The following is a 144,179-nucleotide window of genomic DNA, read 5'->3' on the forward strand; positions in this document are numbered from 1 at the left end:
TGCCTATCCTAATGATGCAATTACATAAACATCATTAGCTTAAAAGCTCTATTATGCAAAAAGAATAAATGTTCTTTAGGAATTGTCAAAAAAAGCCAAACCATCAAGGGCTCAGAAAGATGGTAACGGCGAGGTGTCCGTATCTGACTCCTTTTCCCATCACATGACTATTCTCCCACCTAGTTCTTCAGTGTGGCTTCCCCTCTCCCACTGGGAACTAGGGAGGTGGGGGAAGAGAAGGAAAGGTGAGAGTTTATTGAAAAGCTTGTGCTTCCCTGCCTAATTTTGGCAGATTTGCTGCAGGTGCCTCCTACTATAGCCAGAACAGGCTCTGAAAAGGAGGATTCACACCTGTCAACAACTACAGGAGGCAACTCCACAGCTTTGTCTTACAGGCTAACTTCATTGTCTGCTGTTCTGAACCCTGCAGCACAGGCACCTGTTAATGAGATGAGCCCCTTTCTCTCTATTTGTTTCTCCCTCTGTTTCTCTTGCCTTTCTGTAATGATTTAACTTGATCGTACTGGTTCCTTTCTAGTGGGGATTGCTCCAATGACCAGATAACATAATTGTCTGCAGAATACCGCTCAGCAACAACTATTACTTCCTTGGCTGAAAATGTCAGAGCAATTGAAAGCTCTTAGTGAAGTTCAAGAACAAGGAGGCAAAAAAGCAGCAGCTCCTCTATATGGGTGTACCAGTATATATAGCAAGTTTACTGTGGCCAGCACTCCTGGAGTGCTATCTTGCTTTTTGAGCGCCACTTTCAGCATATTTTGCATTTGCATGACTTTTTAAAGAAGCTAAAGAACAAAAACACACATGCCAATTCACATAAGGAAGTATTCTTCTCAGTTGCTTTAGATTTATATGTCATTTACTTTAGCTTTGAAAGACAGTATTTTACAATTGCCTCCTTTTTGCATTTTCCCTGTTTCCTACTTTGTTTCTGAACAACACACGCACAGTTTCTTTTCAAGGTGTCACCTTAAAATCTTGTCTATGTGTAGGAAGACGCTTAGGAAAAGCCTGCAGTGACCTGGAGGAGTGGATGGAGCTACTGAATAGTGGCGCAAGTGTTATGCCCTTCAAATCAGTCACTCACTAGCAACAGTGACTTAACAAATATTCAAACAAGACCATGTTTTGTGTATCTCTGGTCAGTAGTTTTATGAAGTGATAGTTTATAGGAAAATGCTATACCAAAATCTGAAGCTCATGCTGTCACTTACAAGCGACATGTTGTGATGTTATGCATTGATGAGCAATGTAAGAGTGCACCCAAAGACTTTATGCTTTTTAATCACTAAAGTATGCAGGCCCTAGAGCTCTTGCGAGAAAAAAGAAAATCTAAGATTTCAATTTATCTGACTGACAGCACAAGTAAGAAAGAAACAGGCCATACGTCTAAAAATTTACTCAGAGCAAAAAAGTCAGAAAAAATGCACAAAATTCCCTCCTCATTTTGCAAATCCAAATTTTTTCTGTACCACACATGCACATACACTGTCACTGATAATACATCATCACAAGCCAATAACTGTTAAATCTTTTTACCACAAATTCTATAAAGGATGAAAAGCTGTTGAAAGCTACTTAAAGATTTTGGAAAATGCAGGGGACCTGAATCAACAAGCTAAGCTCAGATGAAAGCTGAAAGTCCATCAAAAAGCCTTGTGAGGGTAACGTTTCTGTTGGATGATGCAATGTCCTACAGCAATGAAGTAAAGAGGATTCAGCAGAAGTCTGAAGTACACTTTCCTCCTGTAGCTTCTTTTCACAAGTATGGTTTAAAAACTTGATATTGCAATAGGCTCTATTTTTCAAATACACAGTCCCATAACTCCTGTCACTAACAGAGAGCAGAATTTCTATTTGTCATGAACAACCGTGACACAAGTAACATGAGAATAACTGATTTTGCTTTGTGTCTGAAGCTCAGGCTAGCAGACTGACTCTAGAGCCCTCGACAAAACCCTCACATTTCTAGAGAAAAGCTGGAAGTGGTAATTGCTATTGATGCTTGTCCTGAAAAAAATATAGCCTTTGAATGAACTCCCATTACAGGCCAGGCTGGTGCAGTAGTTCATAAACATTTCATGGTAGTATCGAAAATATGACCATTTATAATTAGGCAACACAAGAGAAAAACTCTGTGTTCTGACAAGTAGCCAGGGAATGTAAGATGCTCCTGTGCTCTGCTTCTCACCTGCTACAGACAACGATCACAGGAGAAGTAAGCAAGTATTAAAACTAACATACAAAATTGCTAATTGAAAACTATACTGTTTATTAAGATATTTTGCTGCAAGCAGGCACAGATTAATCTAAAATTAAAACCCTTAAAAATTTCATCTTATAGATCATACACAGAAGGTCAGATTAGATCATCCGATAGTCCTTTGAGGGTTTAAGCTCATAGTAATACAAGTGCTTGGATTTCATTTAACTTTAAATCGGAATAGTAATGCTAAGCACTTCTCCAAATAATTACATTGTGCTATTCATTTATCGACAGCTTGCACTGCCAGAGTGTTCTACCTTGTGTATGTTAGACTGCTTCCCTACCCCCTGAACGGAGCAGGTATCTAAGTATTAATAAACTGGCACAGTCTTACTTAATGTAAAGGTTTTACATTACTCTGATAAATACAGTTGTGTACATTTGGTACTAATCTTGGCCTGATCACTAGGTATCAATAGCTAGCAATAAATATATCCTCTTTCTTCGCTTTCTGAACAGAGTGGGTGATTATTATGATAGGTGTTTGGACACATTAAGTATGCTGATTGCTTTCTGGTTGAACCTTGACAGGTTTTACAGTCTGTCCTTTTCATTGCTCTAGATACATTTCACAAAACATACAATTGAAGATGCACTATATTCCTCTGGTTCTAGAGGGTTTTCTATCAAACCATGCTTTACGTCAATTCTTCTTCTCATGTTGCTTTCAGCAGCAATTTGTAAGAAATGAAGACTAGAAAACAGCAGTCCCACACCAGGGTTAAAAGTACATTGCACTCAGTGAAATATACAATGAGTCTAATATATTCAGTGGATTACATTTACTGATTTTTTTTAATGAATATAGAAATCCTGACAGAAATTTAGAGCCTGACCCTGAATTCTGTTCTCAAGCATAATCCCAACTATGCTGCACCAAACCATGATCTTTCTTACACTAGTAAGCCATTTGCTTTCCCTTCTAGGAATCTGAAATACTGGTTTAATATTAATAGCATTTTCTTCTAACAGTCATGATGTTAATAAGTAAAATTAACTTATTTATTATAGCTTTAATCATTATGTAGAACTAAAAATATTTTGCAAAAACAAGTCATTTTCAGAAGTAAAAAATGCCTACCTTTGCCGATATATATCTGATTCTTGAAAACTGGTTATCCATGCTTAAGGTAGCAAATGAAGGAAAGTACCAAAAAACAATCCTAGCACCCTTCGGGCAAATGACAATTTCTCAAATAGTAATACTTTCTCCAAAGGACTGCAAACCCATCAAACTGACTTTCTCTTCCTAGACCTCTAATTTCAAGCCATTTTGTAGGAAATGCTGTGGATTTACAAGTCTTAGTTTTAGTGGCAAGTTTTAGTGGAAGTTGAAGATGTTCAAGCTCACTCAAGATCTGGCACTTTGCAACAACTGACACAACTAGCTTTTAAAATATTTCTATCAGCATAGAATTCACAAATACAGGATTTTGTGGATGAATATACCCCCCACACACAAACAGTAGTGCCATTTAGTAGATTTTTTTTCCTCCAGAAGGAGGTATGTGCATATGCTTCAAAAACATATATAAAATTTTCTAGAATATATAGGAGCAATGTTTCCTTTTTTTTTTTTTTCCCCCAGTCTTGAACTGAAGAAAATTAGTAAAGGCAACAATGGAAATAAGGGAAAATAGAGAATTTCTATCTCCATGATTTACACAGCATATCCTTAGCCCCAGAGGAACTATTTAAGCCTTTTTAATAGCAATAAATAGGATCAAAATAACTATAGATGTACAACACTTTTATATGTTATCTGAAAATTTTGTTTCTTGTGCAAAAATAGTGGCAACAGGAGGCAAGTTTGTTGAAAATTAAGGTGTTTTTGTATTAAATAAATTTCAATTAGTGCCATAGAAAAAATAAAGTCAGTTATAAACTCATATGATCCTATGGTGCTTATCCCAGAATGACAGTCAGGCTTTTGCTCCAGATGGTGCAATAGTGTTTGTGACATCCACTTTGAACTGCAATCTAGTTATGTGCCAAGTAGGAGAGTCCATTATTCACAGCATCAATGCTAGGGAAAGAAGGTTAAAAGTTCAAGACATGCCCCAAGTGATTAGGGTTGTAAAAATCAGGAGATATACCATGGGAAAAAAAAATGCCATTCTTCATTTTCTTCTATGATCAATTTGTCCCAAAAACTATGTTCAAGGAAAAAAAAAAATCACAGAATGCAGGGAAAGCCCCAATTCTATATAGTCATATGAAAATTATGTTTTTATTTGAATTCTCTAACCCCCTCTGCTACCAGCTTCACTTTTCCTAGAAAGAAGCAGAAAAGCTTTTCTTAAAAACTGCCAGTTACAAGACTTGAGAACTGAAATAACACTTTTTCTCACTTATTATGATATTCACTTCAACTAGTATGTACTTGTAAGTAACTCTCATTTCTAACTTTATTTTTTTATTTTATTTTTGTATGTATTGCATGTATCACCAGTTCATCTGCAGTAGTCAGGCTTCACTGCTTAGTCATGTAAGCCTTTGATCTGCTAACCGATAGCAGACAAACCTACAGATTGCTTCCAATCATCCCAAAAGTTTCTGTATGTAGATCTGCAAGTGCTGCTTCTCAAATAGCTCAGCATGACAACTAAAAGTCATATTACACTTTTCTGCCATAAAAATAATTCCTTTTGCTCAAAGTAATGTTGTGTAATATTTAAGGGATTGCTAATTCAATATAAAAGGAAAGAGGAAGACCCAAAGCCCAAAGAGTGAAGCTGAAAAAATTCTGAAAAAAAATTTGCAAAGTTCTTCATTGTGAGAGTAATGAATGACAAGACTTACCAAATAAGGTGTTTTAGCACTCAAAATCTTTAAAAACCAATTAAATCATACTTTTCTTTAAAGTATCATTTCAAGAAACTGAGGTCAGGAAAGAAAAAGAGAATAACTCCTCTCCAACAGAACTTTACTTTTTATAGTTACTTTTTATGACTTCTTTCATACTATAGGTTCAGACTGGAACACCCAAGTAAGCTATTCGGACTGTAAGAAAGGAGATGAAAAACAGGAATAAATTACATTTTTTTAAATAAATCAACGATTTTCTTAAGTAGCAATTATCCAGTCTCAGAAACAAAAATTTCAGCATCTGTTCCTGCTTTTCTACCACTCTGTTCACCACATAATTTGATTGCTGGTTTGTAAAAATTACAAACGCATTATGGCCACCTTGCCTTATCATCTCTGAAACTATATCAATACCTTGTACACAGTAACTGATGCACGAGCACATATTTTATTTTCTTATCTTGGAAAATATTTGATGCTAATTCCACAAGGCCATTCAACATTTACACTTAGTATATACTCATAAGTGCATTAACATTCAGAGTAAAATATTGACAAAAGTCACTATAATCCATCATGGCAACAAAGCCTACAATAGGTAGCCTTCCAATAAGGCCTTAATGTTCATAACACTTACTTCAAAATGTGTGTACAAAGGAATCATGTAGTAAACCCCTGATATCCTAAACTGAAACTACTATACCATTCATCCAATAACCTATGTGTTACACACACACACACACACACACAAAAATACATTAGAAAACCCACAGCCATTAAAGAGATTTGAAGAGATCTGAAGACAATCTTCCGTAAACTCAAAAATATTGTCCATTCCGAATACCCTTTAGAATGAAAATGAGAAATTAAAGCCTATCAGCTCTCACATTTTAGTTCTGCTGCCTCTGGAAAAGTTTAGGCTCACCCCCACACAGCAGGAGCTGAACAGACCCACAGGAAGAATCCTCATACTTATAAAGAAATTAGTACTAAAAAACCACTCAACTTGAAATAACCATTGGAGCAGAGAATGATTACTCAAGGCAAATGAATTCTTACACGAATACCATGGAAATTAAAATAGTAACACTAGAAGGGGGGGGAAAAAAAAGGAAAATGTTACCATCAATTTCTAAATCCCCGTTTTTGGAAAGTTTTAAGAAAGTTTTCATCCAGACTCAAAGCGTAATCTAAATTTTATGCTGGGCTGTGCCCTATGACCAAAGTTTTTCTTTAGTCTTGTACATTAAACTACATTTAACTTTGTTACTGAAGTTTGTCCTTCACAGAATACAGGCTATTAAGAATTAAAAGAAACACTAGAAAAATATTGTTAGGTGTAAAAATGAAAAACTCAAAAGCCTTTCTTATTCAAGAAGCTAAAATGACTCAAAAATAGTAATGTTCTTGCATATGAGTATTTGTACTACCAAGCTAAAGAGGCAACCCTGATTTTATTGGAAATGTCATACAGTTTTTATGTTCTCAAACTTGTTTTCAAAGAAGATCCTGTCAGTAAAGAAAGCACACAATCCTCATCTGTGAAATCCTACAAGAACACAGATGGCAGTGAGACCACAATCTTAATTGATTTAAGGGGCAAATTTCTAGCAACATTTTAGAATGGCAAAAAGCAAACCCTTTACACAATGCTTAAGCATGTCACATTTGTCACATTACATCTGGTTTTACAGTGCCCCAATATTATGATGATTAGCACCACATATAGATACTCAAGTGAGATAGAAGCTTGGGGCAAGGGGGAAACAAATTCGCACATAAAGGACAAATAGCTGATCACAATTTATAATATTGTATTTCCTGATACAAGTTTCATAGCGAAGGCAAAAGGTGATAAAAATTTGCGTACACCTGCTCTAGAAAGAAACACAAACATGATTTCTCTACACACCCAAAGTACTATATGATTTAAAATACTTCTGTGGATAATCTGCTGGGAAGATATCAAAATATGGTGCTACTAGACAAGTAAGTGCTGATGGCAAGCCTACAGTATTTGGGTTTCTGTACCTTTTAAATTTACACATTAAGTTTATACAACTCTGAGTCATCTTCACTGTTTAAAAGCAAAAAACTACTGCAAGCCATCATTTGTACCTGTTCCTTTCTCGAAGGACAAATTCACATCAATCACATGCTTTTTCCTCACTGATTTCTTGGGACTTGCTACATATGGTTTGATTAGTGAGTTTTTAATTACACTTTAGCCTGTTAGCACTTTAGAGCCAATAAAACTAAGAGAAATAGAACTAAATTCTTTTCATTCAACACAACTGTTAACTAGATTCCAATTAATTACACCTACACAAGCCTAATGGAGATAATGAGGTTGCAGAGAGTTCACTGATGGTATGAAATGGCTTGCAGTACCCTAACCTTAATCAGTTAACTACTTCATAATAGGTAGGCTCACAGGATAAGTCATCCTCTTTCTACATGCTTACAATTACTATTACTGTTAATGGAAATTACATGGCCATATAGGTAATTTACATAACACTCATTTGATCACAAGCCAAAAATGATAAATATCCAAAGGGAATTCCTGCAATTCCTACTAGTACTTCGAACGGGTTCTTAAAAAAAAGTACAAAGTTATTAAACAGAGTATAAATCTCTTTCAGCTCACTGTTTTCCTATAATTATCCAGGGAAATTTGACAATTTCCTTCCCCAAACTGTTGATCAATACCCATAAGACAAATGAACCTGTTTCTCCACAATGCATTTTGTTTATAACTCACTAAAAGGCAAAAGTTAGGAAACTGAGTTAAAGGCAACTTAAAGTTATCAATTTGTTGTAAAATGACGCTGTCAGAGCACCATATTAGAACCATCACCTTGAGAAGTATATTCTTAGAGAAGAATTTTATTCTGGGCCAAACACACATCTACAACACAGACTTGAAAACCCCTCATTTTTCCATCTCGGTGACTCTGCAAGCATCTTCCTGAAAAGAGAAATACCCAAAGAAGGACCAGCCCACCTTATTAAACTGCTCTGAACCAGCAAAATCTAACTCTATTTTCTCGTTCCATTTTTTTTTTTAAGGAATGGGTAGTGTCAGTTTAGAAGCTTCTTCAGACGACTATAAGAAAAGGGTTTAACTCTCCAGAGAGGTACCACACTATTTCTGAAGGATGTGAAAGGAAAAGAAAATGATTCAGTGGGGATTTTTCTTCATTATCACCCAACCTAGAGAAGTGAACATACAATGAGTAAAAGTCTACACATATTGATTTTAGAGCTAAGGAAGTGTGCAGCTAACAGCTTTTTAAGTATCTCCATTTTCAGTTACTTCAACAAAATTACCAATGAACAGTGTAACAAAGTGAAAGTTTTTGTAGGAAATTGCAGACTAAAAACGATCATTTGGGTTGTGAAACATTTCTTTTCATTGAAAGCAAAGGCCTTTTAAATGCAGAAGCAGAGTTACTGGGGCATTCTGTAGCTTTATCCTCACTAGATATTTTGCAAACCATAATCTGTCTCTCTTTCAGGATGATAATCTTACACAATTTTGTTGTTCAGAGATTTTTTAAAATAGAGAGTATCTGCTTTAGGCATTCTGACTTTGAAGACCATAACCAGCCTCTGAGGAAAGCACAGAAGCTGCATGTATAAAGCAAAAAAACACTTTAAAAACCCTGATTTCTCTAACCAAGCTTAGCCCAGGAGAGAACCCACTTACAGCAAGGGCAATCGCAGGATATTAGTTACCGTTTCAGCCCGAACAAAGCACTAGTCACCGCGCAGCCCAGAAGCCCCCCCCCAAAAGGCGCTGCCCCCCCGCAGGGGCCCACGGAGCTCCCCAGCGGACAGCCGGGGCCGCGCCGGGCGGGGGAGGGGCGGGGGCAGAGGCGCCCGCCGGGTGGGCAGGTCTCGCGAGAGCGCGGCGCGGCCGCCGTCTCCTAGCAGCCGGCCCAGCCCGACGATGGAGCCCGACAGCGACAGGCGGCAGCTCCAGAGGCTGGGGCGGGACGCGGTGGAGTACTACCGAAGCCGCGAGGTCCCCCAGCGCCTGGAAGAAGCACTCAACGCCCTCTTCCTCCTGCGCCCCACAGACCTCTACGGGGACTTGGTACCGCTGGGGAGGGACAGTGCGCAAGCGTCCCCGTGGCCGCGGCGGGCGACTAGTGCGCAGGCGCCAGCCGCCTGCCCTGCCCCCGCGTGGCGGCCCTGCGCTGTGGCGGAGCGAGGGCTCTCCTCGCTGCTCAGGCAGCTTTTCTGGCCCTGCCTCGGTGTCTGGGGAAGGTGTGGTGAGCGCTGGTGCTGGCTGAGCGCGAGGGGCTGCCGCCCCGAGCTGCCCTGCGCGCCCCGGCGGCGGGTGTCCGTTGCTAGCTGCCATCTGTTGAGGCTCCGCTGGGAGCACGCGGTGTGCGCCCACCTCGTGTGGGTGCAGGCCTTGGCTCTCGCCTCCGACAAGGAGATGCATTTCCTGCACTTGTGCCCTGTGTGTGCACTCAGGTTCAATAGAGCAAAAGGTTCACGAGAGGAGCTTGACACTTACTTGACCACAGTTAGACTTAAAATAATTTTCCACTGACTCAAGTAAGCTTTGTGATGGTTTAATGTTTCTTATCTCTTGGGACCAATGGCGCTTTGACACTGGTCCAGATACATTAGCACAGTAGCAGAGCTTTTTGCTCTATGCCAGGTAGTATATTTACAAAAGTGGAAGGTATTTTGCCTTGGGATTCTGTAGATGGGCATCCCTAATCTGCTCAACACAATGATGACTCAGACTGGTGACAATAAAAGGACACTGGGCAATATTCAGACTGCTGCTGTTCTTGAAAAACTGGCTTGAGTGAAAGGACAAGAATCAAACCAGTTTTATCTAATTATGCTGGAATTGCCAACAATATAAATAGTGTGCAACTCTAAAAAAATAATTTATACTATCTTCTTTGATGTGAAAGTGCCTGTGGAAATAAAACATTACAAGGTTGACCACAGCTTTTGTACTGTTTCCTGTCTCCCAAATGTTTTGCCATTGCCAGTGGGACTGGAACTAGTAACATCTGCTCTTGCTTTGCTACTCCCCACCCCCAATGAAACAATATACTGCTATTCAGACAGTTGTAGAATAATTGAAACTGATTTACAATATTTGATGGTTACATGTCTTCCTTCTCTACATAGCTATATATGTTTTGTGGTTTCTCCATCTGATAAGTCATGCTTTGGCGACTGTCTTTCATGCTAGGCTAAGGAATGAAGCAAGAAAAAAAGTATGCAGTAAACCTCAGGTGTCAATTTAATCATAATATGTAAAGTAAAATCAGTGTCCAACAGAGCCAAAAACATATTCTCATAGTCAGATGATATCAGTTCCTCAGGCCCATGAAATACCACAATGGAAAAAGAAGAGAACTCGGCTTACCAGAATACTAGATTTCCACCTTTCTCACAAGGGTCAAAGACTGCTAACCTAAAATTCCAGCTTTACTGTGGAGCGCTGTCTGCTAGCTGCATCAGTTGCCTTGTACCCTGTTCTTAGGTGCAGCATGCCCACAGCAACTTAAAACTGTGCCTGGCTTGTTAGCTCAGTTCTGTCCAACCAAAAACCACTTCTTCCAATTAGGAGAGTTTGATCACCAGGATAAATAACCTTACATCAAGCATGCTGTGTGAGGGAGGAGGCTATAAAAGGAGTGGTTAGCACTGGGATAGAGGAACTAACAAACTTCCCTTCCTTGCAGATTAAGTCTTCTACCTATTTAGATGATTAACATTCAGCCACGTAATCAGAGCCTGATTGAGACACATGAGCTGTTCTATATATTATTTTGACCAAGCAAACTTGAAACATTGTTAGATATATGACACTAAGTACTTTCTATAGTTCTATGGACAAGAAATACATTCTCAAAATACATGATTCTTTTTGATTTCAGTGTAAATCTAAACTTTGGACAGATCATATTTTCTAGGAGGGTTAAGGAGATTTTGATCTGCATCACTAACTTTGCCAAATAAAACACAGTCATATAACCTGATGTGCCTGTGCAGCCTTTGATCTGAGGTGGATCTGGCTCATCTGGAATGGTTCCTAAGGAGATGTTACAGAAATAAAAGTGAGATGTAACAGAAAGATGTTGAATACTGGCACTTGTAAATGGATTTACTCCGTGGTGGATTTAATTTAAATTTCATTTATTTAATGGAATAAAAACCTGTTTACACAGATATTGGCTTCTAATGAAGTTCTCTCTCTCTTATTTAAGGCTAACTACTTTTCTAAATTTTCAAAAGCTCCGGTAATATGCAAATTAGTTGGAAGAAAAGTCCTTGATGGAGTTGGTCGACCAACATTAGAAGTGGAAATATACTGTATAATTAAAAATTATGAGAAGGTATGAGGTGCATCTTTCTGTCTTGTTTATTTTAATAAAAGACTATCAGGGAGAGTTACTCCTACTCCCATTGTAATGAACATTTTAGTTTCTATCTTTAATGAAAGAATATGATTCCACAGGGCTTAACAGTTGAGTAAATGGTCCTTGCAACGCAGGAAAAAAATACTATGAAAAGTTAGATGATGACACCAACTATACAAACTTCATGAATTAAACAATACCTCACTGTGTTTTGTGAGCCACATGTGACAGCGCATCTTTGCATGTTAAACTTTTGCTTGTCTTACAATACATCCTGGTGCTTTTTCTTGTACCCCGTACCTAACCCTGTAAGTTCATTTTCCTGTACATTTTTCTTTCTTCTTATTCTCAAATCCTTATATCTTTATTGCTACAGCAGTCTAACAAAAATATAGTACAGTGTCAAAATAGTATAGCTGAAGGAACTTTTAGCAATATTGAGCAAATAGGTTGATGTTGGTGATAGTTAAGTCAAACATACCTATGTAAGCACCTGCAATGCAAAACTGATGCTGCATTTCCCCTCTGCCAACCTGAAATATCCAAGATTATTCTATTTGCAGCTCCTAATACTGTGGTGTAGTTATTTACTCTTTTCCTCAGTTAAACTATGAATCACTACATTCTTGATACTAAAAAGGAGACAATTTAAAGAAATTAAGTATACTTTCAAAGGTATTCATAGTATGTAAAGTTAATATTGTTAATGCAGCCAGCTCTATGATATGTGTAAATGACTTCTCTATTAAGTGAGTTTTATAGGTATTGTTCATCCATATGGAGATACATGTTTAAATTACCTCAATAATTAAGACAAAGTGTGAGTATGAATGATAGCACTAAATATAAATGGTGGTAAAGCGTGGTAACAGCTGCAATAAAAGATGTCATAATGACAATATAGTCCTTAAAATTAACTCCATTCTGTTCTCAGAACAAAATGTATGTGATAAACAGATCTGTCAGGAGATTTATGCCTAAATTGTTTTCGTTTAGTTTGAGAAACTTTGATAAAGTCTGTGTTTACCAAAGTATAAAAAAACAACAAAGAGATGCTGGATGAAAAAGATAAGTAAGTGGAGCAAACTGGATTTGGAGATAGGTACTTGTAGAATAGGTAAGGACATGTATTTCTCATTCTTTCCAAGTTAGAAATGAAAGAGTGTTTTAAGCCTTTTTACACTATTTTGCAGAGGATTTGTTCCACTGTAATCTCTTCTCATTCTCAAATACTTGAAAATGCTTTATCTGAAGCAACTGAGGCTGACGAGAAAGAAAGAAATGACTCTGTTAACACTGCTGTGGAATGGGTGAATGAATCACTGAACACAATGCTAAGAGACTTGAAGCCCACTGACCAGCGTGAAGTTGATAAGATACTTGGGTAAGGCTTGCATATTTTTTCTATTACTTTATGCTACTGCAAAACAAATTACTGCATTTGAAATATACACTACATACTTATTTTGAAAATGAAAAATATATTCAGTATTCTGTATGATTTCTAATGTTATTCTTTATATACTTTTAGGATGTGATGTCCATCTCAGATACATTGCACTATCCTATTTCCTACTGCTTTAATTTGTAATTAGATAATATGAAAATCATGCCACTTTGTACAAAAACTCATGGAAATTAGATCTTTGTGGGATAGAAAATAGAGGTCTCTAAGAAAAAAATGCATAGACACATGTTCATGAGCCAGAGGCCCCTGATTAAGAAACTTGTTCAGTACCAGTTTAAATCGGTGGGGGCTTTTTTCAGATGGCTACTCCACTTTTCTGTTCATTGCACTGGAGAAAACAAGTGGTATGAAAGGTCTGTGTGTATGCATCTTCTGCATTGAGCTAAATCCACACAAAACATATATATATATATATATATATGTATATATACACACACACACAAACAGCATATTTATGCTATATGTGTGTGTACACATATACAGATACATACATATATATGTATAGTTTTCAGGTTCTGGTAGCATCATCCTGTGTAGGCCACTCCAAAAGGATACTTACTTGGGGTAATTAATGTTGCACACTTCCTTGGAAACATAATTTCTCTTATAAACACTTGTATATTTTTTCATATAAACATTTGTTCTCAGGAGAATCCCACAGTAGAAAAAATGGATATATTATTCCATTACAAAGAAATATATCTGTTGTTTATAAAGAAAAATACCTAAGTTAAAAGCATCACAAACATATCCAAATGTACTTTTACTACAGCATTAGAGGAACTACCTGACAGCATTATGCCTCTCTTCATCCTGGAAGCAGTGGTGTGGCCTATCCTTTTGTGTAGTTTGAAGGGTTTCTATCGACCATCTCCCTGAAGGGAACAGTTGCCACACTTAACACAGGCTGTAGCAGACAGACCAAAATTGCGATCCAAGTAGATTGTCTTTCGGGAAACCTTGCTCGAGGGAATAGGACACAACTTGAAAGACATTCTTCCAACTGAAGTCTCAAGAGGATTTTAATGCATTACTTGCATAACCTTATATACGCTGTCTGAATTGGGTGATTCTGACCCATGTATATGGTTTCCATTGGTGGCTGAAATTTAGCCACCTCTGAGACTGCAGCCTCTTAGGTAAACAGTGTACAACTAATCTATTTTATTAGCAACCTAGGCCAAGTTCTTGTATGCCATAATGTTATGATAGTATCTTTTACTACCCCTGTGTCTGCTTGGAGCTCACTTTCAACTCTGTGTGATTTGAAAATTATGTGTTAAGGTTTATAATACTTGCTTGTGGTACATTTTGTTTGCCCAGTGTTACAGATGGTTCCAATAAGACGAAGTGATTTGTTGACTCCTCCAGCTTCACACAATGCGTGCATGGCAGAAGCTCAAATAGATGCCCTTAATCCACCTCCCAGCATGTTCTTTAGTCAGTATCCTATGTCTGCTTCTCATATGCCTAAAAATATTTCGAGCCACTAATCATTATGCCTTTTCCCTCAGTGAATACTTTACAAAAAAAGCAGAAGAAAAAAAAGAAATTCAAAAGGAAGATGAAGAAGCAGCCACTCTTTCCCTCCCTTCGTGTGTTCCATCAGCAGCTGCATTGTCTGGGGGGAAAAAAGCATCAACAATAGGTTTTTGTTGATTTTCTTGTAATATTTTCTTCAATGTAAATATTGATAAAGATGCTAATATACTTTCTGAAGTATCCTATGGGCCCTAAAGAGTGGTATCACTTCTTCAGAGGGTTTGGTTTGTCTGTCCTAAATCATCTTTCTGATCACAGCAGTTTCTACTACAGAAATGAGGGGGAAAATACAAAGTTTTCTCATCATTCACATGCATTAGTTGAACAGTTTCTGCCTTTTGTTTTACAGTTGGCTTAGACAGGAGGTTATTACTCTTCAGAATGAGGAATAAGAATGGAGGAGGATGCAAATGAAGAATAGAAATGATAAGGAAAGAAAAGGGAATCATAGAGCTGAAAAGGACAACGGAAATGGCATGAAGATAGAAGTTTAGAAGAATGGGAAGAGGAGGGAAGGAAGGGAAGTTTCTCACTAACAGTGAGAAAAGGAGGAAATAAAGGTGAAAAGTGAAAGTAGAAAAGAAGGAAAGGAATGAGATGGGGAAGATAGTACAGAGTGAAAAAGAATTAGGCAAACAATACTACGATGGTGAGATAGCAGAAAAATCAGGTAAGTATATATAGCCAAAAAGGCAAGGGAAAAAAGCATCATATGCTACCTGTAGGCATTATCCTCAGAAAAAATCTTCCTGTTTTCAGTTCTTACAAAAGCAGAAAATTGTGGTAAATGATTATTTTGATATCAGTGTAGTTTCAATTATCATATAATTTCAGTAGAACCTCCCAATGAACATGTTAGTTGTGCGCACAGTAAATTTACCTTTCACTTCAAATATAACATCTATAGCTGTCAGGTCCATACAGATATCATTATGCCATATATTATACTTTTAGTCAAGCTTTTATGGATACATATGTTACCTGTAATTTCTTTCTATCTGATTGTGCCATTGATAATAATTGTTAGAAACAATATTTGACTATTAGGAATCAATGATTATAGCTACTTGTTGTTACAGTGGAGCAGTAGCAGATGGTGACTTCCATTAGCAGATGCTTTTCAAAGGTAGCATCTATGTTGTAATTTAGGCAGGTTAAAAAGTAGTGCAGTGGAAAGAATCTCTGGAAAACAGTGCAGTTAATCAGGGTTGCTCAGTACTTGGTTGCTAATGCACTATGTATGTCACTGTCCTCTGGATGTAAGCAGTTTAGAATCTGTATATAGTATGGGAATTGATGTATAAACGAATCTGCATATCCAGTTAAAGTCCTGTTAGGCATATTTTGTCTTATAATATCCTGGTTGTATCCTGCAGTATTTATATTTTATTGTTGAAAACCTCTACAGCAAATGACAGTTTGTATGAAGCTCCTGTTAGGAATTAAATTAGTTAGACAGATTTATTTTAAAAAATACCCAATGTTTATGATTTTTGAGAATCATACCACTTTAACTTCTTATAGGTGCTTTCTATACATGTTCATGTAAGAACTATAGTTAATAAGCATGACAGTGAGAGCTGCCAGGTTTAAAACATTTTGACAAAACTTATTCTGCTGTATCTGAAAGAGAAATAATTTTTTGTGAAAAATTTAACGTGACTGTGTGTATGGAATATTTAAAAAAAAACTGTCTTCTTAAACTTCTTTAAAAATTTGACCCTAATAGGGCTACATTTTTTTTCTCACTATTATGACAAGAAATCAAGTATGTGTACTCCCCATCAGCTTATAATGTAATGTTCCAAGTTGTTTGTGCAGAAGGAGTGCAATAAAGAATAGTGAAAACATGGTTATGAAAGGAACCTGAAGAATGAGATGGCAATACTGCATATAAATACAGATAGATAAAATAATATAGATATGAGTGGCTGAAAGATCTCTAAAAGAAATGGATTTGAAACACGTTTAAAATCAGAGTGAGAAAGGATACTTTGCCTATGCATAAGGTAATTTCATGTATAAAAAAATTGACAAGATAGTTTAAAAAAATGGATTCTTTTGTAATACATTGAGTGCAGTACAGCAATGGGAATATTGTATTTACTCCTACAGCTGTGATACATAAATGCACTTATTTTAAACCAAGAAAATATTTAGCTACTGTTCTCCATCTTGTAGGGAAGAAGGTGTCAGGTGCAGAGAGAACAATCCCACCTGCAGAACCCATTGAATCAGTGCTTTGTGGCAGCTTAGCCATTGGGGGAACATCACTCGCTATAGCTAAGACTGGTGCCAGTCTTAGCCATATCCCGTTGTACTTACATATTGCACTGCTGAAACATAATCAGGTACATGTGACTATTTTGTCATTCTGTTTGTTTTTCCCAATTATCACAATTACTCTAGAATTCTGTAATCAACAGTCTTTAGTGGAAATTGACATTAAATATACCTCATAAAATATATCCTTAAGTCTATTGACTATAGCAGGCTTTGAACTAGCCTTATGCTGTAATGAAAATACACAAGAAATGGTTAAGATTTTTAACATTTTTATTTTCACATAGTGCTCTCAATTACAGGATTCACCTAAGGAAATGACTGTGCCACTGCCAATGGTTAGTCTTTTGAACTGTGGGAAATTTTCACCTGGAAAACTGAAATTAATGAAGGAAATTATGCTCATACCACCAGCTCAGTTATCACTCAGACAGGTACCATTTCATTTTGATTTTTATAAATATGTTCTATAGACTGTTTATATACATAAGTATATAGATCTTTTCAACACAGTCCTTAGAAATGTTATTTTTCATTTCTGTTTATTTGCATAACAAATACTAGTGCAGAACTATGAAGCATGGAATATTATAGAGGTAAATAGATGGCATTTTAAATGAAGATACATGAAGATTTCAAGTTAAAAATGTATGTGTTAGTATACAGCAAAAAATCAAGGCAATTAAGATGGCATAGAGGAATTCTGTAATACAACAGTAACAGGTTTTAGTTCTGTTTAAAATGTGATTTTTACATTAATATATTATAAATAGTTTCATCATCTGATTCATAGAGCATACAAAACAACAAAACTCTTATACCTGTCAAAAAAATCCACCATAAAGCATAAAATCTTTGGGAACCAATTGTTTTAAAGACGAAATTGTCAAGATAGAAGGTAATACAAAGCAGAACAAAATGTATTCAAGGGTGGATGAGACAGACTGGATCAGCAATTCCTTTTTGTTTAACCATGTGTTGCATTAAAGAATGTATCTGCACAGATGCCTACATTAAGGCTGTAATTTCTACTTTGTATGCTGGTGACCTGAACAAGTAGCTGAGCTTGTTTCTCTTTAACTTTTGGAAATGTCACCAAGAGCTCTTAATAAGGTTACCAGCTCTGTACCTCTCAAAGAAATAATGCCTCCTAGTGCTCATGGGAGAGTGGCAAGCTGTTTGCTGCAGTAAGGAACAGCAAGCTAGCCATTCCTCCTCTGTTGATATGTTATCAACTGTGACTGACTTCTGCCCCCTTCAGTATTTCTATACTGGCACAGTTTAAGAAAATGTGAAGAACTGTGATTTATTAAGTTAGCATTAAAGTTTTCCTTACTCAGCTGAAAAGGAAAACAATCTTCTATTAAAAGCAATGGATTGCTTAATTAAATGGATCACTTAATTGGAGTGTTCTTTCATTCCCCTGTGTTTAAAATAAAGACAGCATTTTTCCTCTGTTTCCTAAACATATTGTAGAGGTAAATACATTCATTTTTCTGAGAGTTTGCAGGTGGAAGTCTTAGGGAGAGCCATCATTGTCGATGGCAATTACCATCTTCCTACTTCTCAGATATTTGGCAGACCAGGACATTGCTTACTTGTTACATGTGGGAAGGGTTCTTTCGGGGGAAAAACAGACCATTTTTTTTACCTTCCTATCTAGCAGCATAACCAAACATTCCTGTTCATTCCACTGCTACTAACCCTTTATCACTGGACATTTGACTGTATTTTGTGGGTGGGGAGTTTTGTTAAGGAGTTCTATTATAGTTTAAAAAAAAAAGACTTTATATTAGGGTCTGCATTTAGAAGAAGCATCCTCTCCCCTCTGATTTATATCAGTAGAATAAAATCGATTTAGCTTTGTTTTGAAGATTATTATTGTTTAATTTGCAGAGTATAGAAAGGGTTCTGGATATTCAGAGAGAAATGATGAGGCTATTGGAGCCTGCATGCAAAGGGGTAAGACAAAAATATGCATCTTCATTTGACCTTTCTACTGCTGTTACCTGTGTGAGCTTGCACATGGGAGACTTAGCATATTACCAAGTTTAGTCTTATGGCACAGTATAGAAGACGTGTTTCTCTAACGGATGAGTAAAACATTGTCCATTTGGTGCTATTAAATTAATGACGATAGAATAAAACATTTTTCTAAACATGAGAAGACTTTCTATTTCATTATTTATACCAGAAAAAGTAAACTAAGAAAAAATGGTCTCACAGGGAACATAGCAGGACCGGAACTGTATACTGTCAGTCTTACACACATACAAGATATATTGTTGAAAGCATTGTTACTGCCGTTGTATATCAAGCTCAATATGTGTATATGCTTTTTGCAAAGTGATGTTGTTGGCATTCTTCAAGTACAGACCCTAGATTACCATTTTTGAGAGCCCATGTTCTGCTAATAGGCAAGGTGGGAATGTTTGGAAAAACAAATGATGGTTCAAGTGATGCCCACATAGAAATATACATTTGAAATGAGTTACTACCACAACATAAAACTAGATAGTTGCTGATAGTTTCTGTTTTATCTTAAATACTGCTTTGTAACTTAAATATTTGCAATCTCATTAGACCAAAATTCTGTTACCTTTTGTTTTTAATTGAAGTCTCTGTGTTATTCTTGGATTTTTCATGGAACTGGTTCATTGTTTCTTTCTCCCTTCACTCCCAACAGCCTAGTCCTCAACTAGCAGACAGGAAGAAAGGTGGTGCACGTAGTACAGGGAAGAAAGTTCTGGTAAGAAAAGAGATTTTAATTTTAAGCCTTCAGCATGTTATTAACAACAGCAGGGAACCAAAACATTCTTAAGATATGAACCATTAATCTACATTACCATTTTGGAAAGGTCAAGGCAAGACTTTTGAATACTCCACATGCTCATATTTTATGTAATGATTTGGATTCTTCTAGCTATACCTTCCTTTCCCATGGAACAATAACAGAAAGGGGAAATTCTTCTGGAATCTTGTAATTTTATTTATACAGAAATCCTGATAAGTCATCCAACTGAGCATTTTGCAAGCCTGCAGTACCAGCAGAGAACATGCACCTTTGATCATGTAGGCCGTAAAACTATGACCTGTAAGACCTGTCATTCCGTGCTGTGTCCGAACTCTGGAAGCACAATTCCCCTCTTAATCATGCTGCATTAAATTCCCAGTTCCTGCCTGAAGTAACAGACAATGGCAGATACAAACCATTAGTTAAAAGGGCAACACTCACAATAGTGCACAGAACATTATTTTATATAATTCAAATGATCTTTGCCTTTCTCACTTCAAAACCTGTAGTTTACAGATGAATTTTCAAAAGGGTGGGATAGAAATGCCATGCTGATTTTGCTCTCCATTCTGAGACTATTATAATATCAGGTAAGAACTGTTTCTGTTGTGGGGTACACAGAAGAGAAGATGAGCAGAAGTTTTCTTACGGTTTTGCTGCTTAGATAAGATAACAGTCTTCATCAGTCAACTAGCCACCATTTTTCTATGATGTGATTAATTCTGTATTTTCTGGTGGCTAATTTCTGTATTCTTATCACAATATAAACTGCAGTAGCAAGTTAAAATAATTCCTTAAGATGCGCACAAAGAAGCCATGCATTAGATTCTCTGAAATACTCTTGTTTATTTCAGTAAGAGAAAACTAAAGGACGTATTGGTGAGACTGAATTTTAAACTGACAAAAGTGCCATGTTAGTTTAAGCTCGGTTTTTTTGAGAAAAGAAAGGAAAAATGACAATGCAGCAGTGAAAGAAATCATTAAAACAAGTAAAAGTCACAGTTATTTTTTTCAGCAGAGCAGATCTTTAGAAGGAAAGGTCGTCTGCTTAAGTTTCCTGGGCTTTCCTTTACAATAGTGAAAACTTAATTTCAGTTAGACTCATTTTGGTGTGGAAGTAATTGAATAAATTATGTTTCTGACATGTATTGTGCAGGATATAATGCCTTATCATATATGGAATGCTTATGTATTTTTATTTTTTTAAAGCATACTTTAAGATAATTGAATCATATCTTCATAGTTTTTCCTTTGTTTTGTTGGTTTGTTTGATCGCTTGTGTTTTGTTTGTTTGTTTAAACATTTAATGCTAGGAGGCACTTATTTAAGTAATAGCAGTCAAGACTAGACATAAAAAATGTTTTTATAAAGATATACAGTGCTTTTAATAGAATATAACAAGGCACACCACATGGGGAGAAATCACATGAAAATGCAAAGTTAAGCTCTATCCTACAAGAAATGCAAGCAGACTGCAGCATTTCTTATTGTTTATTGCAGCAGTTTAATACTCTGGAAAACCGAGGTCTGATAGATTGTCCCTCCCTTCTTTCAGATTGCTACAAAATGCTTTCTCCCATAACAATCTGACCTATGTTTTCTTTTAAAATTGTGTATGTGAAGGAACATTCCAGCATTCTCTGTAGCTGGATTTGCCCTGTCCATTGTAGTTAATTCCCTAATTCTTCTCAATACTGATGCCTTCCAACTAACTTCTCCAGTCAAACCCAGGACTATATCCTGTTCATGTCATGGAAACTTAGTGTCATTTTTTTATAATCCAAAATCCACAGATTTAAAAGATAAATTCAGTGTTTAAAAACCAGAAAATGACTGGAAACAGAAGAAGATACGAGACATTTTCTCAGTGCAAATCTGCTTGTGGCTAGTGCACAGGAATACTGTTCTGGAGGCCGACAACTCTCAAAAAGGATAGAGCTGTGCTAGAGATACTTCCCCTCTACAAAATTTGTTCCCTCCAGAAGATTTGAAATATTCTAGTGTTTCTTTAACACTCCAAAGAGACAATATCAAACTTGTCGAGGATAAATGAGTAAAAGCAGTTTAAAAGTGGAGAATATGTTTTTGTGGTAAATATGGGGTCCACAGCAACAGAAACTTTTACACAGCATCCAGTACAACTCAGTGGATGTTAAAAGAGCCTTTAAAATGCTTTTGTAAACCAATACTGGACATATGAGTGCAAGAACTATATGACTAGCCACATTTCCAAGGACTAGCAGCTTTCTACCTGATAGCACTTGATAAGCCCTCATTCATAAAGAATTGTCCTTCAGGTTGGTAATGTCATTTCTGAGAACAGATATATATATATTGATGACTGCAGTCAGACTGAAATGACAGGGATTGTACTTATGATATATGTAAAAATATTAATAAAATGATTGTTTCTGTTTTACTTTCAGCCACCAGCCATAAAAAGAATATCACACTTAGGCTGCCTAATAACAGGATGTGATAATCTAGAACAACCTCTACTCCTAATGCAAACAGCTTGCAATAATATAGGTGTGGAGCTAGGAACAGACATGTATTTGGCAATAAATTGTGCTGCTCATGAATTGATAGATTACGTAAGTTATTTTCAATGTCTATTTTGTTGATTTTAAAAGGAATGTAGTTAGTTTTTAACAGTATTCATTATTGCATTGTAAACTCACCTATAAGGCTCCAACTGCATTTTCCAAGGTAGTAATCAAGCAAAACAAAAGGAATGTCTGTGCATTTATAAAATAAGCGTGAGTCTGTCCTGGAAGTGTAGCAGGAATAGTATTGAATAGTGGGTGCAAGGGGACAAGCCATGCAGACATTCTTCAAGTGGCCTGATGCAGAGGGAGTGCTGAGAATGCTGGAGTACCAGAGTACCAGCCTACTGGCACACCTTGGATAGGACGGGTCTCACTGAGCCAAGGCAGTCTGCCTATGGAAATCTGTTATTTTCACTATTTGATTTTTATAACCGAAATGGTGTAAGCCTGCCTGCACCAGCCAGGTTTACTTCTTTTCTCTGTTTATTTACTTATTAAGATTTTTCTGATCAATCTGTGTCAAATGTAGCAAACTTTTATTGGGCAGACACACAGTACATAACTAGCTTCATTTCACATATGCCCTAAGACAATTTTGAATTAATGTATTAAGTGGCATATAGTCTTTTTTTCATTCTATCACAGGGTGTAAATAAAATAATTATCTTCTATCCACCTTGCTTTCAAAATTGAAGAACAAGGAACTATTTACACAAGTATACTTTTATAATTCCATCACACCACTAGTTGCTTATTTCACCATTTTATTACACTGCACCTGTTGTTTTCTTCAAAATACCCTCACCTGTCTGTATATTTTAATATGGTAGGTGTATGTAGCCTCTAACATTCATCTAATTTTGTATCAGTGTTCATTTTAATTCTTATTTTTCAAGATTTTGATTTGACAAAGCTTATTTGTTTATCTCAGGCTGAGTCTTAAAAGTTTTTGCCCCTTTTTCCAAGATCAGTTTGGATTCTCTTTAAGTAGAAGGAAAAAAACCCCTTGCTATTCTGTTCGATTTAGTATTTCATGAGATTCTGTATGTTTGGGTTTACTATAGTAAGAAACATATTATTAATATCTGATCTTTTGCAAAAACAATGTGATATCGCTATTCTATACCAGAATGAGCAAAATCTTAACCAAAGAATTATTAGTAATTTCGTAACTTTTTATTATTGAACTGTTAAAGTGATTAAAGCAACACCTATTCTGGCACAATTTGACAGTCTGCCTGTAATAATCTGTGTATATGACAGCTTATGGTTCCCAAAATAATGAGATTAGTTTTAAATTAGGGTTTTTTTGAAAGGGGAAAGGGGCAAGGAAAGGCTGTGTTTTCTTGTTTTTGAGCATTGAGGGTGTACTCCTTTCACATACTAGAATTTTTAATGAAGATGGGGACTAAAAATTACCTTTTTTTGAAGTGAAAGTGAGATTTCTCGTGCATGATTTAATAAAAATATCAAATATTGCTAACTTTATGATAAAACTGTTGCCTAGGAAATGCTGAAATAGATTTTCTCCCTTTTTTGGGGAATGGTACCTGTCAGAGAGTTTAGCATGAGCCGATTGGAGCCCACTCTTACATTAGGCAGGGACTTCTATAACAAAGTACTGTCCACTTAGACACAGAATAAAGCAGACGAATGAATGTGTACTTACTGAAGAACACACAATCCACTGCGTTAGTGGAGTTATTAGTGTCACAAGATATGTACGCTTGCATTAGTAACTGTTAAAGTATTACGATTCTTATATGCTTTTTACTTTACTTTCTAGCTGAAAGGAAAATATGAAATACTCACTGGAACTTTCAAAAGTCCTGATGAAATGGTTGATATGTATGTGGAACTGATTAATAAATTTCCTTCTATTATTGCATTAGTAGATCCCTTAAGAAAAGAGGTAAGTTTATGTGAGACCTTCCTGCAGTGCAGGCCTCTCAAATTGATAAGTACCGTAAGTGGAATATCACTGAACTTCTCACATTTTTATGAAGCATATAAAATATGCAGTGTTGTCATCTGTTTTCAGGGTCCACGGGCACAGAAATAATGGTATACAAATGTATGTTATAATTCCTTTTCATATCTGTAATTGAGAATAAATCTAAATAAACTTGCATATAGGTTTAACATAATTTTTGATAGAAAATAATCATGGCATGGATAGTAAGTACAAATATTTTGAAGAATTAAAAGAAAACACACTTCTGTCTGATTCCACTTGTAAATCACCATCATTTTAATCACATTTTCCTTCTTATGCAAAGAAGAAATAACTCAAATTACCTTTTAAAATTAAAATTTTAAAATTAAATTGATATATAAATGATAATATATTTTTTAGAAGAAACTAAAGACTTGGATGTCATTGTGCATGTCTTAGAATCACTCGAAATAAAATAAATAAATGCAATTCTGTATGATTGAGATTTAAACCCAAAGCCAGAACAAACCTATAACTGGCAGCAAACAGAATTTTTAAAGTGGCAGGAAGACAGCATGTATTTAACAGTGTGATCAAAGTTTCATGAGTTAACTGAGTGTGGCCAATGAATTACAACAATAAAATAGAATACTATTAATTATGTTCTCAGGATGGATATATAAATGGATGAAAGACATTGATTACATAACCTTAAATTTTAGCATTTATATATATGATTAAGTTTTTATGTATTACAAAAAAGACAAAAACAATTGTAGCAGAAGCTACAACTTTAGACCTATATACTACAGTTGCACAACTTAACAAAAACTAGTTCTGGCCACAGAATTGCATATTAAACCTCATTATTTTCTTTAAAACAAATGTGTGCTTTTTGTTTTCATGTTTGTGAACAAAATATGAAGAACCTGAATGAAGGGGAAACCAAGCTGCTGTCGTCTTTGTGAATCTGCCTGAATCAGTAATTCTGAAAAGGATGAACTGCAAATTCATCTCATATTGTTCTTAACTGGAACTTAAAGCTCACAGTTCAAGTATCAGTGTTGCCTGTTTCTCACTCCGTAGTTAGCCTGGCTTTCCCTCACTGTTTCCAATTGACTCTCTGAATTACCCACATTCCAAAACACTGAATTATTCCTCACTCCTGCCAGAGCTACGAACTTCCTTGTGAATTCTTATGAAGAAACATATTTGCAATACAGATAAATGTGCAGAATTATAACAGACAGTGAAGGACATCTTGAAATAAAATACTAATAAAGGAAATGCCTCCCCTGCTCTGACTCACTCCCCCCCCCCCCCCCCCCCCCGCCCCAGTCTGCCCATTTACCCATGCCACATCTTTGCCACAGATAATTAGATACTTGAGCATGAGCTCTGGTACCAATTCAACAGTTCATTGCCAAACAGCAGACCATTTTAGTACCTAACTTTAAGCATTTGCCCAGGTGTCAATGACTTCATTTTCACTTAAATATGTGCCTGAAAGCCTTGTAGGAGTGGACCCTCATACAGATGGCAAGTAGAATGGGCACAGAATTGTGTATGATCTGTAGACCAAGAATTATTATCTGCAGAATAATTAACAAGAAAGTGTATGTGTTTTTAATATGAGAACTTTGCATTCTATGGACACACACAAAGCAAATTAAATTGTAAATTTCTTATTTCAGATTATTGGCTTATTCTTATCATTAAATCTCAATAGCATAGGAATATTGCACTAAAAATCAAGAAAGGAAGATCCTAAATAAATGCAGCTTCTGTGTAAAGAGAGCTTTGTTATTTGCTGTTCCCTATGGGTCAGTCTTACAGCTCTGATCTTGCTTTCTTGGTATGTGTCACTGAGTATATGGCTGCCTCCTGTTTCATTATTTCATATCTAAGTAAATATTATGACATGTAAAATATTAACACATGAATGAGTCCTCTGAAGCCAACAATAGAAAATTATTTTATATTCCGTTAATATATTTTTAAAAATAAATCTCAGGAATGAAATCAAAATAGCAGAATCCCACAGTTAATTTAATTTGAAATATCTAAAATTATACCTGTGTGCAACTAGCTTTGATTAATTCCAGATTATAATTTATGTTTTCTGGCAAAATCTTAAAATCCAAGCAAAATGCTGGTGATGAATTTTTATTAGGTAGACACATTTAAAATATAACACATGTATAGGAAGGGTACCTTTAGGATGAAATCCAAATTAACGTTACTTTTTTAATTTTTAACCTTCTGAATTAGGGATTGGGTTTGGTTTTTAAAACTCCAATTATATATGTGACTGTTTATGCAGGACAGAGAGCAGTGGAATAACTTATGTTGTGCTCTGGGTTCCAAATGTTACCTGATTGCTGAAGATGCAGCCACAAGTATTTCCAAACTTATAACTGATCAAGACGTGAACCTACCAAAATGCAGCGGCATTGTCCTAAAATATATCAATCAAACCAAGGTATCAGATCTCATAGAACTTACTGGACTTCTAGATGGTGAGTATGGGGGAAAGAAAGGCTGGGTTTTAAACCTTACCAGTCAATAAACAGTGTTGCCATACATGTAAATGTTACATCTTTTTATTTAATTTTAGCCAATTCTAATTTAGAAAGTGCTTGTCAGAAGAAACTAAAATTCCTGATTGGGTTATCAAATCTCTGTTGAGGATTTTAAAACAGGATTCAGGGCTTCAACTATAGCAAACTAATACACTGTGGATGTTTTGAATGTGAGTGCCCTTTGATGCTACAGTAAAACATCATACATTTAGATATCAGAATTAAATCAAACCAAATAAAACAGAAGTGATATAGCTGAGAAATCTGAATTTTGACTAATACTAGGTAATAATTAAAAAATGCAAACAAATCCAAAATGTTTAAAATTGCAGTTTAGACAGATTATTTACTATATATTATTAAGCCTTTGTGGTTACAGTAATCAGTACTTGTGCAGGTTCATGTCTGGGATTTTTCTTTGTATCAAATTTTTCTTTATTAATTTTTATACCCAAGGAATAGATGGACAAATTAATGTATCTAAGTTCCTTCCTTATTCCTCAGAAAGCCCAGAATCACTATATCAAAGTAAGTAAATAGCAACTTAAAATTTCATTCAACCATGTTGGCGAACTGGTTTTCATACTGATAAAAAATCATTGCTACACTAAGGAGCACATTTGAAATACACAGTACTGCATTCTAGCCCAGAGAATACATTACCAGAAAGACTGACTAGAGCTAAGAATTAGGATGGATGTTAGATATAGCCTTATCCATGCTGAAAAGAAAAGAAAGCATACTGTTAATGCTAATATTGTAGCAAACTAATACAGTTTACTTTTTTATGAGACGGGTTTTATTGGTTTTACTCCTGCTTGTATTTAACCCTATATAGCCCAAATAGAAAAAAAAAGTTCAAACAATTTCTATGTTGAATATATAAAAATATATACTAATGAAGGTTATACACTCCCATTATATATAGGTCGAAGACATATTACCATATTAGGAAGTCCAGATGGAGAATCTTCTGATGATAGTCTCGTGGATCTGGTAAGTATTGAAAGCTGTTCAATTGCAGAATTGCCAAAACACTGCTTTTATCATGAACTGTTTTTTAGGAGAAAGGCTGTTTCTGCATGAGAACGAAACAACCTTTTACAAAATGGGCTTTTTCTAGAGAGTTGTTTTTTTCCCCCCACAGAGAGTTAATCTTTGGGTTTAAGGAGAAGATACAGAAAATGTGCCAAAGCAGGGAGTATATTCAAAAGTCTGTATGATCTATTTTGTTGCATTAGTTTATAAAAATATGAATTACTTAAAACATTCCTGAATAGTAACGATACTTGATATAAAAATTCTGAATGTTGATATGTATTCAATCTGTTTGCATTAAAATAAAACTTGCAAATACCATTTCATAGGCCAGTGAAAACTATTGTTTGCATGCAACAACTCTTCCATTCATTAACAGGTTTTATTTCTATTTAAAGGACTGTTTTATCTGTAGAAAGATAATGAGATTGTTAAGTTAGAAGTAGGATACCACGTTAAATAATTAAGAATGACTTCACTTCCTAAACTGTACAGTTTTAAAATACGCACTTTCTTGTCTTAAGGCTGTTGGACTGGGTGCCAAGTTTATCAAGTTGGGAGGTCTTTCCCGCGGAGAAAGGGTGACCAAATACAACCGCCTTCTTGCTATAGAAGAAGAACTGGCCAAGAATAGAACGCTACGTATGAGCTTCTTTCTTACTTTGTTTTCAGCTTGCAATGAATACAAGAACAAAGATTGTAGGGAGAATGATTGAAACTGCACCACAGGAGGGAAGAGGAATCAAAAGACTATAAATAAGCGCTGACAAAAAAAACCTACGATAGCACTTGCCACAATGTATATTGTTGTCCTAATGGATTATCTGTTTACTGAATGTTAAAATAGACCCCTTCTTGAGGTGTAGCCTACATTAAGCTTTTTTTCCAGAATTAATTGGTTGGAGTCTTGAAGCCCATAGTGCAAAAGAAACAAAACAAAACCCATACATATAACACTCCGAATAACTGATAAAATGTAATTTTAGGGCAAAAAAACCAACCTCTTCAAGCTCCTAAACATATATTGCTAACAGAACTTCAGTTCACAACCCTCTTGTTACATTTCCAACCAAATGCATTAGGAAGGCTACAATTGCATGGGTAAGCACTAAATAAAACCTAAGAACCAGATTTCCTTAGCCACTTGCATACATCTTTCTGCATTTCAGGATCTGAATCTTCTTTTTACATCATTTTCTACTTTGTTAAATACTTAACAGTTCATTAGAACCACTTCTCATTTGCTCAGGTATCAATCAAGAGAATAATGGCATCCATTTTTGAGGGGAGGCAGAGAGACCAAGGGGGATTGGGGGGGGGGGGCAGGGGCGAGGAATGGAAAGAAAGGAAGGAAAGAGTTTGCACAAATTTATTACGACTAAGAAAAGGAAAAAATATGGTGTCATTTACCTTCTTGTTTCTAGTCATTTTCCATGTCTGATACATAGGATAGCAACTTTTGGCATGCAGGCACTATAGAACAAAAATTTTATTCAAAAATATTTTTATTAAATTATTTTCCAAATTATGAAAGTCTTCCTCTTGCATGTATATTATCAGTGTAACCAACAGAAACATACAGAGAAATCCTTTGTACTAAGAACATAATTTCACAGACTATGTTTTCCAAAAATAAGACAGATAATTATAAATAGTTGTAAGCTTTAACTGCCTTGGCAATATTAATATGTAACCTATTAAAATGCATATAGCCTAAATAAAAGAGCGCAAGTTCAACAAATGTTTAGCACTATAGCTCATAAAATGAAATTGCACAATTCCTGAAGCTGTTACTACTTTGGCAGGAATAAACTCCAAAAACTAAATCGACAGCAGGGAAATAATGAGATAGGGTGTCTGAGCTGCATACCAAACTCTTCATTTGGCTGGGCTGCAAGATACAAAATATGCTGGAGAGCTGAAAGGTGGTGGACTCTGTAAATGGTTCATAAACAGGAGGTGACATTGACCTGTCAGCAGTCCCGCCAAGATCGACTGAACTGGGCGTGCAGCTGGGTCCACTGTAACAGTGTTGACCTCAGCTCTCCCTACTGCCTTGCCCGCTGTCACAGTTAGGAATTCAGATTGCACGGAAGTCTTTGTGTAAGAGTCGCTCCATTGCTGATGCTGTGTTTCAGCCCCCAGGTACACCCAGAAGGCACATGAACCACTTGCAAACTAAATCACAGATTGGCCATCCCTTTACCAAGAAGTAACTGGGGCTGGCACTGTGTATGTGGCACATGCATATTCCAGAAGGCATTGGTGAGGTTAGGGAAGAACAGAGGGTCACAGATTTGGGACAAATAGCAGCGAGAAGAGAGGTAGTGTTAGTTGTGGGAGCAACATCTGAACTTCGGCATATATAAGGTTGTTAGAGGCTAGAATAGAGAAGGAGCAAGGCACGGGCAGCTGATGGGAACTGTTGCAAGAGTACCAGTGCAGAAGATAGATGTTTAAAAAAGGGAGGATGGCCAGAGCCAAGAGGAGTGAGCAGCAAGGTGAGATGATTACAAAAGAAGGGAATGCCATAAATATGCCAGCTCAGGCTGCTGTGCACCACATTCTAATCCTGCAGTCAAAATGCAGAAACTGCCCTTGTCTCTAAGGACGAGACTTTCAGAGACTCTTGTAAGCATCATTGCATTTTTTTTAATCTGAGTGCATGAGAGAAAATTCAAAAAAAAAAAAAAGTTTTCAACAAGCATAAGAACATGTTTCTTTTTTCTCTTCTGTTTCAGGGATTGAAGGAAGATTTGACTTTATCGATTTTGCTGAAGAACCACAGCCAGAACAACTTTCTGATGTACTCCCTCCCCCAAAGCAGGATTCATTGCCTCCACAGCCCTCTCAGCCAGTCCTGCAGGTTCAGAACCTGACTGCCCAGCTTGCACAGGACAGCACATTGACTTAGGTTGTCCAAATTAACTTTTGGGTAAATTGCTAACAAATAGTAATTTTAGTAAGGAATTTATATATTGACTATTACTTAGTCTATTTATTTACAAGCACTTTAGTTAGAAATTTTAAAAAGCATTCACATATTAGCTTCTCTTTTCCCAGGAGACTATTACTTTAGCTGAAACCAAGTTAATCGAGTAGTGGTTATCGTTTGAAAATACCACAAAATTCTGTGCTGTATTTACAAATTGAAAAAACAAATACCTCTGTGTTAATTCCAAAACTAAATGTTTGTTTTGAGAAAGTAGAAATCTCTCTCCGTACAAAGAACAAGCTATTGACAAACAGTAAAAAAACATTTTACAAAAAACAAAGGCCTTGACTGTTATGTTGCTCCATCCCCCCACACACCCTCAATGCTGCTCTTAGATCTAGCCTACAAGGGAAATTTTGCTCCAGTTCTAGCTAGCTATCAACACAAGTGCATCAGTGCAAACCCCAAATGTAGGGCACAAAGCTGTAATTTGCATCAATAGGAAGCCTGCGTCTGTCTGAAGCAGGGAATAACAAGTCAACTTCACAAGGTCTGGGAAACTTGTCAGTGGTCTTTTTAATAAGCAACAGTGAAAAGATAAATAATTTGTATCATAGGTAACAAATAGTTTAAGTAAAAGAAATACTTTCTAAAAAACTTCCAGTTTTGTATAACTTGAACATATAATACAGCAGCAATAATCTGAGGAAAATGCATACATAAAATGTCAGATTTTAAATTAAGTGTAACATATCTAAGTGCAAAGTTAACCACCAGAAAAAAAAACACAGAAATGAGATATACAACAAAATGAGAGACAAATTTCCCCAAATTTAGGAATCATACGTAGTTCAGTAATTAGATCAAATTCAAGATTTTCTTAGCAGACATGCAAAAACACCAAAAAAGATGTGAAACTACCACACTTGTTACTATCATTTTATTTTTATGAAAAGCACCAGACAGTTGCATGCAGAGTCAAACCAACAAACTTGGAACATTCATCCTTTAGTACTATCACTGTTTCAGATCATTAAATAGAAAACAATCCAAATGCATTCAAGTACGTGACCACCCAGTTTCAGTTACACCAATCTTCTTTAAGTAAATCCCTGATTACATTTGTTTGTTCATTATAGAATAATGAAATACTGTGTTGAATTTAAAAAACTACAATGGAATGTGAATTGGCAGTGGAGCAAATGATGTACCTCTCATGTTGTCTTCACTGGAAAGAAGGGTTGAGGCAAATTGGTTTTTGTTTTATCAAATAAAGAAATTAATGCCACCACTTTACACAATGCTCAGAGCAAAGGTTCATTTGTTAGTGCCACTGGGCTGGATCTGGGAGTTCTCAAAATATTGATTCCAAATAACTTGGAATTCTGTAATGACTGAATCCCAGATGTAGCCCATACTCACGGGAGCCTACAGTAACTTTTTTTTTTTTTTTTTTTTTTTTTTTTTTTTGCAGCACCTAAAGACTCCAGCTGTATCACATCCAAACTTTGCTATGTAACATTAAAACAAAACCTAGGAGAAAGGCCCTCCCTTTGAAGAGCTTTTAATGCAGATGAGGACACCAATCTCAGCCAACAAACTTCTGACTTTGGCTATCATTACCAAAAGACTTGTTATCAAAATGGCATGCTGCACTGCCTGTGCTTTTTATTTTTCATACTAGCTCTCTACTGGGCAAACAAACTGAAGCAAAAGTGTTATGCTTGTGCTTTTAAATTTCAAAATAGTCAAAATAGCCTGTGTGGAGACAGCAACAAGGAAACCTACAAGACCTTATTTTAAATAGACATAAAATATTTTTAAGGCAGTGTGTCCAAAACTGATTTTCTCATTATTGATATTACCCCCTATACTAAGTATGATTTTTGTGTGATGACCTTCTTAGCATCTAACCCAAAGACCATTCAAGTCAAGAGGGATGAAAGGGGCTTCCAGCAAGCTTTAGAACAGACCTTTAACAAGTATCTTTTCATGAAAAGAATAATTTAAACAACCCTTTTCAAACACAGTTTTAAAGAAGAGGTAACTGACAGTATCGAAAAACCATACCAGTGAAATCAAAATGTGAAAAGGACTGAATAATGCATAGTTATTTAACCCATTAATGCATATAACAAAACTGCATTAAAAAAGACTGTTTCAATTGGTATTATTGAAAACTGTTTGGAGTACAGACTGTAGCCCCTGATAACACACCTAAGCAATTTACATGTCCAGATAAAGATTCCCCAAAGTTACAGCCTTTTGGCATAACAATTAACAATTAGAACTGTCTGTCTCTTTTATTTTCTTGACACTAGTTTCTTTATGTAGTGCTTTACTTTTTTCTTCATTCATTTTGTGTTGATGTAGCACGTTTTCAGCCTCCCCACTGGTGGAAACAGGATCTAAAACTACAACAGATTCTGTCTCTTTTTCACTGGTAGAAGCTTTTCTTGTAAATCCCATATGACTAGGTGATCTAAAGGAAAAAAAAATATATGAATACAGGTAACAGTTCATATATTTAGGTCAAAGAACACAAATATAAAGAAAAGCATTTCTATTATTAGTGGTATGTATGACCAGGCTAGGTATACTAAAGTACAGTACAGATTTACAGATTACAGCTGTTACATACACATAGTAGTACACTAAATGTAAATCAAATTACCCTTTCTGAATTATTTATTAAGCTAACCACACCAGATATTTAACAGAAAAAATGAACTTAAAAAGCACTGAAAAAATCCTAAGACTATGAAGAAATCAGTTTAAAAATAATCTTAAGGATCTATTTTCCCTCAGTACCTCTCAGAGCTGGATTTACGTTCCCCCATGTTCATCGAAGAAGTTGCACGCAAAGAAAAGGCGTAGTTTCTGTAGGCTATAGACTAATAGTCCTGTATCTTGAAGGGAGAACATGGCTTCTCCTCCATGTCTGCATCCCAGAACAGCTTGAACAGGCCTTCTGCTACACTAAACCTTACTGCATGCTAGGGAGATAGAGGTAAGTAACCAGATTTTCCGTGGTGGCTCAGCACCAACAGGCTGCTAGTGGCCTTACGGTGAGAGAACGTGAATGATTTCTGAAAATGTAGCTACTGGATTTGCTGAAGTGCAGAGAACAGTAGACCTACATTCCGTACTTAAGAAATAAGATTATGTCTCCATTGCTTGCTGCAATGCAGATATTTTTGTAGATAAAAAGCCCTCTGAGCACAGAGAGAGAGGAGGAAAAGGTCAGAGACACCAGGGCGATTTGTCTAGGCTGGCAGCATAGTATAAACATTAAAAGCACTTGTGCATATCCAGAAGCTTTGTACTAGTGTAGGAAACATGCAGGAACATTTTTAGATTAGATAAAATGCACCAGCACAAAACAAGGCAGTCACGGGTAGGGATATGCCTGTGCTATCTTAAGGCTGCCCTCAAGACCTAGCTTGTTACATACATAGGCAGGCAGACAGCTTACAGCATGGGCTTACACTCCCTCCATCATGCTTTCCAGAGCACGTGGGACTCCATATACCTGAGGGCTTCGGCTTCCTACAGATTCATGTGTAACCAGATGTGTTTAGAGAGACTATTCTCAAGGCTGTTACACATACATACTAGGCACATCTGCTCCAGGCAGGGCCTTGCACAATGGTATGAACACAATATAGATGTCTACACTGATACTGCTACAACCACCAAACTGGACAGGTACAAAAATGCTTAGTGCAGCAAGGTCCCACATGTACCAGTGAGTGCACAGTTCAGCTCTCATGGGAAGCCTCACTATAGAGCCACTGAATGCAACTGCATTTACTAGTCGACAGCAATATTTTATTTTTCTGCTTACACATAAGGAATGGCCCTCCATACTGCTGTTAAGATAACACGTCAAAAGGAAAAAGTAGAATCAACTGGAGGGCAGAAGAAGAGATTCATGCAGTGGATCCATCTGGTATGGAACTGCCCACTATTGCAACAGTCTTTGTCTCAGAGAAAAAGACACAGAAAAAAGAGGTTGCCCACTCAACAATTAGAGCATAGGGCTGAGAGCACTGGCTCCCACCTGTCTGGAAGAGAGCAAATACACAGGTTTTTTTAAAAAAAATCCCACAGAAACAACAGTTGTTGCATTTTCTATTTCAGAAAGAATTTACTCAGCTTGTTACTGAAGCAATGGATGTATCAAATGAAATTCCACGTTCATGCTTTAATTACAAGAATTGTCTCCAACATTAGAACTTCGGTATAAGTTAATTAATTCAGAAATTGGTGCTAATAGATACAGTCACAGACTCATTTGACTATTATCAGAAGCTAGTGATTTCATAAGGAAAATAATGCTTATTTTATGCAAAAGTTGCCAATCATTCTGGAAAATACAAGGTGGTGTATTTTGAATGTTATAGCAAATTAAACTTTTTAAAGCAGTATAACCAGAAGAGGGTTATTTTAAAAAGTGCTACCTCTGAAAAGCTGATTGCCCAACACTATAAAAATGGTCAAAGCCATAAATGCCAAGTTCATTTTTATTTCACTTTGGAGGTAACTATCTTTCAAATCCCAACAGCTGGACTATTTAATACAATCTGGTGAATCAAAGTATAATTCTTCACTGGGCTCACAGTGGGGAGTCTGCATTAGTGTATGGCAGCATTCCAACAACTGATGCACAGCCAAACCCTCTGAAGTCTGTTTCATTTATAACAAAAATGGATAAAACGGCAATCATATTTACCACCTTCAAAGGACAGAAAAATGAAAGATGTCGATATAAAGTAGTTTAATGGAGAAAACCAGTGATTAAATCAGCGTTTCAGGCAAATATAAGAATTACTATTCAGACTTCGTTTTACTAGCATTCCTCTCTTCAAATCCTTCACACTGTTGCTGCACCGGCCTCAGAGTGCTGCTGTTACAGCTGAGGTATTGTTAAAAATTATTAACCCTATTTATCAGGTATTCATAACTCATTTTCAACAGTTTGTCAAGAGCAGAATGCATGCATAGTAAAGTTTCAGTGCAAGAATGAACGTAATTTTGGTGGTCTCTCTCAAAAAATAATGTTTGCTACTATAAATAAAGCTTTGAAAAGCAATTAGTGCAGATACAGTTAGCCACAGTTTTGAACAGCTACAAATTTGTCCAGTAAAAGATATTTGCATATAGCTCCATGCAGAGCTTTCTCCTCATTAAGATTGCTAATGTTGTTAATAGTATTGTTGTTATTTGTTCAGCTATATATTTAAGCCAGAAATTGAGAACCTAGTGTTATTGTACTCATCCATACATAATTGTTGTAAGTCTGCATATATTGTATTTTTATGACTAAATACACAAAATTCATACTGTGAAATCCAGATTTAGATGATAAACACATTTTAGATTAATTGTACGGGATATGCAAACTCCCATGTAGTATTGTGAAGGACCACTTGTGATAGAGGAATATCACGAGCAATATAATCCATTTCTATAGTTATACAGGCTACAGAAGATGTAAAAATAAAGGGTTACAACTGATGGACCTGTGAATTAGTATTGCTGTGCCTTCTGTAAATAATTTACAGTAGCAGTATGAAAATGCAAACTAAGGATTGGATTGTTAACTGATACTTGGATTTTCTTTCTTTCCATTGGTTAATATTATAAACTTAGCATTATTTAACCTTGCTTGGTGTTCTATTCATGAAATCGTTTTAATATATTTCCATTAGAAACCAGAATTTTATGTAAATATCACACAAAATTTTTTGGACAAAGTCTTGCCCATATGTAAGTGCAGAAGCCTAAAGGAAACCATCCAAGGAAAACCCCATGCAAAAATCCATGTTTCTTACACCATATTTAGAAAATACTAGCAAAAATCTATTCCAGCAAAGACTGATTCCTCAAGTACATTGTGCATGATATATTCCAGGTAGGTACAATCTTGCTCTGCCTGGGACCTGAGCTGGCATGATTGAAGTCATTTCTGATCCAAAAGCCAACATTTGGATGGCATCAAATTATTCTACTTTGTCTTTCAGCAAGCTCCATAATCTAGGACACTGAAATGCCTATAATCTCTTTGCAAAGCAAAATTGCTTTAAAAAAAAAAAAAAAAAGAAAAAAACAAAAACCCTCAACTGGTGCTATTTCTTACCCCCAAAAGATCATATTTGAAGCATTATGCTAATTTTACAGTTACTCACCAGCAGTTTCTTCTTTGTACCACTTAAAAACCATGGCTGCATCTCAATAATAGCTTGTTATTTCTCTGCTTAACTGTCCCTGCCCCCACATCCCTATTTTCCTACAAGATCTCCAGAGCTGAAGACAGACTTCACTCATGTGCAACACAGCTCATACAAGCGAGCTACACTACAGGGCTACGCAGAATGGAAGCCTGCATGAAAAACACATCTTACCAACCTATAGTCTGGTACAGTACCACAGGGCAGTTTTACAGACTACTGCTACTCTAATCTATGTCCTTTCCATACTACTGTACTAGGATAGTTTGCCAAATAACAACAGCTCAGCTGTCCTGCCTCTGACCCACATGAAACAGGCCATTGTGTCAGTCTATATAGGATAGTGGGTCTCAATGATGCAGGAGGCCACTGTGTTCACCTGTTGCATGCCAGGCCAGAAAAGGTGGGTCAAATTTATCCTCAGCTCTTTTACTCAGAATAAAAGCTACAGATATATTTACTAAATATTTCAGAATTTGTAGTGAGACAATGGAATACAACAGAGAGGACCAAAGACTAAAACCCCCAAAATAGTAAGAAATAAACAAATTATTATTTTAAGTCTTGTCAGTCTTTACTAAACAAAAAAAATTCTGTCATATTATAGCATTTTTCAAATAGAAATTACAGGGCATACAAACAGTGACGCTAGTAAATTAAGTCTGTTGATTCCTCAGGTCCTTCTTCCTTCTTCTGATACTTTCTAATACCAGATGTTTGTGAAGAAAGTACAAGGAACCTTCTCCATTTCAGGGATCCGTCTACTAATCTAGCTGAGTAGAAGTTTGTCAACATGACAGCAGAACTGAATTACAAACAAGCTTTAGCACGCTGAAGTAAGTCATGAGAAATTGTTCCCATTTTTAGGCCCTTTCCTTAGAAAATGCTCAAAAAGATGGGCAAATTAATTTAAATGAGGAATCCTGAAAAGCTGCTACCCACACTGCGAGTTAGAGCACACAGAACATACAGTCTAAGAAAAATAACTCTGGCAGTTGCTTTTAAAATGGTTAAAAATGAGAAGACTCTCAAACTTCCAGAACATCCCATTGTTTTCTTCATTTGTTGTTCACACTAAATTGCCCATGTTCAAGCTGCACTGGAAAACCTTTGTAGTTCTGCCTAGCCGAGGCTGAGCTGCTTCCCGCAGAGCTGGTAGATGATTCAGGGGTACTAAGATTACAGCTGGGAGAAGGAGGACAAATCCTTTAATTGTATAAAATCATCAGATTAAGACTAACCTCCTCTGCGGTTCCCTCTGTTAACAGAGAGCTCTGCTGCCCAGAAACAAAATGTTTACAAAGTGCTAGGGGAAAAAAACAAAAAACAAAATAGGGGCAGAGCCAGACACACCTTTCCCTTCTGGGTCTGCACTCCACAGGGAGTCACAGGAACTCTCTGCTCTCAAGAAAACAAAATCGTCACCTATTCTCTTCTGAGAAATTGTCATAGAATTACACACATGCTGGGTCAAACATTTGGGAAGAGATTTGTAGAGGAAGTTACCTGAATACTGAAGGCCTCTGTTTCTCCACATGACATATTACTTGCACCTTTTCCCTCACCACCATTCCAGCTAAACTTCACACATTCCAAATCAGCTGCTTAATAGCCTCAAACCTTTAATAATTTCCTGTACTGAGTAATACCTAAATTACTGGTATAATTTGGGTTCAAAACCCCAATTTTTCTTCTGAATTAATTTCTCTGATTGACAGATCATCCCCTAGTTTGATTCCAGGGAAGTTTCAGAATTAACCTGTATTTGTTCATGTTACAGTCCATTTCCATAATCCCTCCTTAAGCAACCAACACAAGTGCCCCAACTGATTCAGTTAGGCTAATGCTTTTGTAACCCCTAAGAACATGAGTAACCAGATTCATGTGTGGAGTCCTATTGAAACCAAACACTGAAATTCTGATCCCATTAGCATTAAGGTTAGATTGTCGCTTACTGGTGGGGGCAGGAGGAATCCAGGATTTTGCTCAATGACCTGACTTTTGTGTAAGTATTGTTCACAGATACATTTTCAAGACTGGGTCTTTTTCAAACGCATGACCTTCTTTCTCCATGAGAACAGGTGTGCTTAACTGTAACTCAACATGAATAAAGGATGCTGAATAGGGCTGTTAGCATTTAAATGTCTGTAAGTATTACTCCTCCTTCAGATTACAAGCCTTTGTAAATGGACAGGGTAGCAAAGAGAAATACCTCATGCATGAATATCTAAGATTTTCTATAGGAAGCTATGCATTAAAATCCAGCTGAAGAAAAAAAGAGTAAATACTGCACTGGAAGAGACACCTGATAATTAGGAGACGTGCAATCCTCTGCTGTGCTGTAAAAGGTTTGCTTAGCTGCTGAAAACAGTTGAAGCAGGTCACACCTTTGTCAGTTTTCAAATGGCAAATGATGAGACAGATACATGGTTTTACCTGAGATGAATAAGGAGAAGCGCCACAGTAACTCTCCTGTACGCCTTTGTAACTGGTCAAAGCAACATACTGTTTGTTAAAATGGGCTAGATCTACTTTAGCAAGCAGTGTGATGTGATGGGAGTGGAGTTGGCGAGCGAAACGATTTGTGCTGCGGACTGATATCCTCATAACATGCTTCACGGGTTTTACACTAAACTAGTTCTTGTGTGGCCCCTGGGCTGAGCAGCCATTAAAGGCTGGAGCACATCTTCTGATTTAGTTTCACCCATACGGAATCCAGTTTGTGAACTGAGATGACATCAAAGCGTAGCAAGTGGGGACAACAGGAGGATTTGCTTCAAAAATACCCTCCTGATCCAAACCAAACTATTAATACAGATGAGATGCACCCAGGGAAGTCCAGAAAACTGCTTAATTCTGAGCTAAGTGGTCAGCCATGTTAGTCAAATGAACTTCCTTCTGATCTCTGCTTCAAATGAGCTCTTTTCTGAAACAACACTATATGCCCTGGAGTCTGGAGACTGCTCCTACTAACCTTTGCTGCAAACAGTACGAGCAGAAAAAGAAACGTAATTGCATTTCAACATAGTATGGAGCATCCCGGTTATTTTCAATCCTCCCTGGCGGCCCAGCAGCAAACGGACCTACTTCAGCATCTTCTCTCCCTCACTGGAAAACAATCCTCAGTGATAAGTCTCTCCAATTAAGCAGGTTTACACCAGTGGCTTGGTGCAAAGCAGCCCTGCAGCACCAAGGAATCTGGCCCACCACATTTGTTTTAATGCTTTAAACAGATAATTAAAATGAAATGTGTCTTTTAGGATGTCACTGAATAGGCAAGCTGCAAAATAAATGCAGCTTCACATATGCTTTTATAACACATAACAACTGTGACTGTAAGCACAAGATCCTTTTCACTGTCAATTCACCACGCATTCTGCAAGACCTTGAGGCCTGCAATTATTTCATTTCCTTTCTTGTAAATGCAATTTCCACTTAGTTTGGTGGAATAAAAGGTAGACAAAAGGTGGTAGGAGTTGCTGTATTTTCTGATTAAGGTTATCTGTTTGAAATAGTTGAAATACACACACTACAAATACAGTATTTTTCAGAAACAACCTTACCTTTCTGTCAGGGTACTAGTTCAAGAAAATGCAATAGCATTATTCATGTCAAATTAACTGTTGAACATATCTTCATTTTTTCCAATTAAATTAAAATGAAGACCATCTTTATTTTGAGGATACTTAAATGAAATAAAAGTGGAAAATACATGATTGGAAAAGGCAGTCTTTTTTTAAAACTCAGTGGGAATTAAATAAAACCGTAGGGCACGAAAAGGAAACTGGGTTCTTTGTCCATTCAAAAATAAAAGATAGAAGTGCTTTCAAGAGAGTAAAGTAAATATCAGTTCATAAAAATAGATGTGAACTGCATTTCCAGCTCATTTGTCATGACTTGCTCCTTTGAACTATGCAATGGAGACTCGCTAGAATTGGTAGTGATGGTATTTTTTTTAACTGATAGAACAGGAAATCAGAGGTTAATTAGACATGATTACATTATTCTGCTGATTTGTCTCATCTATTTCCTTTTCTTTAAGTGACAAATTGACAAACGTCCTGGCAAGGGAACTGAAGCAAGTCTGCAGCCTAATTTCAAAAGGAACTTGGTATTATTACAAAACAAACCAATCCTCCACCGGATCTGTCTGAAATAAATATTTCTGAAGCAAAATTAACTCTTTGATGCTTAAATGGCACCTTGACGCTTCAGTCAGGGACAATGTACATTCCTTTCGGTCCAGTGGAAGCCACTCCACACACATGCATACAGACCAGTATGACTTATATGATAGTATTTTTTTAAACTTTTTATTAGAACTGCATTTTGAAAATCAAGAACTACATAGTTTTGTCTCCTCTTCTCTGCAGGATATGGAAAAAAAACATGAAACTTGCTATTCCAGAAAAACTCTTGAGTATTTTTTTGTAGCAGACACCATGAAGTTCTTTCCTGCAGAATGTTCACAGGTTCTAAAAGAAGCGTTTTATTACGGAGTCCAACTTCTACCCTCAAATGAGACTGAGAATTATTTCAGGAATCACGGAAAAACAACTATACATTAATCCTGTTAACCAAAACTTATGTGAAAACACTTTCAAAATGCACCAGCTAAACAGATCTGATATAAAAATATGGCTAGAGATCCGTATTTTACTTACTCTAATGTAGCATTGGAACCTGTGCTACCCTTTAGTTGGTTAGAAACAGAATCTGCATCAGGTACTTTGCAATTGAATTCCATCTCCAGTTCTTTCTTGTTCAATGCTGTTTGAGCAGCACTGGCTCCTGAGCCCAACACGGGCAGAGACTTTGATTCCGATGTGGCCAAAATTCCAGTGGGACCTATAACCGAAAGAAGGTATAGCACTTCTGTTATCCAAGTTGACTGGTCTGGAAATGACATGTAAGCAAAGAGAATTCAAGTTAACTTCAAAAAACAAAATGGGATTTTAAAGAACAGCACCCAGTGCAGGCAAAGTATCAAAATACCATATTCGCAACTTTTGTTCTCTGCTCCAAAGCTTACCCTTTCTTCTACTGTAAGAAGGGCTTGCTATGTTTACACAGTCACACACTCAATTCCTTTGCAATAGGAGATGGTAAATCCTGCTGCCAACACAGCACAACTGAGTCACAGCTTTTCAGTGCTCTCTCAGCTTGAAGTGCAGCTAGACTGAGGGCCAACCTACCTACAAAAAAAGTCTGTTCTAACACTAATGAGTAATTAGTCAACCGTCTATCTACAAAGTCCAAGCTAACGCTTACAGTGAGGTTAAAACCAGCCACGTCTGCGTGGACTCTGGCACAGACTTAACGCTTGCACAGCCTGTGTTTCTAACCAGGGAGGACGTCAACAGTTTCTCAAAGATGATGACAGTGAAGCATGGCTTAAAAAATGCAGATCCTTGCTCTGTAGAGGAGGCTAATTCAAAATGGCATTTGTATGCCCCCATTTCTCTACTTGCCATTACTTTCAAGAGTACTTTCACAGGAGACTGTCACTAATGACTCCAATAACAATGCCTTAACTCCAATCAGGATGCAGGTATGGGTGTGCATGGATGCATTTGCACAAAAAATCCTGATAGAGGCATCTCTTGGAGAAAACCTGGATGAAAAAGGGACAGGTGTGAAGAGGAAGAGAGTCAGCGTAGAAGTAAGCAGGGTTCTACCTACTGGCTGAAATGGCAAAGGTCTGGAAGACGCAGCAAAGCTTTAAGAGGCCCTTAATGCAGGGACAGGACGCGGACTGTGAAGGAATCTAGCCACTTACTGCCACTGTCCTGGTCAGTTGTCACTTTTCGGCGTCGCAGAACTCGTTCTAGCTCTGTTTCGCTGCTGTCTGTTTCAAGGGATTTTAAGCTTCGAGAACTAGTGGATTTGTTAAGTGTCTCCTATAGCAAGAAACAGGCATGAAAAGCACTCAGTATATTATGCCTTGCCAAACATCCTGTACACACAATGCAGATCAGCAGCAGTATATGAGAACGTTTTAAACTGCAGAAAAACAACTGCAGTCCTAGATCAGTGAGCAAAGCTTTCCCTCTTGTTTCACAGAGGGCCCCTGCGGCCTGATTTGTTGCTCCTTCCCTTACCCGGATTTCCCTATGTATGGACTAACCATATTTACCTTCCTTAGAGAGTTGATGTCAAGCTTAACACAGAAGCTCTGGATCACTAACAAACAAACTCTGATGTTTGCAAAGATCCTCCAACTTCCTTCTCTTAAAATTTAAAGCATCTTAAAACACTGCTAGAGCGATACCAGTCATAATTAACTGTACTAGCAAAAAGGCAGATTCCACTGTTCTAGCATGTTTTACATTATAGTGTGCTCCTGTGTTGCACCCAGGTGTGCAGACACAGATGTGAGGAAGTCAGTATGCACTAGCTGCAACTGCAGTAGTTTACTGTACTCTATAATCTAGCTGACCCAGCATATACTTGAGTCTATTTCCACATACTTCATGGTTTCTCTTGCTCACAGGATTAGACCGCTGGTTAAAATGGTGTTCTATGCATACAAAATACAAATCCATTCTATTACTGCCTTACACCAACTGATGGGAGTTTGCTGCCTCCTGGTTCAGTATCCAATTGATTGTAAAATTTCCCCAAATGTACATAATGTAGCTGAAAATTTGGGATCCTCATTCTATTTCAGTCTCCCTCTGAGTCTTGCCATCATTGGGAATCCCCAGGAAGCCTGTTTATTCAGCCTTCCCAAGTGTGTCAGACTCACATAGCACTTTTCTACAGCATGAATAACACGTTTTTAACATCTTTTGTTGACAAGCCCGTAACTCCTGAATAGGAATAGTAAATGACCAAATGAAGTTGCATCTCAAGTCGCAAAAGCAGTGCTACTTTCTGGATTCCAGGAAAATAACTCAAACTTTCTCACTCCCTCAATAAATTAAAATATTTTCTTTGGCAAGAATTTGAAACTTAACTCAGCAGATATGTTATTAATGAGTAATATTCTTCAGATGTGTATAAATGATGTATGTATATGAAAGCAACATGAGCAACTGAGTCGCTCTAACTCTGCAATTTACAGACTATAAATATGCTTTGTTTCTAACAATTACATGGAGATCTACATGAAATGCACAATTAGCATACTAACAACCAACACAAATGTTTACTCCATCACCTCCCACCCCCATGTTTGTTGTCTGACTGTGCATAATGACTGATCTCAAGAACAGACTCGAATTGGATTTTATATAGCATTTCTTATACTGCAGATATCCTGCAGGGCTCAAAAGCGACAAGCTAGATACAGCAGTACAGTGACTACATGTTTCCTTCTGCTCTTCTAAAATTGGTGTCCCAGAAGGGAACAGGAGCTGAAATCAGTTACGTTGAGAACCCTATCTACTACATGTGCAGTTCAGGGGCTTTACTTTGGACTAGATTTATTCAGGTCCCTCTTCCTGAGAGTCCCTGTTTGTGAGTACTTTGAAGGTTTCCAGAGGACCTATTGCATATGCAGACCATCACATCCCCTTTAGCGGCAGGAATATACAATCTTGGAGAAGAATTAACAGGCTGGTTTTCTCCAAAACAAATTTTGTTGGCAAGACCAAAATCATTCAATGAATAGGAACAATGCAGCAAGTGGAGATGATCAGGGGATTTACTATGAAGCTGCTCTACAGCTTCAAACCAAAATGCTAATGCAGAACTTTCAAATACTCAGCTATTTTGCACAGAAGGTCCTGTCAGCTGTATGAAGAAATAAAGACAATATATAAATGACAAGTTTTCTTACCAGAATCCCTTTCAGTTCTTTCATTGCACTTTCAGAGGGTTTTGGTGTTTCTGGCTGTAAGCAATCATAACACATGCATGTTAAAAAACCCCCACATGCTTACTAATCTGACCCAGCTGAAACAGACTATGACAGATTTTGTGCTTGAGGACACAGGTGTACAGTTGTATTATGTTCCTCTGGTCTCTTCTCCCATGGGCACATGGCTAACATTCAATCTATTTTCTTATATGGATGGAGAGAAGAGCCTTAGCTCAAAAATTACCACTATAAACCACAGCCGATACATTAAGAACAATTAATAGGGTACTATTTCAAGCTTTTATGAAGACAGTAAGAATTATATTACAGTAGACATATTCATGTATTAGTGTTGAGTGTTACATAAAAGGAGGAAATAACACTAAGTACAGCAGACTTCTTGATCACTCAGTTTACACTACCCAGTTAAACTCTTGGTGCTTTTTGTTTCTCTGTGGCTGTTTGTTTACTAGATGTTTGCTTTCATTTTCAAAGAAACTGGGCATTTGTGTACTGTTTCACTTTTTTTTTTTTTTGACTCTTCTTCAGCTACATGGTCTGCTGCTCTATTTTATTTGATTCAAAACCAAACAAAGCAAAAGAGAAAAGCAAAGCAAATATATTCTTTTGAATGTGTTATGGAAACTCTGATTTATTTTCAGTATAAATAACTGTACTTGGCTAATATAATTACTCTTCTATTTATTCCAACCTTTGTTTTAGGTCTGCTTGACTGGTTGACTGGTCTCAGATGAACTCCCTTTTTGATTCTGTCCATCATTTCTTCAACAGCTTGTCTCTTCAGATCCGTAACTTCTTCACCTGTTCCACAATCAGAGAGCTTATCACATTACAGATATGAACTACAGAAAAATAGCCGAAAGGAAAAACATATATGTTAAACATGTAACTTCCTAAATAGCTTGCTTGTCATATACAGCCTGTTACCATAGTTATAAATTTAGTTTTAATCATGAAATGGCATTTACAGATACTACGTACTTAGTTATACTACTTGCAGTCATTCTTCATGCCTGTCTGAGCAATGTATATTGCTCATACACAATCCGAATCCATGCTCTTTGCTCAGCTTTATTAAAAACATAAATGACATGCATAAATGTACATTCTTCTCCCTACAAGTGGGCTGTTCACAGGGTCTTTCTTACAGGACCACTATCTTACCCTTACTTTTCCCCACCACAAAGAGGCACTTTACCTCACAGCAAGTACATCTAGAAGGTATTCCCATTTTCTACATAGCAGCAGAAATCAACAACTTTCTCTCTATTTATATGGAATTCTGGTTTCTGGATTCAAGGCTATTACGGATACATGCTATCAGCTAAACTGTCACAATCTGTTCAAGGATACAATGGCAATTTACATATGTTGAAGATCTAGCTGTGGACTTCTCAGATGTCAAATAGCAGTGCCTGTGTAAGTCTGGAAAAGCAAAGATCCTGAAAAATACAAAACTCCTATAACTGTTTGGAGTTGCAAAAGCTAAATGCTTTAGGCTGAAGCACCAACAAGTGAAAAACACAGCTCCAGTTCCAACATATTTGTTTACTAAGGCTTAACAGAAATTTCTACAGCTTCATTAATACAGGACAAGTCGACAGCACCTCGTGGTGAGGCCTCTATCTAGCCTGTTACAGGACGACAAAAATATGCCTCATATTTCACACAGGTTTAAGAACCTTCCTGAAATGATACACTGACATCTCAGACCAAATTAAAAACATACATTTAAACATGGCATTGAGTTAAAGGGCAAAACTTAAACACCATGAGAGAAACCAGCTGATTTCCAAGAGATGCTGTATCATGACTGCAAAATACTCAGATGAAACTGGAAGCTGTGTGATGAAGCTAAACAATACCTGTTAACTTATGTTTTGGATAATGTAAAAAGAGACACAATGTGCCACACAAAACAGGGGAAAAAAGGACTACTTAAAGCAAAAAACATGGAGATATATAGTGGATGCTATTCAAAGCTGTTATGTAGTGCCTTATATAACAGGAATTTTAAATAGACTTTTCCTCTCTCACTTGTCAGGGTACTATTGATGATTCATAGAAATGCAGTTTCTGTATTGTAAGCTGATTTAATGTCAGGCTTTAATTTCACAAACAGGTTGTTTCAAATATAAAAGATTAATTGGTGGTATGCAATAGAAATCACTCATTCTAAGTCCTTAACAAGGGTCAAAGCAAGCCTCAAGTTGGATATAATAACTAGATCAAGAAAGAACTTTTCCCTTTTTTATTTTTTTTATTTTAAGAACAGGTCAACTATTAAGAAAAGAAGCAATTTGTGTGTGACTGAAAAAAGGTCAGAACTGTTAAAGTTTGCTAATAAATAATGAAAGAATGGGGTGCAGAGAACTCATAGTAAATTTCATAGTATTTCCTGCAATCACTGTAACAGTCTCAACAAAAAGGTGTAATTAAAACATCTAAGATGCTTGGAGATAAAGAAACTTCATAAATGAAGGCGACATAACTGAGCTTGAAAAATAAGACTGACTCTTCATCACAGATCTAGGTACAAGGTCAATTCTGTTATTATTTCACCCAGACCAGCAACCTTATTTCTCTCAGACTGGTAATCAGTTGCCAAAGCCCCGCCCCCAAATTTGGGACCTGCCCAAATCACTCTATTCCTCAGTTCCACACCTAAAAAGTGGCACAGTAGCACTTCCTTTCCCCTAGTTTCTGACTGTTGGTCCCATCTAACAATCAAACCATATTTGCATACAGTTACAGTCTGCTAATAATGACTTTCCTTTCACAGTTATAGCCATAACCACGGATAACTTGTGCCTTCTTGAAAAGAAACAAACACATAATTTGAGCCAAGTTCCACTCTGCAGCCCCTTGCTTTGTTTAAGGGGCAGCAAACAAGCAATTCACTGCAAACAAACTGCTGTGTCAGAACAGAGAGAGATACACAAGGAAGGGAGCCTTGGTTATTTGACTGGCAGCACCGGTCTGACTAGCTCTGACTCTTCAGGCACTCGCGGTCATTTGTAAATCTACTTATCTCCTCTTCTCACCCTTGTTAGTTTCCAGCTTCCATTAACAACAATAAAACACAATTTTAGCTGTTATTTTGCATGGAGAGACAGTCAACTTTGAGTGGTAATTTCATAAGATAAAAACTGAGATAAGATATGAAACTGAAGCATTTAACAAACTAGTTTTGGAGAGAGACTCTGGACAGAAGAAATCACAAAAAATAAGCTATCTGGCAGTCAGAAATTTCCCTGCATTATTTTGTATATAACTTGCACTCTGCTTATTGATTGTTGGATTTGTCTTTGTTTTTTTGCTTCTTCCAGGTAACCTGTGGATGTTTAGAGCACTGGACATGCTGTAGTACATCCAGTTGATAGGCATGGAGTGAGCTTCTCAACACTGCTATAGTACAACAGCTACAGACAGTACCAAACTCCTAGGGTACATCTCAACAAGCTCCATCGATTCACCATAACAGTATGGTGCCATCCATCCTGTTCCCCTCCATCCCTTTCACCCAGCACATCGCTGTTGTTAGCTGAGCGCTCAACGTGTCAGGTACTTCTGTGAGCCTAAATAAACATGAACCCCCTCTCCCCAAAGTGGGGGAAAGAAGAAGATACATTTTTCTGCCAGATTTGTGACTGGAATCAGCTCAGCAACGTATCTGATAATCACCAGAGCAAGAGGAAGGAAGATCAGAACTTCTTTTCAGTTACAGCAAGTGCTAGGTCTGCTCTAATGTTTTTGGATCTCCAGCCTCAAAGACTATTCATACTGCAGTACACATTTGGAAAAACTAAATTGGCTGCTGATCACCAGCTTAGTTGTGAGGGCACCAGTGGCAAAAGGGACTATGCAAATTTTCTTGGGATCTTGAGGAAGTTTGCAATGCCAAAACTACAATGCCAAAAATATCACTTGCTATCTAAGAGCACGTATACCTGGGCTGCAGTCATATTTCTGGACTGCAGGGTAGATGAATACACTGAGGACATGGATGGTGGTTCCACTGCATGCATGAATATCTGCACCTGCAGTTCATATTCACTAGGATTACTGCAGTACCTAGAGAATAATCCACACAACTTTAAAAGAATATGAGCCATACCTGACTCCTGCTGAGGAGGTTTCTCCTTCTTGCTCACGTTGGTGTTGGAGTGAGATCTCTTACGAATCATTGACATGAGAGACCTTTCAGGAAAATGAAACTGCAGACTGTCATTCTGTCCTCTATTACACACTGTTAGAATGAATTCTGAACACGACACACAAACAGCTTGCTTACTACCTGATTAAACAGCTACTTACAAAAGGCTCATTTAACAATTAGCAAATGCAGATGTATGTAGTGAATTACCCCCCACAATGCCTCCCCTCAAAATACACCAGATTTTTTTTTACTTCTTTTTAACAGAGATTAAGCACAAACCAAAACACTTCAACCTTGAATATTAGAAGATAGTACCTCATTGTGATGCATGACAGATCAAAGCTGCCCTGGCATAATAAAAGGAAGGAAGAGGTGCTGATATTAAAGTAAAATATTATTCTTCAGAGGACACTTAAATATGGCGATCAGTATCTCCTCACTAACTCCAAGATTTCTGTTTGTAATCTTCTTAGTGTCAAATAGTTATCATTAAGTATAGTCAAAACATGAAAGTCCAGACAAGGAAATGATTCATCTTGAGGCCCATATATAAGCACTAACACAAATCTAATGTGTCAGTGGGGTCTATCATTCTTTACTAAGTATGGAGAAGGAGAGTGACCTCACTGAGATAAGGGGTCAAAACCAAGTACCAGAAAAAAGCAGCATTCAGTGCCTAGCTTGTAAAACAACCTTTATACATATGAACCTCACAATGCTTGAAAAAGTAGTCTGGTTTAGCTACTACAGGGCTTAAAGTGTGCCATCTATCTTGATTAGTAAAGGATTCAAACTTAAAAATACAAAACCCCACAATTTAATTCATACTACATATCAGTTAGAAAGGACTAGACAAGGCAAAAGAGTTAATGGAGGTAAAAGGAGCAAATGACCAAACACTGTTGTTCAGAAAATATTTTGTTTTGAATTTTTTAAAAACAGAACAAGATGCACAAAGGCATGAATTCTCTCTAACAATCATCAGTATTTCTATATTTAATTCAGTCATTAACAAGACTCCTGAATGTAATTTCTAATGCAGCAGGTTAGGAAGTGTCAAAGTCCAACTTTTACTTTGTTGGTGGTGGGTGTTTTTTTTTTTTTTTTTTTTAAGAGAGGAAGATGTTCAAAAACAAGCACTTATACAAGACTGGGAGAGCTCCTGGATTTTCAACACTTCTGGAAAATTAAGTTTTCAAAACAAATTGGGACTGTTATGGCAGGAAAGGGGATATGAACTTCTATCTCCTTAGTCCAGCAGTGCACTGGAGCAGGTATTTTATTTCAAGCATCTAAGTAGCCCCAAAATGAAGATTAGCCGAGTTCCTAAAATTACCTAAAATTACCTAAGCACAATTTAGGGCTCCACTAAGTTGGCTGTAATGACCGATATATCATATTGGTCATCCTCTTTTTAAGGTGCTTTGAAAAACTCAGCCTTAATTTTGGTAATTTCACCAAAACTGCTCAATGACAGGGTTTTTTTTTTTCTTTTTAAATTATGAAAGCAATTGTGGGAATTCAGTGGAGTCAGCATTTTCATCACCGGTATCTGACAGGAAGGGACGCACAGTAATCCAACACATCCTTTGCTTCAAAGGGGTTTTCTTAGCAGCAGATTCAGATAAGCACTTCTCACGTTTATAATTATAGCTATCAGGTGAATTGAAAAAAATAATCTCATAAACCTAGAGGAGACAGGTATCCCTCCTCCACCAAAGTCAGTCTAGACGATTCTTTAGGCTTGGGAAGGGAGACACTGTTCAAAATTGGTCAGGGTGTTGGTCTGTTACCCACTGGGGCAGAGAGTGTCCTGTTGGTAAAAAAGAAGGAATGAAGCCCAGGACAGGTAGGGAAAACCTTTTTTCTTTAAAGACATTTTTCCTGCTTGAATGCAAGCTCATGCGATGCATTCTGCTTCAGCAAAGAGCATTAATGCTGTGACTCTTGATTTAAGCACTTACCGTATCGGGTTAGGAGGAGGGGGAGGAGGAAGAGGAGGGGGTGGTGGGGGTGGAGGAGGTGGTGCAGGATTTTCTGACTGGTGTACTCGTTTTTGAAGTTCATCAACTGTGAAAGAAAATAAAATAAACCAGAGTGAGTTCTCCATCTCCCACATCTGCTGCTGGAGCTCTAAAAAATATTCTGCTGGTTTAAGCAAAAAAAGCTACTAATTAACTGGAAAACAAACAAGACTAATCCACTCAATTGCTAGGACCTCCTATTTTTTGGCAATATTTTTCACCAAGAACAGTGTTCTAGATACACAGGATTCCTATTAGACTAATTATCTATAACCTGGGTTACTTTTGGAATTAAAATGATGCTCTCCCTCATATTGAATTCTTCATATAAAATGACAGGGCATCACATTCACCTTGAAGTCTATTTGAGTTTGCATTTTGGAAGGAACTAAACAAAGATGAGGAAATAAACCATTTCAGTTTCTAGTCTTATATCTGCACCTTTCTGATGGACTTTAGTGGGGTTTTTTGCCCGCCCCTACCTCCCCCCACCCCCCCAAAAAAAGCCAAGCGAGGGAAAGAAATACTTTTTCTCCTGTTTCATGTGGAAACTTACTTTTCTGCACTTGAAATGCTGTCAAATGCATTTAACTGGGAAAGGGCAGAAACAGAGGGAAAATGTCTTAAATTTCTTCTAGTTACAAAAATTCTTAGCAATTGCTTGTGAGTACAGCAGGAATTCAGACCGAAGTACAAAATATGAGTTCCATAGTGGATATGGTTCTTCAGTTCTTGTGATGATGGATTCATATATTAAATTCTATTTCAAATTAAAATTACAAATTTAAATTTATTAAATTTAAACCTTTAACACTTATATTTAAAGTAAAATAAATAAAATTAGTTACTTAAACTCCAAATATAATTTTTACATTGATAAATTAACTTTAAAGGGCAAACACCTGGAAGGAAAGGATCTGCTGTGAAATTTAGATTGTTTCTAAGGCAGCTGAGAAGAACTCATGTGGACTGTCTAGGCATATCTTTAAGTCCGGACAATGTAAAACTCAAACACCAAACAATGCTTCCAAGCAAGACTGCTAACAAGCTTAACGGTAACCCTGCTGTTAAGGATTTGTTTCAGAAAGGCATGGCTACTCACTGAGTCTTAAATAAGGATAGGGACTTTGGTCTCCTTTGATCAGGGCTCAAATTCTTTCCTGACCAGGTATCATACTTAAAACTAAGCACCCGCTTAGGCCTTGAACTGAACAAGGACTGAAAGTAAAGGCACATGCAAATGCTTAACCAACCACAATCCCCCACTCCTTATAGCAAGGCTACACACAACAAGGGCCCTTTATAAAAGCAATTTTAAATAAAGAGCATTAGGTCACAAATTTCCTCATTCAATTGGTATGATGCTGCAAACACGCCACACACTACACTGGTAGGAATAACTGCATGAATATCTGAATTGCAATAGTTGCTCCTTTTAAAATATTCCGTGTATCATTTTTGTCCATATTTCCGGGGCTTTAGTTTAAAATCTTGAAGAAATGCACAAACAGTAGCTAGAAAGACCATTTTCTTCCTCTCAGTCACTTAATATAGAATAAAATGTTTGACTACAAGTACAAGGATTTAAACGAATAACCCTCAAAGATACGAGCCATAAAAGTCTACTGAATTTGTTTAGCTAACTCCCTTTGCAGGGCTCTGAATGCAGTATTTACCCTTTAAATATCTGTAAAAAAGAAAAAAAAAAAACCCAAATCCCCTCTCATCAGTAGAAACATTGAGACACATGAGTTTTCTCACATTTCAGTATGAGGGGCTAAATCATTCCTTCAATCTCACTGGAGCCTTCTATCACAAGACTATTAAATGCTTGGGTAGCTTGATAATTTGGGGATGTTTTTGTACAGTTCATGCAATGCAGACTCCATAATCAGATAAATCATCCCTCATCTTTGCAAAAGAATGACTAGAGTTATCCAATTTTATTTGTTTTTAAAACCAGGAAAGGGGATACATTTAAACTAATACATTTGCACTGAATATGAAGCACTCTTTCTTTCACATAGAAACACATGCAGATATATATATCCACATGTAAGACTCGGTGCAATCTAACAACATTTTATACCTTACAGAAATTTTAAAAGGTTATTCTTTCAAATACATGCTGGACATAGCTGTTCTGCGGCTGAAGACAGCTACTGAACCTAGTCTTGTTAAGTACAGGTTTGGATCTCAGCTACGCAACAGCTGTTGCTTTTTGGGTCTCAAATATAACATGTATAATTCTAGATGTGCACCGCTCAGACACCCAAGTGTGCTTCTAAACTGAAATTCATTACATAATTTTACCTGAATGCTTTAGGTCTCTAACTTTTTCTTCAGAATTCTGACACTTAAGCTCTAGTTCCTTTTTATCTTCTTCCAAAAGTTCTAGCTGCTGTTTAAGACGACTAATCTCCTTATGCAGTGCTTGATTTTCTAGCCGCTCTTCCAATTCTTTGACCTGCAGTTGGCAAACAGTAGCATTCATTACAATAAAAGGTATTTTCTGTCATTCTCTTTGATGAATAACCTATCAGGCATGGTAATTCCTGAAAATATGATGTTAGTATACAGTGATCTATAGTTCCCACAGAAAAGACAGATTTTTTCAGTGAAAGCTAGACAGATCTTTCTGAGAGATGTCGGAATCTTCTATTCTAATCTTTTTTTTTTCTCCTTTGGAAAACACCTGTAGCCCAAAAGTACCCTACGCTACAAGATTTTCCCTTTTTCTTTTCACAGAGTTTTTGTTACTTCATTTGAAGAAGCTCCATTTCAGAATGTTCCTTCATTTGAAGCAGAGGAATATTAACATTCTTGTTCTCTTAATGACTGCTTCCACTGATAGTTTGTTATTTAAACTCTCTTGTCAAAGCTCACACAGATGTCGATGGGTGAATTATGGAACATCAGGTTGAGAGGCAGCATTCAGATGTACAGTAGCAATCACTTCGAAACCCCTTTAAATATATATAATTTGGTCTAGTCTTAAAGAAGCCAAAAATTAGAAGTCTTCTATAAACTGGCAATTATTCTCCTAAAATATTCATTCAAAAGCATGAGATTAAATACAGTCTTGTTGTGTGTGAATACAGCATTGCTGTATTCATGACAGCACAGAAACTATGTACCTCTTTCTAACATTAATATATTAACAAGAGTTATAAGATTAAACCTCACATCTAAGAGGAAACTCATTTCCATGCTCTCAGTGAAGCAATGGAAATTTCTCTCAGTTAAAGATTGATCTAATCATCCTATTTCTTAATTATGATTTAGATCCTATCACTTTTGATCCTCTCACTCCATTTTGCAGCACTTACTTAGCTTTTCCCTGCTCCAGTATGTCTGACTCTTCCACGTATTTCTTTAGCAAGAGGCCAGACTACAAATATGAACTGCCTACCTCTTGCCTCTGGTCTTTTTAGCTTATCTGAGAAAAACAGCCTTTATACTCCTAAAGGTCCAAAACATTCTCCTGTCACATCTTCTTCATGTAATGGAACTTCACTTAATGCTTATAATTAAACTCAGGCTTTACAGGCATCCAAAATAAAATACTTACTTAAACCAGAAACTTCAGTCTGAAGGTTTTGCACTCATGTCTTACCAGTGACCCAGAAGGAGGGGATCATAATCTTCTCTGAAGCTTAGTTTTTAGACTATAAACACTTCTGGGGGGGACAATATCTTAAATAATTCTGAACGTAGCAAATAATGAGTGATATGAATTGTCATGTAAGTTCAGGAAGCTTTCAAAAACTTCTGCATGAGGTAAAATAGTAATCTTGTTTTACCTTTTGTTGATGCTGAAGCCTCTCTTCTTCTAATGTATGAGTCAGCTTAGCATTTTCATCCAAAGCTTTCAAAAGCTGTTGATCAGGAGCAGAATTTTGCAGAAGCAGCTGACTTTGCCTTTTCATCTTGTTCTGTTCAATAAACATCTGTCAAAACAAAAAAAAACCCAACAAAAACAATAGTTAAAGACTAATGCTTTCCTAGAAAAAAGGGCAATTGGAAACAAAATGAAAAAAATTATGTGGTGTGAATATGGGGGGGGGGGGAAGGTGAGAAGGAAGGGAAAAGAAGTTTAAGAGTAAAATTTACAAGAGCTAAGTGCACAGTGAAAGGAATCAGGTGTTTGTTGAAAGAACAACCTGCCGCTACACCTACATTACCTGCACGTTAGCAGCATTCAGAATTTGAATGCATCTCTGAATTTTGTTTCCTCAAAATGTGAACAATCTGATTCCTATTCTGGGAGCTCTAGAGAGATTAAAAGCACACAGGGTTGGGAAAAAAGTGCTTATGAAGTCACAATCTCCTCAAACACACCTGCACACTCTGGCATAAAGCACATTTATCTGAGGGTTACGTGAATATCTGAATGATGGAGTGTCCTTGGAAAATGAACTTCAGCCTGTGTTTGTGCAATCAGTGTATGTCTCTACCCTGGGGAAAGGCATATCAGTGTAATTTCAGCCTTCTACTTCTGATGTTTGTACTCCTTCCTCTTCCCCAGTTACATTTTTGATGTGGAAAATGGGTAAATTAAAAAAAAAAAATCAAATGGTCTAGAAACATGACATTGATACAAATGATACAAATGTCACACATACATCTAGACTTCACCTAAGAGGTACAGAGGCTGTCAGCACGTGTAGTTCCTTAGGGTGACAGGATCCGCTTCTTTGAGTCCATTCAGGAATTTCGAGAAAAAAAAATTGCTTCCTGCCAACAAAATTCCTCAAAGAATTTATTCTCCATCCTGATGTGCTTTTGAGGTAGAGGGGTGCCCCCCAGGCAATAGGGTCTTCCACTCCTGAACTCAGCTGTCCCCATCTTTACAGGGGAACAGGGACTGGGTCAGGTTAAGATTTCTGATCAGTGTGCAGAGGTCAGCAAAGCATGCTGGCAGGGAATAACAGCCCGAGAACAGAGATATACTCCCTCAGGCTGTCAGCTTCCATAGCACAGCAAGAGCAAGGTGTTTTAAGAACAAAATTTTAGAAATACAAAAGCTCCATGAGATCTTGTCACCTTCCCATACTATTCATTCATGAGTCAAAATTACAGACACTACGTGCTGGCATATGGTTTCATTCTGTCCAGTGCCACTGCACTGCTGTGTGCTTTTTTTCTAATACAACTGGATTTTAAAGAAACATCAGCTAATTCAGGTTTGTAGTAAGCATTCTACCCACCATTTTGCATGGACACTTCAAGTGAGTTTTCTTAGAAAGCGACTCTATCTCCACAAACAGAAAGAGAAGCCTGCTGACCGCGCTGAACTTTTATTCACAATGCAGCCTGCATGACTCTGCGTCAATTGCTGCGGCCTTAATACTAATAAAACCAATAATGAACACTTCATTGGGCAAAGCTGGGCCATGAGGCAGGTAATAAAGAACTGGAAGTACTTGATGAAGAGGAAACAATGAATACAGGCTCTAGTACTGTATTTGTTATAAAACAAACAAAAAAACAAATCTACTGTAACGCACAGGCCACTGCATGGTATGGTTGCACAGTAGCACAAAAACGATAAACCACTGTGACTGGGGAACAGCTGCAGCGACTTCTGTGAAGCAGAGAAGAGTTTGCCGCCTTCCTAACTGTCCTACACAGTGAAAATGGGGTGAACTGCCTCCTGTTTACCGTAGGAAAAGAGCGAGTGCACAGGCACTTACCACGGAGCACTGCCCACGCTGCAAAGCCCACAGCCTCCTGTTCCGAATGGCAGAGAACCCGCTGGAAGTAGACAAGGAGCAGCGAGAGCCACAGCGAGGCTGCATGTGGGCGTGAGGAGGCCTCACATCTACTCCCTGCTCACTGTACTCGCCGCATATCCTCCTGCTGCGAGTTGTACAGACGTTATCTAATGGAAATTTGCTACATGGAGCAAATCATTTTGTACAACACCAGAATTCTAGACGGGTTCTCAAGAAAACTTTGCTGGCTGTTTTCAACTGAAACGTGCGCTTTACATCAGCTCCCCATCCCAAAATCCAGTCACTCAAATCAACTAAGTTTGCATCATCTTGTACTAGTACAGCAAAAACAATTCAAAGGCAATAGAATTTCAGAACCAAAGCCAGCCACCCATCTCAAGCTGTGAAGGTTTGCCTCTGTATTGTAACTCATCCATTTGTTTAATATTTTATCTTCTTAAAAAAAAAAAAAAAAAAAAAAAAAGCATCTTTGAGTAATCATACTTTAGAAAGACCTCTACATCACTGGTAAAGAACCCCTCAACACTGAATAAAAGCCTGCCACCCTCCTGTCATGTGACAGAAACAACATCTCTTTAGAAGCCATCTTTGTGTAAACATAGCAGTTTTTCTACTGTGAACTTTCAAGGCAAAGTGAGAATTTGGCTTTTGTTCTTTTTGGATTCTGAAAAATAGTCTGAAGTCATAATTCCAGATTTTTTGTTCCTTGAGTTTGTGTCCAGCCTGAGGGAGCAGAAACCCACTGCTTCCTTTTCCTCCTCTCCATCTGTATGTGGTCCTTTCTGAAAAATGACATAGTACCAAAACAAATCAAGTATCATGACTTCAGTATATACTTCACCAAATGTAGCAAATCCATATTCACTTTGTTTCATAGTTTCTTAGGCGAAAATGAAATTTTTTCTCTTGAAGAACTAAATGAAAACTTTTCATTCAAAAGTTTCCTCAAGATGTCCTGTGCTTTCTATTAGCTTTGCGAATTGCTTTCGGGACATGGCAAATATGTTTCTGCTTACAATATGTGTGAAAGGGTCTTCACCATCACAAAAAACATTATTGTCTATAACATAAGTCTGCAATCTGACATATGGGAATCAATTTCTCATAAGGAGTCCCATTTAGTTCAGCAGTTTCTTACACACACAGTTGAAGCACCATCATACCCTATACTGATGGGATAACACCAGACAAGACAGTCATGGCAGATAAAGTAGAGAGAGAGCAAGCAATGAACTGATTGCAAGTTTTTGAGAGGCTGCTCTGTGTGTTTGACATGGGAGGAAAAAGGAACTTAGAAATTCATTCTAATTTTAAGTTAAAACAATCACTTAATTCTTCAGCAGGGTAGGAACTTGGCTGCCTGAACAACCCTGAATATTAATTAAAAAGACTGCTGAAAGGGCAAAATAGCTACTAACAGGATTATTTGGACTAGGTGGAATTTAACCAATTGATAGATTAGTTCTGACTTTACCACCTGCTAGACAATTATCTGCAGAATATCCCAATCAATGCTAGAAACATAAGCCAATGCTTGAGGAATCTATTGAAACCACGAGTGCAACTAAAGGCAGATCACAAAGGAAAATAGTTTGCTTTTACCTATAATCTTAATTTAAAAAATCTCCAAGTGCTGTGCACAGCAGCTAAGTATCTTTCCCTCTTGAGTTTACAAATGGAAGCTCTGAAGCGCAGAAAATCTGGGACTTGGCCACGTTCCATCATGGAGTTTGCACAAAAACTGAGGAAAGGGGGGAGGGAAGGGGGTGAAATACTGAAAATAAAAGTTTTTCCCTTGACCTCAGTGGGGCCACACCTCATTCTCAGACCCCTGCTCTAACCATTACCCTACAGAGCATTCACTGCAGCTGTTTTTTGTTTACATCAGAGTTGAAAAAGGAATTCTTCCTCATTAAAAAAGTTAGAAAGCAACTCTGTTAGTGTCAAACCCCTGGGAACTCTGATCCTTATTCAACTAACATTCAGGGTATAACTGGATGCTTTCCAACTAACTCTTCTCAAAATGAGGTCAAAGGAAATGCTTTAATATCCACACCTTGCTACATTTCCATCTATAAATTGTTTGGGTACTTGCTATGTGGACTAAATTCTTTTTCTTAGTTGAAGTTTGAAGGGTGAATAATATTTCAATACTGAAGAACTGTTATAATAAGGTAATTATTGGCCCCATAAAGCAAAATCAAAATCATTGGCAAACAGAACTCCACTATAAATGAAATAACAACAGGCACATATCACAGTAGAGTCCCACTTCAGAAATCTCAAATATAAGAGAGAACAGGACTTCAGTCAAGCTATCTTTTGACTCTGATTTCAAATCCGTGGCACCACTGCTCCATCCACTCCACATCCTAGTGAGGAATCAAAAAGTCATCTTTTTGGAGTGGTAACACATTCATTTATGTCGGTCATAATTTAGAGGAGATGTCTTTTGTTACACGAGCACCCTGAAGCTTTATAGTCCTGTGTTCAGGCCTGAAATGAGTTCCAAGAGAGGGGGATCAAGGTATTTGCATCTTGTTACAGCCAAAAGGCTGTTTGAAGGCTCGGCTGCGATGTGGGAGACAGGATGATCTTGTCAGATTAGCATGTGACAGGGCACTAAGCGGCATGAAATACAGGAGGTACTGTAGATTTATATGGTATAAATCCGGGTAGATTTTAGTTCAATGATTCCTAATTATGAAAAAATAAATATATACTTTAACTTTGTAACTGTTTAGCTATACTATTTTATCAAGAACCTCTGCGCTTGTGAGCTCCACTGCATATAAACATTACAGCAGAAACAGCGGCTAGTGTTTTTCTAATGGAAGTGTAGAGAGAGAAAAGAACATATCTCATTAAAACACCAGAAACTCATCCATAGTTTAGACATTGGCCTATAAATACTCTCTCTACACTCAGGCTCAATGCTGCATATCAAGCAATGACATTAGCCCAGTATGAGTTACAAAACCTTTGTGTTCAAATGGATTCATACGTGTCTGAAGAGCTATTCAGGAAAAAAGCTACAATAAATAAATGGGTTCTGTAGCCACACAATCCAGCAAACTTACTTCAACATACACTTACTTTTAGGTGCATGTGGCATTCCTCCAATCTGAAAGTGTTGTCTCTGGTGCTTATATTCTTCCCTGGCTTTTGTTAAGGCCTATCTCAATTTTAAACTAATAAAGATAGATAGAATGCAGTTTCTTTAATTCTTTGGCTAACTGCCAGGCAACTTTATAAATTAAAGAGCTACAAAGTGCAGCATTAATAAATTTTATGCATCAAAAGAATTTATTGAAAATGGGGGAGCTGGATTAGGTAAGCTACCCTATTAGTTGTCCATTACTTGCTTCTCATGAAAGAGGAGCATGTATTTTAGGTGTGAGAAGACTGAAATCCCATCAACATTGTGGCTTCTTTAAAAAACACAATATTTTTGAACAGCCTGCTCTGTACAAAAGGGTTTGTCAAACTATAGCACTCATTCTTCACCTGTGAGGCAGAACTGCCCAAGGCCCAGGAAAAAAAGGAATCTCTGTTGTTACTTATTTGTTCATCTCCTGCAATTAAGTCTTCTTGTTTCTGCCATAGTGGAAATACATAGAATAATACATTCTATAATGCCTATGGTCTTACAGTGTTTAGATGCCATCTAATATATTCAGAAATAGATCATATTCTACATGAAAGAAGGAAACCTCTTCACTTTTTTTCCCCAATAGATTAAGTGCTTGGAGGAAAAAAAAAAAATAATAATAATAGGTAGTTTCCTAGAGTACACAGATGTTACCATTTCACAAGTCTGTTCTTGGGAGAAAGCTTGATGAAACAGATTAGTCTTGTGTCATGCTTCAAAAGTGGTAACATTCAAGCTTAGGTGAATTCAAGTACTAACCACTCATCATGTCTCTAATTATTATTTGCAGTTCAGTCAGCTGGACTGCAAATTAATTATCTTCAGATACCAGTTTCTGTCAAACTATCCTTGGTAATGCACAGAGTATAGTACTTGTACACACAGAGCTGCTCCATGAGTGCTTGCTGGATTTGCAGTATCTGCTCATAGATGTAGCATGTTAATGCAAAAGTCATCATGAATTAACCCAAAAGGTCACAAATACATCTAATGAAGAGTTCTTTGGAAGCTCAGGTCTAACACAAGTCATTGAGACAAACAAATCCATCGCACAAAATCTCATGTGTACTGCAGACATCTGTAAGAATGAGAATGTAATTCTCCCTAGGTGTTACAAAATGATGACCACCTTCTATCTTTCAACACTGGAAGATTCAGCCCTGAATTACGCAATATGTCAATTAAGCACTGGCACAGGATCTCATAACGAACAGAGGCATTTTGAAGTAAATGAATTAAATGTAAACATGTTATTGTGCAATAGCTATTTAAAAACCATACACATCAATACGATATGCTTTTGAATGCATCCATAAATACTGGAAATTAAAGGGAAAGACAAACAAAAAGATGGACAGTGCACATTACTGACTCACTTTGTTTTTTTAATCCATTTGGATCAGGGTTCCCTTGAATGTAGCCATCCAGTCTTTCAAACTGCAAGCTATTTTACAGATATATAAACACTTGGGATGCCCCTCCCTTCTTCCAAGTTGTGTTTTGAAAAAAACGTCCGCTATTCTCGAGAGTGAGAGGAATCCCAGTAAGTCTGCCCAATAGTTTGACACTGCATTTCTATTTGCCTGAGGTACAGGGAAAAGAAAACAGCAGCCCAACACTAACTTGAGAGCACACTGCCTCTTCCCAGTGAGATTTCCAAGGTAACTTTTAAGTGCGGGGGTTGTCTCCATGCCAGCACACACGACAGTAATAAACAGTTCACTTTACAAAATATTATTGCAAGGCAGGATATATGCTTAATAAACCACTTATGCTAGATTATTTTATTAAACTCCTGGGATTTTTACATTGCTAAAACTTTCAATTTGCACCTCTCCCCATGTTCCACCCCTTTTGGCTTGCTTTGGCAGTATCTATTGTATTTTACTCATCTTTGTGGAAGAGTGCTTTTCAGGGCTAGCCTCTGTATTATTTGCAATGGCCTTCAAGATACTCTCTGCCTTCCTTTGTTTTCTTCTAAACTGCTCCACAAAGAACTGAGAGATCTTAAAGTGTCTCTTAAAACATGACACTAGAATTCTAGCTAAGCTTGCCAAGATTCCTGTGTTAACAACCCTGTTTTATTCAGGTAGGTACAGATTTTTCCATGCCCCCGCCCCTTACACACTCTATTTATTTAGTTCTTTTATGCAGATTCCTGTACTTTTCATAATGGATTGTGACTCGCTTCAAATCCTCTTTCTTTCTCCTTCCCCCTCTCCACACCACAGCTGACAATATTTACTCAGTTTCTTTAGAATCTCTAAGGAGCATGAATTCCAATGTTTCAAGTTAGATCATTTTTGATTAATTAAATATATATGGTGGTGCCAGCAGCACAATTATAATTAAAGCTGTATTGAATTTTTTTAAATCAAAAGCTCTGATTTTCAAGTGTTCTCTCACTCTTATGTGTACTTGCTCCCTTCCTCTCCCTCACTCCTTGTCTCTTCTCTCCCCCATCTGTGTTCACTTATACACGTGCTTACCCTCCCATTATCTCTCACACCTGCATTCCCACTTGCTCATATTCTGCAGCAAATTCTCATCTCATATCAGAAGCAGAGGATGCAAAGATCATCACTTTGAGATGCAGCCTGTGCCAGCCACTCCTGTGATCTCCCATTGAAACTCCAGTGCAGCTCCAAGAGGGAAATCTAAAAGATGAAGCCACACTATGGAGAAAGGGGTTAATGTGAATACATAGGCCAACTCCTCAAGTTAAGGGAAGCTTTGTATACTTGAATCCCTTAAAAAACACAGTGTCGATCACCAAACAGACCCCTCCACAGTCAATGAGTCCATATTTCAGTGAGCTAAGACACTTACCTAGGTTATTTGAGATGTCACAAACATATATAAATATAATACAAAAACATAATACAAAAAATGAAAATACGCTATTTTAAAGCCTATGACCTGGCACTGCAATGACACACACATTACTTAAAGCCGATTTCCTTTCTCAAAGTGTTCCAAACAAGCTAATCACAAAGCATGAAACACATGGTGTTGCCCTTTACTCAAAGCTGTTCCTTCTCTCCACATCACAGTGAACTGGTGGGGCTTCTGCAAATCTTAAAATAAAAGTCCAGCAGGATTTTGTGTTTTAAAGAAGCATTTTATAGAAAGAGAGAAACATATGGCCAACGAAGGAAAGAATACCAGAGTACTGTGACAATTAAAAGCAGCAGAAAATCATAGCATATCTTTGGCATAATCCAAACAGCTCTTATAAGAATAGGATCCCAAGTTCTCAAATCATGGCCTCAGCCTTGCAGTAGGATCTGTGCAAGGGGACTCCTTTGCCCACACAGAACCGCATCTCAGCATAAAACTCTGCTGGCACGGATACAGTTGTGGGCTTGGGCCTGTGCGTCTTATGCCTCAGATCACTAAAGGGACACCATCAATGTGAAACCAGGCCAACAAAAACAGGTTTTTAAAGTAATCTGAAGTGCTACTAGTTCCTCAAACACATCTTAGAAGTGGCTTTGCAGTCACATGCTCCTGTGTTTTACAAATATTTCCAAAAATATTTCCAAAGAGCAAGGCACAGGGGGAAGAGAAGTGAGTACGCAGGAAAGACTAACGTAGGTCTGAAGCTCACTGCTGTGATTGCGTCCATTTTGGCCAGCACACCTAGAAGTGAAGAACTTACAGGACTGCAAAGCCTAAACTAAAGAGCCAGCTTGTGAATCTGCAACAATAGAGACACAAAAGAGTTTGCCTTTCAGTTTATTACTCTAATACAAAAAATACTTTAAATAGCCTCTTTCAAAATATATAGCCCTGTGAATATTACAGTTTGAATCGAAACAGAAAAAATACTCTGGGCCGAAAGTATCAGATAATGTTCTTTTATGATCTGAAAATCAGTTTAACTAAGCAATTATATATTGTTTATTTCTGAGAAATATAAAGCCTTTAAACACAATCTTCTGTGTCAGTTAATGAATAGAAGCACATAATTGTTCTATACTTCAGAAGATAAAGCAAAACAACAGTATGAGATGTAAAATAGATATTGTAATTATGCATGCTAAATGAATATGCTTCAGAAACTCGTTTTCTGAAGATACCAGTTCTGCAGACATTACAATCAACAAACATTCAGGGAAAACTGCTAATAAAACAGCAATGTCTGCACAGTCTCAGGAGGTTTAAAGAAAAAAGAGCATTGTAAATACAGTTATCATGAAAGTATGGGTAATGAACAAAGTCAGGTTTCCTAAAATTTAAAAATAGTTACAAGAACATTTTATAGCACAGACTGGTAGCAGTCTTGGAAAAAAATCAAATTATTACTCAGTAGACAAAGGCAATATTTAACCACTTTTAGTCCCTAATATATGTTTCTACCTTGAATACATTTGAATGGAATTTGCAGATTTTCTTTTTATTTCTGAAAAACTACAGTGAGCCTTTAATCAAAATTCAAATGGCCCAATGACACTGAAGTCATGGCAATAAGAGGTGGCCAGGTTTGCTTAGCAAAGGAATTTGGGCTGCAACTCACAGAGCTCTGTAAAAGTGGGGTTCAAAGGAGGCAGTATGTGAGATTTCTAGATTTCATAAATCGTTCCTCTTCAATGATTGCTCTTCCACATTTCTTGATTCTAACAGTATCGTTCAAAGCCCATCTCCATCCCAAAAATTTGAGTGTTGGAAAGACATTTTAATAACCAGTACACAATTTTCATTTTTCATTTTTGCTTTAAGTACAGTTATATTCTAAACACACAGCAGAGGTACTGACAGCCACAGGCAGGAGACTGCAGGTATGTGTATATGTGCAAGCTATATAAATTTACTTCAATTACAAGTTGACTAATCAAATGATTAAAGCTTCAGTAATGGAATAGGTAAAACAGTATATATATTTTTTAATCTAAAGCTAAAGTATACCATATGCTTAAATGAATGAATGAGAATCTGCCCAAACTTAATACACCTGAACTTGCAATTACCTTTCTCCTTTAATATTAGGATGAGTAACTGGCCCTGTTATTAAAATGCAAAGTTTCCTATAAGAGAAAGAGAAATCGATCTGTATGTAGAGGTGATTTGTTTTCTGCCAATTTATCTTCTTCAATGAGTTTCCTAAAGGCTCAACTGGGTAACATTGCAAAGAAAAAGAGTAGCAAAAGGTGGAAGAGAGGAAACAGAACCTCTGCATTCAGCTGCAGCTGGCTAGCACCCTCGACAGCTGTTGTATCAACCTTTGTACGCAGCACGTTCACAGAGATACAGAGAGAGAGAGAGAGGGCAAAATCGGGGTTGACTTCTTCACCTCTAACTTCCACATTTTTGAGGTTAACAGTTTATCTCAAATCTACAAAAATTTGTTGCGTTTAAAATGCTGCTACATGATTCTGTTCATATCCAAAGCATCAAAATACCCAAGCTAAAACACAAAAGTAACAGCATGCAGTAAGCATATTCACTTTTTCTACACAGTTTCAAAATGAATATAGGCTCTTGTTTACAATCACTGACTGAGTGCAGTTAGATGTACAGGAGTTATTAAACAGATTTTTTTTTTTTTTTTTTTTTTTTTTTTTAAGAGAAGCAGCAGTAAAGACAAAAATCAGACGAACTCTCTACTCAGACAAAACTGATTTCCTGAAGGCTAAGTATCTCCTTGCCGGCAGCCATGCTTTCAAAATTTAAAATCCACTTCATAGCAGGCTTCAGATGTTTCCCTTATTTACTTATTTATTGGGAGCTAATATCTTTTCTAGCACATGGAAGCATTTTTTTTCAGCTTGAATTCTCCCTACAGATGTTACTCCAAAGACACATGTTAAATAGCAGCTAAACCTGCATAAACCTGAATACCATATTTTGCAAAACTTTTTTTGCTAGTTCACACATTTTTCAGGAAAAAACACGGCTCTAAATTATATCACTAGAAAGGCAGATAATCCTTCCCACATCCAACTGCTATGTATACTCCATTCAATTGTTATGAACGTCTAAGCCCTCTCTAAATTTAAAGCCTCACTTGGAAAAAAGAAAAAAGGTAACACTGCTTTATAAATGCTGTTGAAATAGTAAACCCATTTTAGAGATGAAGTACAGATGTTAAAGAGTGCACAGAAATTCAGAGACATATTTTGCATGAGAATTGGGAACAGAAACCAAATCATCTAGGCTGGTAGGTTTTTTCCCCAATTGCAACATCTTCATTTTATGAGATGTCTCTCTTCCTGAACTACTCACCTCTTGAGCAAATGACTCTGCTTTCTTCCGCAGATTCTTTTCCAGTTCAAAATTTACATGAAGTTCTTCATATTCCTCTACTGCCAGCACAGACACTGTTTATAAGAACGAAACAAAACCAGAAGTAAAGAGAGGAATGGATAACAAACCATCAAAACATGAATAAAGTACTGCTAGATTTATCCAGATAGGCTGCTATTCCCCAGTACTGTGAATCCTTGCAGTGAAGGTGTAACTTAATTTTCCTTTTCCATATACAGTCCACATTGCAATATTTGTCATGTTTTGCTCTAAACCACCTCATCATTTATACACACAATTACTGGTCTTCTAAGTACAGTAATAATCCTCCTGCCCTGCACTGCTGGGCAATGTTACTGCAGTGTTGACCAGTGAATTCCACATCAAAAATGGCTGTCCCTCAGAAACGGATGTTTTGACCAGATCATAACACATATCTACTTTATACCTGTGTGTACACAGATAACCACCCCATACATACCTATGCAAACAGGCATTTTAATACTAGGAAAAATATTTTCTTACAATAGCATATGATTTTTACTGTTCTTTTACTCTTTTCTGAAGTATTAGGCAACTTGCATGCTCTCTGCATTTTTACTTTGTGTCTATAAACAATGGATTGGAAACACCTGATGTTTTTTAGCTCAGCAAGTATTTCTATCCACTCATCTTAGCTTTACTTTGGCATTCAGAACAATAACGCAAAGTTAGACCAACTCCACAGACATGCCATTTTACCCTTATAATTACAAAGGAAGTGTAAACTGATTTTTCTAGAGATTACCATCTCTTTCCCCATCCTTTCTTGCTCTTTTTTCCCCGCATGCTTCTCACCTAACAGTACTGCATCATTGCCAGTTAGGAGATTTTAATGCAGAAATGCTATAGAACTAACAAATCATTATTAGTTGTTTGAACTGGAGTCCCCATAGCACCAAGTGCTACAAAAAACATAGAAGTCATGACCCCTAATGCTGAAAAAGTTTTGTCTCTCTCTCTCTTAAGGTATGTAAGGAAAGGAAAATAAAAATTAACTTCTATTCATTAAGTTCTCCTTGGAAGAGACTCCCTCCCCCAGTTTGGCAGGGTATTAATTCCACTTAACTGAGAAATCTGAGTTTCTGTTCTGTTAGACTGGCATATAAATGATCATCCCTCTGTACTGACCAGAAAGTTACACTGAGCCAAGGATCTACTTCTTTCTAACTTGTTCTAGAAAAGCCATAACTAAAGATAGAGCGAGCATCTTTTGGTGGAGCCCAGACTCAGAACTATGGTAACAAACACCAGGTAGCCAAGATGATGTTTTGCCTCCTTGGGTATGAGCAATAAAAGCTGCAAGAGAGCCTTGCTCAACCCAAAGATTACATATACTTTGGAGGCATCTGGCCTAAGTGGGTATAAAGCATCCCTTTACATCAGAGATTTAAAGAAGCTTCAAGAAGAAAGTACAATTCTGAGTTGCCCATGTTTAAACAGTGCTCACACAAGCAAAGCTGAACACCGGTGGCTAAAGCTAACCACAGGGCATGCTTCTCCAAACTATTCTGAACAGAACTCAGTCCAGGACATCGAATATCATGTATAAATTCTTAACATGTCTCAGTGACCACTTGCACTCTCTTGATAAGCTTCAGCTCTTACTTGGCTGAAGACTAGTTTCCGGAGTGACGACACTGGACTTCTAAAGCTGTCCTATATAAAGTCCCTCGCTTCTTTGGAGACAAGCGTAACAGCTTTTACAGCTAAGTGCAGTAAGTGGTACTTTAGACAGTGAAACACACATCCCATCCATCTGACTCTCAAAATGATGTTAACTCTCTTTTTAAAAAACACACTTAGAAAGATTTAAAAGATAAATTCGCCAACTCTGACGGGAACGTACTGATTACACAGCTCCAAGAAAGCATCACAGAGACACAGAATACAGCAGGTGCCTATTCAATATGCAGTAATACACTTTGGTAGCTCATTTGAAACATACAAAAACCCTGGCTTACGTCGCCGGTGCATTAGGACCTATCCTGGTATCCCTCCTCCCTGAAAAACAGGTATCAAATGTGAATCAGAGTTGCTCTTTTGATCATGCCGAGGAAAAAAAAACATTTCAAAAACCTTTCAACTGCCACACCATCCCATCAAAAGCTTTGTCAAGCTGGTCTATCTAATCAATCTATCATAACTTTGATGTTTTAAGAGTTTTCAAGTATTGCCTGTCATAGACTAAAGCAATACAGTAACATGCGAGAGGTGTGGGATGAACACTTGGTGAAATCTTACAGATTATGTCCCACTACTCTGCAAATCCTCTCTCCCTATGAGGGGCAGCTGCAGGATTAACAGAAGATGAGAAAGTGGAGTGCAGGGGGAAAGAGAGAGGATCATTTCCCACTAAAAGGCCATATATTTCTTTATAACCCAAAACTCAGCTGTTTTCTCAAGAACACGGACTATGCTGACCTCGTATAATTTCTCCAAAGAAAAAGGGAGCATTACTGGCAGGTGACTACAGCATGTTTGGAGTCTTTGTTACTTCAAAGGTTGCTTTCTTGGGTGTCGCCGTGTGACTATTCCCTGCCTGTAGCTGGATGTCGGTCTTCCTGTGAGGAAGTAGCAGCCTTAGCAGTACCCTTCACTACCTGATCACAGTTTCAGAACTCCTAGGAGTTTTATTTTTCTGTGTAAGCAGGTGGAAGACAACTGCAGAGGAACAACTTGAAGATAAATCAGAATAGCATTAGGCACTGCAAATGTGGCTGAAGTCTTCCAGGGTATATTGTTAAGGTGCTGTTGAACAACTAACCAAATGACTTTGGAAGGCAGAACAAATAATGCATCAAGGAAAAAAAACAGGCATTGGAGACCAGCCCCATTCTCTTCCACTTCAGGAAAATGTGAAACAGCCGTGGAGACATTTAATCAACAAGATTTGATTTTTACAAAGCGAAACAAACAATAGAAAAGGGGAAGGTAATCCAAGCCACTAAAATCTTCCTCTCCATCCCCCCCAAACTACTTTGAGTCTACTATTTCTCATCTGGAAGCACTCTCCTTCATTAAGAAAAAGCTCTTCATTAAGAAAAAGCTGTCTTTTCCTGAGCCCTATTTCTCTGTAGACTTTCCCGTCCCTGTCCCTGTCCCTGTCCTACCTCCCTTCTCCTCCCAGTTGGCTGGGTCCCTACTTTCATTCCATAGCTTGGACATCCCACTGACCTCATTCTCAGCACCCTCGTCCTGTTTCCTTCACCCTCTGAATGTATGACCACATGCTCCCAAGACTTCAGATATCCAAAACTATTAGCTGTGTCCCAACTAAAAGGAAGGCTAATATAACAGTTTAAGAAAGTAACAGACTAGGGTTCAAACTCCATCTCTGTCAGGGACTGCCCTCCTGTTGTAGTCTGCCATTTCTGCCACAGTGAAAAAAATCTCCCATTTACCCTTCTGTTTTCACCATCACATTTTCCTAGAGTAGAGATAGTGCAGAATAGCTTGTGTATTTGTGCATGGCCCAGAGCAATGAGGCATGAGTGCCAGATCAGGCCTGCAGTCACCATTTTGTAATGTATTCTTTGTACTGCATCATAAAAGCTCTAAAGAATGTCTGTAAAGGATATAGCAAACTTAGAGAGAGGGTGGGGATGGAGTGGGAAGAAACCTGTTGAGAAAACACACCTCTGTTACATTTTTCCAACAGTTCTTGTTGCTTATTAACTTCTGTTGTCAAAACTGCCTTTTCTTCTTTCACTTTATTCACCTAGAAAAGTGTAAAGAACAGATGAAAAAGAAGAATATTTTTCATTAGTGGTATAAGACATATGGCACATTACGTAATGCATGCAATATTTGCTTTCAGAAATTCAGTATCTTAGGATTGGCTTGATATTAGGATTTACAATGGGATGTAAGGAAGTTTTACCCCAAATTATGGGCCCCCACTTCAGACAGTATGGCAAGACTTCCAATTACATAGTAATCAATTAACTTCACATGGGGCTCCCATGGCCCATTCTCATGGCACCTACTTGTCACAGCCGCAGATATAATGTCTTTAGAATCTTTCAAGACAAGGCACCATAGCACCTGGTTAAAAAGTTACCGGCTTGTCCTTGACTGTGTGCATGTCTTAATATAGTCAGGCTGCTGGGCTTTTTTTTTTTTTTTCCCCTCCTGAGCTCTGTTTATTGTCCAAGGGCTGTCAGCTGTGTCTTTCTGAATATACATGTTGCATAGACAGGAAGAGCCACTCTAAGTCCTGATTTGCATCAGTACTTAGCTTATCCAGTTTTCAAGCAGGAATGAAACTGCTGGCTCAAAAAGCCAATTTGCTGGTCTAATTACCATGACAGGGCATTGCCAACAGCTAAAATCAAGGATATGCTCAATGAAGTAGTACCAGTAATTAAACCCAGCATTCTCCAAAGTATTTCTTGCACACCCACAGGCTTAAGGAAACACAAACAACAACAAACAAACAAAAAACAAAACCAGGCTGTGGTTTTGTGCCGAGGTCAGGAAGGGGAGATTAATGTAAAACTATAGGCACTGGAATGGATCAGGAAGAGGCATGTGCCAGGGCAGCAGCAGATTGGACTCTGACTTAGAAAGCCCCTTCTAGGTGTATGCTCTAAGTGGTCCATCATATGGACAAGCTGGCAAGACTTCTGGTTACCTAGTAATCAATTAACTTCACAACTGAGTGTTTTTAGCAAAATTAGATACAAAAAGTACTGACTACACATTAACGTGGTCTCGCCTTCCATGGTACAATACATACTTCTTCAATTACTTCTACAAGTTTGCACCTCAGGTTTTCCAGTTCAATGGCTAAGGTCTTCTTTTCCTCATGAACAGATATAATTTGATCTCGCAGCTCTACATTTTGAGGAAGGAAATGGCATTTTTATTTTATTTTCAGCACAACAAAAGAAATATCATAGTCATGCAAGTACAATCGCGTACAAAACACCTTAACTGCAGATAAAGTATCAAGGTACATCCTCAATAATTTAGGAACATAGGTGTCAAGTAACAGATCTATAATTTGGCTACAGTTTCAGATTTACTTTATTCAGGTAAGCTTCCTAGTCCAGGACTGTCTTCATCTCTATTCTGAATGATTCATTTCCTGCTATAATAGGGTCAATCCTGCCACTGCAGGGCATACTCAGTCTTAGTCAGGAGATCGTCACTTCACACACACTGTAGTACTGATGCAGCAGAAAGTAGTTTTTAATAGGCATCCTTTAACATAAATTAATGCACTTCAATTCTTTTTGGATCATGAGTTCTTGTCACAAGAGAAATAAACAAAACAACAGGCAGTTAATACTTGGGAGGTTTTCACTGAAGAAATTGGCCTGAACAGCTGCCAATTTATAGTCTTTGTAACATTATGTGAACTGAGTCAGAATATAACTTTTACTAATGGAAGAGCTAATGCTTGTAATTTTCCCCTCAAAAATTTTGTTCCTTAATTATCAAAATATGAAATAAATTAAATTCACAATGGAATAAAACATTTGATTATATAGTCACTTCTTAACAGGAGATCAGTTTGCATACATAACATATCAAGGTTTAGGGTAACATAAAAACACCACAAAAATATAAATGTATTGATATATATTAGCTTTCAGTTAACTGCTTTCATTCCCCACCTGCTTCCAGAATTTCGTATTACTGCTGTTCTTTGAATACCAACTATGAGTAAGAAAATTGTTCCTAATCAGTTGCAGATGATGATGACATATAGGATGCCATTTTGTTTCATTTCAAACCTTCAGCAAAGCTGACCTTTTCCTCCGCCTTCCTCTCTCCTCTCCCCCATTCAGGAGCGTCAGATTTATTTTCCTCCCAATTAATAGCACAAAGTATAGAGAAAGACTTGCTTTCCCAGATGACTAATGACCTAAATCATCTTTTTTATGGATGTGTGTTTTCTGGTGGAGTTAATGGAAAAAATCTCTCACTGAAATTTATGGGACCTGGATTAAGTCAGGTCTTACAGTACACATACAGACCTCAACATGCAGAGAATGAAGCATAGCCATGTACTTAAATCTTTCTGTGTCTACAAGAATTGTTTCTTTTCAGATATAGGTTATGCACTCAAGTACTGAACCAGCACAGTTGAGTTTTCAGTTGCTATGTCCAAAAGGATAGCAAAAAAATCCCCCCAAAAAACAAAAAAAACCCCCACCACAATCAATATATGAATTTCAGTTATGGCTCAGACTACTCTACACTTCCATTAGGAACTAGAACTCTCCTATCACCTTTCCCTACTGTATAAGATGCCCTTCTCCCTTTTTGCTATCTGGACAAAGCTTTTATCACTTGCACAGTCTTTGCAAGAAACATCCAGTATTTTGCTGAATGGTGAGAAGGCTAAAAGAGGTTTGTGATAGCCACCACAAAACACAACTCTTGGAAGCATAGGCCTGCATAAAAGAGCAGATTTCATGTTGGGCAACTCCACAAACCCTCTTTTGTTACATATGATCTTTCATTCAGCAGGCAATCCCCGAAGTACTCTCAGACTCTTCCCTGAAGACAATGGCTTGCAGCTTAGCTGAGGCTTGGGACAGAGCCTCCATAATGACTTTTGGAACAAACTGTCAGATCTTTCTGCTACCATACATGCACGCACTTCCTCCAGGGACATGGACAGCAGGACATCTCCTTCTACAGCAAATGTGATGCCAATGCTTTTCAAACAGTCAGCATTGATAAATGTAAGGTTATTAACATTTAACAATAAAGCCAGAGAGAGGAATAGAACCAAGGAGCTCTAACTCCTTTACAACATATTTTTTGTTCTCCAACGTATTCCTCAGCAGGACAGAAAACATACATCGGGGCCTTTCTTGAAGTCTTTCTCTCCTTTGTCCCTCCTGTCCTCCTAAATACATTCTCCCCTGATCTTCAGCCAGAATCTTTGCCCTCTCTAACAGTATCCTTGACATTTTTCTCCAATAGAAGACAGGAGGAACTCCAGGATTTTATTTCTGATTCAGATGGGTTGCATAGTGTGGATCACACCATTCTCTCACATCTCTCTTCCTATACCTACGCAGTGGAAAGCTGCTTATTATAGAAGTGTGTCGTAGCATTCTAAGTTTTTTTTTTTAGTTTTCAAAACATTCATGCTTTTTCCTCAGTGATATTTTGTACCACTTCATTGAGACCACAACATTCAAGCAGATAACAATTAAAAAGATCAAGTTTGCAGTTTAAGACAATTGTATCTATGTATCAGTTGCAATTGCAACTATTATCAGAAAAGCACTGAAAATTCTTTTAAAAAACTGAACCACTATGTGCTCTCTCCATGTCTTAAAATGATGAACACAGACATTCCCTTTTGTTGGATGCTACGATATAGTAACACACACAGATAGGATCATGATGACTTCATCACAGAGTTAGACTAGAAGGGAAGGCAGTTTTTGTATTACTGAAATATAAATTGCCTTTCAAAAAGGTATCAGAAATTTCTTAATAAAGTACAGATTTCTGATATCAAATGTAATTCCATGTTCCCAAGTTTTGCTGTTTTCCCTGGTACAACAGTCCATTCTTAATTTGCTTGTTTGATAATAACTCTGGAATACGCATAAAGGTTGTGTATACAAAAGTACACAATGGAAATATAAATGGAGAATCCTGTCTTACAAGGCTTTGAAAAAATGTCATATAAACAGCAGCTGAAGCAGTATCAAGGTGACCTTGTCCTTCTGCTTAACTACAAATGAACTTTTACTGTGTTAAGGACCTAAGGAAATGTTTCTTTTTACCAGCTCAGTAACACTGAACTCTCTTGGCTGTGTAGATCCCACTTTCTTCTTGCACTGTAACTTACCTTGCACGTATATATTATATGATATCACGATAGGCCTGCCATGTCCTTACAGCCTTTCCTGGAAATCCTCTGCTGATCACTGTCAGAGGTATAATACTGAGCAAGACAGATCTCTGGTCCAAATGAATACAGTTATTCTTTAGACAACTTTTGCCCTGTATGGCACTGCAGGCTCCGTAACAATTCTCACCTTTTATTTGACGTTGACAACGCATTGAGTTGCATGACACAGAGCTAGCTTCTGTATCTGCGGATGAATCTTCCTCATCAATGTTAATCTCTTCAGTGATAATTTCTGGGCCCAGTTTTGCCATATAAAGCATACTAATTCTTTTCAAGGTCTTATTTTCTTTGTTCAGCTGAAAGTGTAGAAGTGCAAACAGTAATAAGCTAGTCAGTCTGTATTTAAGGAGCTGTACAAGAAAAAAAATAAATCAGATGGATTTTTTTCTCCTTGTCATTAAAAGATCTATCAAACAAAGCAGCAAAAGAAAAAGGTGACATTAGTTTAAATGCTCCACTTTACGCTAAAATGGTCTGAAGATGTGGAGCTTGTCCTCTTTCTCCTCTGAGGAGGCTTGAATTCAACACGCTGCTTCATCCATGGCCTTTTCTCCATCAGGGAAGACATAGTCCTCTCTGGTACTTCTGACTAATACTCTGTGTAGGTTCAACTCAACTATCAAGCTTATTTAATGCTATGCATTCTTTGCAATAGCTGCTTCAGGTCCAGACCCTTAAGCATGTACTAATATCAACGAGAGCCCCAAATGAATGACCTAAAGAAGGGCCTGCATGCCTGAAAGCTTGTCTGGTTTTGCCAGCCATATCAGTTGTTCTTATCTCTTCCTACACCCTTATTCTGCTTATAAACTACGAGTAACAAATATCACAACTACGATACTCTCAGCCATGACAGAGCTACCATATAATCCTTTTGAATTATTCTCAGTTCTCTGGAATTATTACTATAGAATCAACAAATATGAAATGAAAGCCATATCACAAACCAATTTTTTATGGCTCAAACCACAGGCCAGAAATCACTCAGGACAGTTGTGCTGGATGCTTAAGTGCATGCCTGGTTGGTGGAGGATACAGAAGAGGTTTTGTAATATACCTCCATCTTGACCAAGGTGGTTACGGGTGGCAGGAGAAATTGAACAACAGGGATTGTTACAAATGTTTCGCTCTCACCATTTCTTTCACTGTTCTGCATCTAGACACCCTATGCTAGAAGCTCTCACCAAGCTCAACATAATCTCAGGGGTGCTCAGGTGCATACAGGAGTGACTGTCTACCCACAAGCCAAGCACTCTCTGCATGCATTTCTAAGAATGAGGCTCAATTTTCCACTGATGACATACAGCACATTCAGTCCAGGGTGCAGAAGTCCAATTTTTGCCTTGAAATAAAACATATACTGTACAGTTATATCTGAATTTCTTTACCCAAGCAAATCATCTTTGATCCCCCTTTCCTCAGCCCCTTAACTATGGAAGACTTACTGAAGTAAAAAGTTTCTTCAGCATCTCCTTCCCAAAGAATGAGACTGAGCAAGTGGGAAGGGTGGTGTGGGGAACCTTATATGGTTTAGTCAGCACACACCAACAAACAAGTCAGCTTTGGTAAAGCAGCCTCAAGGGACAGGGCTAGTCTTTCAGCTACCTCTGTGTGCGCATTACAGGAAAAGAGCAGAGAAAGAAAAGTTAAATACATTCATTTTCTTACTTATATGCTGATTGTCTATCTTACGAATTCTAATATAGTGTCATTATGCAAACGGTTAAGTAAATACCTCCAGAAAGTACATTGCTAATGCATCTAAATTAAAGCGAGTTCTTGCTGGTGTGATTTTTACCATATCTAAAGATGTACTTTGGGCAGGGGGTGGGGAGAGGAAAAAAAGGCAGTCAGTATTGCTAATGAAATTTGGTTGAAAATTGCTGTAATCCATTTTCTGATGAAGTGGCTCAGATGCATTTTACACAACCAAAAATATATAACAGAGAGATAAAAACATTCTTTAATAATAATGCACTTCTGATGAGATGGAATATAGAAAATTACACACTTGCTAAATTCATCAGACTAGACGCAATCAACAGAGCAGCGGAGGTCACCTTTCCCCTGCCCTCGCTTTGCTTTCATAAACAATCACCTGAAATGTAATGCAGTGGTTGACTTTTTTCATTTGATTTAGACACTGAAATGCTCATTATTGTTTTATATCTCACACAGGATAGTTCTAAAACTTGTTTTCCATTTAACCCAGACACACATAAAAACTAGATATCAAGAAGCTGGTCCATGACTTACTGTTCCAAAAAAACCAAACTAAATTAAAATGGGGATTTCATTCAGCAAAAGCAGGAATTGCATTTTAAATCTTGCATACAGCTTACAGTTTTTGCCACCTCAAAACAGTTTCACAGATCTGCAAAAGCATGCAAAAACAATGTAAGGGATGTGCATGTCTTAATTTTGTAATCTCAAGCTGAATGAAAAAAAAAAATCAGATGAAACAGAATAACCATAATTCTCCTCACCTTAGAAGCCAAAGCCTCAGCACTTTCACGACATGTCTTCTCAATTTCAAGATGGTTCTGAATACAGTTTACTTCCTCAATAACCATGTGAGAAACTACAAGAGAGTTTAAAAATTAGTCATCATTTTCCTGCACTTGACACACACATCCCATGATCAGAAACACTACATCTTTTTCTGCTAAATTTTTAGTGTAAACATTCCAAACTCAGAGAAGTACATCCTTGTATAACCTTTATGGATGGCAACCACTTTAAACATTGAATATTTGTATTATTTTGAGCAACTCTCTCTCAAGCCATGCCTGAACATTACAGAAGGTGAACTGGTGAGAAGAATTTGGCATAAATTTAAGGAAGCAGAAGGCCAGCAGGAGCCTCCCTCACCATCATCATTTACCATCTTTATTTCAGCAACACTTGAGGAGTCAGAGTGGCATCATTAGGACTGTCCCTTGAGATTACCAGAAGCCATTATAATCCTCTCGGAAATTCGGTGTGTATGCAGTTTTCAGAAGACTGGAACCTTAATATTTTTGAACAGCAAGTTTAACTCAGATGCGTTATCGAGGAATTATTTTCACCTTCCAGTCCTCAGGTTTAAATGATAGTGTAAATACCATCACACTTGCTAAACGTACTGTACCAGAAAAGCTACAGGATGGGCATATAGCATAGGCCTGGGGTACGTTTACTAGGAAATGGAGAAAAGAGTTAAAGGACTGAAGTCTCCACATTTACAGTGTCTGGTACAGCACATGCTCCAAAAAGGACAAATCACTGCACTGCACTGTCCCTTCTCCTTCTGCCCCATCAACTTTGCAGCTAGCTGAAACCAGGTGGGATACAGCCTGATAGATTCAGTGTTGATGGAGTTCAGCACCGCTGGTACTTTCTGACTTTTGACAGCTTCAACTGAACAACTTAAGCTCTGTATTATTATATGACTTTAGTGTTTTAATTCTTTCTTATTTGAGGTCTTTCTGCAGTTGCGTGTATACTAAAAGAAACACTATGGTTTCACACCGTGCCTTTACAGCCCTACACACAGATTCAGATACCAGCATGCAAATGCATGCACGTGCACGCATGCGCGCACACACACAATCTTCTGTGAGACCAGGCCCAAGAGTCAGCTATCTGACTGCATCTGGGATACAGATCTGTGCTACTACATTTGACATCACAGTTGGAAGAGAAAGAGATGTACCTATCCTTAGTGCCTACACGGTCCCTATTAGCACAGTGAATACTTCTCTATGTCCAAGAGAGATGTATTCTTACAGTGACCAAAAATTTATGGAACAAATCTTATTTTATTACATAGGCAATAACGGGAGTTAGAGAGGTTTTACAAGCTAAAATGTTATCTGTGTTTTTAATTCCCCTCAACTTTCAACACTAGTTAAGCATCTGTGTACAGACTGCTGAAAGTCTTCTTTTAAGTGACAAGCTCCATGTTACACAGGGGGTGTGAGGTAGAGCAGGACACTGAATGATATTTCTCATTTCTCAGGCTAGCACCTTGATCACTGATGCAAATTCCTCCTTGTGTTCTGGCATCTTTATCAATCCCAAGCAGTAGCTTGGACTCAAATTCTGCAAATCATTTCATGGCACAGATTCCTTTTCAATACAGTACCAGGATTTTCACATACAGAAGAGACTATTCACAGCTCAACAATACTTTGCAACAGGAACAAGGCTGGCAGAATATAGCCTAAACAAGGAGGACTTTTTCTATTATCTCCTTTAATTTTCATGAAGATAAACTTTAAAAACTAACAACGTCATACCAATGACAAAGTTCCTCTTGCCCTCCACTAAGAATTTTTCCCCCCACTGTGAAAACAGAATGATGCATTTTAACATTGCCTAAAATTTGCAAAAAGATACTTAAACCCTGTTTGATATCCAGAGATTATCTTAACAACTGCAAAACAGCATTTTAGGACAGCAACATGCAGGCAGCTAAGAAGTTTTACTATTCATTTATGACTGAAATTTTACTGATGTTATTGTAGTTAGTAGCATAGGAAATCATCAATGCTTTGGAGTTTGCTGTCAAATCAGTAGCTGTATGCGAACAACAAGATCTGCAAAACAAGAGCAATTTTCAGATTGCCTGATGTGAGGCCTTCTGGTTCAAAAACCAGAGCTTCTCTGAAGCAGTGTGCTAATTCCCCTCCAAAGCCCAAAGGAATAAAAAAAAAAAAAAAAGAAAGAAAAGAAAAAAAAAGTAGCGCAGAGGATTGTGAAATCTTGGTCCACATACCATCTGCACAAGAAGCCTTCCAATAGCAGAAAGACAGCCAAAGAGGAGTGGTTGCTCTAATGCCACTTTTTCTGGCTGTGGGAAAGTTTTCTGCTCCAAGCGTGTCATACTAGCTACTATATTGAATTCAAGAGAGGAAAAGCTTCAGGTAAAACCTGTTAATATAGAAGGTATCTCTTCTGTTTTTCCTCTAGCTAGCCTCAGAAATTTGGAACAATGAAATGCTTTTGTCAGGATGAGGGAGCAGTAGAGATACAGGGCTGCTCCCATTTTACAGACAGGAATCTAATGTCCTCAGCCAAAGCTAGCTAAAGTTAGGAAACAAGGATTGGGCTCACATGGCTCAGCTAGGAATTACTCTTGGTTCATTTAAACTTAATTAACCTGCAATTATGATTAACTCAGGGGAAAAAAATCTTTCCAAATTAAATACAAAAATATATTATTTCCTAAGTCTGTCCAAAGTTCTTATTATGCCAATATTAAAATTCATAAAGCAGCACTAAGTGGCCTGAAACATCTCTAACCTTGACAGTTTTTTTCAGGGGTAATAATAATCCACAGCAAATGCAGGCCAACCAAAAACCACTTAACTAATTAGTAGTTGCAGTCACCGAGAAAACATGAATCAACACTGTTATTACAAGTGGCACATTTGAGTGGCATCTAATTATGACTTGATGAGCACGATACTTGCATTATCAACATTACTACTGCATCCCATCAGGGACTAAAAGCCGCTGATGGCATTGACTGCAAGAAACTCCCACTCAATGGTACTGCAGCACCCAACAATCTCCTTGGCAGGGGCACCCTCACTAAATGACATGTTAAGCGTAATTACTGGTAGACATTGTAAATAAACAGGATTGGAAGTGAAAATTGTACCAAGTGCGTAAGACACAATCTGACACATTGGAAGTGGCAGCCTTAATTGAGAGTTTCTTTGACTGCTCAAGATCATTTCAACTGCATTTCTCGGAGGACAGTGATTATAACTGTGGAGACAGACGGCATAATGGTATCAGCACTGCTGACAGAGCAGTGAATTAAATTGTATCTGCTGTTGTGTGAAAGCCTTGATGAGAGGTACAGATCCTTAGTGGTCTTATCATTATAACACAATGGTCATGTTGTCATCAACCTTGCTGGCTCCAATTGAAAAGAAATGATTGTGTGTTGAAGCTTTCCCCCCCACCACCACCTTCTATCTCTTGTGCTCAATAGAACCAATTTTCAGAGAGCTATGAAATCACGCAATAGGGCCTAAAATGCAGCTGCTTGGCATACAAACGGGACCCCATTAAACTGGAATCACACACAATATGTGTTTATGCCAGGAGAACAAATAGAAGCTGAGTACAGGCCAAGTTTATTCACAGACACAAAGCCGATGTAGCTCTTCATCAATATAATTGCCTTTTATATTGTCGTTTAAATAATGGGCTCTATTATTGCCTTAAAATCCTAATATTCCTGGCATTTTATCACTATGTTTACAAGGTATGTCCTTTAAAAATGTGAAAGGAAGAGAAAAGAAACCTATAAAATTTTACAACATCAAATATTACTTCAAATTTTAAGTCTTAACTGCTTGACATTTTCTGCCACACTCGGGTATTCCTTGTATCATAACAAAAACAAAACAGGCTGCAATTTTTTCTGCAGGAATTAGACTTCTTAGAGAACATTCTTGCCTCATAGAATACTTATCCAAGATCATTTAAGACAGTAAAAGATCCCCGTTGATTTTTAATTATTTCCCATAATTATATCATACAAACGATTATAAAATAGAAGTGAGAAAATTCCTCTATTAACACAATCACACAAAAGTATAAACCATGTGATTTCCTTATCCTGCATTAACTCCATCCACATTTCTAATGCTTCGGCCTGCAGTTCACTGTGCTGGCACAAACCAGACATAACAGACCACAATCCTATTGTAATTGTCTCTTCTAAGGAGCTATTCCACTAGGATACTTCCACTCCCATTAGATGTGCTTTGTTGCTTCCAGACACCATACAGTTTCAATAGAACCATTACCATAAAAGTGCAAAACTGAATATCGACATTCTCACAGCCTGGACAAAACAGGACTTGCTGTAAAAATTATTGAGAGACATCAGTTCATACTAAAAACCTTCAATGCTGTTTCTATGCTTACTCCTCCTTCATGGAAAAAAAACAGTTATTAATAACAGCAGCAGTAATTTCAGCAATAGGGTCAAATCCTACTCAGTTCAAGCACATATTAATCCAAAAGTCACTTGCAGTATTCTGGTGAGATAGAGCAGCATTTTCACCAACTATATTTTCACTACTTGCACCTTAAGGATGGTTACCTTTTTCAGGGTTTATGAATGTTGTGACAGCAGTTAGTCTGATAAGAGCCAGTCTTATGAGGTTAACTCCTTAGCACGGGACTTTGAAAGAGAAACAGCAGCTGAACCTAACTGAACCTAAATCTCGACATTATTAACCCTGCTTCATACTACTTGGAGCTATGTTCATAGCTCTTTATGCCAAAACATTCCGACTGACATATTAACTTACTTTTCTGAAACTCCTCCAGTTTTTTGACAGCCTCATCTCGTTCTTGTTTGATTTTGTCACACTGTAGAAGAGAAAATTGAAAAGAAGCACTGATCCCAGTTATTTAATTAGCCATCAGTCACAACATGCAAAATCAACAAAGACCAATTGCAGGAACAATAACGTACAGAAGCCTATCAAAGCATCATTTCTTTTTGCTTTCACTCCTGTAAGATCGATATAAAATATGCATAAAAAAATTCATTACCCAGAGTATTTCCTAACAACACTGACAAGTTGTACTTTATTTTAGGCTTCAGGTCAGAGCTACTCTGAAAATATTTTAGAAGACCCACATTACCCAAAACTGATGTAAGCAAAATCATATATGTTTTGTAAAACTATTTGCATGTTGTGAATATACTTTAAGCCTAATTTCTCTAACACATATAGATTAGGAACGGAGGCTTACGTTTCTACACCTAATATGTACAAAAGAAAAAAAAAACAAGCCAATAAACAGGGACACCTCATTCAGTTTCACAATACTGTGAGCAAAACTTTGACCTTGGAAAGGGAAGTATACTCATTTTCATACTTTGAGGATTTCTCACCACCTGTTTCATTAATTTGGGGTTAAGAGTTTAGAGTTGCAATCGTTGTTCTTATGATGGAAACGTTTCTTCAAAGAGAAAGAATAAAACTGACATTAGACCACTTTTGGAAAACCCCTTCTATAAGCAAATGAAAGAATTTGAAGAAATGAGTAAACTTCACAAGACACTGTCAGTGATTAACCACACTGTGAAAAACACATGACCCCAGGGGAAGTATCTCTGGCATATAACCCATCTTATGCACAGTGTACATTCTTCCTCACATGCAGCTGTACATGCTCATAGTAATTTATCATCTTGCATTAACTTATTAGTTCTGGAAGAGAGATATGTAACTAAGTTCCCTAAAATGCAGCTATTCCAACAATTACAAGGATTCCAACCATTGAAACAGAATTGAAAAATAAAAAATAGAAAACTACAATGATTTTGATTTTCAGTTTTTCCACATTTTCAGTTTTTCCATGTCTTCAGTTAGCTGTGAAAGGAGCCTGCTGCTAAATAATAAGAAGGGCGGGAATCTGATCCAAAAGCAGCCAAATACAAGGAAAGCCCATCTACCAGCCCCAGAGGACTTTTGATGTGTCCCAAAGAACGATCTGCTCTTGGACAGACAGAAGATGCCATCAGTGTTGCCTCAGCGGCAGCCTCCGCACAGGCTTTGGAAGCCATTGCTGACGGCTATCTGTGAGAGCAGGAGCTGCACTCAACAGGCAATCTCCACTCTCTTGACATTGGGGTGATGAGACGAGGAATGGCTGCTGAGCAGGGAGGACAGGTCAGTCACCCACTGCTGCTGCAAAGGTTTGTGAAGCAGGGAAGAACTGTGAAAGGAGCAAGCCAGGCTGATGAAGTGGTGCCAGACAAGAGCTCACTGTTTCACCTGCCGCTGTGGGGAGTTAACAGAGAAGCTGTTTAGAGCACTTTGCTTAGGAAGGGTGGGGAAGGGAAATCTGCGCATGAATCTGGCTGTTTGGTGCCCATCCTCTCAGTTTCCTCAGCAGAAATTTCTGTCTTACCTCTCTGGTGCAGTCTGAGACCAGAAAAGCAGTAAAAGACACAGAAAAAAAAGTATTTCTGACTGTGCCTGCACTGCACAGCCGTGCTGCAAAGGGGCTCAGTGTGAGCTGCTGCTGCCTCGTCATATTTTACAACAGAGATGCTGTACTAGCCTGGCATACTCCACGCACGGACTTTTCTATACTCTGCAAGCATTCAGCACAGTGGAAGTGAACAAGTGCTTTGAAGGCTCAGTTCAAGAACCAGGAAGATCAGCATTTTAAAGACCTGATCTGTTGCCTGTAGAAGTCAACCAGACACTTCCTACTGATGGAAAAAAAACCTGACATAGAGGATGTGGTACACTCCCTATCCAGTGGCAGACAAAACTCCTTGGGAAATCCTCCAGTAGCACACTGTAAGGTGTAACAGCTTTCCATGTGCAGCTGAGGGGAAGTTAAATGACCCAGTCCACTTCACCTTGAGTGCCATTTGTCATAGAGCTCCATTTGGACCACAGCGAGCTGACTATTCTCCTGCTAGTTAGACACGTTTCTTTGCACAATCAGGTCCGAAGGTTTGGGTCTCCACAGAACAATTCCTGCTTCCAATTGCAGCTTTCTGAATATTTTTCTTTTGCTGCTACTGTGTTTCAGAGTAAAAGAGCAGGAAGAAAAGGAGAGTGGGAGATTGTTGCCCTTGTTGAAATGATCAGCAGAAAGCACTTTGCCTTTTGTCTTGCAATCAGACCTGTTCAAGCAGACCCCTGTTCCACAGTCCTACAAAAAAATTTGGTTTATTTCCAGTTTAGCTTAATAATAAAAAAAAAAAAAAAAAGAGAGAGAGAGAGAGCGCGCACGCGCAAGCGAGCACATATTTGCACTGTTTAAAACTGGGAAGTTGTGCAAACAAAATATTCATATAAAACAATTAAGATTCATAATAAGAAACATTGCCTCCACTTAAAATAAATTCTTACCTTTAAAAGAGGAAATAATTAAAAATATAAAATTTAGAAATGTTAGCTGCTCTCAAAAATAGAAGCCTTCACACAGAAGCCTTCAAAATTTTGCAGTTGCCTCCCTTTCTAAAAAAAAAAAAGCAGTTTGAGGCATATACAGTAGAATGGTTAATTGACAAGAATGTAATCAATACTGAATACTCAAAAACAAACAGCATAATATTACTGTAAAATTTACTGTTGACTTTTCACATTCAAGTGCATATGATTGTTGAGAAGAAACAGTTTTAAAGTCCTTTACTAAGTCTCTCATTGTCAGTGCTAACTGATAGTTCCATATTCAGCAGTACCCTCAAATGAACAAATTTAGGTAACTCTTGGATTGTCTGTCATTTCTTCTGTTTTTAGCAGCTTGATTTTTTTGTTAAGAGTTCAGGCTTCTCTGCAGAGAAAAATATGCATTTATACCCTTGTATGTATTATGCTGTTAATGTAATATTTACAGTGCCATTATCCCAATAAAGACAAAACTAACAGACGATATTGCCATTCCAGTCCAGAACTGACTATAAGAATCAATGTGAATTTCTTGGCAATATAGGATCACTGCATTTGTATTTTTAAGAAGCAAATCACAGTTCAAGCTCCTAAATTCACTTTGTGACAATAATTCCCAACAGCTCTTCATCTTTAAAGGCTCAAGCTCAAGAGCTTTGCCAAACACAGCTCTTAATTTCAGATTTTTGCATTCTATATACACAAGATACTAGACAATGCTTTAGCAGCAAAAGCTAAATCTTCTAGCAACTCACAAGATGACTACCATGAAATCTAAGACTTTCAGATATCCAGACTTCCTTTTTTTTGAAATTCCATTAGTGAAAATTAGCATTCAGAGACTCTGGCACCTATTTTTTCCCTTGGAGAAAAGATCATTTCTAATATAGTACAGACCTATAGATCTAGTATAACCGACTATTAGGCTGACTACTTATAATAAGTAAGTCGCATAAATGTCAAATACTGGTGTTCAAACCAAATACTGCATGTGTTGCAAGATGAACGGCAGTGCCTGAACTTTTTGGAGCTAGCACAATGCCAGCCAGCATTAGAACCTGATACTGCAATGAGATGTTGGGAAGTTGATGTACGTAACCACCTGGAGCCCTGTGGATACACAGATCTCTACATGTCTTCTCCCACCAGTCTAACGATTCTTTGGCACTAATTTCGGGGGGGCGGGGGGGAAGGCTAGATTTCTTGCCTATTCTCTTGTAACAGGCTTCTCCCCCCCCCGCCTTCAACTATTGTGTACTCCGTCTCATAAGCTCCTACTGACTTAAGTAAAGGACCTTCAAAGGGCAAGAACAAGGAGGAGATTGAACTTCTTACATCTTAATATTCTGTACTGAACACACAGTGGACATACAGTGAATTAAGCCATTTCTAAACAATACAAGATACATGCTTTTCAATTTACACAAATTACAAAATTTATGCTGATTTTATGCTTGTTCTAAAATTCTGAGTATGGTACCGTGCTCAAAAGCATGCTATGACATTTGCTATTCTCTACTTACAGAGAGAATGAACATGTCATCAAGACAGAATCCCTTCTCTGTTCCCATTTGGTGACAAAAGCACATGAACAGAACGGATTATATGTTAACAGAGCAAACACCATGAATGCTGTATCAGAGATACAGTATTACATCCAGTGTTTTGGAAAGCTGTCTTGCCTTTTTCTTCCCCTACTGGCAGGGTGACAAAACACTGTCAAAAACAGTGTTCAGAGTCATTTCTGTCTGATTAGCAAGTAGTCAAATATTATTCATGATCTGACTCTGAATACATCAGAACTGCATATTAAGTTACCCACATTTGTGTTCAACTGAACATGAGATATCTAATTTTGGGACTGGTATGCATGTTTAGTTGGCTACTTCAATTAAAAGAATGACCTAAGAGAAGTAATACGCCACTGTCAATTTTGCCCCAGTTTTTGAAAGTATTTAAAAATGCTAATAAAAAAATGCTGCATCAATTTTGTCAGACACTCCATCAGAGATCTCCAAATTGACACCTTAGTGAGGGAATGAGGAAGAGACATTCCTGATCAAAGACTTCATTTTTTGCTCTTGCATTTCCAAAGTTATCAGCATTTTTTAAGCAGTAGTGTTTTGAACAAAGTAACCTACATAAAAGTCAACTTACTTTCTAATCTTAAGAAAGTAGGAAATGAAAGCTACAGATCTAAAAAAAGTTTTAAATTAGGTCTGATTGTAAGTTAGCTATCTGTTGGATACTTAGTTCCATATTTCTAATATAAACTACGATCACTTTTCCCCCAAAATCCTGCTGGGCATAGCCCATCTCCCAGCACCGTATTAGTGTACTGGTGATTTAGAATAAAATTCCACTAAATTTATCAAAAGCATACACATATAGACCTCCATTTAACTCTGATGTGGTACTTTCCACACGTGGTCTGCAAATCATTTAAAAAGAATTAGTTATCTCTTACCTTCCTCCTATCAATGCAATTACATTATCATAATTAATATGGAGGCAACAATTTGCTTACGCTCATACTGACAGACAGTAGCGGAAATGGGAACAGAAGTTAATTTGCAACTTCAAGACCTACAGGCAAAGGTACCCTGTGCCATACTTCCTCCAACATCTACCCAGGTTTGATCCTGCAAAGCATTAACTAAGGTATAAAATGCTAAGGAGCTTTCAGGATTACAAAGCCCTACAGTAATATGAGGAAAGAGTTCTTCAGCATTAGCACTGTAAGTAAACATAACTATGAACTGCATATCAGTAGGTTATTTTTGTAGAAGAAATGCACTTAGGGCCTCATACTTAACCACTTGAGTCCAAGCACTTAAACAATTAAACAGAAATGTTTACGTAAGCACACCAATTTGCAGGATGGAGGTTCTTATATCCCCAGTAGGGTAAATTAGCTAAGCACATGCCCAGTGCTGGAGGAGTCTCAATTCTTATTCAACTATTTTTAAAAACACCATATTGATCTTCAGAAGAAACATGCAGAAAAGTGACTACAGATATGCAGTTACAGGAAACAAGTCTTGTGAAAGAGAGTAGCAAAAAAGGAAAAAAGCAAGAATGTAAGAAATAAGCTCAGAATATCTCATTTCATCTTGATTTTTTGGAACAAAATTTCTCATTCAAATTGCTTTTGAAGAACGTTATATTCTAAATAAAATTCAGTTCAAGAAAACCCTCCTTGATTCCCCCCAACATAAACAAAGCTTTGCTGAAGAAACACCAAAGCTCGCAAGCTTGGATTCAGGGCAAAGAGGGGGAACTCACTTTCCATGCAAGGACAGGCCAGCTGCTGAACTCCTTACACGTGATGGAAACTAACGATCGATATTGGCTCAAGGGGAGACTGGACAAATTCAAGGAAAATAAATTTACTGAAAAGTAAAACATACAGAAACAACATACAGTTCAGGAAGTCCCTGAGCTACAAACAAACAGCCTGGAGACTGGAAGAGCACTCTGGGGACACAATATCTATCGCCTTCCACTCTCATCTCTGCTGCTAGCTGCAGGATACTGGGCTAGATGGACCCTTGATTTCACACACTTTAAACCTCCTTTTTTTCTGAGCACTAGGAAATGAACTGCCACAGTCTTCCTGCTGTAAGAATAGGACAAATTTCCTAGGATATCTAAGGCTCTGGTGCAGGACAGCAGAACAAGAGCATAGGACAAGAATGCAGAAACAAGCACTGTAGAAAAGACAAGGTCAGTGGGCAGGAGGGAGTGAAGCAGAATATGCTCAGCTCAGTTGAAATATGCACAATCATTTCTAAAATTTAATATGAAGATAAGCTTCAAGTTTTCTTTAATAATGAGAAAGCAGTCAAGGACAAGGTCTTTCTAATAGAGTCTTGAATTGCAACTTTTAAAAACAGCTAGACTGAAGGTGGCCCTTCACAAATTACTTCACAAAAAGCAAAACTAAACCCACATTCCTTGGCAGCTAATAGGCATTGGGAAACTAACATGTATCCTGCCTCTTTAGCCCACTGATACTGGAGAAAGGGGAATTTTCTTTGCTTACAATACAGAATAGCACTGCCCCCACTGATTTCCTCAGTATCTAGAACTGATAAGAGGCTGATAACAGTTTCTTTTGGCAGATACCTGCTAAAAACGTTTTGCACATTGATGGAGATTTACGCAACGCAACGCTCCCATAAAAATCTCTCTCAACACAGAGCTCTGTTCTTTCTGGCTTCATCTCAGAAGGCAGGTATGTTGAGCAAACGAGAGTTCCTGGGGGGCTTGCAGGGGGAAAAAGAGGTGCATTACTGAACCCGCTTAATTTCACTACTGCAAACACTGCTTATCATAATTACACCGGACAATCTAGAAAATGGTCAGTATTTCTTACCCCAGTATCTCTGGGCATCCAGAAATGAAGCCTACAATAATGTATGAATTTATGCCCATACAGTCAAAGCCTCTTTTCAAGTTGGACAGAATCCTTTTGCGTTTTCACAAAAGGATGTGTGATACGCTGAGAATGCGTTTTATGCTACAGTACCATTCTGCGAGTTGAGATAAGACATCTTTCCAAGCACACACACTTTTTTCTTCTGAGCAATGCTTGGAATAAACACTGATGGCTATAGTCTCTCAAAGACTTTCAATTAGCTTATTTGCTAAATCTAAATGAGTGGAGATTTTTGTCTTTGAACTAGACAGCTATTTAAGGAGCTTCAGCTTTTGCTTTTTTTTTTTCTTCCTTTCTGAAGTTTAACTAAGTTGCAGAATAAAGTGGATCATGTAACTTTGCACAGTACATTCTCTAACTCTTTTAATCTCTCTAGTCCTTCTACTATAGCCAAATGCTCTGCCTTACATCCAGATTTCTCAGTAGTTACTGATTGGCTGTGAGATTGTCCTTGCATCAAAATGTCTGCAGCAGCTATTTACCTTTGCCTGCTAGCAAGAAGCAGCTCTACGATTCTATCTCATTTCTTGAAAAGGGTCCATTATCTGAGGCACAGATTCCCACACATCTTTGCTCCCCAGTACAGCTTTGCCCAGCTACAATGCATATGTATTAACATGGCAACAAACCTGCAACTGGAGTCATACTTAGGGCTTCTGTTCCACACATTTAAGTTCATGAAGTAAACAAATACCCCTTCATAATTAAGAGACAGTACTACAGCTAAGCAATTTAGCTGCAGGGGGATTGGAACTTGGACACTGATCATAAGCTTCACACTTACTTCGAGGGAGAGGCAGAGGCAGAGTTCAAATACCTTTAGAAATCGTATTCCTACATTCAGGATTTTCAGAGGGGGATGTGTCTGGGTTTTTTACAATAATAAGTTTAACCATGCAAAACAGGTTACAATAAAACAAGGTTTAGACCCAAGGAAAGCAAGTCTTCCTAAGAAGATCTAAACATTTGAGTTAGTCTATATTGACACTGTAACCATCTGCAAATCGGCTACAGCTACAATCACTTAAAAATATACACGTATTTACACTAACTTTTTAGAGTACAATAGCTAGAATAGCTGCTGGGAGTTACATTTATTGCTCCTCAATACCATTTGCATCTATATGTATTATGAGTGATGGTCTCATATGTGAACAACTTCGACCTTTTGAAAACAAACCCCTGTAATCAATCAGGTATTTGGACATTTAGCATTTCAGGCATTAAAGAAATAATCATTAAATACAAACCTCCTCTTTTGTCTTCTTATTTTCTGCTCTAAGCTCTTCATATTCACCAATAGCTATTAAAAAAAAAAAAAAAAGTATTAACGTTGTAGCGTACCCATTACCCAAATTAGCTCTCAGTTTGATTCATTTTATAGTTCTTCTGGCTATGTAGATAGACTTCTTAAATAACATGGGTCACAAGCTTCATTAATAGGTTGTGGATGAACCGGATATCCTTTTAGAATTGAGGTAATTGAAAAGTGTCTGAAAAAGATGGTGGCTCCCAAAACAATCAATTTTTCATCAATAGAGAGTTAAACAATCTTATTGATTGAGTTCAAAAATTACAAGGTGAATTTACTGGCTTACAGTCACCATTTTAAACCCACACTGGCTCAGGTTACAGATCAATGCCAGAAAGCGCAGTTAATACAATACTGTTACACATTCGTGTCTCTGGAGTAGCTGAGCACCTTAAATGACTTTTAACATTTTCTTCAAACAGCAGTTGTACAAGAGTTTTTTTTCTTTATACTCCACAACAGAGATATGAAAAGACTGTATGATTTGCCCAAGATCACACAAGAATTCAGCTGTGGAGCAAGGGATCAAACTGAGGACTCTGGAGGTCCATTGTTTCATATTCATGAACGAGTAAATAAAAACAATCAACTTCTTACCAGTTAAGCTTCCACTTTACTGTATATTTTCACGTGCCCTTTGTAAAAATCTTAAAAAAAACACGCTCTCTTAGGGACATGCCTTCATTGTCGTGCCTTTCCTGGTTCTTTTTTTCTTTCTGTGTTCCCCATATGGACCGTTTGGCCTTCAAGGCCATATAAATTTTATTGTTATTCTAAAGAAACTGAATACATCTCCAAGCACTAGAGAAACAAGCAGACTGCCAGAAAGGAACATTGCACAGTCCTTAAGATGCCTACTACAAGAATAAAACCAGATGTCTGTAGACATTATTCTACATCTTATTCCAACCCCTCTTCATTATTTACTATTTGTGTATAGAAGAAAGCTACACTAGAATGCAGTTGTTATTTTGAGCAGATTTAATTAAAACTGGACAAAGGGTTTGAGTATATTCTTTTGCTTAAGCCAGATAAAACTGGGATCACCAGCTTCAAGATTCAGACATAGCTGAGTTACCAGAACACGTTCTATTTTGCATTTGCCACAAATGAAGATCACAGAGATATTATCATAGTTTTCAGCTGACAGAATCTCTCCAGTTGAGCTTTCATCTTAACCTAACATGTCTTACCCTGTATTTGCAAGCACGAACACATACAGTCAGGTAAATCAACCACCTGAAAACCTATTAATTCTTGCTAGGTATACTGGAGCATTAAATATCAGAGCAGTTTCAAACAGCTCTTATAAATAAAGTTACACTTTTCACTATTGTGACATCCCACAACAAACATCCATCTTTTGCTCTCCCGCAGTGTCTCGAAAACTATTGATATAACACTAATTCAATTCACTCCTGAAAGCTGGGTCCACGGCATCATTGTTCTGCCTACCTTAAGCATGTATTATTACTCCCATCATCAGCACAGAAATATCTCAGAGGTTAACACACACACACACCCCTCCTCAAATTATCATAATTCTTCTTTCCCAAAGCTGGCCCCATGTTAGAGATGCAGAACTGAGGCACTAAGAGGTTAACCGACTTGCTTAAGACTGTATAGGAAGTCTGGGATACAGACAGCAGTTTTAGTTCCTAGACTAGAACCTCTAAACACAGGACTCTGCCCCTTATGTGTCCAGACTGACATTGGGGAATTGGCAACATCCTACAGACTATGTTACCTAGAAAGGGAAACTGAGGAATGCTAGAGCCTAGAAATCACTTAGCCAAAATCTCAGCTCTGCTGTTATCAGCAGAAATCAGAATTTTCATAGATGCTTAATAAGCAAACAAACCCCAAGTTTCTGCAATAAACTACTAGTTTCGTTCTAAGTGGTGGAAGCCACAAAGTTTCAGTGCTCTCAAAGAAAAAAAAAAAAAAAGTGAAATAAAACCACAGAAGACAAAACCACAAGCCATATGCAAACTCACAGGAAGCCCTGACAATTTAAACAGATGAAAAAAACTGTTTCCTGCTCATGCAAGTAAAAGGCGCTTTCCAAGCAGTGGAATGACCAGTGACTGCACCAGTAAACCCAAAGCCTGCCTTGCACCTCTCCACCTTGTTCTCAGTTCCCCTTACCAACCTATGAAACCCCTATCCATCTTGCAGACCCCAATTAGAGACTGCATAACAGGCAGTACATGCCCCAGGGTTACAGGCATGTTGACCAGGTATCTGGAAAGCCAAAAAAGGCAAGTAACAAGTGAGACCGCACTGTTGTCTTTTCCTTATTGGACACAATAATTTGTGGAGTCCTCCTTTCCCCAGACAACAATTTTCACTAAATTTAGAGGAACTTAATATCTACATTGCCCCTTACCCACTATCAAATATGGCTGCAATAGAGGGAAAGAAAAGGCAGAAGAAACCAACAGGTCGATAAACAGGAAAGAAACCAGGTTAACATAGGTGCTCCAAGAAGGGTACACAAAGTGAAACAACGCATTCCCTGCACAAGAACATAATAGCTATGCCCCTTGCCCACTGTTTTACTTCTAAGCTATTGTGTGTTCCCTTTAGGAAAACAAAGAAAGATTTCTAGAAGTCGGCCTCAAGGTGCAAAAAAAAGGAGTGAGAGTTGTATCAACAGACACAGCTTCTTCATACTTGAAAACTGTTAGCGTTTGTTTGCCTTTGCTAAAGCAAACTTAAACTTGCTATTCAATACTGAACAAATGACTAAGAATGTAAATGTGGAATTCCTGATTTGTCCCACCCTTGACAGCTCTCCCCACCCGCTCCACCACCCGACAACTCCGAAGTCATAAGCCCTTAAGGCATGGACACAAGAACAAGTTACCACAAAATAAGCCAGGATATGAACTTACACAACACTCCAGCAGTCCACAGTAGCTGCTCACCTATACATTCATGGGAATTAAACTGTACGTTCAAGGTAGTCCTTCCCTCTTTTACTGCACAGGATAACCCGTGGCACATTTGTCATGAAACAAAAACACAGAATCATCAGCTCCTTCACGCTGAAATCGCACTGCAGCTTTCCTCAGCACCTTTTCAGTGTGCCCATCCTCTTACTCTCATTTAGAAGCCATTACCTTTTCCCTGAACACAGCTAGTACATATCAAGGATTTGATGTTTTATTTTAAGATCATTCTTCATGGATGGCAGCCTCTAGATGATGCATACATACAGATCCCATCAACTGGATTTTACAGTATGGATTTTTTAAACCTAATCCAACTGTAAAACAGTTCTTTGTCAGGCCTGGCAACTGAAAAAAATGACTATACATTTTCTGCTGATTAGAAGACTTAGAAGTTATGAAGGGTGACTGGAAAGTTGGTGGATTTTTTTTGGGCGGGGGGGGCAGTACGAGGATTTTTCCTTCATGGAGTTTTATATAAAGCTTTTCAAGTGTTTTATGTATGATGAAGTTCTAAGGCTACTTCAGAAAAAATCAAGAGCCCACAACCTTCAGTAAAACAATCTTCACCTTTACACAATTTATTATCTCTTTGCTCAGAAAACTATCCTAGGACAATTAATACCAGCAGCAACTAGACGCACTTTGGTGGTGTGTCCAAATCTCATATAGATTATTTAATCTTAAAATTCTCTTTGGTAGATTAGAAGGTATCATTATTTCTCTTCCATAAATAGATAAATCATCAATCCTGTTTTATTAGCACCTGCTTAAACTTTCTCTGAGAGCCAGGACTATTTTTTGCTCTTTTAACTATGAATGCTCTCATGCAATATATGTGACTATGGCATCTGAGCACCTCAAAACTTCTTAGGTCTCATCTTCACTCGTTCAAATTATGCTGTAGACAAATTCCCCTAGAATAAAGATTAGGGATATCTCTTCCCAATAAATTACTATTAGTGGTTAACAAAACAAGTGAAGATGCTTTACTAAAGGTGCTACTATAATTCTAGAATAGCCATACACTGTTTCCTCAAAGAACCAGTGTAACACTTATTGATAGTAAAATGCCTATTTTGCAACCATTAGCCTTCAGAGTATGTGAATCATGAGAAGTTATAATATGTAATATGTATCAGATACCTCTTGGGTATTCCCACTGTCTGACATTAAAGTTTATGGAATTCATTAGAATAATTCTTGACAAATAGTAGTATTATAAAAAATAATTTAGCAGGATCCAAACAACATTTTTTGCTTCAAGCTATCTGCACGTAGACTGAGGACAACATTGCAACTCCAGTTCAAGACCTGGGAAAGAAAGAGTTGGAAAATGGAAAAGAGAGCAGAAGATTTTGAGCTGAGAGCCTTTAACCCACCCAAAGCACATTCCTGGACAACCTTATTCTAATTTCAAAATAGCCAAGCATCAAAATAACCAGCATGAGTGAACACAGCACGCTCCTTCCTAACACGACCTTGTTCACTCAACAACTATTCACTTACTCCACAGCTCAGTTGGCCAGAATGGACTGTCCCATAAACACATATTGATGAGCTTCATCTGTATTAAATTAAGCAGAGAACTTTGTATACAGCAGCTCCTCTAATTATATCTTAGTGCTTTGATTTTTACTCATGAACCTGCCTCTCCTGTACCTGAAACTGCTAACACAGTTAGATGTTTTATATATTAGATGCTTGTTTTGCTAAAAAGCACTCATTAGTAAAAGAAGCTCATAAGGATGCAAATACCTAATGACTACAATTCATAATGAACAGAAAAAGACACTTTCATTTATACAGAGTGAGCTGGTGAGACTCTACGCTTTTTATAAAAAAGTTTCTTGAAACCCTTTTCTAAAGCTGCACAAAAAAAAAACCACACAACTTTAAAAAGCTACATTCACATATGTTAGTATTTACATTGTAAAACAGAGTGGCCTTCAAGTAGTCCGAGAGCCCTTCCCTGCCAAATCAACCAGGGATCCACATCAGCATTTCAGCCCTCCCTATTTAATCAAAAAGTAAGTAAATCTGTCAAGGAAAGTAAATGTCATTCCTCTATTTATTCTTGCAGACTACAGAGAGGCAAGTCTTTGCTGGTACAGGCATGAGACAAAGCTTATGGTGTTTAAAAAAAAAAAAAAAAAAAAAAAAAAAAGGTTTCCATTGGTATCACTCACACTGGCCCCCCTGATGAAATAAGCCATCCTAACAATGCCATTTTTGTTGGTGGAAGTATATTAATACCTGGCTTTTTGCAGGTTCAGGGATATCATTAGGTAGAGAATTATACCCTACAGCAAGACTACACCAGAAGTTCTAAAGGGACTGACTGCTACTGCTGCACTCCTGATCTCAGTACACTTGGCAAATGAAGAATCAGGCTGAGTCTGTTGCACAAAGCGTGTCTCAAGCAGCAACAGTCTCCCTATAAGAAAAGACTGGACAAGACCTATGAATTGCTGTCAAGAGTACAAACAAAAGAAAAAAGGGTCAATTTTTCTCTAGCTCCCAATTTTAGGCTCAGAGATCCCTTCCACTTACCCCATGCAGTCTCTATTTCAGTAGGATGAGGTATGACAATGGTAGCACTAACCACATACAAACTACTTCAAACTGGTGTTTGGACAGTGTTTATGCATCTCCTGGGCCTCCATGAAAGAAGAATGAAGCTGAGGAAATTCTCCCTTATGGGTTTGTGTAAAGGTGAATGTATGTGGTCATATCCTAGAAGCAGCAAACAAGTCTGGCTGCACTAATACTAATACTGCAAGAAGAAAAAAAAAAAAAGTTACCTGACACTTCAGGGTAAACAACCATGTTTAAGACAGTGAACAGAAAATATAGGCTTAAATCCTGCTTTGCTTTACAATGACAGAGGTTGGAGGAAATACCAGCACAGAGGTGCAGAAGTCCTCCATCCAAATACCATCAGAACAGGAGGACTTGACCTCTTCTCTACAGATCTGGGGATCCACAGAGTTAAGCTACCTTTTCCAAATCTCTCCATATCCTCCTTCTGAAAAGGGATCAAAGCTGAGAAGTAATTCCAGGTGATTACAGGTAATAAAGAACACTAAAAAGGATACTGCTGGGTTTCATAATAAAAGAGGCATGCAACATGTGCAAGTGTCTTGATTTGGAATCCTATCAATACAGTATTGTATGACACCATCGCTACATAACACTGATGGTCTTTCCTCCTTCCCCTTTCACTTGCAGAAATTAAAGCACTACCACTGGCTCCCACATGCTGAATAGTGGCATTAGATAATATGTCAGTACAAGCTATACTGCACGCAGCACTATTTGGGCCACCCATTAATATTAGATGCCTAAGTACTTATATGCATATACAAGCAGTCTTGTGCAGAAGAGTTTGTATACAACATGGACCTGTTTCATACACAGTTACTTATAACTAATATACAAATACTAAGGGGAAGTAAATGTTCGAGATTTAAAACAGAAAATTAGACTCTACAGTTATGATTTCTTGTACTTATTTACTGAATTGGAAACATATATGAATAAATTGTTTTTGCCACAATAGATACTGGTCTTAAAATGCCAATTCTAGGGGGAAAAAAATCTTGTGATATAGTAATGGCATTGTATTATGTTACTTAAAAATGGCTCCAAATGTTGAGTCAGTCAGAAGATATAAACCTACTGAGGTATAAAGCTTATACGATCAAATCAAGCTTTTGGTCACATATCAACTGCCCCAGCTGATACGATAACCAAATAGTTCTTTTTAAAAAAATCATGCGTGTAAGTATAAAAATGTTAAATAGGAGACTATAGGTCAGATCCTGCATTAGTGTTACTACATGCTCTAATTTTTCCTCAGATCTGCAAAAAGTGCATGCAAAGGATCTTCCCAGTAAGACGCCAAATTTGCATCCTGCCATCTCCGAGCTTCCTGGAAACTGGAAAAGGAAATTAAACATACCCCTGCCTGATAAAGCCTAACTTAAGCTCATACCAAAAGGTTTGCCTTCAGAAGTTTCTGAGAAACAGATATGGTTAAACACATGAAAGTCAGGTGGGAGAAGTTTTAAGTTCTAATAAATGAAGAATTCTTTCAAGCAGGATGGGTTCTGCTGGGGAATGATGACTACCAGTCAAGACCCACACACAGGTGCCTCTGACCCAGAGAAGAAAACATTTGTCAAGTCACACAAAGAACTTGCCAATAGCACACGTTTAAAAGGTACTACTCTAAGACACTTCTGCCAGACTGGCAGCCTGTTCTTCTGAAAATATATGGTATTCCTGTATTCAAAGTTTTTGACATGTTTTATAAACATATTGAACAGATCCAAAAAAATCATACAGATGCACAGTGCTTGGGACTAGAGACTAGAAATCATCACACTTCATCATATAACAGCAACAAACAAGTAGTAAGATAAGATCTTTAAAACTAGTGAAGAAAATCCAGGCAATATAAATGGGTTTAGTGTATCTGTAGTTAACAGTAGTTAACTACCATAACTCAGGAAAGCAATCAGAAATTTGGCAGTGGCAGTTGAAATGTAGGTTTATCTAGTTTATAACTCCAGATATTTTGGTTGTTGACTGCTGCTTTCAACTGTACAAAGATGTAATGACAGCTGAAGGTGATTCTTCATCTTAAAGGACAAAGTACCTGCACTACCAAGAAAGCCACAGACAAACAAAGCCAGTCTTCCAGGCAGGTAATCAGTCACTGTTATGATGCAATTGTTACTCCAGTTTGCTATGGTTCCTCAGCCTATACAACAAACCATTTACAATGCAAAGTTTGGCCCACCTGATTTTGTTTCCAGAAGTGTTTTGTTTCAACTTTAAGTCCTAGCTGTAGCAGTCACAAGGGTCAGTGGAATGGAAATGGTGACTTGCTGGAAATACCACTTAAAGTACATTTAGATAATGCTAAAATTTACAGCAGACCTGTTTTATCTCATCGAGTTATTTCAGGAAGTTATTTACAGAATTAAGCCCAAACAATACTTTAAATCCTAAACAGCATCCATACAGAGATCACGTTTCTTCATGATGCTCACCTTAAACTTGGTAACGGAGTAAGCCAAAGAACGATCAGTATCAGGTATCTAAGTGTAATACACAGGGCTTGGAAAATTCAGCATGGGTGAAAGATAAGTGTATGACGCACACAGACAGTTTCGGTGTCCTTGTCACCATTCAGAGCTATGTCAAACAGCTAAGTAAATTTGTCCAGATACCAGTCAGTGTCACAGCTGCCAATGAGAATTGTGTGAGCAGCAATGAAATACCTGCCTCAGATGAAATACCTGCCTCAGACTCAATCTACCGACCTTGTTCAGGGAAAGCATAAGCAGCAGTTGAAACATTACGATAATTAACCATGTACACTGCTGCCTTCCCCTCTACCTTTCACATCATCTCTCAGCCAGACAGTTAATTGGTGTTATATATCAGGTGAGCTTCTCAAGACTAGAAAAATGCACTCTGAAAGAGGAACCAAACAAGGTCTAGCAAATGTTCTCTGAAACTACTTCAAATCAATGGGACGTTTTTCAGAAATCTAACTACAGACATTAAATATTACATATTATAGTAATCTGACACTTTACACCACCTTGAATGCAATAATTAAGCCTCCTGAACAGTATGCATGCCTGTTAGCCCATATATTCAGAGAGAGTAGATCCTTCCATCAACTGCATTTACTTTCCAGGTAATACTGTTACCTACACTGGAAACAGTAAAGAAGAAGCAGGGTTTTTTTTCTCTTCTCACATGCTGCTTGTGCTTTATTGAGCACCCTAAAATTACTTGAGTAAAGTTGTTAGTATCTAAAACAGCTTCCTGTTATCTTGTTATCAATATCAATGGAGGCTGAACTGCACATTCAAGCTTAAAACATGTAAAAAGGAAGCAAATTTACTTACCTGCAGTAACAATATTTAGATCATTATTGTTAGGATAATTTTAAGTATCTCATTACCTTTTCATCACTAAGGCTTTTTATTTTGGGCAGTTCATGGATTTGGGACTTGTCAGTTAACATAATTTAACTATGGTGTCCTATCATAATACTGCATTATTTCAGATGCAAAACAGAATACAGAGGAGTAAGTATTTTCAAAAGTTTTCCACTCAATAAATTTTTTCTTCAAGACATACAATTATGAAAACATCTGGTAGTCTTGTAACAGCATACTAAAACTTCTACATTTGGGGAAAAAACATATTCAGAACAATGCCTTATAGGACACAACCTGCCTGTTACAGTTTCTATTGCAACAACTTAAGTGGATCTAGGACAGCTAGTATTTGAGTTACAGTATCTTTTCCTTGAACTAATTCCTAGCAAACTTCATTAGACATTAAAGGATACTATGACTATTTGGACAGAAGACTTCCAGATATCAAAACTGAAACCCTAGTCCTACTGAAGTCAATGATAAAGTTCTAACCAATTTCAAGAAGGCTAGGATTTCTGCGAAAAATAATCCAATTTCTCCATTTTAGCAACGGATTGTAGACACTTTAGCAACTGTCATTTTGGCACAAACCACTCTTCTTCTGGAGCCAACAGTACCAGTGGTAAGCAGTCAGGTCTATCGACAAAAACAGATTTTTAGCCTCCTTTTCGGTCCTGCATTATCGAAGCACACAACTATGTGATCATGACGAATTTTACACCAACTGTAATCATTAAAAGTCAGAATCTAGCAGGGGCAGCAGATAATCATGAAATCACACTGCTGAGAGTGCTAGGAACAAGGAAGACAGAAGTGCTAAGACAGGCAAACGTAAGTATTCAGCTAAAATTTGGTTAATACACAGCAAAGGAGACCGAGTGAATCTATAATCAGAACAAATTACAGAAAAGGGGTATTGATCCTCCATCACACCTCAGTAATTTCAATCTCCCCACTAAAAGTTCACAGCCTTTCAAAACGGAGCCCTTCCCAGGTCCCATAGGGCACAGGCACACTGCTATGGGAGCTGTAGCATCAGCTACATAGTGCTAGTGTTTTCTGCCTACCGTGTAGGAAGCTATGAGATAGGAGGTACACTGACACATGTCTACAGATCTATGTCTACAACTCAAATAGGTGGTAACGCTGGTTTTTTGAATGTTGCCTGTTTCCCAGACAAGGAATGAATACAGAAACTTTGTTGAACCAACTCAGCTTGGGAATAGCCTGACCAGCAGAGTTAAAAAAGCACGGTGCCTTTGAGCATCCAAGCCCCTTCTCATGTCCCTTCTTGCAGAACATGAAACGTCACATTGTTTTAAGTGTTCTCGTTGAACTGCGCACTCAAGGAGCTAAACATCTATGAAGTTGAGGCATTGGACTTTTCTACAAAAGCCCCAGATACAGACTCAGAAGAGGAACCAAATCAGCCCAAAACAAATGCTTTCTTTCATTTAACTGGAAGTTACAAAGACTCTACAGAACCTTACGGCATATCAAGACTAGCCCTGGCCTCTCACTGGGAAGTTTGCACACTGATAAGGAGGGGAATGGAGGGAATTTAATGGGAAGGTTTAATATCACATCCAACAACGCACAATGGGAACACTGAGAAGCAGTTAGTTCAGAAACAATAAGGAACTTCATATAAAATTTAGTGTCCACAGGAAGACCACTAGACAACTGGACTTTCACCTCTTGGAGTTGGCCAGCATTTCTCAAGAATTTCTCAAGAAATTTCTCAGTTTTGCTCAGGAATGTGTGCCTAAGAGGTGCACAGGAGATGGATATCCAAGTTCACCAGTATCTGTTTCTATTCACTGACAGCAGGATTAATACCACAGGTTAGTTATACCTCTTTTACCAGTGCAAAGTCTGGACTATGCAGGAGGGAGAAAGACTGGGGTTACCAGCATTCACAGCTCACGTGCTACAATACCTCACCATCCTCCTGACCCAAATTCACGCTCGCCCGCACTGATGCCAGCACTGACCCAGCTGCAGCAGGAAATAAACAGAGCAGGTGCAGGGAGGCGAGATGGCCAGGAACAGGCACCGACAAGTGGAAGAGCCAGGACGTTTCAGCACCTTAATTCTTTTTTTTTTTTCCTTTCTTTTTTTTTAAGGCTTCCTTCCCTGCCCGAACAGAGAGAGGGACTCGGGAACCAGGGAAAACACGACCGCGGGGCGCGGCCCGGAGACGCCCAGGCCCCGCCGCTGCGGGCGCGGCGCCCGCCCTGGCAGCGAGCGCTGCCCGCGGCCCTGCCGAGCGCCGCGACGGAGGCCGCGCCCGCTGGGACGCGCCACCGTCCCCGCCGCCGAGCGCGGAGCCCTCGCCCCACAGCGGCCCACGCCGCCGCCGCCCCGCCCCGCCCTGCCCTGCCCTGCCCTGCCCCGCGGCGGCCGCGGTGCCGCCGGCCGAGCCGCGGCGGCGCCGGAGGCAGGAGCCGCTCCCTCGGCGGCCGGAGGCGAAGGCGCTGCCTTACCCTGGTCCTTCAGGCTGGTGAGGAGCTCCAGCTGCTTCTCCTCGTCGGAGCTGTTCATCCTGCCCCGGCTGCCGCCCCGCCGCCGCCGGACACCGGCTGCCCCGCTCCGCCCCACCTAGCGCGGCTTCACCTGGGAGCGGGAGGGCGGGCGGCGGCGGCGGCGGCGGCCCTGCCCGCTCTGCACATGCCCAGACTCCCGCGGCGGCCCCAGTGAGCATGTGCGAGGGTGCGGGGCACGGCGGCACCGCCGGCACCCGCGGCTGGCAGGCACCCTCCGCCCCACAGCCGCACGCCGACTGACAGGCACCCTCCTCCTGACAAGCACGCACCGACTGGCATGCACCGACTGACACGCACCCTCTGCCTCACAGGCACACACTGACTGACATGCACCAGCTGACAGGCACACGCTGACTGACACGCACCGACTGACATGCACTCTCCACCTGACAGGCACCCTCTGCCTGACACACACCGCCTGACAGGCACACACAGACTGACACGCACTGACTGACAGGCATCCTCTGACTGACAGGCACACACCGACTGACAGGCATCCATCAATTGACAGGTACCTGCTGACTGACAGGCACACACTGACTGAGAGACATGCTCTGACAGGCACCCCCTGACTGACAGGCACCCCTTGGCTGATACACACTGATTGACAGACACCCTCTGAGAAGCACACACCAGCTGACAGGCGCACTGAGAGACGCCCTATGACTGACAGGCACCCCTCTGAGTGAAACACACTGACAGGCACCCTCCGACTGACACCCTGACTGACGGCACCCCCTGACAGACACACTCCAACACAGGGGCTGACAGACGCACTGACTGACAGGCACCCCGCAGCTGACACACACACACACACACAGGCCCCCCCGGGGACGCAGGGTGGCTCCCCGCTGCACCGGTGTGCTCCCCAGCGTGCCGGCCCGCGCCCGCGCTCGCGGCCTGCCCCGGCGGGGTGCAGGCGCCGGGGGGCAGCTCCCCGGGCGCCCGGGCCCCGGCAGGCGCTGCAGGCAGCGGGCCGCGTCACAGGCGGCGCCGGCACCGGGGTCGCCCCGTGGAGAGGCGGGGGAGCCGGGGTCGGAGGCAGGCGCTTTGGGTGAGCACTTGGTGGGAGAAGAGCAGGAGCAGCTTGTTTTGGACTGGTCAGCACAAAGCATATTTAATTGAACCAAATGCAAAGTTATAAATCCATGCTCCTAGCGGTGAAGTCGTAGGCAAAGAATGGGAAATTATCTTGGAAAACAAAGACTCTGTAGAGAAAGCAGGAGACGAGATGAACAAACGGTTACATACATACTGCCAGTAAGGTACTGCAGCAAAAGAATGGGATGTACACTGGCAGCAGGAAAGAAATTTCTTCTGGGACATTAACAAGGCCAAAATAATGATACTGTGTTCCGTTCTCCAAAAGATAGAGACATTGACAGAGAAAGTACAGAGAAAAAAAAGAAAGAGTGATCCAAGGTTTGAAGGAGAATACTTTGTAATGAAAGACTTCAATTTCTTCATCTTTTTAATTGAGCAAAAAGAAAATAAACTGTTTGTGTTAATTTCACAGCAGAAAGTGTGTGGTACTTAAAGGCCTAGTGGAAAAAGACTCAACCAGCATGTGAATCTGTAACTAGAAGCTAAATGTAAAATCCGAGAATGAAGTCAGATGTTAATTAAAGCCTCCACTTTAAAAAACACAGAGGTCCTGTTTAGGTCCTTGGAGCTCTGGGGTGACCCTGATTGTGAACAGCCCCCACTTTAAGTTAGGGAAGTTTTGGCAGTGTTTTGATTTTTTAGCATCCTTTCTTGGGCTGCCTGTTGGCTTCCCTACAGCTCCCTCAGACCTCTCTTCCCATTACTGCTGCTGCCCCCCTTCCGTTTCCAAACCCATTTCTTTCATACTGCGCAGTAGCAGGATTTGCAAAAGAGTCACTGTAGGGCTGCTCATGCCTGCGCTGTGCCAGGACACAGGACATCTTCATCTTGCAACAATGTTCAGTCTGTTGTATGCTGCCAGAACAGGGCATAAAATCTCTTTGATACCAGTAGAGACAGTAAACCAATTCTTCCATTATTTTATTTATTTTTTCAAATTAAAGTATTATGGGTCTGTCAAAAGAATTCTCTTCCACAGTTTCTGTATTTCAGCTTCATCATTATTCTGTGTTATTCACTTTGACCTATGTCAAGTTAAAATACCTTGAAAAGTAAGCATTTTAAACAAAGATGTCCTCCTTACAGACCCTTTTGGTTGCAATAGCAGGAAGGATGCCACAGTAATGTCGTTTCTCAAAGGTATTAATGAAGTGTACCCAAAGAGATTTTGCCTTTTTTAAATTAATTAACACTCTTAATTTGCTCATGGATCCCCTATACGCTAAAAGGATGTAACCTTCCCAAAAGTGTTTCCCTGAGTCATGAATTAAGCTCATTTTTTTCAGTTTTTGTAAATAAAAGATCATCCATAATGTCTACCCTATATCTATATAATACATCTACACTGTGATTCGATAGCTAATGCTATAAACCATTAAGATCATAACACATCTATGCCACAAATCATCATCATGGGTTTTCACAATGAAGAGCAATTAGGTAGTTACTGTTTCCTGTATCATAAAAAGAAAAGCAAACACTATAGATTGAATGTACATAACCAGTTTTTAGTTATAGCACTTCAAGAATATTATTTTTTAGTAAATGGAAAATTTAAGAGCTTACATGTTTGAAAACTTGTCCAGTTCACAGTCCATATCAGCCTTGGGGGAAAAAAATATTAAGCACTTTCTACTGGATGTCAGTAAGCGGTCTTTTGAAGAGGAAAATTCAGATGGATTCACGAAATCTTTAGGTTCCACCCACATGTACCTGTTCTTCCAAGATCTGGAATAGCTTTGTCACCAGACCCTATGAAGTTTTGAGAATCACAGGTGACGCATGATAGAAAAAAGAGGAAAAGACATGGGGAAGGCAAGAAGAAACTGGATTTGAATTCAAAAAAGAACTTGTCCAGGTGGAGTAGTGCTTTGATTTAGGTTAAGTATAATTCAGTGACAACAGATGCACTGTTCTGTGCATAAACAGTGATAATCAAGTGTACCAACAAAGAAGTGCATCAGTTTCAGAACTTAGAGTAAATTAAGATGATATATGGTTGTTTAAAAATCCAAATAATGAAGTATAAATAAGTGTGTGAGAAACACTGTGGATCCTTCCTGCAATGTTTAGCTTTGGTGAGACATCATTTGGAATAGCATGCCAGCTTTCAAAACCATACTTCAAACTGAAACACAGGCTGACTGGGGAGAGTCTGTAGAGTGCCTGTGGCAAGAAGAGCTGTTCTGAAAGTAACCTGGAGCTACAAGAAGGAAAAAGGATGTTTCATCAAGTGAAGGCTGATGGAACAAATAATGAAGTTTTTCATATCAATTAAAGACTACCACAAAGAAGTTAAACTGTCCTCAATAACCATTGAAATAGTACAGTTTTAACTGTAACAGGGGATACAGACTAAATATTAAAATGTTTCCCTAACAGAAGCACTGGAATAGGCTACAAACAAGACAGACGGTGAAAACTTCCAAAGTTTCTAGCAAGCTATATGACCTGTCAGGGTCTGCTCTTCTGATGATCTGTGCAGGTGACAGGACTGACAGCACACATACCACTCCCACTCCTCTCTGCCTCCTTGTCACCAACACCAAGGCTAATTTCTTAAGAGGAATCCTCTGCTACCTTTCCAATGATTCCCAGGCAATTTCATAGCTTAGAATAGGTTCACATAAATACAGTAACTGGTGATGGACTCTGTCTAAGCTATGAGAAGGATGAGAGAGAAAACTAGAGCTGAATGGCTGAACCTCTTCACCACCAGATCTCACAACTCAGTTATCCAAGACAGCTATGTGGAAGGGTGTGCAAAGCCTGTGTTCTGAGGGATGATTCAGTGCTCGCATAGCTCTACTCCCACCCACTGTTACTCACAGATAATGATTTCTATAAGCTTTATTGCAAAAAATGTCTACTCCAACACATTTGTTGCTATTTGCCTTGCAGCAGGACAGATTTATTCTTTGCATCTGCTGTTCCCTGCACTGTTCACAGGGCTCACTCATGGAAAGTGGGTTTGGCCATGCCTCTGCAGCACCTGGAATGAACAGAGAGAGGCACCACTAAATGAAAGGACGCAGTCTAGGTGTGTCTTCCATGACATGGATCCCTGAGCAACAGGAGCTTAGGGCAGCAGCTCCAAGTGTTGTCTTTAAATAAAAATGTGGTTGCTGTCCTTCCATTTGCTTGTCCAGCTCTGTGCACTCTTGGTCACCTGCCAGCAGCTTCTTGTGCAGTGCAGCTCAGCTAAACTTTGCCTTTATATTCAGTTCCTTCCATAGGATTTCTGGAAGGAAAGTAATTGTCAATATGCAAGTGAGAGAGTAGGCGATAAGCGAGAAGCTAGCCTCAAGCCCTTGCAAACAGACTAGTCACAAACCTGTCCCTGAACCTGTTGACTTTAGAACTAGGCAGGTCTAATGTTCAGCGCTCATTCATTTCTCTGCTACTATCAGTTTTTGATAATATTTAAGGAGGCATTTTAAATAAAAATATTTAAGGAGGCATTTGCTCACCATCCTTTGGATGTTTTGCAAATGTTCATGTTGCTAACTGCAGGGTTTTTTGGAAAGCCAAAGGTTCTGCTTGTTTGATTAGCTTCTCCTGGGGTTAAGGTAAACAATTTGCTCCTACTGATGACATATTAAATGTGATACATACATGTGTATCTTTTCATCAGGATTTAGGCTTTTCTTCACCCTATCTGTTTAAGCTGGGTGCAGATCAAAACATGCAAATGCTTTTTAAAAATTATATTGCTCTCCTGCGCTTTTTATGACTAGAGCTTTCCAGGATCCTCACAAACAAATATCTAAAACAGTGAACAAATATTAAAAAATAACCCACAAATGTGGGATTTGCCTATGAGGAATATTTGCTATTGGAATGGCTTCAGTCTTGTGAGAGATCTTTATAAAATAGCATGTATGCATCAAAACGTATCTGCAGTGGAGTAACTGGTGCACAGGACTGAACAAGGTAATGTTGATCATTTTAAGGAGCTACTAAAATAGACTAATATTGAAGGAATCATTGTTCTCACTGTGAGAGAACACTCCAGAGACATTCCTTTGTAATATCAAAAGGAAGAGATGCTGAAGTGAGCAAGAAAAGAGATTCATAGCAGACAGCATGAAGGGAAGCATGCAATCGGGGCCATGTCCAAAAGTAAGAGAAAAGGGCAAGTAACAAAGAATTCAGAATTGCAATTTGGGTAGTATTCTCAATTTCACAGTAGCCAGCAACTGTTTAAGCTAGGATAATACAAAAAAAAAGGGAAGATAAAGAAAAATAATGAAAGGTTTAGTTTTCTTTGTCGTTTCAGAATATATCGCAGTGAAATGCCTGGCATCTTCTGTGTCTGAAGCTGATGTTTGAAGCTGATGAAAATGAGCAATTCATGACACGTACACATAGGGTAGACTGCTGCACCTGTGCAGAATCCAATAGTTAGCTTGCATAACATTTTTGAAAATATTTTTCATGGTTAAGAACATGCTTTATGCCTGTTCTCCTCTTGGATGGGACTTCCATGAGTATTCGCACAGATGGAATTTGCAAACTCAGAAGTTCACAGAATGATAAACTGAAGCAAATGCTAATGATTGTTCACATGGTCTAACTCCTGAATTCATAAAATAAGACTATTAGCCTCAGAAGCATGACAAGGGCAGATTCAGTCACGAAGAGGAGACCTACAGTACTGCTTTCATGACATAAGAAATAATGTAAACCATTTGTGAAAAATTACTTGCAAGTATTCTCTACATGCAAGAAGGAAACAAATTTAAACAAAAAGAAGTTTGAATTGAAAAGCAAATGAGTGCTAGGAAGAAAAATGATCTAAATGACACAGAGAAACAGGAAATGAAAGACTAAATTTGTCTAGAAGGTTTTTTGAAACATTTGTCCATCTTGACTGTTTTCCAGAGTACTTCACAACTAAAGAGTTTGGACCCCCCCATAACCCATTCCTTTTCTCCTTTGTTGAGTTTCTGAAAGTGATTTCAATTTGAATCCAGTTGAGGTTGTTGGAAATAAATCTACCAGCTGTTCATTCTTCAAAGTTCTTGTGTGCAAGAGAAAAATCAGTCATAAAGTCCTGAAACCAGGTTTACTTTGAAGATTCCTGGCAAGGAATTGGAAATGGTTGTTTTGTGAACAGGGTGATTTTGATCTGGAATAATCTAGTAAATTTTGAACTCTATCTATTCCTCCTTGTAGCATATAAAATGTCTCTCACAAAATAGCTACCTAACAGAACACTGTACAGACACTTGCACATCCAGAAGTAAAAAATTCCTTATCAAACAGGTACCACAGCCAGAAAATTGATATAGTTGTTATCTATACTTTAATCTGGATATTCCTAACCATCTGAGCTAAAAGTTACTTGGAACTTCTAGTGAACGTAAAGGCAGTTTTATTTACATGTGAGAGGTAAAACCCTACATCAAAAACAAATGGCAAAGAAGGGATCAGTGGATCTATACTAGCCTAGAGAGAAGGGCATACTCTTCCAAAGCAGTGACACCCATCAGTCCTTGCAAAGCCTAAGCTAATTCTTGAGGATTTGTCATCCTACTATTGAGGAGAGCTATCTTGTGGAAACAACTGTGGCTACAGGCTAGAGTTAGCCTCAGGCCATGACTTCAGCCATGTTTACCACTTTCAGAACAGACTTATTTCAAGTATGTGTGTTGGGGTGGGAGGGAGGGGAGATAAAGCACATAATCACTGCACAGATAAACAACTATTAACAAACTCCATAAAAAATGAAATAGCAACAGTTATTTGTGTATATAATTAACCTCACAAATAAAATTAAGCAGATCTATCTGCTGAGGTAATGTATATTTTTCCATCAAACTAATCAGTACTGAATAATGGCTAGCATAATATATCCGGGTAAAAATAACTGCACTTCTTACTTCCCTGAGATGACAACTAACTAATCAACACACATTCAAACCAGAATACAAGTATGATTAAAAATAAAAAATCCCAGATGATATAGACTCATTTGAAAAACTTAACCATTTGATTAGAGACATTGGCATGATCTTTCCTAGTCACCCTTTTCTACAATGGCTGTCTATCTGCACAAAAAAGACATAATATTTATGGGAGGATAAATCACAAGAAGATTAAGTATTTAGTGTGGCATTTTAGAATGCTTGAGTTATACTGTAATTAACAACCCTGCATATTAAACTTCTGACTATAAAATATAGCTAGGCCAGCTATAAAAAGTCACCCCTCATAGCAGTACACCGTGCTTTATGAATGCTCACCTCACATAATTTGGTTGAAATAGGTGCTTCCTTTATCTGCAAGCACAGACTGGCAATGAGTTTGGCCCACTGAGAAGTGAACACCTGCCAACATGTAAAGGACACACATGTTCAGAGATAGCAAATAGCTCAGAAGTGATTCACTATGTTATTATGGACCAAATCTGAAATGTCATTTGCTTCCAGCCTGGCAGAGAGAAATATCACACATTTGGAGAGCTAGATACCAATTCACTCTCCAGACCTCTTTCCTGAGACACGGGACCCTGTTTCACTAGTATCACAGTCCAATGGCTATGTTAACCCTCACAAGTTTTGCAGCAGCTTGTGTGTGATCTTCTGGAGTTCCCATCAAGGGATGCACTATTTTATTCCTCAGCTCTTTGGAAAAAATAGACAGTCAGAGAAGAGAACAGGGGCTTTGCACACGAATGTTACAGGAAGAAATGTGTTGTGGCCAGGAGTTTTACAATCACTCTAGAACCTAAGTTACTGTCTTTACTCAGTAAACTCTGTTTCTGTTTTTCGTGAAGGAATGGGTCCCTGGCTTAGGCACCATGTCACTTCTTTAAAGCAGTTGCAATATATTTTTTGCTGTCGATGTTACATCCTCCAAATCTTGTCCCAGTTACCTGAGTCATTAAAAATAAATCTCACCAATAGCTCTGCCAGTACCGGCTCTGTAGCTCTTTTTACAGTTCCCAAACCTATTCCACATTGTTTCAAATGGAAATTTTAACATTGAATATTGCTTATTAAGTGTTAGTTGAATTCTTTTTTGATGTATAAAGCAAATTCTGCAGTGTATTAGTTCTCCTACCATTTCTAGATAGATAGTTTTAATAATCTTTTACTTATAAAATGTCCCCTTGTTGTGCAGACGGGCCAAACAGCTCTATGCTAAGAAAGCTGCTAAAAGGTGACATTCTACACCTTCTCCCTCTCTTGCTACATCCAGTCAAATGCTCCCTCTTGTACGGTATTCTGCAAAGAGAAGAGGTTAGCTGGTGAGACTGCATGTGGAAGTATCTGTTTGATGGAGAACCTGATGCTGTCCGATACAAAAGAAGTTACTTTACCACTCTACCAGCTCTCTGAAAAATTAAAAAATTGTTTATCAACAAGAATCTGGTCCACATATTGCTCATCTGCAAATATTTTAACAGCATTTACTCCCCATAGTCCTTGTTCTGATATCTTTAAACAGTTATAGTGTGTTACCTGACAGGTTATGTGATGATGATAAATGACAACAGTAAAGAAGCCATCTTTTCTCCTAGGAAGAAGGAATGATGTATTAGCTTAGGTGAAAAAAATCTTAGCAGTGCAGGAGCAAGCATCTCTGTGCTTATAATTTCATTGTGAAACAATGTAAGTATCAGATTTCAGAATGAGCAGATGTTTATCACTGGAGAAATTTTAGGGAAAGAATATACAGCAATATAATGAAGTATCACTGCATAAAAAATAGTTATTTCTTGGTAAGTTATTCCTGAAGCTCACACTACTATTTTAGACCTTGTTCTTTGATAAACACGTAACATCATCTCAAACTAAATAGCAAAATCAGTTAGTTAGAAGCCTAAGTACATTCCTATACAACAGTCAAGGTCTCTTGGTACTACTGATCATAGCATGTTAATAGACCATTCATTATGCATAGCTTTTGAATTCAATGACACTGTTATTTTGCCTGAATCTTTATTATACTGCTAGGTAAAGTTATCTTCATAATTAATCTCTACAGGAAGGGCAATTCATTTCATCTATATTAAGCAATTTCTCAGTTTATGAGAAATAACCCATTGCCCTGCTTTCTCAACACACATTCCATCAAGTATTTATGTGCAACCATAGCCACTTTGTTTATGTGTCTCTCTCTCTGTCTCTCTCTCTGTCTTGAACTTTGCATACAGCTCAACAGTGGCTGATGTTTTTGTTCCTGTTGCAGACTTGTCCATTTTCTGGTACTTGCACTACCTCTGTTTGCACTACATGATTAGGATCAGATTCTAGTTCCTTGAATTAAAGAGCATGTGGGCTCTCCTTCCAACAAATCTTTCCACTCCCTTCTTGCAAAACAAAGCTGTCACATGAATTCTTCATACAGTGTTGGACTGCATTACACCACTTGACCACACTTGCTAAACTAAGATAATTATGCCACATACTTTGCTGATAAAAATCACCATGGCATCCATGTGTTTGGCAGAGACGTAACAATTCATGCCAGTAGAAAATTGGGCTCTTTGTAAGAATTTGGAGCCAGAGACAATGCTCAAAGCTGCCATTAGGATTTCCATCAGGTTAGCTAACGTTCCTGGAAGTCCTTCAACAAGGTGCAAGTAAAAGGACTAAGGAGTAAGCAAATTTTATTCCATAAAGATATCAGAGAACAACTCTTTTCCCCCCACTTACCCAACCTTTCATCACCACGTACCAAAGAAATGTATTCCTTGCAACACTTTTCATTTTGCTGATCTGAACTACCACAGGGCAACTCCTATTGTACCTTCGAGCACTGTTCCTGGCAAACCTATAGACAGAGATAGAGAAATTGGGTAATGAGTCAGATTTATTTTCTTGCCCTAGAAATTTCAAGAGTTTCAAAACATATAAGTCAGGAGAGAGGGGGAAAAAAGACTGTTTGCAGTAGAGTTTTACTAGGAATGAATTTGGCTCAAAGTGTTTAAGAGGAATCCCTGCTCTTGGAGCCTATAGAGAGGGATTCATTTCTATGAGCCCTTGGCCTCTCAAAGGAACTAGCCACATGGGTCAGCTGGAGCTGGGGTTTGCAGTGTAGCATCTCAGTGTTATAAAGCTTTTCAAGATCTATAGCAAGAGTTTGCTGCAAGTTCCCACTTCGTGTGAAACCTAGAATCACAGACAGTGAAAATGGAGAAGACCTCTCAGGGCAACATATCCACCCAGTCCACTTTGGAGTGTTTTAGCCAGAGGTCATTCCACTAACTGGAGTCTCCAGGAAGCTGTGTCTTCCCTACCAAAACAGGCTATAGAAGAAGACCTTAAAGCAAACATTTGGGGCAAAAATTCTGCTTGCCCCACCAGCATTAGTATTCAGTAATCATCTTGACTTAATAATTACTCTTGATTTGCCTCATGTTAATAAGTAAAGTTCGTGCTGTTCCTTGGGTGATAATATATACTACTTCTGGTGTTAGGAGTATGTTCTTACTGTACCAGTGCTTTTTGTTTGTATACTGAGTCTACCTTAAGGTGTGTCAGTTAAAGTAGATGGCAAACCATGTGTTAGCTACATCTCTAGGTCTGAACAGAAGATTATTTCAGGGATTAATTCTGTTTTTTAACTAACTTCCTTCATGTTCCAAATATCAACCATAACTTTACTCATATATAAGAAAATCCCATAAAATCATATGAGAATATAGTGGAAAATTGTAGGAAGTCTCAGAAAAAATTACTGACTACATTGTATAAAACACGCGCAATGCAACAATCTGCTAATAAAACACAGCATTCTCACAAGGTGAGTTGTTTTGTCACTTGAGTGCCTGAAATGCTATCTAATGTCTTTGTGGAAATGGCTCAAAGAAACAACAGATGTCCCAGATTTTTGCCTTTCATGTCTTATTAAAATCAAGAAGATGGAAAGGCAAACAAAGGTTTAGTCATCGTTTCTCTCTCCCTGGAAGAAGTTCCTATGAACACCGCCTACAATAAGAGGCAGCAATAACTGAAAGACAAAAAGCAATTTAGATAATGATAAGCATTAATAATCTAAAAGGTTCAATGAGAACACTATTCCCAAGGATAAAAGATAGAAAGGAACAGAGAAATTCTGTAAGCCGTTCATCTGAACAAAACACAGTGCCACTGCAGCCTTCAGAATAGCCATCTTTAATATTCCCCCCAAATGCATTCAGCTGAGAAATTCAGAATGAGATCTGATTGTGATCTGATTTGTGCTGGATACTCCTGACTTAACTGTCTCAATTAAGACTTACAGCTGTGGTCTCTGATCCGCAACCCTGACCTGTAGTGGTTGAAAAGCTGTTTACCTCAGCAAGGCTCAAGCTACTTTAAGACACTATCCCCATTTTTACAGCAAATCTTTCCACTGCCATCATCTAAGATGTCTCCATCTCCTACTGTCATCAGGTCCTCAAACTAGCTTGTATGTGAAATAACAATGTTTGACATTGTTGATTGTCTTCTAAAAACACAGAATATTAAATTCTTCTTCGCATTGCTATGGTAGCCACTTGCTCTTCTGTGCTAGAAGCTAAGGCAGATACCCAGTCCTTTATTCTATTATTTTCCCTTTCTGTTCCTAAAGTAAGAAGGATCTGTAAATTGCCTTGGTTTTACAAAGCATTGCTTGATAAGATAAAAACACTTGGAGAAAATTCATATTCATAAGTGTGACACAAGCAGTATTTCTAAACCCATATTTCAAATCTGGGAAGAGTGGGAGCACATGGGAATGAGCACACTCTTCGGATCACAAATTTGACCAGTGCATTTTATGTCACTGTGCATTTGGCATCATCCTACAGCCCACTAGAAGGGTTGGCTATCAAGCCAGTGCAATGAAGCAGTTGTTGTGTTAAATGGTGACTTCTTCACACTATGACTCTTTAGGGTGGCATTTCCACTGCTGCCCTTGTAGGCACTAGTGCTGCTGCTGTGCACATTCATAGGCAAAGGGCCAAGTGTTAAACTCTGAGTCATCACAGGTTAAATAGAAAAGTGCTTGACAAAATGGAAGAGAAGAGAAGATGCCAGTGCAGGAGATCAGATCACTTAAATGAAGATGTACAGAGATCCAGCTGAGATACTTAAAATAATCCTGGTTTTGCATTCCTGATCTGAAATTCTGTAGAGGAGTTCAAACAAAATAGATTATCTTTAATCTTAAAAATGTTATGCTTCAAATAAGGAAACTGAAAAGAGTAGATCTTTCCCTGGCTGGTTTCATTTAAGGCCTAAATCCAAAGGTGTTGACACTGATGGGCTGCGCTGATGCTAAGTGCCCCTGAAAACTGACGAAAAACAGCTCTTAAAACCATTTAGTAGATGATCTCATATGTAATGCCAAAGGCTACAGACACTGAAAAAGGTTTGGTCGGTGGGTGGTATGTAGGTATTTATTTTTAAAGAAGGTTATACACAGGGATTTTCAATTAGAGGCCATAGAACAAATTAAAAAAAAACTAAAATTGACTAATTTTTTGATACTCCCTACAAGAATACAGCCTCATATGTCTATATAAAAATGCATGGGAATCAAAACACTTTTGTACATGCTCTAAATGGTTTCACACTAAATGTAATGCAAGTCAAGGTTCCAGAGACATGTCATTATAAGGAATAGTTTGCTTTTATTCATAACATTGCAAAAAATTAATGATTTGGACTAAAGATTTTGCTGGCTAGTTTCTGCCTAAAGCTGAAATTGGGGATTATTTCAGTGTTTACAGTGCCACCGATTCTGGATATATTATGAAAAAATGAATCTGATTGTCATTTTGTTGAAAAGCTCTAGCATCTCACCACGTTGCAGCAGGCTCTTAAAATCTGGCCAGGGGTCACTGTGGCGGCCAGAAGATGCCTCAGCCATATGTTTCAGTTTTGCCAAGGCAGAAGCCTAGGAGAAAGGGAGTGGGGCATCTTGGGAAGCGTGGCCCTCTGCACCGTCAGAGTTGGAGCTGCCTGGCAGCGACAACCTTTTTGCCTTCGCAGGAAGCAGCAGGGACATGGCACAGACTCCCAGGTCTCCGCAAGGCTTTCCCCCAGCATGGCTGAACATGTTCCCCAGGGCTGCAGGACCGGCAGACCTTCTCCTACAGCAGCTCCCTTCCATTGCGGGGGCTGGTACAGGAACCCTTTCCTGTGCTCCCCCTTCTGGCACCTGCTCAGTGTGGTGGGGAAAGCTGGCTCGCCTGCATGAAGAAAGACTGGGAGGAAGCCAGGGAAAGAGGAAGAGGGTAGCAGGAGGCAGAGGGGAGTGGATTAGAAAAGGCCTGAAGCAAGGGGGAGGAGAAAGGCAAGACCAGGACAGGGGGGCAAGAGCAGATGGCCTACATGGGGGCTGTAGTCAGCAGTAGACTGAGTGGGTAGGAGAGGAAACCACTTAGGGAGGAGGGGATGGAAATGAGAGGATAGACAGAGGAAGGGGGAGCAGTTGGGCAGGACAGGTGAGCTGCAATGGAAGAGAGGCAGAGGGGTCTGTAACACCAGGATACCTTGCCCCACTGGAGCTGACCCCATCATTTCTGAGACTCGGATTCCTTCACTGCCCAGCAGACAGCAAAGAAACAAGTGTCTCCATCACCTCCTGTGGGGCGTCTACAATGCCATGAGCCACCTTCTCTTGCTACTGGCCCCTCCACGCAGTGGCTCTGAAAAATACATCCTTGCTGACCATTCATGTTATGGGGAAGCTCCAGACTATTCTATCTGCCTCCTGTCCCTCCATCCCTCAATTTTTAATATGTTAAAACTTAAGAAACAGCATTCAGAAAGGTAACATCGGGTACTACCCAACTCTGAAATGCTTGCAAGTTGGTTCCCACTGCAAATTTTGCTTGTTTTACCTTAGCTGCACACACAAGGATGCAGTCTTTGGTATGTGATGACATGATTATTTTTCCCACGGGACCCTGCTTTGTTCCTTCCACTGTGATTATACGTAGTGGCTCTTCTCATCTTGTTGCAGGAGCTGGAAGATAGGCAAGTAACCACTGGAGCCTGCAAGAGGCAGTTAAGGCAGCATAGAATCAACATGGTATTTTTTCTATGTCAAGTTTACAATTTGCATTATCTAAGAGCCTTTTTATTGTTTGTTGACAATTTAATGTATTTTTCTACACTGAATGTAGAATTTTTCTGGAATTTGGGAGAAAAGGTCTAATTTTAGAACTGTATTTGTGGCACAAAGTAAGAACTTTCTTCCTCTTAGTCATTCACAGTTGCCCAAATGAACTAAAAACAAGACCTTCTGAGCAAGTCAGGTGATGTTAAGGACTCTTCTCGCACACTTCAAAACAAAGAATCAAGAAATCCCAGGCAGAATAAAAGCACCATTCCTGGCTACATAAAAAAGCCTGTCCCACTTCCTAAATGTTAGGAAATAATATTGGAAGGGAGCTCATTTCCACCAGCCTAAGCCCGGTGCCACAGTGCTCTGACGAAGATCTGTGTGAAAGCTGAAACCATAGTGTTAGCTAGGCAAATAACACACTCTAGATATAGTAAGAAACAGTCGTATTTCCTGCTGTTGGCTACTCTGTAAACTGGGTTACTCTTTGTATAACTTGATCCACTCTTTCAGCACATTTTCATTCTCTGTTTAGATTTTTCAGATATTGATGCAAAATACTCTCAAACTTAATAGCCAGGTGGACTGTATTCCTAACGGTCTTCTAACTCTGAACCATACCTGAAGGGTAGCCTGAGAGCAGTGTGAGGGTCACATCCCCTTTTATTACTGAAGTAACTCACATCTGGAGCAGAACATTCACATAAAGTTGTCACCACAAAAAGCGATCCCTGCTGTGAGAGGCTTGCACAGCTCAGTAATACTGGTGTAACTGCTCTGACCTCTGCCAGGGAGAATACAAAACAACCCCCGTGTGGCTAGTCTTCCTGTGGCTTTCATTTCAGGAGCATCCAGTTAGAGAAAAATCTCAAAGATTGCAATTTTCAGAAAAAGCTGAGCATCTATCAGCCTTAAGTCAGCTAAGGCCTCTAGGTGGTATTGTAAGACAAACACAAAATAACTACCCATTCAAGGATTGCAAGTTAGGCACTCAACAGTCTGTCTGTGAAGAAAAGATTTGGGTCTGAGTGCTCTAAACAAAGGACTTAATCTTGACAATTCTTTACTCAGGCAGAAATTTATGGTGGCAGGTGGGGGAAGGAAGGGAGGGAGGGAGGGAGGGAGGGAAAAGGGAGCCCAGTAAAGGGGGCATTAACCCATCTATTAGCTTGAGGTGGTGTAACATGCAGTCCTGTCTGATGAGAGGATTACAGTTACGTTTGAGCAGTTCCACCCCATTCTGAGAGCGGAAGATAGAGCTACTTCCTTCCTTGTCATCACTGAAATCAGATCATCCATTCCTGTGGCACTGCTCACGTGAGACTACTGAGGCAGAAAATTCATCCTAACAATTTATACTGTAAAGCCCTGGTCCAGCTCTCAGACATTTATGGTCTAGCTTTTGAAATAGGCGTAGCATAACCTTGTAAGAAAAATGCTGCGTAACCACTTACATTCTGTCTCTGGGTCCCTAGACTTTATGAATTAGCCTAAGCTACAACAGCTTTCGCAAGAACCGATGTCCCCGCTGCCGCCACTGAACATACGCACACGCACGTGCATGCGCGCACGTTCACACATGCCTCTGAGCTTGTCTGGAGGCAGTAGGACAGCCAAGAACTGGCAGTCTTTACTGAGTAGCAGATTTCTCTGGAACAAATGCTTGGCAAAAATACTTCTATATTTTGCTTCCTACAGTGTCTGAAGAACTATCTGTTTAACTAGCACGTGTTTATTAAGCTGGTAAAGAAGGCATTCTGGTGTGGTTAGTAAAAAACACGGTCAGTTGTGCATAGGGTGGGACACAGTCCAACTTGACTAGCTGGTCTGTAACAGCATGTTCTGTTCTGTCATAAAACAGCCTTTGACTTTTATAAAGGAATTAGCTATATTTTATAGAAGTAGGGGCAGATCCTCCAACCAAATCTGTCAGCAAAAACAGTCTGGAAACTAACAACAGCTGCTGAGCTGTGAATCCCTGCTGGTCTGAGGAGGTCTCGCCTGCTGGTGGAGAGCTGGCACAGTAGGCTTATGAGCTCCCTTCCCATCCTGGCTTTGCTGTAGACATCAGAGTACTCTGCTAGGAGATGATCTCTCAGACATAGTTTTGGCAGGCCAACATGACACTGTCTTGACATGTAAGGAGCTCGAGGCAGCTCTGTTGCAGCCATCCAGACCCTGCTGTGCTACAGTTCCGTAGGCTGAAGACTTAACTGCCAGTACCTCAATCCAACTCTCTTCTGGACTGCTGACTATTCTGTAGACATAAAGGCCTGATTTATCAGAGTTAGTAGGATGTCTCAAGCCCATCCAGACCTGATAAAGTCTTTAGCGTACAGCAGTGGCAAGTTAGTCTCTATTCTTACTATTTCTGCTAAGGAACAGAGGACTGTAGTTAAAAAGTACTGCAAATTTTGTTCTATGCACAACTTCTTTTATACAAGTCAGCAGTGCTGACAGATGCCAGTATCTTTTTGTCTTTCTAGAAGCCATATACATTTAGTGAATAAATAATCGTCATCTTAACCCAGGCTGAGCTTGCCACTTAGAGACGAACAGGTCAGTATTTGTATTTCGGTCTTGTTTCTTATGCTGTCAAACCAGAACACATGCCCACACATCCTGAGCTACTAGAAGTCAGGCACTCTTTCAGTAAACACAAGTTTTCTAGTTCTGCTATTTCTAATGCTCCATTATGTTTTCCTTTGTATCTAGTCTGTATAGTCAGTATCCAAGTAACGCTTTTGAAACGTCTTAGCCTGGAGTTCCAGGTTAAGAGCCAGCTGGCTTTTGTCAGACATCAGAAAATCATCCTTTCATCAAGGCACATATGAGGAAAATATCTTCAAAATATCCAGTTCATTCAGTTCTTTGATGTCTAGGACAATGCTGCCTACCTCAGTGGGCCCATATCAAGTTCAGGACGTCTACAAATAATCAGGTAGTCCAAGTGAGAAAGTAGCATATGCAGAACAGGGGAATCAAGTTGAAATGAAAGACCAGATCAGATTACAATAGGAATGAGTACGAGTTCAGCTAGGTGGCATAATAAGAAACAACCTTCTAATGTGTACTTTGTCTCCCCCTGCCTTCCTCCCCTCTTCATGGCTTTCCCCCACTCAGCAGATTGAAAGCATGACCCTGATCTGATATTTTTCTAGGTACCTTCAAGTTCCAAGTCCACTGTGCTCGTAAGGCCCACCACCCACCGTTTACGGAGTAGAGTTTCCACCTGAAATTTCGCAGGCTCGTGTTCGATAATCTATTGTTTCTGTTGCTGCAATGACCCCTAAGGGCTCTAGCTGAGCCCTGTGCTTGTCATTCTAGCTGCCATAGAAACTCCTACAGACAGTATAGGTTAAGCTTCTCCACCTCCCCACCCCCCAAGAAAAAAAAGGGAGAGAGCTTGAATAGACAACGCGAATAGAGAATGGTAGAAAAGAAGTGCTACCAGTGCTGTGATTAGACAGCCTCATTTGCTTCTTTTTCCATCTCCTTTTGCCTATCAGCAGCTCTCAGGCTCAAGGCTCTGGGCCTTTTGTCCTTGCTTTGGCACATTCAACGTGTTGGATTCATCACCCTGATAGCGGTTCCATCTGCTTTTAACTATGCAGGAATTCTATAAAGCATTGTTATCATTGCTCCAGGAGAGGACACCTATCAGTGTGAATCAGGCAGATGAACTGAAAGAAGATTTTCAGGATTAATAGGTCTGAAATGTTTCTGACAGATCAGTTAAAAGATGCATTAAGGTGCTGTATAAATCTCATTGAGCCCAAGAATTGCTTTCCCTTCCTTGACTTCTACACATTGAAGCAAACCCAGAGCAGCCAAGTCAGCTTGTTGACATACTAGGACAGGAGTAACTGAAAAACACTAGTAAAAATACATCACTAAAGCTCTGTAATAAAAATCTGTATCTCAGCTCAACATCAGTGATATTTAAAACAGTCATTCTTAGCCATTATTTAAATAGAATTGCTGGATATTATGGGCAGCCAGGGACCACATGCATTTTAGATTGTTCTTATTTAAGATAGAAGTGCATCACTATTGACATCAACTTGGAGAACTATACCTAGGGAACAAAACACAGCTCTAGCTTCCACAAAATTGAATCAACAAAGAAGACTGCAATACAGGACAGTGACAGAGAGCCTACTCTTGAAATATTAGTGTTATAACAAAAACAATTGCTTCCCCCCTTTGTTTTGATATAGATCAGGAGAGAATCTAATGCTACGTTTTAGAGTGAAGAGAGCATATTGAACACCTGGGAGGAATTGCCAAAAAGTCATCAGACATTTACTTGCCGTGGCACTAGTCTGGTCAACAGTGGCAGTAAAGCTGTTCCCACCCCCAGGTTGCTGTGTGGAACTGGGAGCATCCGGGCCCTCCGCCCCAGTCCCCTGAGCTGCTGCTCTGAGTGCCATCAGGAAGGGCTGCCTTCAGGGGCACCCCAGCTGCCACAGAGCTAGTGGTGTCTTGCTGGACTGGAATCAAGCCTGTGGGCTGATCCATTAAACAAAGGGCTGCCTATTTCTGTACCAAGGCTTCTAGCCTGGCAGGGAGATCTCTGAGCCACAGCGAGTGAGAGCCTCCCTCCTAATAACAGGGAATCACCTGAGATTGCCCAAACTAAGACAACCATGTGCCTCTCCAGCTGTTAGGAGCTACTCTGAGTAGGAGGCCGCCTCTCCACAGGTGTCTGTACATGGACAGGACACTGCAACTTTTCACCCTCCCTCCCCTTATGCTGCAAGGCTGACTACGCAGAGTGCAAAAGCTATGGAGTGAGGCCTGAGATGTTCAAGCTGTCGATACTTCAACTCCCCTAAGTAACGCCACTTATCCTATGCAGTTCAGTTTACTTTTGTGGCATTATGGAATGCCTGGACACTTAGAAATATAAAGACTGCATTGACTAATGCTTCAGACAATATTATGTGTGTATAGTTCAAAGTTAACTGCATGACTGATTTATGCTGAAGGAGGATGGCCTATTATCCGTCCTGGGAGTAAATGTAGGTGCTGCATAAACGCACTTAGCTGCCAGATATGAACTGGATTATGATTTTATTCTTACACAAATAAAATACCAACTCTCTCCCATAATGGTAAACAGGAACAATATTTAAAAGACCTAAAGTACATGATGAGCAGTCTCAACCATTTTACAAAAGCAAATGTAATAATAGAGGAAGAGAGGGGTCTTATAAAAATATTATAATGAAAATGGCATTCAGAAATCCATTAGCAAGTGACTGTGCTTCATCACAGCACTGGGAAAGTATTTTAAATGTAAGCAAAGATCTCTGCTTTTAAAATCCTTAATGAAGATGTAAAGTATTAAAAGCTGCTGAGAAGTTTTAAAAAATGAAAATAAGACCATGCAATGAAGCTAACACCTTGGTTCATAATGGATTAAAAGTCAATACTGTTGTTCTTGCCTACATTACTGCAGACTACCATTATGTGAGTGAATGATACTACAAAACTCACCTACATTTTTTCCTTGGCCTGCTTATTTCTAACAATATTTGCTTCATTTATTGATTTCCCTGATGGGTACCATAGCAATGGATGGAACAGGACCATTTATTTAAACTGCCTTTTATTAAGATTAAAAAAATGCATTCAGAACATTAAGAAAAGGTAAAATAAGCACTAAAAAAAAAAAAAAAAAAAAAAAAAAAGTAAAGCAAATGCTTGCAGAAGATCAACTTTCGAAACCTGTACTAGAGTCTGCACTTTTGGCAGGAACTGAAACGAGAGCTGTAGAGGCAAAACTTCAACTGTTTTTAAAGAAAAAGTTGAAATTTGCTAGGTGCAAACCTAGGAAGCTCCTGGGTGAAGGGCTCCTGTTTCCTATAGAAACACCTGGAATTCAGAGTCACTCAGTACAGGTAGTAAAGACATTGCATTTTAAAGAGCTGTTTCAAAACGTCTTTTAGCGAAAGGAAGCCTTTTTCCCAGAGATGCAGAATTCAGAAGAGAGCTGTTTATTGACATGGCTACAACATTTTTTGACAAGGGCACATCTTCTGTCATTTTGCTGTCAAGTATGGCTATAACAAGGTGTGTTGAGCAACGACCAAATAGCTTTCAGGCGGGGCAATTTATAAGGGCAGAACTCCACTTTGGAGAACTCCCTCACTAGCATGTCGCTTGCTCTGCCACACCATGGAAGAGAAAATGCCCTAGAAGTTGCAGAGCCCTGTGGTTTTCCCTCTTCCATAAAATTAAGTAAGGAAGACCAAGCTGATATCTCATATTTGTTAATGAAAACCACACTTACAGGGAGAATGACTTCAAAGGTAGGTGGGACTTGAGAAAAGAGGGACCCATATTTAAAGAAGTCTGCTATTTGCTTTCATGTTTGGAGAGCCTTGTACAGCAATGACAAAACTGGTGCCTGGACTAGTAATGCTGTGCAGCTTGCTTCAACAAGCCATCTCGCGCTACTGTGCTTGAACCAGCGCATTTGTGCAGCCAGTTCTGCTTCAGCCGCGTTTCATACATAGGGGGCTACGCTGAGAAGCACCAGGCAGTCACTACAGCCCCACTGCTGGGGGTGTCCATAGCCTTACAGAAGGCACGTGCCTCGACGTGGGCAAACGTTCCTGCCATATGGCAAGTCCTGTCTCTGTTGTCACTGGCTGGTACAAGAGCTGATCTAGTTAGTGGGAGTCTTGTATCATCATTCAGTTGCTGACGCAATGGCAGAGTCTCAACTCCACTGAACACCGACTTAGTGTTTGTGGGTATGCTCAGTCTGCAAAAATCACTGCTGGAGATGTACAGAAAAACAGAGATACAGCCAATAACTGAAAGTTAACTACTTGGCTAGGCCTAAACTCCAGGACCTTTATAATGGGAAATAAAAGCTCCCTCAAAATAGTCGGGTCTAAGACAGTCCCCAAACTCTCACCTTTGGCCATCTATTCCATTGAAAGTCAGACGTACCTCCGGACTCCTAGGTCACTTTCTGGTACAGGCAGTATCTGCTCCTGTTTTGTCCCTTCTGGGTAGGTATGCAAGTAGTATAGCCTCCTTGCACCTACATTACAGTGCAGAAAAGTTTAATATTCAACTCTAGAGTCAAGCAACCTGACCTTTGAGCTCTCAATTACCTTGGAAATAACAGAGTACATATTTCTCAGGTGAGAGGCTGATGTAAAAGCACACAGTTGCATAAGAGATGAGTGAATTTCTTCCTTATGTTTGATCAAAAAGAAAAGACAGTCTCACAAATGCAACAAAGTTGATGAATTATTGGATTAAATAGGTGGATCTTGCATTTGAATACAAGAGAATGCAGCAGGCATTCGGGGTTGTGAAACTACTTGTTTATGCAGTCCTCATTTTAATGAATAGCATAACAGTATATAGATGTGGATTTTGTAAGTTTACAGTGGATTTATTACACCATAGCTATTATAAAATGATGCATGGTTAGTTTGTTTTCTGTTAATGCCCAGCAATAACTGGTTGTTTGTTGATCTATCCCCATGTAAAAGGTAAGCTGGCCGGAGCCTTACCTGAGATTCAGTCATAATGCTCACATCTTTTTATATAGGTGGTAAAAGGCCCTCCAGTGTAATACTTTACGTGAGCCCTGTGAATGTTAGTATGTATTTATTCATAGATCTGAATTAGTCTGGTTAGTTTTCACCATTCTAAACCTGACTTTTACAGTCCAAATTCTCAAGTCAGGACAGGCAGAACTACTTCTTCATACACCAAAGCCCTTTGTATACAGCCACTTCTGGCAAGATCTTTCACGACACAGGGAACTTGAGCTGAAAGAAAACATCCAAGACACCCTCCCTGTCCAACCCTATGCATCAGTTCACACTATCTTTCACACACTTAACAAGCTCCTTTTTAGGACCAGGTGGACACTGCCCCCACTTTGATTGTGAGGCCACCCTGATGCTAGAATACTGACTAGAAGGTTTCTCATACCCACTCATCATGCCAGTATTACCTGGCATGGTTAAGCTATGAAGCTTAATTAAATACCTTTTCTCCCTTAGGGCTCTTTTCCCCACTTCCCATTTGTAAAAAAAACAATCATTTCCCCCTTTCTGTTCTCATTTTGATAGGATGAATAAGTAGAGCTCTGTTAGTCTCTCACTGAATCATAGGTTCTCCATTCCCTAAATTTCTTCTAGCTCTCTGCTTGCTTACTTCCCTCCTCCTCTTTCACTCTACACAATTAGTTGCTTTATTACTAGTCAAACATAACCCAAGCACAACTTGGTTCCATTAACTCTATGTAGGCATCATCACCGCCATGGTTGGTAAGTGCCTGGCTGAAAGTAATCAAAGCTTGGACTTTAACATCTATGTACTATTAAGATCTCTGTGGCATCAAGACCAGGCTCTATCTTCTGTCTTTATGCTTAGTTTCTGGAAAGGTACTGCCTGCTTAAGATATCTGCTCAGAAGAGGGAGTCCATCCCAATTACCCCCACCCAGAATCAAAGGGAATACTGTGACTTAAACAGTAATTTCAGAGCTCACTCTCACAGGTGCCCTGCAGGTTACTTCCACAAGGACACACAGATGTCAATAGCAGAAATTTCCAGAAGTTTTTTAGACAAAACATGCATATCTGAGATAGCACAAACTACAGAGTACAGAAGACTGAGGTGCAACAAGCCAGCCCAATAGTTAAGACCAAAACTTAAATCAAAATACACACACCAATGGTGCAAGGTTAAAAAGAAAAGGAGTATTCTTGCTGCTGAGGGCTACTTCCCTCCAGATAGGTCATGTCTACACCATACTAGAGATGGCTCTGGGTATCTCCTAGGCCCATGAGATGCTTTGTGGCTTTAGGCACAAATTTTTGTCTTTTCTGGGGTTCTTTTTTGATTTCAAAACATCTGAAATAACACCAGGTCTGTGTCACAGCTTATTAGATTTTTTTTTTAATTAGCATAATCATTATGCATAAGTGTAATTTTTTAAACAGCATAAGCATTACAATATGTGTTGCACACCAGGGCTGAGGCATGGGGGCCTGTGGGAATGTCTGGAAGTGCAAAGCATGTTAGGATGATGCCAGAGGAGCCAAATCATGCAGTATCACCAAACATACTGCAAAACATACTGCCCTGTTGGGACCTCTCCCTGGAATGATCTCTCTTTGGAGCTGTCTTGGAGAAACTTAGACAGAGCCTCAAGAATAGAGCCAGGAAGTGATCTAAGTAGTGTGGACAATGAGTTATCCAGCCTGCTCCTCCGCTTCTTACATTTAGCAGTGTAGATGTACCCAAAACCATCATCTCCTCAACATAAGAAGTCAATAGACTGCGTTGTTCTGCTTGGGCAAACCAATGAAGTCAAGTAGCTGGTGTGAATTAGCCTGTAAACAGCACTGACCTACCATGGCTAAAATGTTCCCAGGTCGCAGGGTAGTTCATGTGCATCTTGCTGATATGTCTTTGCATGGGGCTGCGCTGTGCCATATTGGTGTCCCAGAAGAGTAATGAAGGAACGTGGAAACAGTGGCCAGGCTGCATTGCATCTACTCACTGCATCAAGCTGCATCCTTTAGCTGTGCAAAAGGATGCCACATGGGTCTCTCCTGAATGCCTCTTTGTTTTCATCTCCTCAGTTTTCTGTTGCTGATAGCCTTTGTGAGTCTGTCCAAGGCAGCAAGCAGCAAATTCACCTGGAAGGCCACAATCTCCTTTTCAATATCTCTTTCACTAGCTGTGGGTATCCTGTTATTACAACACCTTGACTTCCAAGTGACTGGCACTCTTTTGAAATCCTGTTGCTGCTAGTGTTCTAGCTATTTCTCCCAAAACCACAAAGGATGGAGTGTCTGACATTGTGCAGTTACCTAAAGTAATCTTTAATGATTATACTACTATATGATTAGAAGCAAGGATGAAGTCTTCCTTGTTAGAAATAAAAGGGAAAATGTTGCACCACCCTATTACTCCTTCTTTTTAATCTTTACTTTGGAAGATCTCTTCTTTTAGGAGATTCCCATGGCAAGCCATGAGATGGGATAGGTGAGGTAGCTTTGACTATGTAGACAAGAAAGGGTGTGTGACACTGGAGTGATGCAGGGGAATATGCTTTCCAGAGGCCTGTTCCCCAACTATAACCGGACCCTGCTGTTTCTCTCTTGCCCTGAGATTTTACTGAGATTTTACTGAGATTTTAGATCTTCTGTGTTGCTTGCTGATCATCCATAGGTTTTCCAAGTGGCTTTGCCTGACAATTTGGGACCAGGAGTGAGAGAGAAAGAAGCATTGCGCTGTCAGGTCATGAAGGGGCTGCAGGGGCTGCAGGGTCAGAGATAGGAAAGTGAGGTTCATGCTGAACGTGCGAGTCCAGACATGCATGTTTTGAATCCTTGCTTCACCATAACTTACCAAATTTCCATGTGCTCAGCTCAGGTCTAATGAGATTATTAGTTTTTCTCATTCTAGGTCATATGCATATCAAGCCTGGTTCTTTCCCTAACTAGGTTGTGAAAAGTCCTGTTTGTTTGTGAAAGCTGTGCATTCCTCTGAAGGCAGTGGTTGTGTGGCTGGACAAGGATATATTGCAACCTGCCATCTTCTGAAGGGGAGAGATGCTAAGAAGATATATAAGGAATGAAATGATGTAGGCGGACTAATGGAGTGCATGTATGAGTGTCTGTATGTGTGGTGCTTGGACCTAGGCACCAGTTGGTTATGTCTGATGCATTTGATGGTTTAAGATACACCTGTTAAATCTCAAGGCTTGATCCTTCTTTCTTTGAACAGCCCATATCTTTTCTTTTTGTTAATTAGCAATAACGCTATCTCTCTTTGACGGTGGCAGAGAGGATTCACTCTTCCAAAACATCTCTATTTGTATGGTATACTGTTTTTCCTGTCATGTTGGCTACTCTTGTGGGCACTGGTAAAATCAGAGCTGTCTGTTCTTCCTCCGTACTACTAGGGAATCAGATTTCTATGTAAAATCTTGAGGCCAAAAGGCTTTTTAGCTAGTACTAGCCAAAGAAGCCACCCTGATATCAGTGGAGGTATTCTGGCTTCTAGCTGCTGAAGGTATCTAGTATCACTGGGTCAGCCAGTAACATGGTGTTGCAGTCTGGATGGACCTTTTTATTTATTTGTTTTTGTGAGAAAATAAAGCTCAAAAATTGCTAAAATATTGTTGGATTTGTCTTATCGTGTGTAATTTTGAAGCATTTGTTCCAGGCACACTACAATTTTTGCCATTTAGCGATTACCTTTAAATTCTGTGAAGCCTTTTCTCATGTGCCCTTGTGTAGTGCTTTGGGAGATTGGTGTGAAAGGCACTATTACACATTGAACTGATTATTGTTGTTTGTTGCTGTTAACACAGACAAGAAACCCTCCTGGCAGGGAAACAACTTCTTTGCTAATAAGTATTCATAATTTGTATCTCAGCAAAAGATGCAAACATATATTATCATTAAATAGGCTGTAATTTTAATTGCCTATAAATGTTATTAATTCTGATTGTGATTATTCAATAGGTAATAAAGATAAAGGCTGTCAAAATTAATTAAGTACATATTCATTAAATTCAAGGTAGCTTCAGTTTCTTTATTGCACAAATACAATTAACACTTAATCTGAATCTCAGTAAGTTACATAATCATGTGACTCAAAATAAAGGGAGGATACAACCTTGGCCTTTTACTTTTTACATGGGAAAACATTAATGATGCTGACATTGGAGACAATTAGACAGTGTCGGCCAATTGTTTTTAGTCAGCTTTCTCTCACATCTGTGGTGTCTACAAGCAAGAAGGGCCATTGTTTCTGCAGGCCTCCGTCGCGCTTTGGCTCTTTGTGCTAACCGTCAATCTCTTGCTGAATATCAAAGCTGTGAGGAAATTAGAACAGACCAGCTCTACTGCACCACACTAAAGCTTAGCAGGGTGCATCCACTATGCTACTAATTAGGCAGTGGCCAACAAAATAACCTGTCAATGTGTGCTTGCCATTTCCCACACACCTGCATTTCATACACTAATAAGCGTACAGCCAGGGAGAGAAAGGGATAACTGCTGAAGTGTGAAAAATGAACAAAATATAACAATGTTTCTCTCCCCACCTATACTACTGCCAATTACCATTTAACATTAGGTAGAATCAACATGTCGGAAGAAATACAATACAGTATCTGAAACTAAAGAGGGAGTAGGAAGGGGTAAAGCCACACATAGAGAATGTATTAATGTTTGCTGTAGAATGTCACACTAAGTAGAATCTCTAGTTATTTATATAAACCAGGAGGTTGAAAATGATCATGATTAGGATTTTTCTATTCATGTCAACTGAGAGAGAAATCTATATTTTAGCTACTTACCAAAAATAGAAGAATAAACACCATAGCAAATGACATCCAGTGGTCTTGTAACAGACTACATGTTCCGCTTACATCAGTCTAGCTAAGCCAAGGCAGTTAGACTGAACTTCCATCTCTGTCTTATTTACTTTTATTCAGTTGGTTGCTAGCCTCTCAGGAACTTCTGTGCACCATCCTTCCACATTATAAACCCTTTTTTAAAAATCTTATCTATCAGGATGTCAGTACCAGGTTGCCTGATGCACTTACTACGTTTGTGCTATTATTTCCTATGAAGAATCTTTTCCCTATAAAACAGATGGTTAGAAAACTTCTGGAAATGACTTTCCATTCCAAGTTGTGAAAATGTATGAAGTTGTGTTATTATTACTACTATGAAATGGGGAGGAGGAATGCTTATGCAGTGATTACAAATACTGTATTTGGAAAAGATTCATCCCCAAAATACAGAAATCAGTTTCATTACAATCTTTATAACATAGTATCGCTTAGAATTCACAAAACTCCCACTTACAAGCCTTTGTAAATTACTAGGTTTCGTACAATAGTAATTCACACACCATATATTTCTTTCCCTTTCCCTTGCTTTAATGCCTGATCAGATTGCAAGAGTGATGATTTAGACGTGATATGCACTGAAAACAAAGCAGAGCACAAGTAAAGATATTAAGTCAGGTGCAAAATATCTGGGGCCAAGCTGCTAAGTCCATTACATCAGCTAAGGATCTGGCTCAGCTGAATTCAACAGTTCAAGCTTAGAGCTCTCTATTTTTTTCCTCTTTACACAAACTCAAGGGGTATAAATGCAAATTTACTCATATAAAACACAGTGATTCCCTTGTTGGACCCCCTCCCCCTCCATCTTGATGCATACACTTAAATTCTCTCTTATTTTTTCTGTAGCCTTGAGGTTTAGTGGATCAGGTAGCTGAATGGCAGAATTCTTCAAAAAGTGCTGAGATTTATGGATGTATATCACTCCTGAGCAGGCGTCCTACTGTGTGTCTTTAATGTATAGCTGAATTTAAAACAAAAAATGAAAACCAGAAGGGCCAATGCATGTGTGGATGAAGCTGTTTTCCTCTACAAGAAAAATCACTTCATCTCAATATGTAGGAGAAATGACTATATTGTTATGCTATCCTTGATGGAAATCATACAATAAAGGCCAATATTCAAATGGTATTTGTTAGATACTTTTGAACACCACTCTGCCTTTCATTAGACTTTATCCAGGAGCAGCATTTTCAATTATAAATAAAAACTTTCTCCGCCTCTTCCCACTTGAGCTCAAGTACAGAAGGCCCCTATTTAAAATGCAGCTCCCGAGCAGGCCACCAGGCCGCCTGTTCAGCTGCCAGTGGCTTTTGTGTACAAAGATGTTAATTGGTCCTAATCCCCTCCTAGAAGCTGTTTTGGTAGCCTGACCTGGCACCCCAAAGGACACCTTGGTGTGAAAAACTAAAGGGCCCATTGAAAAGAGAGTGAAAAGCAGCACTGAGCATTCCAACACATTTTAATTTCAGGAATTAAAAAAGGGAGGGTGTAGCCAGAGGGGTTACGGTGGAGGGGGGGTGGCACACATCATCGTTCTGATTCTGAATCAGTCGTACAAAGCTTTAGTAACAGTGAAGTAAGCTCTACAAGCACCCATTCCACACAAAAAGCCGAGAGCTGCTTACATTTCAGCTTCAGGTTTGGATTCTTCTTCCATTTTACTATTTCTAACACACAAGCTGCATTTTGGAGGACTGGAGATGGCTGAGGGAGAAACCCGAATGCTACCCAACAATCTGACATCCCTTCTGCCATCCTTTCTGGAGAGAAAGTGGATAAGTCCAGGTCGAAGAACATTTCTCTGTGTATTCTGCTGGTCCATTGTATGGCACAAATAAACATCCAGGATATGAAGTAGAGAAGACTTTTTTTTTAGGCACTTCCAGAGCAGCTGGGGGGGGGGGGGGGGGGAGGGAAGGGAAAAGGGAAAAAAAGGCAGCTATTATGGCAAACTTATAATCAAATGTGCACAAGAAATGTGAGATATAAACACTCCCCCTAAGGAAGTTGTAAAATGCTATCTGTTCAGCAAGCCATTGTACAAAGTGTACATTTACAGCTTGGGTGGTAAATTATGCTAATAGAATGCACAAACCTCAACCGTGAGGTTTTGAATTTTTTGACACAGTTCACAGATCAACTTCATAGGTCAAAGGAGTTTGCCTCCCACAGCCTGATAAAGTAGAAGGATATAAAGTGTGTGTGTATTATTATAATCTTGCTGAATACAAGTTTTTAGCTAGAATACATTTTGTATATTTTCATCCCTGCATTTATTCATAATGCATATTTTTCATTAGACACTGCTCTAGGCAAGGGCAAAACACTTGGGAGACTCTTTTCATGGAAGTGTTTCAAGGTGTTGAATGTAAAAACCCAGTAATAAAAGCTTCCATAGCACATCAATGTACACAAAAAGGGAACTACAGTAGCAATTCTTTCACCAAAGAACAACTGCTCAGATGTACTTTTTCATGAGTGTTTGCAATAGAGGAAAAAATGTGGCACATAAAATGATAGATTCCTTAACCAGTAGAGACTTGCTGCTTAGAGAACAAGGACTCCTAGTTAGAAATGGAAGATAAAACAAAGAAACAATGGTTGCACAATTATGGTAAAACAAACAAACAGACCCTCATAATACAATGCACTGAAGAAATGCTGAGTATCCGTTTGGACATAACAGCAAGATGCTGTGCATTATCATGTCGATCTCCTAAAGCATCTTTGTTGATGGAAGGGTTGCAAATGAGATTGTCAGCATTTTTCAGACTTGTATAAATGAATGAGCATTTTTTTAATGTCAAATAAAAAACAATAGCGATTGAAAGTTCCTCTTGTTTGGTTATCTCAGGGTGCATTTTCAGCATCAACAACTGACTCACTCTTCTCATCATCATAAAAGTAATCCCATCTCTGACTTGGCACTTTCCAGGTCAGCTGCTTAAAAATGTTGAGGTAAGGTATATCTTAGAAACAAAACAGGACCACAGAAGTACCTTAAAAGATGAATGGAAAAAATGATAGATGATCAGACTGAATAAATTTCCCCTTAAAAGCCAGAAAATTAAAAGAGATTGGAAATATCAAAATTTAAATGCCTTGATAAAAAGCCTGTAACACTCCTTTTTTTTTCCAAAATAATCTTGCCCTTCTAAGGCATACACATGGATGTTAATAATTTTGGATGTTTTACAAGTTTAGTTCTGTGTTTCAATTTACTTTCCAGTGGTAAAAACAAAGGCAAAAAAGGACTCAAAGTGACTCAAGAAGCCAGATTTTTCATAAGTAGCAAGGTACTTCCACATGCCCATCCTGTGACATGTGAGAGAAGCTGTTCAGAAAGCAGGGAGTACCTGCCATTTGAAAAGATGGTATATTTGAGAAGATTCAGCAAAAATGAATCACTTCTGAGGGCCTAGGCTTGACATGTCTCCCTCAGTCTCTTAGTCATCTGCTGGTGAATCTTGCTCTATCTCCTGAATTGAATTGATTATTCACATGAGTAAGGTGAGCAGGGCTTGTTCCAGGGTCATCTGCCTACAGTCCTTGGTATAAAATATGCCTGAAGTCACAGGAGGTGACTCAGCAGAAGAAACTGAAAGAACTCACCCAAGAAATCCTGCTGCAATCACCCCTCGTTTTCTCCTGAACTCTGAGGAGTTCAATAAGATCCAAAGAAAAAGCTAAAGGTTACCTCAAAGAAAGGACTTTCCTGAAAAAAAGACCAGGTCATTGGAAAAGAGGAAAAAAAAGTTTTTCTTTTCAATGGGAATGAAAAATGAGTCCTCCAGAATGCTGTACAGTTCTTGTTTCTTACTGGACTGCTCAGAGAAATAGCTTTCAGATTAAGCTAAGCTTATGAACAGCTACTGGTTTGTGAACCTATGCTTTCCACTCAGTTTTACTGGATTTAAAAAAAATAACAGGGAAAGAAGTAGCCTCTGAAAACCAGTCTGGTGTCTTCTGGGGGGTGAGTGTATAGTGAATATGTCAAACTTTTTTTTCCCCATTCCAATCATTTCCCTCCGCTCCCCCTCACATTTACAGCCCTAGTGGTATTTCAATTCCAGTTAATGTATATGTGTTGTAAATGTCACAGGGGTTAATCTCTACCAAGCTTTTAAGAAAATAAATCAGCATTTTGACTGATTTGATACTTAAAAAAAGTTTCCACCCACTCTTCCTTTCTTCTCTTGACGTGGCAGGAGGGGTATTAAACTCTGAGTGAGCCTGTAAGAAACCGTAGGGTATTTTCTGTTATCCCTGCCAGGTGGCAAAGAACCACAAGAGCATACAACTGCTTTTTGCATGAGATTAGTAAAATAGAAGGATTCCTAAATGAGGGCCTGATCCTGCTGGGTTCCGGATATCCCTATTGATTTCTGTAGTGACTGCAAAAAAGATGGAGTGAAGAATCTAAATCCAAGAAAAAAACGGAGGCAGAGCATGCGGTGGGATTCCTCACGCCTGTTGTTGCACCCACTGAACTTTGAGCTGTGTGCTTTGCAGACTCTGTGCATTTCTAAAGTTACATTTTCTGCCTTTGAATTTTCATTTGTGTCTTTTCTGTGACATCGATGAGAACTGCAGCCACACTCACACCTGCTGAAACCAGCTCCCAAAGAGTGCTACTGTCTTTAAATGTAGGTGTGGCAGCAGGACAGGCTCAAGGCACAGACAGAATAGAGTTGCAGAGGGCAGCGAATTTCCAGGGTGCAAAAATGTACTCATTGCCTTTTCTTTTTAATGTCAGCAGCCTGAAAAGCCAGGCTGGCTGTACCGACGCAGCTAAGGAGGGGTCCCCATGTGTGCAATGCCAGCTGCCGCTGTGGAGGGAAGAAAAACACAGAGGTGCCCTTTCCATATCCCTCTCCAAGGCAAGCAGCCACAGAAGCAGCAAGTTCAGCTCTTCAAGTATCTTCTCATGTCGCCTGTGTCTTGTATGTGGCTCAAGCCTGGGTGGCCATGTGCAGATGCAAGGCACAGGGAATTCTTGAACCAGCTTGGGCCTGGTTGTGTTTCTTTTGAGCTCATTCTGCTCCTATTTTCCTCACAGTATTCCTTCCAGTTTCAATTCTTCTGAGATAAGATTTAAATACACTGTGATCACTTACCGTTTAAGCCATTTTAGAGCAAAGAAGGTGTTACCGTTCACAGTTGATGAACTATTCCTCTGTTCATGTTGCTCCAAGTTCCAGATGGGAAGAGATCATACTGTGGTCAGTAGCCGAACTCCCAAACTAACCTGATCTTTCAAGAAGGATGCGAAATATTAATCTTGTGATTTTATTGACAGATATTCCTCATATGCCCAAATAGGCAAATAATAAAGGAGTTCTCTGCACACTCCATATATGTCAATGAAATAAACTTCACTATTATAAAAGGATAATATTAGTATGTGCATTTTAGAGATGGGCAGATTGAAGAAGAGAGCTGGCACGGGATTTTCGGAGATAATCATCTGCCACAAAATCAGGAGCAGAACATAGAAATAACATTTCAAATTTGGGAGTTTGATGGTATATATACCACTCTCTCCAAAACCTGCTGGCATTGAACGTAGGGCTAAGAAACCCCAGTATAAAAAAAAATCTCCATTCGTTTTACTCTTTATCTTTTTCTGCAAAAGTCTGTCAATATCAAGACTGTAGTTTTTCTAAAACAGATTAATCTAAGAATAAAGTGTAAAAAAAAAAGTTGTTTTTTTCTCTGTAAATACTCAACATGCTAAAAAACAATGAATACACAGTTTAAGGAAAATCAGCCTACATCTGTCCCCAAAAGCACAGCAAACCTAGCAGATGTAGATTGGCTTCCTCTATTTGCATTTCCTTCACACAATGAGTGGATCTAGTTACATTTGTTTCACCTTTCAGCTATTTCCCCAATTTTCCTTTCTGAATGGAGGAATTTATCTTTTTTTTTCTCCCAGAGTCAAAGCTGGGGAGGGAAGCAAAGAAGTTATCAAAGGGGGAGGGTGGGAGAACAGCCTAGCCAGAGCTAAGGCTGTAATTACTTTAGAAACATAAAGGTCTATTCTCTCATTGCTGAAAAAGGGGAATTACACACATAACTTCCATTAGCATTAATGGGACTCACCTACATAAATCCCTGGTACATCAATGAGAGAATAGATCTTGTATAACTATAGGTACTGTTTACTCAAAGGAAGTGTACCGTAGCATACTGTCTAAATCAGGATAGAGTGGGTGAAAGCTCTACCTTACTCATTTCATTGTCGTTTGCTCTTGAAGGGCAATTATCAAGAAATTATTAGGTAGTGGCATCTTAATATCATGCGCTTCTGCCTTTTTACTTCTTGTTTGACAAAGGCAGAAGCTGACAGGATGTAAAATATTTTCGTAATGGATTTTTTCCTAGTTGTTTTTCTATTACTCCACCAGGTTAGTTTTCTGCAAACAGAGACATACCATTTGTATTTATTTTCCTGTGCTCTCTCTTTGCATGATTATGAAGGCTAGGCAGATTTACAGCCTGTAATGTACTCAAGGACTTTATCTCTTTTTCTTTTTGTGGATTTATGAGAGAAAGAATTTGCTTTTTTTCAAATTGCTTTGTTATTCAGAATAGTTAGGTGAATGTCTTGCATGAATGTCACTCCAGAGACTGCATATATCAAGAGATTTAGTGTTCACTATTACTGTTACATCTGGTGTAACATCTCTTTGGGTAAGTACAATCACAAGAAAGAAGAGGACTGGAAGAATCAGGAATCCAAAATGGATTTGGATTGCCCCAGATTTTGGAGTGGTAAGACAAGAACAAGGAATATTTAGAGCAATTCTGGATCCCTTGAACTCTAATTCCCTGTCTGAAACTTTATGGCTTTAAAAATTAATCTGCAGTAACAGTACAAGCTTACCTTAGCTGCATGTCTCATTGCACTGCCAGCACTAGCATGCTGACAGGGGGTTTTGAATGCACAGACACTTATTGGCTGTAGGGGGCTGGGAGTGAATGACTTTACCTGCTGTCCAAGTAGACTGTCCCTCTGTAAGTGGTGCTTTAGTCAGCTTGTGGTGGAATGTGTCCCATCCATTGCTATCACAAAACCAAAAACTGCAGCGAACTGGTACATGGGAGAACTTAGGTGGGAAAGATGTAGACTGTGCCCCATCAGAGCCACCAACTTCAAGTCTGGAAGAGTTGCAGCAAAGTCATCCTTTGTTCTAGGAGTTCTCCATTTCTATTGCTAAATGCAAGGGCAAAAGGAGAAGCAAAAGGAGAAGAGAAAAAAATCCTAACCTATTTAGGTGTGGTACATATGCCAGGAACTAGACATGGAAAAATTGGGTTTATGAAGTAATACAGCTAATGCCAGGTGAGATCTCTATTGCAGTGAATGGCATGAGTCAATATATCATATTCAGAGAGGGAAATCTTTTGTGATGTTCTTGCAGCTCTTTCAGGCATGTGCAAACATCATATCAAATCTATTTAAAATGTGAAATTCCTGGCCCTGTAAGTCAAAGGCAATTATCTCCCTGACTTTGATGTGGGCAGCGTTTCACTCACTGTTAAAGGCAGGGGATGAAGGGATGAGTTTTCTCATCGCTGGTTTGTTTTTTTCTTTGGAGCTGCTCCTTCAATGATTCCCCTTTTCAATAGATGTCTTACTCTGGCTGTGAGGGTAGACCAGGTTCTGTGGTCCCTATTTCAGTGAAAGTGTGGTCAAGTCAATATGAGTTTTTCCTGAGTAAGAAGTGTGGATGTGACTCTGCCAGAGAGTTTCAATAAGCCAGCTCCCAAAAAACCAATTTAATTTGTAAGCTGCAAATGCAGGGAAAATGGGGTCAGCCCACTGAGTAAGAGGGGGGTATAACTTTGGGAAACTGCTAAAAAGAGGTACAGATTTTAGGAGAACCAAAAAGCTGTTTTAGTGAAAAAGGTATCCTGTAAAGCGCTTACAATTCACCTGCTGAGCACAGTGTGTAGCCATTTGAAGCATGACTTCTAGGAAAGATTAATTTACCTTTTGTACTCAGCTATCTATTTTCATGCTGAATTGTATCTCTTGTAAGGTCTTCGTGCTACCATTTGTAATCAGGTTTTATGTGCTCATGTGGTGGTCAGGCAAGAAGAATGCACTAGGAATGTTATTTTCTCTCTTTCATGTCTTAAACATAGAAGACTTCTGTATCATGCAAATTTGATCACAATAGGCCCTGGGCATAAAACTAAAAAAGGGCTAATGTAAAACAGTGCTTCAGCATCATATAAATGTATTTGCTTATAAGATCCAGCTAACCAACCTCCTCTCCTCCTCAAAAAACCTTGGTATTCACAATTTGGTTCACAACTGATGTAATCCTGTCAGAGTGTGCCTGATCCATGAAAACTCCCAGGAACAAGCAATTCTCATTGTTTTTGTTGCTGAATATATGTACAACATTTGGACCCTAGTTTAGTAGATGCTCCTCAAACATGTAGTCCCTGTCCCAAAGATGTTACATTTAGGTAGCAAGACTAGGCTGATGCAAAGGCTCATCTATAAAAAAGCTTGTCTTTGAGAAGGACTGAATTAATGACTAGGCGATCCTCACAGAGCAGCCCTAAGATGAGTCAGGGTCTTGCTGTCATTACCATAGCAGACAGTTGTAGAGCTAGGACTAATGCCGGATTTACCTGCCCTCTGGCTCCAGCAGTGTAGTCACAAGTTCATCTCCAAGCTATAAGGGCTCCCAGATATGGTATCTCATGAATACCCCTAATGTTATTCCTGAAGGACAGTTAGGATACTGAGGGATGCATTTTTGTAGTGTTATTTACCCTTTTTGTAATTTCCTGTTGATGTCACTATGTGCTATAAATCATTTTCAGACAAAAAGGTGAAGGGATGAGATGGGGATCTGTGGGGCTGCCCTGCATGGCAGTCTCCACAGTGAAAGATGCTGGACAGATACAGAACCCTTGAACAGAAGTGAGGGGCCAAGAGCACAGCAGCACCCTCAGTGTTTCAAACCCTGGGTCACTGAGACTTCTGTACCATGAGGTTTTTTGTTCATGAATAATTACATTCCCCTTTTCTATTTAAATTTGTCATGGAATTGCCTGATCTTAGAATTAAGTTCTGCAGAAACTGGCCTGCCAAGCTATGAGATATAGTCCCAGTCTAAAGCAAATATATGCATTTAAGTGACCTCTTAAAATACATATAATTTGTCCATTTGTGTAACAAAATTAGCTATTTAGTTTCTCACTTACACAGTCATTTCAGAAAACGATTTAGACCATGTAACATATTTTCCCATAATACAAATTCTATTGATAGAAATAAACCACAAATGTAACTGTTAATAAATCTCTTATCCTTTGAGAATAGCTCATCCCACCAGACTTTTCACTGATGACAGCTTGGGGCTTTTGATTGCTCCTCAGAATACATATTTGCACCCAGTGCATGCTGCTACCATTTCTTAACATTTGTTCCAAGAGAGCAGAACCACCTCAGTTTTGGGGTTTAATTTGTAAAGGCAAAAAAAGCTGCCCCACTTTAGCAATATTTCTCAGTCAACAAAGACTGTGATGCCAGTTGCTGGTCTCAACCATAATTATTGAAACATTCTTTCCTTTAGAAACACACAATTATCGAATTCATTGTAGACATACTGTATGTACTAACTTAATTTTAGCTGTATAATCTCATAATGGACATCAATGAATAGAGGATTAGTCAAAACTATTAATAAGGAGATATAGCAGGCCCTCCGATATTTTCTTTCAAAAGGCACAGTAAGCTTCAAATTCTACTTCTGCAGCCAAGTCTAAGTACCTAGCCTGTGTACTGGGCATCGCAGTAGGGGCAAGAGGGAGAAATCACTCCCTTTCAATTGTAGATTAGAAGCAAATTTACCTTGTACTTGTGAATGTAGTTTTCAATTTGCAGCCTCACCTTAACACCTCCTTCCTCTGTGGTCCCTGGATCCACTCAGGGAGTAGTCTGAGAATCATGTCCCAAGACCACAAGAGTTCCTGTTTGCTTTTGCATAGAGATTTGGGCTCTGTAATGTTGAGGGCTGTGCATGAGTGGGGCTGCGCTGGGGCTAATACGGCATGCTACCAGCAAGGGAACAGCAGGGCAGGGCAAAGCAAAGGGCCAAGACCCTGACACAAATCCCTCATTCAGCACTCCAGAGAAAAGCCACAGCCCATCCTCATTACATATCCTCCTAATGCCCTGTTCATTGAAAAGACAAGATCAAGGGAATACTTCAAATCAGTCCACATCCAGCATCCTTCTGTTGAGATCTGCTGAGAAAGGGGACCTCAGTCCCACAATTGCATTCATATTTTATTGTTATGGTACTCATCTGTATCTGCATAAACAACAGCTGGAAGTGGCCAAATCTACACTTAAGAAAGCAGTTCAAAAAGAGATTATGGCGAAATGCTGGCCCCACTGAAGTCAATCTAAGGAAGCAGGTTGGAAGGCCTCCCAAGTAACTGAGCAGGCAAAATCATCTTCCATTTTTAGCTGGGCAACATCCTTCCCAGCACGTCAGCCATGCATTTGCATTGCTAGAGGCAGCAGTACAGGCAGAGCACTGCAAAATATCTAAGTGTGATATGTTCTAAGGTGGAGCAGACAGAGGACAGAGGACTCGGTTTATGCATGTATGAATGTGAATGCATTTGTTTAAACCTTAGATGGAATAAAGGCAATCTATTGCATCAGGTAATTCACATGGTAACTTCCTGAAGGCCTGATTCAATGCACACTGAAGCTAATGGGAACTTTCCCCTGCAAGCTGTGGTGGCTGGGTTGGAGTTTAGGTGAGGCATATTTGAAAATATATTTCAAAACAGATTGACAAATTGTTTGAAAAATGTGGATTAAGATAGAGAAATAGCCAGAAGAAGAAGCTAGAAGAATATCTTCTCTGTGCCACCAGGAATAATTTAGCTGCCTAGCTTTTAAAAGCTAGCTAAGAAGAAAGTGATGTGTTTTGAGAACTATCTAGCAGATTTCTCTAAATATGTTGCTATTGAAAAGCAATTCTGTTTTATATAATTTTCATTCACCTTCCTTCCCCATATGGAATGACTTGAACATATAAAGTACTCAGCTCCTCCCCTTCCCCATAATATCATTGCAAACACAGACCGGGCATTTCTTTGGCAGGGTCATGTAATGCTGCTGAAGAAACTATCTGCCATATCTAGCCAGCACTGAAAGCACTCAGCAGGCTTATCCCATCCCAGAACAGACCATCCAGCACCTGAAACGCTTATCACAGAGTACAGTGATGTTCTGCAGTGCACCTCAGGCCCTGGCTGGAGCAGGGATACCCATTTCAGAGCTTCCCAGGTGCATCGCTTCTCACTCATGAGCTCTAGCCACTCCTTTCTTTTATATCCGTAGAGGAGTGAGGATAAGATTTTGGTAAAGGGACAATTAGAAGGAATCTGGCAGGGTGGCTGCACCTCCTCTAATGGTCTCTGCTGTTTGTTTCACAGGACGTTCAGTGGGTAGCTCACAATTTTGTTTGCTGCCTAGAAAGCAGAATACTCCAAGTCTGTTCCTGCAGAGTTTGTATACTCCCTTCTCATAACTCAGAGGGCTAATGGTCAGTGTCACAGAAAAAGCATGGGATGGGTGGAACATAGGTCTGCCATGTCTGCCATATACTGTCTGTGGCTTTCTTAACTGAAAAATTTCAAAGCCATTTCGCAGGACACCCAAATCCCATTTTTAGTGCCATTCCAATTTCAAAATTATGCAAAGGAATCACAAACTCAAGAAAGGAATACGCCTGCAGCACACCAATACTTTATCATTATTATTACTGCTCAGATGTTATAGATGATCAATACAAGGCTGGGGAGATGATGACCCTGAAAACATCCTAGATAAGGTACATCAGGCAGAGTGTGTTATTTCCTGGGGTCTGATGGTAGCTTTTGCACTGTGATTGAAGCGGCTCTGTATATCATGGAGAAGTGCTGGCTGGACCACAGCAGTACTTAAGAACTGCTGGCAGAGCTGAGGGGTATAGCTGTCACTTTATTCTGCACACTTAACTCCTATTAGTATTAATAGACCTGCACACAAACACTGAGAGCAGATCATGGCCTGCAGCTATTTATATATTTCTGCCTCATCTCTTGTATTTTATGGTATTGTTCAGTGGTGTCACCCATAAGCTTGCAGTCATTGTGTTTCTATTTTGACATGTATAGGAGTGTGCATGTGAAATTTGATAAAGGCAAAAGGGAAGCATACATTTTGAATTGAAGTGTTTTCTTCACTAAGGGAAGTGAATTTTCTTAAGTAAACACTGCTGCTGCACAACCACCCACTCCAAGTCTTCATGTGGCCCCAAGAGCTGCTTTTTGTAGGCTACTGGTGCCCTCACCATCTTGTGCAGAACTTGTTTATTTGTATTGCAGTGGCACTTAGAGCTTCCCTAGGAGTGAGGTCCATTGTGTTATGTGCCGGGCACATAGCTGAATTGGAATGAGCAGGGCTTTCTGTGCGAGTGCTCTAGAGAGAGAATAGATCATTAAGGTCACTTGTTTTCCTTACAGAGGCCAAGGCAGGATTGATTCCTACATTATATTCTATCTGTGTATGCATTTTTCCTTTCCAAATAGCCAAGGTGCCAAGATATTACTCACTTCCCTTAGGACATTCTTCTTTTATCCGGAAGTCTCATTCCTACAAAGTTACACCTGATTTTTTAAGCTCATATTTTCTTAACTTCATTCTATTATTTCCAGTCAGGGAATATTCATGTAGAACAGGAAGCTCGTTGCAGAGGAAAAGGGGAAGGAGATCTTGGCCCTTGCTAGAGTGAAGAAAGGCATGAAGGAGACAGCTTGGGTGAATCATTAGAAGAGTCCCACCAGCTCCTTCTACCTCCACCCACTTCTAGACACTCCTAGACATGTTTGAGGCAGCACCATTGAATCCATTCAGCACTACAGCATTGTATCCATTCAGAGAAATGCACTTAAACAGGGCAACCACCCTTAAAAACAGACCCATTGTTTCTCCTAAAAGCCTCATTCAAATCTGCGTATATAACTAGCTGCTGTTTTGAGAGTTAGGTATACTTGCATGTTACTGATTTGAAAGTGAATGCTCTTTTGAGGGTTACTTTACTTGAAATACAGCTTCTCAAGAAAATGTTCTCTCCTTTAACAATATCATTGTGGAGATTCCTCCCTTTAGAAAGATAGTCAATATTGCTCTGTGAGCCAGGATTTGATACGAAGTTGTGTTGTTAAGGGAATCAAATCCATGATTTAAGGAATCACACAGTTCTGTGTCTCTGTCTTTGCACATGTGCGCTAAAAAGAACTTTTACCTAGGCTGCCCACCAGAAAGAGATATAGTCATGCACACACACACACGCACACACACAAAGGCTATACTTGCCTGCTGCCAGGAAAACAGTGAAAACAGTGAAGGAGGCTGGACTGGAAAGAGTTGTTTCTCAGGGAACAAGAAAGAGTTATTCTAAACACTACATTTTTTGCTAGTAAAGTGTCTTGCAGTATCAGACTTATTTGGAGGCAGAAAAATGCAAGCACAAAATAGAAGAGTTGCCAGAGCCAGCACCAAAACCCAGCAACATCTACTCCTCCAGGTGACTGAGCAAAACAGGACAGGATGTACAGATATCTGGGTTTACCAAAGTTCCAAGTTTGTTTTGCTAATTATACCTGGAAATCTCCCAGATTTAAAAAAAAAAAAAAAAAAAACTTTATCAGATGTTATAAATGAAACCCAGAAACCCCCCCCACCCCAATGTGCAAAAAATGTAAAACAGTGTACCAGCCTTCACCCTTTTTGCTAGTCCCACATCAATGATCAGCAATTGTAACTCACCATTGTCCAGGTGGGTGCTGTTTTCAAGATACAGTAGCAATTTGGGGGGGTTACTCACTAGGTGCTCACCCTGGAGCACTCTAGAATGAGCTGAGAGGCAGGCCTGCAGCCCAGACATCAGATACGTCTGCACTCCCACTTCATATGGCTCTTGGATGCACAAGCTTTTTCTAGAAGGTCGTTTTGTGTAACAGATGTGTGCTCGGATTGGTTTCCCAGGTATGTTAGGAAAGGCACATTGAGCCCTCAGTGAGGGAAAAAAATCCATCTCCATCTTCAAATGAGGGGTTAAACCAAACCTGTGGAAAATTTGACTGCTTCACGGAATGTGGTAATGAAGTTGATGCCATGTGGATGAAAGGAAGTGTATGCAATATTGGCCAGTTGTTCGATATTGCCACTCTAAAGGCCCCAAGAATTAGACCAATTTCACACTAGAAGAGGTGCCTGTTTCTCACATTTTCTTTCACAGTTGGAGCCCTGGTCACTTGTTGATCTTCTGTCCTCATAAAATCTTTCCAGTTCATTTAAAAGTTGGCTCTCTTGTGCATTTCTTAAATTCTTTTTGAAGCTCAAGGTTTGAAATGTTTCTTTACTTATGAGACTGAAAGGGCAAAACTGGAAACTGAGCACCTTGACCCCAAAGGCCTTATGCTGCCAAATATAGTCAGCAAGAATTTGTGGTAAATGGGGCTGCAGAATCATGCTCCAATATTAAGTACTGGCTGAACGGTAATTTGTACTCTCAGGCTTCAAAATCTCACGCTTTCCCTTCAGCTTTCTCCAATGTACCTCGGTGATATGAGCTAAAAGTTCCCCATGAGGAGATACACAAACTCCTCCTTTTTTTAATGTTATTGTCCTTACAAATAATGACTGGCCAAATAATTCTGGTAAGGCTGTTTGTCTGTTTTTTTGTTTGTTTGTTTGTTTTCTGCCAGTAAGGGTCTCTTTTCTTTCTGTCATTTTAGCAAATAGTACTATTGAGTCTTCCCCCCCCCCCCCCCAGGATGAACCATGGGAATAACAGTGCAGACAGTGCTGTCTTGCCCCCTCTCAAAGCATACTGTGTACACATATGCATGGAGCATGCATGTGTCCAGTGATTCAGCTGGCCTGTAATTGGTAAGTTATACAACACATCACTCCAGAGGCAAAGTTTCTTCTACAACTTTTTAAATTATTGTTCATGTGTGAACTAAAGCACAGCATCTCATACATAGGAAGTCCTGCTGGTTCTGGATATGAAATGATCCTGAATGCAGAGGAAAATTGGGTCCATACTTAATACACACTTCTAGCTATGGAAGGAGCTGAATTCAAGCCCTGGACCCTCATCAGTTCTAAATTATCCATTCTATAAAGCCACTGCAGGAGCTCACCAGCAGATGAGCTCTTACAGTTTCCCATAATCGAGACTAAAAATATTACTTTCTAGTATCATCATACAATGATTTAAGAGGTGGGTAACTCATTTGGTCGGTGTTCAAGACCAGGCTGTCAGGAGTGAACAGACTTGGTATTAGTCCACATAGTACTTGGTAACCTCTGTTTGCTAGTGCTGACTCCTAGCTACCCCTGCCTGCCAAACCGTGTCCTGGAAGTACAGAAGTCCCTCACCCCACTAAGCCGGAGCTGATAAACAGGAAGCAGATCATATTCATGAGTTTTATTTTTACATAAGCTGAATGATATTTTCCCTTTCTTCTGCTATTTCAGCATCTGATGCTACAGATCCTCACCCATCAAGACCTAGCAACGAAGCATCTGTTAGTTCTTTATGAAGATGTGAAGAAAATCCTACTTGGACATCTTGGTGACTCTCTGCCCTCAAATCTTTAGCAATAAAGTTCAAAGCAATCAAGGTAAACAAGGCTCTGCTTTCCACCAAAGCTTCCTGCACAAGAGCCTTCTCAGGATTCTGAACTGAAAGAGCCAGTACTTCCTGTCTATGTACTTCAGAAAGCCACGGAATTAGTCAGGCATATTTCCCCACTGTCCCCTCTGCACTGACACAGCTTTCAGAAGATGGGATTTTATACATTCATTCCTTCTTGTTATCTCAGTGTCTACCCTGGATTTGCTCTGCTGTCAGGATTGTCACTGCTTTGACCAGCACAAAAGGATACTGCAAGCTCTTATTTGTTTATTTGTTACTGCAATCTTTCCCTTGCCTTCTGTGTTACCTTTATATTCATTGTCAGTTAACTATGGAGTTAGGGCTGTTTCAAGGATTTTTCTTAGCAGTAGTATGCATGTATGTAAATATACCCAGATGTTAAACTTTTGGGAAACTCTCTAACAGCTGAATTCTGTAAATCTTTTTTCATGAATGTAGTCCCACTGGAGTCAACAGAGGCATTTTATAGCAGTGTTGTATCCACATGCTTCTAGAAAGAGGTTACTGGCTCTCTAGGCTGTGAAATGAAATGAACAGGTAGAAAATTATCATTTATCCTTGTTTTAATATAAACTAGCATTACTGTTCATTAAAGTGCCTGAGCTTCTGGCTGTAGAGTTTTCAGCATTTACTATATGCTCAGGTATTGAAAAGCTGTTTATTATTGTTATTCATATTAAAGCAATGCTTACTGACTAGCCTAATTATGCAAATGCATAGCAGGAGAGAGTTTCTACCTGCAAATCTTACATTATCAACTGAATAAG

General features: G+C 38.9%; 2 protein-coding genes and 1 long non-coding RNA gene across 5 annotated transcripts; 1 reads left to right on the forward strand and 2 right to left on the reverse strand.

The window, feature by feature from the left end:
- The first annotated feature begins 8,975 nt into the window (after positions 1-8,975).
- Positions 8,976-32,093, forward strand: ENO4 (enolase 4). Of its 2 annotated transcripts, none has more exons than XM_026096167.2 (14): positions 8,976-9,194; positions 11,344-11,472; positions 12,690-12,880; positions 14,479-14,612; positions 16,688-16,857; positions 17,077-17,223; positions 18,686-18,751; positions 19,476-19,538; positions 22,010-22,177; positions 23,919-24,044; positions 26,392-26,587; positions 27,579-27,646; positions 28,213-28,330; positions 30,430-32,093. In XM_026096167.2, the coding sequence occupies exons 1-14, from the start codon at positions 9,048-9,050 to the stop codon at positions 30,600-30,602; spliced, it is 1,896 nt and encodes a 631-aa protein (XP_025951952.2). In that variant the 5' UTR covers positions 8,976-9,047; the 3' UTR covers positions 30,603-32,093. The 2 variants fall into 2 exon arrangements, with proteins under 2 accessions (XP_025951952.2, XP_025951953.2); XM_026096168.2 differs by having other exon boundaries at positions 17,092-17,223.
- Positions 31,175-101,206, reverse strand: SHTN1 (shootin 1). 2 transcript variants are annotated; one of them, XM_026096170.2, is made up of 17 exons: positions 101,021-101,206; positions 89,553-89,605; positions 81,249-81,309; positions 76,416-76,510; positions 74,057-74,225; positions 70,780-70,877; positions 69,678-69,759; positions 65,979-66,073; positions 54,668-54,814; positions 53,178-53,331; positions 50,805-50,910; positions 48,799-48,881; positions 45,373-45,482; positions 44,640-44,693; positions 42,636-42,756; positions 41,521-41,704; positions 31,175-33,105 (listed from the first exon to the last, which is right to left on the reverse strand). In XM_026096170.2, the coding sequence occupies exons 1-17, from the start codon at positions 101,076-101,078 to the stop codon at positions 32,901-32,903; spliced, it is 1,875 nt and encodes a 624-aa protein (XP_025951955.2). In that variant the 5' UTR covers positions 101,079-101,206; the 3' UTR covers positions 31,175-32,900. The 2 variants fall into 2 exon arrangements, with proteins under 2 accessions (XP_025951955.2, XP_025951956.2); XM_026096171.2 differs by lacking the exon at positions 101,021-101,206 and adding an exon at positions 100,529-100,610.
- A 7,230-nt stretch (positions 101,207-108,436) lies between these two features.
- Positions 108,437-110,961, reverse strand: LOC135328810 (uncharacterized). The gene is made up of 3 exons (XR_010389847.1): positions 110,873-110,961; positions 109,654-109,708; positions 108,437-108,516 (listed from the first exon to the last, which is right to left on the reverse strand). It is a non-coding gene; the product is annotated as an uncharacterized LOC135328810 (long non-coding RNA).
- Between the last annotated feature and the right edge of the window lie 33,218 nt (positions 110,962-144,179).

The sequence above is a fragment of the Dromaius novaehollandiae genome, chromosome 6 (assembly GCF_036370855.1).
Source record: "Dromaius novaehollandiae isolate bDroNov1 chromosome 6, bDroNov1.hap1, whole genome shotgun sequence".
NCBI lineage: Eukaryota > Metazoa > Chordata > Aves > Casuariiformes > Dromaiidae > Dromaius > Dromaius novaehollandiae.

Bases quoted from the DNA above. Each gene is read 5' to 3' on its own strand.
- ENO4 (XM_026096167.2), top strand. From the start codon at position 9,048: ATGGAGCCCGACAGCGACAGGCGGCAGCTCCAGAGGCTGGGGCGGGAC. The intron at 14,613-16,687 runs GTTTTTGTTGAT...TCCATCTTGTAG, and splicing joins GAAAAAAGCATCAACAATAG to GGAAGAAGGTGTCAGGTGCA. The intron at 19,539-22,009 runs GTAAGAAAAGAG...TTTTACTTTCAG, and splicing joins GTACAGGGAAGAAAGTTCTG to CCACCAGCCATAAAAAGAAT.
- SHTN1 (XM_026096170.2), bottom strand. From the start codon at position 101,078: ATGAACAGCTCCGACGAGGAGAAGCAGCTGGAGCTCCTCACCAGCCTG. The intron at 69,760-70,779 runs GTATGTATTGTA...ACACTTTTCTAG, and splicing joins TTGTAGAAGTAATTGAAGAA to GTGAATAAAGTGAAAGAAGA. The intron at 66,074-69,677 runs GTGTGTTTTCTC...TCTTATAAACAG, and splicing joins GTTGGAAAAATGTAACAGAG to TGTCTGTGCTGGCAGTAGAG.